The sequence below is a fragment of the Hemiscyllium ocellatum genome, chromosome 23, assembly GCF_020745735.1.
Source record: "Hemiscyllium ocellatum isolate sHemOce1 chromosome 23, sHemOce1.pat.X.cur, whole genome shotgun sequence".
In the NCBI taxonomy this organism is placed as follows: Eukaryota; Metazoa; Chordata; class Chondrichthyes; order Orectolobiformes; family Hemiscylliidae; genus Hemiscyllium; species Hemiscyllium ocellatum.
This window is the reverse complement of record NC_083423.1, coordinates 30,490,327-30,605,796: the sequence shown is the minus strand read 5'-3', so window position 1 is coordinate 30,605,796 and position 115,470 is coordinate 30,490,327. Positions and strand designations below refer to the sequence as shown.

Here is a 115,470-nt window from a genome sequence, read left to right as displayed (position 1 = left end):
ATTTGATTTTTCTTCCCTTGATAATCTATACCCTTCTCCCATCTCTTAATAGGCAGTGTTAAACAGGTGTTGGGTATCTCCAGTACGCTAGTTAGTTTTCCACAATTCACGTGGAATGAGTTGTAATGAGTTATTTCACAATGAGGGATATTGCAGACATAACATGGCCTTGTTAAATATGTATGTTTCCACTTGAGTATGATATTGTCTAGTGCATTAAGAAACTATTTCTGCTCCTCACCAAAATCACAACCAACTTGCTGAGCCATTTGAAATTAAAAAGATACATAGCAGCAAGAAGGTATGAACTGTGCTTTTGTAACTTCTTTGCCCTGCAAACTCCCATCCCTATCCCACCCTTACCACGTAAAGTAATGCTTACAGGATTCATCATAGCCAAAAAATGCTGCCTATGAATAGAAAGCAACAACTGAGGCTTGTATCTGAAGCATAAGGTTTTAGGCTTTTGTGAATTCTATCATGTTATGCCATTTCTACTCATGCTACCACATAGTCATTTGTCATTGTCACGGTCTGTAAACTTTACTTAATCTTATAGGTTACTTTAATTCAGAATTTGTATCTGTGTTAAATGTCTATTTTCAAATCATCGAGGAATGTAAAAAGTGTTACCTAAACAATATAAACTATGTGCACTTTTTGTGAATCTGCATTGCCTTGATAGTGCTTGCTTGACTACTTATATTCTCTATTTGTAGGACCAGTGTTACCTTCAGCAAGGAAGCATTATCCTCAGGTTAAATTCTGTAATGCAGAATGTGCAGGAAAGTGTTGAGTAAAAAGCAGTAATTTATTACTTCATATTGGGGATTTAATTGCACGTTTTTGTTTTGAATAGTGGAATTGTGTGTAACATATTTGTGTATGACCATACAATTCTCAAAGAGAAAAAGGGTCATTAATTAGTTTTCTTTTAGCTTTGGGTCTTAGGGAAACAAGAAATGCATCTTGGTGCCTTCTGTAGATGGGTGTGATGAGTACTACAAAGCATCTCCATTTGTATTTCTGGTGCAACTAAGTTTTAACTTCTTAATAAAATTATCATGGAAATGGGAAGGAATGAAAAGGTGCAATGAAAAATAATGTTTGCATCAGGAAACTGTAACGTCTCCTGCATTAAACTAAACGACCAGAGTGCTATATTTACATTTCCTCTTTGTTGATTTGAATCAGTTACAAATATCTTTACTGAAGGAAGAAACTGCATGTTAAACAGTAACATATTAGATTTGGAGCCGAATGCAATGACCAATCCAAATGTAAAATTATGGATTACAAAAGCCTTTGAGATGGCATTTATAGTTAGATTTCTAATATTTTAAGTTTTTTGTGATTTTAGACACCATTTATGATTATTGTCATGCTAATGGAGTGAAGCTGCATTCTCTAAGCTTTTGATAGCATTTTAGAGCAAGTGGAATAGTCTTTCCTTTTTGCTTTGTTATGGTATTACAACAAACTTTTTATTAACTGGCACTTATGAGATCAGGAGTGTGGTCAGTTGATAAAATATTCCGGATAATCAAGAGGTATGCATAACCGCTGTAGACCATAACCAAGCAAAGCTTCGAAACATCAATATCCCTCAAAAAAAATCCATGTAAAAATACCACACACCTCCTAAAATAAACATGAAGACACACAGTAAGTAATATAAATGTAATGCAGGGGTACACACATCACATCACATGTATACATTTACAGTATAAAAACTCAAACATCAGAGCAGATTGCAGTATTTGAGGTATATAATTTCTGCTGGTTAACCAACAGTGCCAGTTAACGGAAAGTTTGCTGTGTTTAATTTTCTTAATACAATTAAACTCAGATAAATGGGAAGTAATTTAAAATGGATAAATGATCAATCCTTGTCCTTGCTGTTCCAACTCCACGTTTTACAGACTAAATTGTATGTTAAATGGCTGTCGACATAGCCATGCTGTGTTTTTCAATTTTTTTTTCCCATAAAGACAAAACATATCCATTGAATTCCTTCACAATTGAAGTAATTTAAAATGAAATTAGATGTTTCGTAGTGCTTGGGTACTACAAATAATCACACCCTTCTGCTTTACATATAACTGCAAGGAAAATTTCCCATGGTAGTGTTTCTTAATAGAAACAGTTTGGGGTTTCCTTATTTTTGAAGCTTTTTACACACAATATACACTCTGTTTTTATTACAGTGTACTGCAATTCAGATTCACCCTGAAAACTTACAAGCTCTGCCTTACATGAAAACTTGTTCAAACTATTAGAGCATTTTTTTTGTGATTACATGAGTTGCACACATAAGTGTGAAAGTTTGAAAGGCACGTTATTAATTTAACACAAATTTGTGTATTACCTGTCATAGTAATCTTGTAAAACAATGTTTTCCAGTTAAAAATAAATCTGCATTTTATTAAATGAAATGTAAAGATAAAATGGGCCTATTAAGACTACTTATGGTCATATTCGGTTGTGACGAAGATCAGTGGATGTAGTCCATGTACGTAATATACGTGCGAATTAATGAAATTCAAACCTTTTTGGGGAAGATCCAAATTGAACAAACACATGGATACAACAGTATTTTGGCCCTCACTTTCCAGAACATAAATGCTTAACACTACCTCTGAATACCATATATACTCGTGTAAAAGTCGAATTTTTAAGACTTTAAGGTTAAAGTTATGGGGTTGACTATTACATGGATATTACTTTTGAGGGACTGAAATTCTTGCTATAATCCAAAATTCCGTATCATTTGCGGAAGTCTAATTGATCGCTAAACAAAAAAAAACAAATTATGGTCATTGCTGCTCCACAGTTGTTCGTCGTCTTTGCAATTTCAACAATTTTCAGTTGAAATGCTGCTGTATTTCTTTTGCTTTTTCTGGAGGGCATTTTTACACAAAATGATGAAGAGATTTTAAAACCTCAACTGGGTATATGACGATATTCCATGAGTGTTACAAGGGAACTGAACTCAGATGAGCTGCACACACCTGACTCTGACCTGATGCGTCTTAAAGTTTCCCACCAATTTCTTCCATTTCCCTCCGTTTTCTCTCACCTGCAGTAGTTTTAGGTTTCAAACTAACATTTTAAGCTTTATTTCTCATAAAAACGTTACCAGGCATTTGACTCTCATACAGTCTGACTGATTATTGTAGCTGTAACATTTATGTACAGGATATACATTGGCTCATAAATGTTGATCTGTTACCTGCAAAGAACTAGGGTTGACTTTTACACGAGATATATGGAAAATTCCAGATTTTTTTGGTCAAAAATAGGGGATCAAATTTTACATGAGATCAACCTTTACTTGAGTACGTACGATAATTGAAAATGTGGCGGTTTGATGAGGTACAGCAAGACATTAAGATTTTAAGTTCTAGCGCAGCCATTCCTGTTTCTCAGACTGTTTGCTGAAATGCTTTTTGATTTTGAGGTTACATTCTCTGAAAAGGAGGCTGTTTTCAAAATTTGTACCAAAAATTGATATTTAAAGAGTGTTATCTACTGTATGATGCCTTGTTGGGCTTCAATTCAGCTTCTCAGGTACTATATTTTCATTTTAAAAAAATATCAGTGATTGCAACTTCTCCTTGGTTGGACCTTGAAATGTAAAAAAGCCATGTTTTCCAGAGATCCTGCTGTGGGGTATGTTTTCTGTGTCATGTGTCTCTCCTGTAATGTAGATATCAAAATTGAGCCTTTGTTCAGATTCTGTAGGACTGTGCCTTTTAACTGAAACATGTTCTGGGATATTGCAGATCATCATGAAAACACAAGTGTAGAAATAAAGTTTTACAGAGATTTTAAATGTTTGTTTTTAATTTTGTTAAATAGCCTGCATCTCACCAGATGTTTATAGAATCCTAATTCATTAAGGAAAAGTTTGTGATCAATCAAAATTTTACAGATTTGGTGTAAGTTTGTTTCTTGCAATTCAAGTATTCTTGTTTGCAAAATAACCTAGATACACACAAATATACTGCATTGTCACTTGTTATTTTTGCAATTTTACATATTTTGATTATTTTGATTCTGGGAAGAGGGGAGATCTTTAAACAAAATTGTCACATATAAACACTGAAACCTGTCAAAAGCATTTCAGATCAACTAAATGTTTTGAAAACAATTCCCATAACTCCAGGCAGTTGATCACTCAGCATTGGGAAAGGTTCGGAATTTAACTTGCTAAAGTAGTGGTCTCAAAGGGATTGTGAAATTTGATGATCTTGTTTTTAGTGATTTCAACCCTGATATCTACAAGTTCCTAAAAATTTCTGCCTCCACCTACTTAGAAAAGCCTCATTAAAACTTATACAATCAAGCATGCATCTCATTGTCTCTCCAAACGTTCTTAACTAATGCCTGGTATCTATTTTCTTTTGTGAAGTGCTTTACGTGTGTTGTATTTTGCATTGCTAAACTACTTTTAATGCAAAGTGTTGAACATCAGAGTTCTTTTACAGCTGAAAACAGATTCTGATCATATTGCAGATCAGGAAACATATTTGATTCAGTTAATTGTTGATATTAACCTGGAAATTAGGTACAAATTCACATATCAATCGCTTAATGTCCATTGTGATTTGTAGATGCAAGCAACTGCTGCTAAAGTTCTTCCAATTTTTGGAAGCATTGTTTGATGGGATATAACATGTGTCTGTGATGTGGGCAGGAGGTGATGGCAATACATTCATATTTTATGCTGATTTTATAAAGATTTCCTATTTCCTGTATGTCTAACATGCTAAAAACATCCCTAACAGCTTTAATGAGCAATGTGTTCTCTTTGGGTCACCATAATTTGCATGTGATCTGCCTGCTGGGGAAACAAAAACTCAATAAAGGCTTCAAAAATGTTATCACACACTCACCTGTCCTACAAGCCTTATTCAAATTCCTTCAGCCTTTATTCCACCTTTTCCATTGTGCTAAAACACCTATGCTCTATCAATAGTGACATACCTTACAACTACAGCATTCTTATGATTCTCAGCTTGCATCACTGCAAGCCTTATCACTAAGGGGTGGAATTCTTTCAAATCCACTCCCACTAACCCTATAAACAAAACACATTTGCTGGATGAGCAGTCAGTTTAGTAGAGCTTTGTGCCAGCAACTTACAAGCTCCTGGTTGATTAAACTCTCCAGAACTGAATGACACCTTGACTCATTGTATCAGTACATCAGATGTCTAGAGGAAAACGTTTGTCTCACTCTAGGGAAGAAATGCATTCTTGTTACTGTGTAATAAGAAGCTCTACCTATTTGAAGTAACTTGGTTTGGTAACATGAGCATGGTAATGGGTTTTACCAAATGACTAAAAATTTAGAAGCTTTTGAAAGCAACAATAAGTTTTAGGCAGTTATATCCATAAAGTTTAATACTCTCATCAGCTCAATAAAATGTTAACATGTTAACATTAATATTTAAAGTAAGGGTAAGTCTTTATTTTGTTTGCATGCATACTAAATATTTTAAACTCTTCAATCATCTCTTATATCAGTTTACTGAAAAGAATTTCTATTATTCACTAACTTCACTGTCAGCCATAAGTAGATGAATTGAGGTTCAAAATTCATGTAAGATTTTAAAATTTATTTCACAATGAGAAAGTTGATGACACAACTGGCTTCGTTGCATTTTGAAGTTGAATTTAATAGTGCCAACTATTTAGGGTGTAGGTTTGCTCGCTGAGCTGTAGGTTTGATATCCAGAAGTTTCATTACCTGGCTAGGTAACATCATCAGTGGTGACCTCCAAGTGAAGCGAAGCTGTTGTCTCCTGCTTTCTATTTATATCTATTTATAAGAAAGATATAAATAGAAAGCAGGAGACAACAGCTTCGCTTCACTTGGAGGTCGCCACTGATGATGTTACCTAGCCAGGTAATGAAACGTCTGGATATCAAACCTACAGCTCAGCGAACAAACCTACACCCTAAACCTCAACCTGAGCTACAAACCTTGCGAGTGCCAACAATGTTTAAAAACTCCAAAATTCTACTTTTATCGAACACTGTCAGACATTTTTGTGAATTTCAGTAAGTTGTTCTTGCATAAATACTGCCAAATGCACTCCATTCACTAAATCCTTAAGTCTAAAAAATCTTCATCTGTTAAACCACATTTCTTTTTATTCTTAAATATTTAAGAATTTGTTCACATATCTGCTTTTATCATAGAAGCCCTACAGTGTGGAAACAGGCCACTTGGCCCAACAAGTCCACACTGATTCTCCAAAGAGTATCCCACCCAGATCCATTCTCCTACCCTATAACTCTACATTTCCTATGACTAATGCACTTAACCTACACACCCCTGAACACTGGGCAATTTAGTATGGCCAATTCACTAATCTGCACATTTTTGGACTCTGGGAGGAAACCGGAGCACCCAGAGGAAACCCACGCAGACATGGGGAGAATGTGCAAACTCCATACAAACAGTCACCCGAGGCTGGAATCGAATGTAGGTCCCTGGCCCTGTGCAGCAGCAGTGCTAACCACTGAGCCACCATGCAGCCCTTTATAACTAGCTCTGTGTGACTAGTACTGAGTTAATGGTTTCATGGCACTTGCAAACAAACCTTAGGCTTGTTTTAGACCAGATCACAAATTTGGAACATTCATCTACCTTGACTGACTTTACGGTGGCTGTCTCTCGGACAATAGACAATAGATGCAGGAGTAGGCCATTCTGCCCTTCAAGCCTGCACCACCATTCAATATGACCATGGCTGATCATCCTTAATCAGTATCTTGTTCCTGCCTTATCTCCATAACCCTTGATCCCACTATCCTTGAGAGCTATATCCAACTCTTTCTTAAATGAATCCAGAGACTCCACATAGCCACCACTCTCTGGGTGAAGACGTTTCTCCTCATCTCTGTCCCAAATGGTCTACCCAGTATTTTTAAGCTGTGTCCTCTGGTTCGGCACTCACCCATCAGCGGAAACGTGTTTCCTGCCTCCAGAGTGTCCAATCCTTTAATAATCTTATATGTCTCAATCAGATCCTCTCTCAGTCTTCTAAACTCAAGGGTATACAAGCCTAGTCGCTCCAGTCTTTCAGTGTAAGGTAGGCCCGCCATTCCAGGAATTGACCTCGTGAACCGATGCTGCACTCTCCCCAATAGCCAGAATATCTTTCCTCAAATTTGGAGACCAGAAATGCACACAGTACTCCAGGTGTGGTCTCACCAGAGCCCTGTACAACTGCAGAAGAACCTCTTTGCTTCTGGTGCTCAATCTCCCTTGTTATGAAGGCCAGCATGCTATTAGCCTTCTTCACCACCTGCTGTATCTGCATGCTTACCTTCATTGACTGGTGTACAAGAACACCCAGATCTCTTTGTACTGCCCCTTTATCTAAATTGATTCCATTTAGGTAGTAATCTGCCTTCCTGTTCTTGCCACCAAAGTGGATAACCATACATTTATCCATATTAAACTGCATCTGCCATGCATCTGACCACTCACCTAACTTGTCCAGGTCACCCTGTAATCTCTTAACATCCTCCTCACATTTCACCCTGTCACCCAGCTTTGTATCATCAGCAAATTTGCTAATGTTATTGCTAATACCATCTTCTATATCATTAATATATATTGTAAAAAGCTGCGGTCCCAGCTCTGATCCCTGTGGTACCCCACTGTTCACTACCTGCCATTCTGAAATGGAGCCGTTTATCACTACTCTTTGTTTCCTGTCAGTCAACAACTTTCAATTCAAATTAGTACTTTGCCCCCAATACCATGCGCCCAAATTTTGCTCATTAACCTCCTATGTGGGACTTTATCAAAGCTTTCTGAAAGTCCAGGTAAACTACATCTACTGGATCTCCCTCATCCATCTTCAGAATTACATCCTCAAAAAATTCCATAAGATTAGTCAAACATGATTTCCCCTTCATAAATCCATGCTGACTCTGACCTATCCTGTTACTACTATCCAGATGTGTCCTAATTTCATCCTTTATAATAGACTCCAGCATCGTGGATGCGTTGGTGATTATTTTCCAGAGTTCGATAGATTCGGGATCAGATCCTGCAGATTGGAGGGTAGCTAATGTTGTATTTCTGAGGTCAGACTAACTGGTCTATAATTTACTGCTTTCTCTCTCCCACCTTTCTTAAAAAGTGGTACAACATTAGCCACCCTCCAATCCGCAGGAACTGATCCCGAATCTATCAAACTCTGGAAAATAATCACCAACACATCCACGATTTCTCGAACCACCTCCTTCAGTACCCTGAGATGTAGACCATCAGGCCTCGGGGACTTATCAATCTTCAGACCTAACAGTCTCTCCAACACCAATTCCTGGCAAATATAAATTCCCTTAAGTTGAGGTCCTTCAGCTATTGTTACCTCAGGGAGATTGCTTGTGTCTTCCCCAGTGAACACAGATCTGAAGAACCAATTCAATTCTTCTGCCATTTCTTTGTTCCCCGTAATATATTCCCCTGTTTCTGTCTTCAAGGTTTTAATAATGACTGTTCTTGTCCACAAACCAATGCCAGTGGAGATCAACAATTACACATGATCAAACAATAACACATAGAGGACAGATGACTTACAATTTGATCCTGGTGATTGCTGAAGGCAGAGAAAGACTTTAACAAGTCATACTGGAGTCCCAGAAATAGATTAAGATTACCAGGAAAGGATTTTTTTACAAATAGAAATGTAGAACTTGGTTTCTGAGAACCTTCTAGGAGAAAGTGAGGACTGCAGATGCTAGAGATCAGAGCTGAAAATATGTTGGTGGAAAAGCGCAGCAGGTCAGGCAGCATCAAGGAGCAGGAGAATCGACATTTTGGGCATGAGCCCTTCTTCAGGAAGCCCTTCTTCCTGAAGAAGGGCTCATGCCCAAAACGTCGATTCTCCTGCTCCTTGGATGCTGCCTGACCTGCTGCGCTTTTCCACCAACACGTTTTCAGCTCTGAGAACCTTGCTTTAAAGAATGATAGTGTTAACTGCTGACACTCCTGTGGTTTTTCACAGTCTTCTGAATGCAAAATGATGTTAGTAGATTCTGAAACCGTCTGGTTTCAGAAATCCCTTCTGGACTGCCAGCAATGGTTTTCATCTGGCGAATTCCTTGAGTAATGCGTATGCCAGAAGGAAATAATCCTATAGATGAATTAACCAACACAGTTTATGTTCTTAAAATATGGTCAAAGCTTCCTTTCAAAAGATGGATTTCCTTTCAAAAGATTGAGAATTGTTAATCATGAAGAATAGGACCAAAAACAAAATCTTACCATTGTTCCCACTGTAGAATAAAGCAGAAGTTTGCTACCACGCTTCTCTTGTAGCTGTCTATGGTTTTTTAAAAACGATTTTATGTCAAAAATGCTTCATGTTTTACATTTGTGTGACATCAATGAACAGTTAATCTGCCAGTAGTTTAGTGCCACACTACTGTAACCATTCTCAATGGCTTAAAAGTTTAGGGAAGCCTGCAACCAGTTAACAAATTTCATCAGTTAAAAATTTTGTCCCAGATTTTTTTCTAATTCAACATTTTCAGACATTTTATTACGCACCTCTGAAGCAGTTGTGATTTGAACCCAGGTCTCCTGGCTCAGAGACAGGGATATTAACATTGCACTACAATTGACTTCAATATCTTAGGGAGAATTGAAAAGTTACAGCAGTCCTCATTTCTAGCCAGTGATTTTGTTGTTTGAATTTGTCCTGCTAATTTTTGTTTTACATAGTAAGTTAGGAGGTGACGATTGTCAGAGCTCATAAGTTTAAGTTGTTATTTGAACAGGATATCATAGCACTGCTTGTGAAATTGTGCCTTCTAAAAGTATGTAATCTTTTTATTTTTATGGGTTGTTGGTTAAGTGAGTTTTTTAAAGTAAGATTTTGTATTTCTAATTTGGGTTTATTCACTATTTTCTCCCTTATTACCATTAGCGTATGATAGGATCTATTTTAACTAATATACTATCTACGAACCATTGAGGGAAAAGCAAATATAAACTTAGTGATCAAGTGTTGATAGCAACTCTGTAAAAGTCTATTTCTTTGTTATATAAAGACAAATAGTGCAAAGTGGTTCATTATTGAATTATGTGCATATAGGTATAGTAAAATCATATAACAATTATACTTCTCATTTGCCCATTTACTCCTAACCAGACTTTACGAATAATTTATCAAACACCAAACTTATTCACGTATCTTTAGCAGAACACTAATCCCTGTCACAGACATACACAGTTAAGGGATAAAGTGAAAATAAATAATTGTGATTTGTCAGTTCAATGGTTTAACAATGGATAACAGGTCTTTAGAAATTCTTGAATGATGCATTGTGTTCCAGGCACATCAAAATTCAAGCAAGATACAATCCTAAGTCACCAATTCATGAAAACAACTTGCACAGACCCCGCTGCAGATGTTTACCTGGCTTACAGGTTGGGGTTCTTCCCTCAAAACTTTCAATGATGTTTTTAACTGTATAAAGTGAAGAGAGCAACTAAAACCTTATCTGCAGCTTTCATGGCACACTGCCTTCTGCCAATAAAAGTCAAAACTAGTTCAGTCTTAAATTTATCTTTTGTTCAATGTTTTTTTTCTTTGACTAGCCATCACTAGCCTCTGTTTAATTGACCCTTTTAATTTCTAAACATCTACTGGTCCTTGAGCATAATACATTTCAGGGCCAAAATGCTTGTGGTGTCCTTAAATAATAATCGATCTGTGAATAACTTCCCAGGTCAGTTCCTATAAACAAATGGCTGCTCACCATTCCAACCAAATTTTAGAAATGAAAAGAAAAGCAGTGATGGTCTCACCATTATTTTCTACCTGGTTAGAGTCAATCAATTGTGGATCTGTGGTCATGGGCAGGCTAGACCAGGTAAGGATGGCACATTTCCTCCCTTAATGTACTTCGGTGAATGAGATGGATTTTTACAACATTTGATGGTGCTGACATAGATATGTACAGTAAGGAAACAGATGCTTTGGTCCAACTCATCCATTATGACCAGATATCCTAAATTAATCTAGCCCCATTTCCCAGCACTTGACCCATATCCCTCCAAACCCTTCCTATTAATCTACCCACCCAAATGCCTTTTAAATGTTGTAATTGTACCCGTCTCCAATACTTTCTCTGGCAGTTGGTTGCATGTACGCACCACATTCTGCATGAAAATACCCCTAAGGCCCCTTTTAAATCTTTCATCTCACACACATGGTTGCCTTGAGTCTAGCTTTTTCTTGTTTTTAGTTTCAACTTTCACTATTAGACATGGTAGTGTTGACTCAAAGAAAATCTCAGACCACACAAAAATTTCAATAATAAAACTTACTTTATTTCAATTAAGCCAGTGAGAGACCAATAGTCTACAGTCCAGAGTATCAATCAAGATATCCCTGGATGAACTAATGAGAGATCTCTGATTTTTAGCAAAAAGGCAACATATTTTATAGCCATTATATGTTAAAATGTCATTTTTTTCAGTTCCCACAATATAATGTTTCCATCTCTAAGTTCCCATAATTCAAATTAGATGATCAGTACATTTTAATCTTGTTCTCATAGATCAAAAACAAAGCTATTGATTTAAAATGTTTCTTCATCTTCTTGCGTCAAAGCAGATAAAGCTAAACATTTGCTTTGCCTGGGAAAGCAGAACTACAAAGTTATGCCAAGGGTCTCATATTCCTTATTTAATTTTCATGGTCACTGTGACTTCCATTTTAAACTTGTAAGACAAATTGTTATTGCAAGATGGAGATTTAAAATGAAGGTTTTCAATTGTTGATTCCCTAATACTTTATCAGTTGGATTCAAACCCATGATAGCCTAATCCATGACCACACACCACCACCTCTCCATGTTATAAACAAACCATACAATTGAATTACTATCAATTGATTAGATTATTCAGAGAATTCTCTTCAGTTTTAAAAATTGATAAACTTTTTGACTTAAGAACCATTATCCCCAACAAATTAAAAACAATTGTACTTAAGATGGCTTACTCAAAGATGAGGAGCTAATTTTTCTTTACAGAGGGTGATTCGTGTGCAGAATGAACTTTCTGAGGGATTGGTGGATGTCATTTACAAGACTTAAATAAGTACATGAATTGGAAAGGTTTGGAGGGATATGGGCTGGATGCAGGCAGGCGCTCAAATTTATTTGGGGATTATGTTCAGCATGAACTGGTCTGACTAAGGAGTCTGTTTCCATGCTATGTGAGCAAAGTGTCTAACTGAGTGTATTTTCAATGGTGACTGGCAATAACACAGTGGCCTGCCTCAATGGCTCCTCTGTGTTTCAGAGTGTGAGAAACGAAGCTCACACACTTCAATAATTTCAGTCCGAGACAAAATCTGAATCAGTAGTGTCCTTTATTTTACTCTTGCAAGAGAGTATGATGTCCACTGTCTACAATTAAAAAATGAGGTCTGCAGATGCTGGAGATCACAGCTGCAAATGTGTTGCTGGTCAAAGCACAGCAGGTTAGGCAGCATCTCAGGAATAGAGAATTCGACGTTTCGAGCATAAGCCCTTCATCCTGATGAAGGGCTTATGCTCGAAACGTCGAATTCTCTATTCCTGAGATGCTGCCTAACCTGCTGTGCTTTGACCAGCAACACATTTACCACTGTCTACAAGGCAAGGACACACACATCGAATTCAATTAATACTCGATATTTATATAATTTGGTTTCTATTTTTTTATTTCATTGCTCCTCCCCTGTTTACATCTTCCACTTCCCTAAGACCTGTACCCATTACTCCTGTTTATCTCTTGCCTTTTCCGGCCTTGTCTGTGACAAAATGCTTATTTCTGGGCTACAAGGCCATTTGACCTCATCCCGCTGTGGGTCATTGTTCGGCATATCCTTTCCTTACCATTATCTACTCCCTCCATCTGTGCCTCCCCTACCATACTGATCCCTACTGATCCTTTTAATTGGAGTTTGTTCCTGTGTTTCTGTAAAAGTGGGAAACAGATGTTTATACCTATTGTTTGTACAGGCGTATCTAGCTTAACTGCTTCTCTTCACAGCATCTTATCTATTCGCCTGTAATATCTACCATTGTTTTGCAGTCACGTTTCATTCTTGCATACAATGTTAGCTAATACAAACAACAATTATGTATTTCCTCCACATAGTTTCCATTCTTGTTGACTCAGCTCTTGGCTGAAACAATTATACACTGGTGTGAGTTCATTTATAAGTAATGTATAAGTAATGTATGTATAAGTAATTATAATGGCAGAAGTAACACTACTTTACCTATATCCCACAATTTCCCCTTTTTCTATAAATACCATTTGTTATCTTCTGCATTTTTCTTTTAAGCATTGCCCCTGAAATTCGCAAGCATCATACCGGAGATTTCATCCATCTTGGTCTCACTCTTCCCCTCATTATTTAGTCGATAAAGTTCCTCTGCCTGATTCCCTTTTAGGGGCATCTGTTTCATCAAGGCTGTCTCAATCAGTCTTTGGGTGAGCCCTCGTATACAGGGTATGATACAATAGCCAATGGCCACTAATACCCCGACTACTACTATCAGGGAAGTAAAGATGGAAACCACCACCCCCTTCCATCTTCCAAACCATGATTCAAGCCATCCCATGAGAGATGTGTCTACTCCTGAATTCTCAGCCAGTTCCTCTGCTAAGGTCGTTAATCCCCATAGTAATTGAACCATCAGGTGCAGTGTTATTAGGAATAAAGGTACAACAGCTTCCTCCTAACATCACACACACATCCTTTTTCTTTAAAGTCATACCAAGGGCATTCTGTTTTCCCATGCCATCCTACTTGTCGCATCAAGCTGTTCTGATATTCCTTTAACCGCATTTCTTGTATAATTTATAACTCGCTGTTGATTATAGAAAATGTAATTTATCCAATCTACATTTTTATTAATTGCCAACTGTACAATTGCACATATCCCTCTCCAATCCAGAGGTAGGGTGGGTCTCAATATTTTGCCTCCACAGTACCACCACAGCTCCGCTCGGGGAACCTTTAGTGCTGAGTAGTTCCTTCCCTTCTCCGTTTCGGTAACATTTTTAATCTCTGTACATAACTTCAGCTCCCCCAAATCTCTAGTCCGACTTGTACCTCGTCTACGCACACACGACGTGTGATTTCCAACTGCGGCGGAAAATGTGGGGGGGACTTTTGCATCTTTCTTCTCCAAGGGAGGGAACATCAGAGATAGGGAGGTACAATTCCTATCATTCCATGCAGTCTCATCCTGATACAGGGCTATCATACGTTTCATGCCCTTCCTGTCTCTCTTCCACCCGAGCGGAAAGGGAACCACCAGGGCCACTGGCCTACCGGAGGCACATGCATAGCAGTTGCTTTTGTTCAGACTTTTTACAGTACACTTTAACCATTCAACCAGACATTTGCATCCCCATACCCAGTTTCTATTTCGATAGTCTCTTTCAAGTCCTTTATCTCTATACTTTTTACTACTTTAGGATCATCGGGAAGGGTGAAAGGTTGTATCTTATTATCCAGTAGTTCTGCCCGTTTTCCCTGTCCTACGCTAATTCGAAAACAACAGCCCGAGAAATCCTTCTCGTTTGCTTTCATTTCTATCCCAAATGTTTCATCTAATTGTATCTCATAGGTGCGCCCCGCCCCCAGAATAACTTTGTGCCATGTGGTTTTCTTTATTGTTAGGTATATTGGGTTACACCTTTTTATCGGGACAATGGCAAGCTCGTCGGAAAGGGGTCTAGTATACTGTGACGAGACCATTATACCAAGTACCATCCCCAAGGCCATCCCCATAGGACTTAAGATGTATCTCAGAGCTACAGTACAGTCTCTGATTATCTACATCCCCACAATTTACTGAGCTGCATGCATCAGCGTCTATTACTTGTGGATTATCAGACTCAGGAACCATTAATAATACATATGAAAATGATATTTGACAAAATCCCAATACTAAGAGGGCTAGCATCATAACTCTAAGCATTCCCAGTATTCTAAACATCATGCTGAAGCACAAAAAGACTTAATATACAATCCTACAGAAATAATCCCGTGCTCGCGTCGCCACTGTATAATCAGTTACTCAAAGTCTCTTTAGTCTGAGTTTCAGCAGGTCTTGCGTTGATTCGGCTGTCCAGACTTCTTCCTCAACTGGAGATTCCACTGGCCCTTTGATCCGAGTGTAGTGAATCCAGCCTTTCTCCGCCATCCTTATCGCTGTTTCAGGGGTCAAAAGAGCCTGGTACTGTCCTTCCCAGTCCGGCTGCAATTTAGTCTCTGTCCATGATTTTACTAAGACCCAATCACCCGGCCGGATGGGATGAACAGTGAATTCAAGGGGTGGAGTCTGTGCCAATAAACCCTGTTTCCTGAGGAAAGACAAAGAGGAGGACAAGCCCAGTATATACTTCTTTAAGAACAAATCTTTAGTTTCGGGAATTGGCAATTCTCCATTCGTTCCCAGATAAGGTAATCCAAATAAGATTTCATAGGGGGATAGTCCCAAATCTTTCCTTGGGGCTGGTCGTACTCGCAAGAGAGCTATAGGTAAACATTTGGTCCAAGGGAGTCTGGTTTCTATTATCAATTTAGAGAGCTGTCATTTGAGTGTTTGGTTCATTCGCTCAACCCTTCCTGATGATGGCAGGTGCCATGGAATATGGAACTCCCAGGAAATTCCCAACCCTTTCATTAACCCCTGTAACACTTTAGAGGTAAAATGAGTTCCTTGGTCGGAATCTATATGGTTCACTAGCCCATATCGGGGAATTATGTGCTCCAATATTGTTTTAGACGCCCCACTCGCAGTGGCAGTAGCTAGGGGGTATGCCTCAACCCAACCAGATAAATGATCTACTATGACCAACATATATTTTAGTCTTCCTACTCTGGGTAGTTCATATAATCTACTTGTATACTCTGGAAGGGTCTCAATCCTGGCTCTCTTCCTCCCGGGGTCTGTTTTCTCAAGACTTTCTTATTTACCTTTCTGAATATGTGAGGGATGTATATATTCCTTTACATCCATATTCCCTAAGAACTAAATCACACATTGCTTGTACTCCCCAATGACTGCCTAGGTGTAGGACGGCCATAATCTCTCGCATCATCATTTTGTTTAACATTTCCCTTCCATCAGGTAACATCCAATGCCCATCTGCATTTTTTTGCAGCCCCTAAATCTTTCAATTCTTTTTCTTCTCTGTCAGTAAATATAGGAGCTTCCCGAGGACCTGGGGCAGTAGGTATTAGGGAATGAATCACCACTTCTTGTGGGTTCAGGGCGGCTTCCCTAGCCACTTCATCGGCTAATCTATTTCCCCTAACTTCTGGTTCATTTCCTTCCTGATGACCATTTACATGCACTACTGCTATTTCTTGAGGGAGTAATAGGGATTCCAAGACCCGTTTAATCAATTCTTCATGTACTAATTCCTTCCCCTGGCTATTGATCAGTCCTCTTTCCTGCCATATCTTTCCGAAAGTGTGCACAACACCAAATGCATATTTGGAGTCAGTGTGTACTGTTCCCTCTTTATTTTCTAATGCCCTAAGGACTCTTTCCAATGCATAGAGTTCGCAGGTCTGAGCTGACCACCCATTTGGCAACCTTCCTGCCTCCACCACACTACCTTTTGTCCCATCTACCATTATGTCTTTTCCCTTCAGTCACTCGGGATGATCCGTCTATAAAAAGTCTAGCCTCTGCATGAAGTGGAACATCTCTCAGGTCCATGCTGACCTTAGTTTGGTATTCTATAATGTCAAGGCAGTCGTGCCCTGGATTCTGAGGAGATTCTCCTTCCCCTTTCCAAAGAAAGGCAGCTGGATTTAAACAATTGTTCGTGACCAACACTAGATCATCCTTTTCTATTAATATTGCCTCATATTTCAAAATCCGCGTGTCTGTCAACCATCGCCCAGCTTTTTGGTTTAGGATCGTTCTCACTTGGTGTGGGGTGCTTACTATTTGGGCTCCCCCAAATGTAAGCTTTCTGCTTTCCTCCACCAACAGTGCAGTGGCAGCCACAGCCTGCACACACTCAGGCCATCCCCGGGATACTGGATCCAATAGCTTTGAAAGATATGCTACTGGCTATTTCATTCCTCCCCACCTCTGGGTTAATACTCCCAAAGCCGCTCCCTTATCTACAGTAGCAAAGAGATGGAAAGGTTTATCTAAGGAAGGTAAGACTAACACGGGGGCATGGATCAGATCTCTTTTGAGTTCCTCAACTAGTTCTTTTTCCTCATCATCCCAACTCAGACATTTTGGTTCCTTCTCTAATAGTTTGAAAAATAATTTCTTAGTCTTTTGAGCATAGGAATCAATCCACAATCTGCAATATCCCGTCAGACCCAAAAATTTATGTAACTCCCGTTTAGTCCTGGGCAGTGGCATCCCCACTATTCCCTCTATCCGTTCCGGGCTTATCTTTCGTTTTCCCTCACTAACTAAATGTCCCAAGTATTTCACTTCTCCCTCCACATATTGTAATTTGTTTTTAGATACTCACAGGCCCTGCTGGCCCAGGAAATTCAATAATTTGTTAGTGGCTTCTACTACTCTTTCTCTTCTTTTGCCTGTTACTAAGAGGTCGTCTACATACTGCAACAGGGTAGTCCCCTTGGGGCTGCTAAATTTCTCCAATATTTGTTCTAACATCTGTCCAAATAAATTCAGGGATTCCGTAAACCCCTGGGGGAGCACAGTCCACCGGTATTGCTGTTTCCGTCCTGTCTTGGGGTCTTCCCATTCAAAGGCGAACAAATTCCTACTTTTCTCTGCCACGGGACAAGCCCAAAAGGCATCCTTTAAATCTATCACACTAAACCATTTGTGGTCATGAGGGATCTTACTTAATAATGTATAGTGGTTTGGCACCACTGGGTGTCTGATCTGTACTATTCGATTAAATGTTCTCAAATCCTGCACCAATCGATAAGTTCCATCAGGTTTCCGCACAGGTAGAATTGGGGTATTATAAGGAGACATAAATGGCTCCAACAGTCCATCTCTAATCAGTCCCTCAATTACTGGCTGCAGTCCTCGTTTACCTTCTTTGGAAATGGGATATTGCCGCTCACAGACAGACAATGTCCCCTTTCCTTTTTAAACTTATTTCAAGGGGAGGGATCTGTAGTCTTCCACGATTCCCTTCCTTAGCCCATACAATAGGGTTTATCTCTCTCCCCACATCCTCTGTCAACATCGCCATTTGTACAACTAATTCTTTTTCCTGAATTCCAATCTCCAGTCCTAAGACGATAATTAAGTCTCTCCCTAGTAAGTTACTTCCTATATCAGGGATATACAACAGTTCCCCTGTGACCCTATCCTTAGGATTTTCTATCACTATAGATTCAAATAACAGTAAATCCCTCCCCTTTTACCCCAGAAACAGTAATTGACCGTATCAACATCTCTACTTTCTTTGGTTTAAAATTCAGCGATGACCATGCAGCCCCCGTATCTACCAGGAAGACTACCTCTTCCCTATAGAGTCCCACCTTCAAGTTTATCAAGGGTTCCTGGTGGGTCCCCAGGGGCAGAAACTCCTGACACCCCTATTTTTCATCAAGGTTCATAAATGGTACTGTCTTTACTTCCTTTTTAAATCTGGACGCTCTTTCTTAAAGTGACCGGTCCTTTCACAGTAATAACATCCCGCTTATGGGGATTTCCACTTTGATCCTTGTTCCTGACCACCAGACTCCTTAACATCTCCTCCCTGACCACTCCGGTTTCTTTCTCCTTTTAGTTTTGTCCTTTTCTTTATTATCTCATCAACTGTGGGCTATAATTATTTTTGCCTTTTGTTTCCACTTCTCATGTTACGTTGCCAGATCAATTGCTGACCCGATTTAACCAACTGAACAGCCTTAGGGCCACCTAATGGCCATTCTTCATCACCCAATGTTTTATTAAGACCTTGAGAATTTTTTTTAAGAAATAGTGCAGTATTTCTTGCTCCCCATAACTTCAAATACCAATTCATCAATTCATGCTTGACTAACTTTAAAGCCTGTTCCTAATTTGTAAATAAATTTATATATTTACATTCATTTATTTAGTATTTAATATTTAAAATGTAAAATGCATACAGTTCCCAACTTTGAAATCCACTATAATTATCCAGTTTTAGTCCCTTAATTTAAATCCAAAATTAGTTTTCTTAAATAGTCCTGACCAATCATTGCTCGATTACAATGCTATAGGTCGTGAAATAATCAGAGCTGCCTTAAAAGAATTTGTCTATTCAAGTTAAAAAAAAACTTTTAATGCATGAACAATGGCCAAATCCAAGGTCACAGATATTAACCATAGGATTTTGTTTTCACTACAATCTAATGTTGAACTGAAACTTCAACTGTCCTCCATAAATCGCTTTTATGTAAGGATAAAAGAGATTAGTTAGAAACTGATAGTAAGGCAGTCATGACCTTTAAAACAACCAGGAGTTTTTTTTTCATAATCACTATAGAATCCTTAACCTTAAAAGAAATTATGTTAAGTTTCCATAATAAAAATCAGATTCAAAACAGTCCATGAACTCCAGCTCCAGGGAATAAAGCGCAAACATTCAATCACCAACAAACAAATGTGCATTTAAACCAAATCACAAAGGGTTAAACTTTCTACCAGCTGTACAGCTCTTTTCATTCTCTCTCTCTCGCTCATTGACATATAAATTCAAATATTTACAAACCCAGTCTTCATCCGACCTGTACTTTGGCCAGAAGACGGCGGGACGAAGAATGGATTCCTTAGTCCATACAAAGCAACAATATTTAATCATCTTTTTCCCTTGTACAAGTATTATTTTTCTAATTCCACAACATCCTGCCCAACGGACTTTCTGGAGGTATGTTGTAAGGGACCCCGCCTCCATTACCATTGCCTTTTTCTTCTTTTGTTCTCCCGGAGGCTTTTTTCTTACCCACGGCACAAACCATATTGATTTCCTTCGTTAGTCCATAATTAACTACTAAACCTCAATCCCGGCCACCAAGGCAGTACTTAAAAGTTAATTTTCTTACCTTGGTCTGTGCACAGAGTTGCCTGGCCCCTTTTTGCCGTATTTTCCATCGATCTCCTGTCCCTGTCTGATTCAGATGTCTCTCTTGTGGGATTTGTACCAGTCACCCAAGGGAGCGGGCCAAACCGGGACACGAGACTGCTCCTCAATTGGGAATGGGACGCGTCTTCCCAGTGTCCAAGGCCAGCCACTCCCCTCGGCGATGGAAGAACATCCCGTCAGCCCCCAATTGTGAGAAACGAAACTCGCACACTTCAATAATTTCAGTCTGAGACAAAATCTTAATCAGTAGTGTCCTTTATTTTACTCTTGCAAGAGGGTGTGATGTCCACTATCTACAAGGCAAGGGACACACACATCAAATTCAATTAATACTCTATATTTATATAATTTGGTTTTTTTTTATTTCATTGCTCCTCCCCTGTTTACACCTTCCACTTCCCTAAGACCTGTACCCATTACTCCTGTTTATCTCTTGCCTTATCCGACCTTGTCTGTGACAAAATGCTTATTTCTGGGCTACAAGGCCGTTTGACCTCACCCCGCTGTGGATCATTGTTAGGCATATCCTTTCCTTACCATTATCTACTCCCTCCATCTGTGCCTCCCCTACCATACTGATCCTTATGACCCTTTTATTTGGGGTTTGTTCCTGTGTTTCTGTAAAAGCGGGAAACAGATGTTTATACCTATTGTTTGTACAGGCATATCTAGCTTAACTGCCTCCCCTCACAGCATCTTATCTATTCGCCTGTAATATCTACCATTGTTTTGCAGTCACGTTTCATTCTTGCATACAATGTTAGCTAATACAAACAACAATTATGTATTTCCTCCACATAGTTTCCATTCTTGTTGACTCAGCTCTTGGCTGAAACAATTACACACTGGTGTGAGTTCATTTACTTTGTATAAGTAATTATAATGGCAGAAGTAACACTACTTTACCTATATCCCACAAGAGCGAAGCAGGGAAGGCCAAAGAAGGCAACTGCTTGGGAACCAGTGGAGCCCAGTCAGATTGTCTAGAAGTCTTCTAGAAAGACTGCAATGCCTATCTTTTTAGCTATTTATTTTCCTAATTTATACTTATAATATATATATTTGTATTATAGTGTAAGTTTTTTTCATTTTCTCTACTTTTGTATCTAAGATGGTGTGTGTTTGTGACAGTGTCATTTCCATTGTACTATTCGTTTGTGATTTGAGTACATGTGACAATAATTCTAATTCTGTGAGAAAGTGCTGGTGCTGGAGAGCAGTGTATAAAGTTGTGGTGCTGGAAAAGCACAACATGTCAGGCAGCATCCGAGCAGCAGGAGAGTCGACGTTTCGGGCATAACCCTTTCATTCGGAATGGCCATATCTGAAACGTCGACTCTCCTGCTCCGAGGATGCTGCCTGACCTGCTGTGCTTTTCCAGCGGCACACCTTTCGACTCTTAATTGTAATTCAAGCAGATAGAAGAAAAGCCTGCAAAAGCACACATCGTAAAAGTTTTGCATATTTTAAATATTGATTTCAAATGTTATTGATTGCCAAGCTGCACAGAAAATTGAATATACTCTGCAAAATACTCCAGTGTAATAGAATTTTTCAATGTATAATTTCAGTTACATCACACTGCAAATTTTTGCTATAAATTCTGTGCTACGATCGATCCCTCCACTATCACCTGATGAAGGAGCGTCGCTCCGAGAGCTAGTGCTTCCAATTAAACCTGTTGGACTATAACCTGGAGTTGTGTGATTTTTAACCAGTGTAATACTGTCACGTATGCTATCTCTCAAGCGAAAGGTGTCATCAGTATTGTACAATATAGTACAGTATAGCACATACAGTGGTAGATAATATATGGCACTATTTTGAAGTGAGTTATTCGCGTGTCGAAATTGTGTCACTTCGCTGTTGGTGGTGGCTTGGAGTGTGCACATTAGTGGCTGCAACGTTTTACAACAGTAACCGCACTTGAAAGTACTTGGTTGAAAAGCGCCACGAAAATGCAAGCTTTCCTCCTCCTTTCCCCCACCCCCTTGACTGAGTGGGAAACCTCAGCGAGAGGATTGTTTCTTTGGAAGGCGTGGGTTCAGTTGGGCGCAGAGAGCGCCAACTCCATTAATCAGGAACGAAGCGAAATAAAAAACACAAATGGTGCGAAACTTCCCCCCAACGTGACGAAGCAGCGCACTGATCCAGAGCAACAGGGGAGGAGGAGCTGCTCCATCGCTGGGCGAGTGTGTAATAGTGCAGGAGTGAGGTTACCTCGGAAGGGAATGTATCCCCGGGGTTGTTTCCGATGGCATTAAGCCCAGCCCCGAGGTTACTTTGTTGCAGTGTATGGCAGGGAGTGTAACTCGCTGTCTCACTGTTACTGCTGGCCTTTCCTTACAATCTGCACACCGCGGCAGGGGGCTGACAGTGGCGGCCGCCCAGGCTATGGCTATGGAGGGCAGCGGCAGGGTGAGCCTGGGGAGCCTGCCTTTCGACAACCTGGCTCTGCGCTCGCTGCCCCTGGACCCGTCCCAGGAGGGCGGCTCTCGCCAGGTACCGGCCGCCTGCTTCTCCAGGGTCCGCCCGGCGCCCGTCCAGCGACCCCGGCTCGTCGCCTGCTCGCTGCCGGCCCTGGGGCTCCTGGGGCTGCAGGGGGACGAGCTGCAGAGCTCGGAGCAGGAGCAGGAGCTGGCCGACTACTTCAGCGGCAACCGGGAGCTGCCGGGCTCCGAGCCCGCCGCCCACTGCTACTGCGGCCACCAGTTCGGGAACTTCGCCGGGCAGCTGGGGGACGGAGCAGCGATGTACCTGGGCGAGGTGGTTAGCAGCCAAGGACAGAGGTGGGAGCTACAGATCAAAGGAGCTGGACCTACCCCTTACTCCAGGTCAGGAACACAAGCCGCCCGCCTGCTTCACGACCTGGAATCGCTCTGAAAGGGCGGCTCTGCTCTCTCTCTCTCTCTCTCGGGCCTTTTTACTGACTCTTGGAGGCCTATTGCAAAGATCTATTGGGGCTTGTATCCCCCTGTGTCAGGAGCGACTCTGAGCTTCACTCACAACTAAACTCCTTCCTTTTTCTTCCGCCATACCTATTTTTCCACTACTTTTTTTTTAAAAAAGTACAATACCACATTTTTTAACGCTTTGAATACTTTGTTAATGTTTGTGACACCCTGGTTAAATATTAACTTAGCCTGGTGAGTAATTATCCTGCCGCATTCCTGATGAAGGGCTTTTGACTGAAAGGTCGATTTTCCTGCTCCTCAGATGCTGCCTGATCTCCTGTGCTTTTCCAGCACCATACTCTTGACTCTAACGGCTGAGGATCCTGGGATTGTATTCATTGGAGTTTAGAAGATTAAGGGGAGACAATAGAAACTTACAAGATAATACATGGCTTGGAAAGGGTGGACGCTAGGAAATTTTTTCTGTTAGGCGAGGAGACTAGGACCCATGGACACAGCCTTAAAATTAGAGGGGGTCAATTCAGAACAGAAATGCGGAGATATTTCTTCAGCCAGAGAGTGGTGGGCCTGTGGAATTCATTGCTGTAGAGTGCAGTGGAGGCCAAATGTCTTCAAGGCAGAGATTGATAGATTCTTGATGTCTTGAGGAATTAAGGGCTACGGGGAGAATGCGGGTAAGTGGAGTTGAAATGCCCATCAGCCATGATTGAATGGCGGAGTGGACTCGATGGGCCAAATGGCCTTACTTCCATTCCTGTGTCTTATGGTCTAATCTCCAGCATCTGCAGTCCTCCCTTTCGCCTAGTAATTATCCTGCAGTCGAGTTTCTATTTCAAACAAGTGTACAGAGTTTAGGGCACAATGTATTATTCTACCGTTAAATCCTGACCACCCTGCATTTCTGGGCCTTCAATTTAAAACGTTTGCTTTCTTTGCACTGGCATCACTGCTGCCTGCTCCAGCTCTACTGGGGAAGCCGCAGGGGACTACACTGGTCTTTGAGCTAGAAGCTTCAGAGTTTTGATGGTTGCCTGGAAGGTGCATTCATATTAATGAACCTAATCCTTCCAACACACACAAATGGGAGGATTTCGAAACGTCGAATTCTCTATTCCTGAGATGCTGCCTAACCTGCTGTGCTTTGACCAGCAACACATTTGCAGCTGTGATCTCCAGCATCTGCAGACCTCATTTTTTACTCGGAATTAAGAGCAGGAGTGATTCCAGGTTAACCGTGTTTTGGAAACAAAGTTGGAGCTTTTACCATCACCATCTATAGCTTCAGACTACAACATGCATGTAAAAGTGCACGATGTAATAGAAGTGCAGAATCCATGAGTGATGTGTAATACCAAACCTGACAGCCCCTCTGCACCTTTCATCAGGAACCTGTTCTGGATTTTGGCAGAATTGCATCACCTCTCACCCCAGTAACATCACTTATGTGCCTTCTGATAACATTATGTTCCACCACCTAGCTCTCTGGAATTCTGTGCTAAAGCCCTTCAGCATGTCCACCTCCTCTTCCATGAAAACCTTTAAAACACTGCCATTTGACTTCATTTAATTCAGGTTTTGTCCAGGTATGTTTTGCTTTGTTAAAATGATATATAAATCGTTGGCACACAATGCATTTTAAGCACAAACGTATTATTACAAATTTGTGTGGCCATATGATACCATAATTACAATTTACATAGTAATCTTGCATTTGAATGTTGTGCAGTTTATTGTAGTATGGATTATGTGCAAATTTATTTTTGACAGGCAATCAGATGGTCGAAAGGTGCTTCGCTCTAGTATAAGAGAATTTCTTTGTAGTGAGGCCGTGTTCCATCTGGGAATTCCAACAACACGAGGAGGAACTTGTGTTACATCAGATTCTAAAGTCGTCAGGGATGTGTTCTATGATGGGCATCCAAAATATGAACAATGCACTGTTGTTCTTCGTATTGCTCCTACATTTTTACGGTAATGGGGATTTTTGTTTTTGGTCTGTATATTAGAATCTGTCAAATATAAAAGTTTCTCTTGATTCCATAACTACAAATAAATGTATTTTGTTTACTCTTTAAAATCAGATTTGGATCCTTTGAGATCTTTAAGCCTACAGATGAGTTTACAGGTCGAAAGGGTCCTAGTTGTGGTAGAAATGATATTCGAATTCAAATGCTCGACTATGTCATTGGGACGTTTTACCCAGAAATTCAGAGTGCGCATTTCCAAAACTCGGTGCTGCGAAATGCTGCTTTCTTCAGAGAGGTAAGAACATCTGAAACAAATAACTGGATGTTCACAAATTGCTTTTTACCACCATGTATATCATACTGCCAATTCGTTGCAAGCTACCGCTATCCAGAGTAGATCTGAATTTTTTTTTACCCTTTGTAGGTTTTGTTATTTCTAACTGTATATGAGTATGCATTATAATGCAGATTGCAAATTGGAATTAAACGGTTCAGGAAAGTTTCAAGTTTGATTTATGGTCTCGTTAGTTAACTGATCTCAGCTGGATATCATTATGGGGATGTCTGTGCCTTTGCATTAAGAAGAGCAACATCCATCCAGGTTCCATTCAATATGCGTGATATAAAGATCAAAGGTTTCTGAAAAGACCAGAAAGAAGGAAAAATAACATTCAGGAAAGATAGAACAGTCAGCCCTGAATGTTTGTTGTTTTTCTGGAGGTGATCCTATAATGTAGAATTGTGCATGTCATGACAGTCGAGCCTGAAATCTATAACACTACTTTGTCAATTCCAGTCATTATTGTGCTAAATGAAAATATAGCATATAATAATACTTACCAATAACTAGTCCATTGTTAAACCCAAATTCATGCCTCCATTGCAATGAAGATCAATTATTTTGTCTTTAGTAGCAGCATCTTTCTATAATGACAAATGTCTACACTTCTAGAACACCACAATACACGTTCAAAATGTTTCATACACATGTCTTGAATGACCTTGGTTCTTCCCTGCAAGTTGTTTACTGCCAGGTCCTTCAATTTTAGTTTTTTAAAGCATTTCTGGCTTCAATACTAATTAAAATTGCTTATATTTAGGATGCAGTTATGATTTAAGTTCATCATTTATATCAATATAACATTTTAAATGTGCTAATGTAAAGCAAGTAATGTAAACTCAAGGTGTCCCATTGTTACTTTGACTCTTTATTTTACACATGATTATTTCAGTTAAAATTGATTTAGCTAAGCTATGAAACATTGTTCAGAGTGAATGAAAGCGAAAACAAATGTTGTCTTGGTGCTTTCCCAAGGTTTATGTTATATCTTGAACACAAACTGAAAATATAATTGTGTTCATTGAATTTACAGAACTTGGGAGTCCATTTAAAAATGTATTTATTATGCAACAACATATCTGAAAATCATTTTTTTTCATCTAAAACAGACACTTTTTTTTAATCAAACCTACAGCTAACCAAGAGGACAGCCAGACTGGTTGCTGAGTGGCAGTGTGTTGGATTTTGTCATGGTGTACTAAATACAGACAACATGAGCATTGTAGGGCTCACTATTGACTATGGTCCATTTGGCTTCATGGACAGGTATGTGGAGTTTGAATGCAACAAATCATGTATAATTTTACAAGGTTAAAACTTTGTCTCGAATAGAGTTGCCAAATACATCCTAGATGTTGTCAACAGACCTGGTAATGGTTCAATATTGTACAACATGTCATGTTGGGGTAGCCCAGTGATTCTGTTGTTACTTCAGAAGGGTGGTGTGGACTTGATGGGCCAAATGGCCTACATCACACTGTAGGGGATTTTGTGTTAACCTTGACAATGAATGTTGCATTAGAAAATACTTTATTTTACTGTTCTTATTTTCTGTTTCTGCCTATGTGCTGCACTGTCAGCTGAGATGAAAATGTTTCTACTGTGGTCTCTTCCAGGCTGATGTTTATGTGCTGTTAGTCAGACAGAGTGATGGACGTTTCGACACAGTTTACATCATCTGTCTTTTTGTCTTTGTTTTGAAAAATCTTTTTCTTCCTTTGTGAATTTCAGCATCTTGCGATTCGACACATGTCCACTCTAGACTGCTGTACCATCTCATCACTTCAAGAATTTTACATAGAACTACAGAAAATACTAAATAGCTATCATTTATTTTGTTCCACTGAATCTGAATTCCTGTTGAGTATGACAATGTTAGGTATTGTATACACCGGTTTTACCTAGTAAAACCGAAAACACTCAAACTTCCTTCGCATTTTCACAAAACTTTTATTAAACTGAACTGCTCAACCTTTTTTTTTTAAGAAAAAGAAAATAGTAGTTGAAGAATATTCACTTTTTAATGTTCATAGTAGCTCCTTATTTAAATAGTACAGTATATTGGAGTATCAGTGTACAGTGTTATAGAAGACTGAATATAGGCACTATAACTCAGTCCATGTGTCCAGTACAGAAGTCAGTCTTCAGAAGCAATTGTGCATTTTCTATGAACAAAATTTCCATCTTCTGCATCAAGTATCTAGGCCTCCAGCCTAACAATTAACCATCTTGTCTTATTGAATTATGAACTTGATAGAGTGTGGAATTCCCTATGCATTGTTGAACTTCCAACTAATGGTTAGCACCACTCTGACAGGCAGTCATCTCTGATTAAAGCCCGAACATCAACTTAATTGGGCTGCCACAACAAGAAGAAAGCACATTGAGATACATTGCAGGATTCTATTTATATTTTATAATCTATTTATCTGTTTTCAAAAAAATTCTCTCATCAGTTGGACCTATGCAGTTGTAATTATCAGTTTTGGTTTTGCTGAATTTGTGTGGACAGTCATACCATTTCTCAGTAAATATAGCGGAACGGCAAAAAGTGAAAACATTGAAGAACTTGACAACTAGGTGGAAATATAATTCCCTGCCATTTTGTACTCTTATCTCATACTACTGAATGCCCTCTCTGTAACCTGTTTATTTAGTACCCCTATTTCTTGGTTATGGACCTAGGGCACAATATTGCCCCAAGTTAGCACAGCTTCAGAGGAAGAAGTTTGTTATGGAGCTGTTTCTGTATTGAGGACATGGTCGAACTGCTAATTTCCTATTTCACCTTGGTCTTTACCATAGAAAGTGATGATACTCATGCAAAGGGAGAGGTTGATGAATGACTAATAAAGGAGGAAACTAAAATTGAGGGAATTGAAATCTGATAGAGCTCTTATTGCTATTCAGTTTTTTTTTAAAAGCTTTTCTCTTTTCTGACATTCAAAAATATTGCTGTAGCAAATGTGATCATTAACAGAGCACTTTTGCACTGACTTTAGTAAGAACTCCTGCAGTGGTTCACCTGGTTGATATAATTTAAGTAGTTTAGCTCTGTTGAAAGTTTAGTTAAGCTTGGGTTGGTATTCTATGACAGGAATAGGAAATTAACTCATTCAATCTGTTCTTTTTCTCCATGTGCACCACATAACCTAGTTCAAATTATCCTGTTCACTCTCTGCGATTTTTAATACTTTGTCTTAATGGTACTTCAGCGGTGGTATGTGGCAGTGTTGCACATTCTAATTGCATTCTTTTTGAGATCATGTAAAATTTGTACTCATTTGTTGCCATCTAAGTATCATCACTTACATTATACTTAGTATTGTAAACTTTTATCAGATTGTCTATTGACCTCCTTTTCATTTATTGAGAAAACCGTTCTAAGGTTTGTGTTCATAACTTGCTGCTTAGTTGGAGTAACTGAACCCAATTCCTGATAGGCATGGGTCCCGTAATTTGGCACTAAGTTGACGAGTTCCTTCAATGAAGAAGGTAGATAATAATTTTGGAAACATTGTATATCCTCATGTCAATGTCAACCCCAAGATTTTTAGCATAATAAGTGTAATTTTACACATACCTTGTGGAAAAGTTGATCCTAGGTTTTTTTGTAATCAAAACTCAAATTTCAGAACAAATTATTGAAATTTGTTGTAGATGTATGGTACAAATGAAAATGAATACAAAAATGGCATACATTTGGTTGTTCAACATTGTCTGTCTGTCTGTCTATCTCTCTCTCTCTCGGGAATTGTTGCAGGGATTTCAAACAGCATCATAACTTGCAATAGAGACAACTGGGTTTTTAAATACTCAACTTATTCCCTATTCTGTTTTTACTATTTCATTTGGTAATCTTACAAATAAACTGTTTTGTTTAAAACAAAGTGAGCCAGTTGCATCACTCCTAGAATATCTACTGTACACCTGCTTAAAACTACTAGTAAAATTAGGATCCGGGCTACATATCTTGAAACGTTTTGAGGGGGGGTCTTGCCTGGTCCATAACAATAGGCATTTGTGCACGTACTTAAAACTTTTTATACATGTAAGATTATTACTTTCCAATGTGCAAATTACCTTGGTATGTTAATAGTTTAATTTAGTGAAATATTGCACTCTCAGTATAACATTAAATGCTCCCAACGTTTCCTGTGTAATGACCCGTTTCTCCCTCCAACCATTAAAGGTTTGATCCGGATTATATATGTAATGGTTCTGATAATAGAGGCCGTTATGCATACAACCGTCAACCTGAAATCTGTAAGTGGAATCTGAGTAAACTGGCTGAGGCTTTGGTTCCTGAACTGCCCCTGGACGACAGTCAATCTATCATAGAAGAGGAATATAACACGGTGTTTGAGCAACACTATCTGCAAAAAATGAGAAAGAAATTGGGACTACTGCGATGTGAGAAGGCAGAGGATAAAGAGTTAGTTTCTGAGCTGTTGCATGTTTTCCAGTCAACTGGTTAGTATGAAAGTTGGAAGCTTTCTCTGGTCTTTTTAAGAATTAACTATGCTCTCAGTTTTGGTATAATTTCAAATTTTGAAAGCATTACCACTAAGCCTATATCAAAATCATTCATTATACACAAAATACTGTACTTGGTGCTCACTTTTCTCAATCTAAACAATTCTCAATCTAAACAATTCTCAATCTAAACAATTCTCAATCTAAACAATTCTTAATCTAAACAATTCTTAATCCAGTCTAATTTCAAAACATTATTGCAAACCCATCATTCTATCTTTAATAGTCTCCTACCTTGAAGGAGAACTGTAGAAAAATACAGAAAGAAGGCTTGAAGTAATTCAAAACAGAGAGTGAGTGATTACAGAAACAGAATGTTTGGCATTCAGTCACAAGAGCCAGAAGTGTCATGTCTTGTTTGTGCCATTGTGAAATTCTCCTCAATCCCTAATGCCACTATATATGATCACATGTAAATTGTCTGGTCTCCTAACTGTAATCAGGTTAATGTAATAATTGGACTTTTTTCACATGTTTATTGTGATATTTGCACAGAGAATGAGAATTTAATGAACTAAAACCGCACATTCAATAATTTAATTTCTTTCTGTTCAGGTGCCGATTTTACAAACACTTTCCGTTTGTTGAGCGAATTTCCAGTTCCTGGCATTTCCACCCATTTAACGTTGGAAGAATTTCTTGAGAAGCTGATTGCTCAATGTGCGTCACTGGAAGAGCTAAAACTGGCTTCCAAACCAAGAATGGATCCACGGTAAGAATATTTATTGCATTATTTAATGGGTGGTGGACGTTTGGAACGTGTTGCCAGCAGAGGTGGGAGAGGCAGGCACGGTAGACTCATTTAAGATGCGTCTGGACAGATTCATGAGTAGATGGGGAGCAGAGGAATACAGATACTTAGGAATTAACCGACAGGTTTAGACAGTGTATTTGGATCAGCTCAAGGCGAAGGGCCTGTTCCTGGGCTGTAAATTTTCTTTGTTCTATGTTTCAAAAACTAGACTATGAAATGAGCTTTAGATTTCTAGAAGGTTTATTTATAAAATGCTAATTTTAAATACTCTTCCTATCTTAGTCATAAGTAGTTTGCAGATTAAAGTTATCTTGTGTCCCACAACTAAAGCAGATTCCATGAGTGAGTTTTGATGATAGTGAAGTTGGCAAATTAGGAACCCCGTCCAACAGCACCTTTTTATTTAACCGCAGTGAATGAACATATCTTTCATAAGATGAATCAAGCTGTCATGTTTCCCCTCTGCTAGTCCTCCTAACTCATTGCTTTCCCCATCTTGCTACCACTTTGTCATACTCCTGCTGTGTAAGATAAGGTGGATAGGGTGTGGGTGATAAGTGAGTTGGGAAGTAATTAGGTCACATTGGGAGGCTAGTCTGATTGGGTAGTAATCTGGTCTGGTCAGGTCCAGTCAGGCAATGGGATCATTCAGGAGTCTGATTGGTGGGGGAGCAGTGTGATTACATTGTTGGGAGGGATTGGTAGTTCTATAGTTACCAAGGTGTTTGTCTAGGTTTTAATCTGTCCAACGTTTCCTGGTTGTGTATAGATGTTAGTATTTTGGAACTGTACAGAAACTCCAACCTTAATTCCAAGTTGGGTACTTTTTGAGATAATTTCAGGGAGCAGGGAAATTACCTATTGCACGTTGAAACTTCCCAGACAATTCCCATCTTGGTCAGAACATCTACAGAGTCCCAACATACATCTTTAGTTACACATCCAGTCTCCAACAACCTGGAGACTGAATGCATTAGCCTAGTATTTATTTTGACAGTGGTTTTGTTTAATACGTTTTCATTTAGCTGCTTTTTATTTAGGAATCATACTTTGAAGGATTACTATATTTTTGTTGCCATTTGTCAAGTATGACCCATGTAATAAAAGCTATTTAATGCAAATGACTTTCTTGATCTAATAAATAAGTTGCAGAATAGTAGTGAAAGGTGACAGTGAATAATAAATTGCAACATTGAAATATTCACAATACTTGTATACATTGGAGTATAGGGTCTAAGTGGGGCAGCGACTATCCATCAATGTTCCGTCTGCAGTGGTCTGCTGACATTTGTCCACAATTACATAAACCTCCATTTTAGGATCCTTTGTGACCTATGTGACATTCTCAAAATGTTTTGAAGTTTAAGAATGGTTTTACGTACTATAAATATTAAGTTTTTAAAAGTCTAAGTGAATGAACATTGTTTTTGGTATTATTACTTTTGTTTTCTTTATTGAAGGAATAATGTGATTGAGATATGATTATGATTATGTTTGTTTGCTTTACTACTTTTGTTGCCATATGGAGACTTTATACATGTGAAAATAAGAAACAGTATATGAAGTAACGTTTGGAGTTTATATTTTGTCATGTTGCCTTCTATCAGAAGCAGTTTACCCAAATAAAGTATCTCTTTGTAGATAACAAAATATAAATTAATTCACTTGAAGAGAAAGATTTTCGGGGGTGTAATTTTACACATGTAGATAAGTATTTGCAATTTGCCATACATAAACAGTTTATTAATTCTAATGTATTAATTGTTTTAATTCATTTGTGCCCAGCTAAGTGAAGACTGTAGCATCCATGTCTCTGTTGAAAATAATTCTGGTAATGGTGCAGTGCAGTCACTCCCCTGTGGCGTGTTTCATCGGCCTTTTTTATTAGTTATGAGCTAGATTTTATTTATTCAGATTCTGACATGACACTCTGATCCTGTACAGGCAGCTGTCCATGTTGCTGGCACTGTCCCAGTCCAACTCGCAGCTCTTTGATTTGCTTGGCAACAAAGAAGAAATTACTAGAGAGTTGAATCGCATCGAACTATTCTCTGAGTTGGAAGAGATGACAAATGAAGAACTCTTAAGTAAACACAGGAAAGCATGGACAGACTGGCTACAAAAGTACAGGTTAGAAATCGCAATTTGTGGAAAATAAATTGCTAAATCCAAGTTGAAAATAACTTTTATGGATTTCTCCCAACTCTTACTTGAAGACACTACCTAGAATGGCACTAAGCTGCACACTGCAGAATAGTGACTTCTGTTTTTGTGTTTGATGGAATGATAGACCAACGCTGTTGGTCTCAAGCGGTTTGGGGAGGAAATTAACTTGGTTGTTGGCTTGTTTCCTATTGAGACATGCCGATGGTAAATCGTTCATTCACTGATTCAGAACACGATTGAATTGTCAGATTCCCTACTGTTACTCACTAGAGACTAGAGAAAGACCAGTTGGGGAATGTGCCCAGATCTCTCGGCATCCACAGAACTGAACTCCAGATCAAGTCAGAACTGAAAAAGAAAGATGAATATTGAGTATAAAAATACAGCGACTGTATGTATTCCTGCAGATGTATGTTTTGTAAATTCTCGGTGTTGGTGATCTTTTGAGTAAATTATCATTTGTGTTTCATGTATTTGTTATTTGTGTGGTACACTCTGTACAAATAACAATAAAATATGCTTAATGTTTACCAAGCTCAAAAGATGACACTGAAACAAATTATAAGTTTTTCATTTTGTAATCAGCACAGTGGCCCAGTGCTTAGCACTGCTGCCTCACAGCACCAGGGTCCCAGGTTCGATTCCTGCCTCGGGCGACTATGCAAACTCCACCCAGACATTCTCCCCATGACTGCATGGGTTTGCTCTGGTTTTCTCTCTCAGTCCAAAGATGTGCAGGTCAGGTGAATTGCCCATAGTGTTAGGTGCATTAGTCTGAGGGAAATGGGTCTGGGTGGGTTACTTTTTGGAGGGTCGCTGTGAACTGGTTGGGCCAAAGAGCTTGTTTCCACACTGTAGGGAATCTAATCTAATAGAAACCGTGCATGTTCATTTTTGTATTTTTTAAAAAACACTCCTGTTTGTTTGTATAATGTTGAGCATTACAATGAGATATTATTTCCATATTAACACTCCCGTGCTGGTGACAGATGGTCCCCTTTCTGACCTATTTGAAAGATCAACATACTGAGTTTGTATTTAAAGAATATTCAGCTTTGGTCTTTGTGTGATGATATGCTTGAAAATATGTCACATACCTGTTTATTTGTTTCCTTTCAGGTCTCGTTTGGAGGATGAAGCAAAAGATGTTGATGTTGCTGACCTAAACACTGAACGTGTGAAGGTGATGAATTCAAACAACCCTAAATTTATTCTGAGAAATTACATTGCACAGAATGCAATCACTGCTGCAGAGAATGGCGATTTCTCAGAGGTGGGTGAATTTATGTGCCACAATTTGTGTGTGTGTGTGTGTGTGTGTGTGTGTGTATATATTGGAGGGAGGCAAGTGGCACTGAGAAACTCTTTGCAAATGAATGGCTGAGGAAGACTCACATTCTTACTTTAAACTTCCATTAAGTCCCTTTTTCATGAAACACTTAAAATACCTTGCAAGATATTTAAAGCTCAGAAGCAAGGCCTTCAGTAAATTCCTCTGGGGACCAAAAAACATCATTCATGAAAGATGAACGTTCTGAAATATTAATTATTTCTTGTATTTAAATTTCTGCCTTTTTCATCTCTTGCTGACAGGAACAATAAGGATCAATTTGACCTGCCCAAAGGTCATAGACTCCGTGTTCCACTTTATCCTTTAGAAGCTTCAATACTTTATTTGCTATGTGACAACAATGATTACATTTCAAAAGTATTTCATGTGCTATAAAGCATATTGAGATATCCTCAACTCTAATGCATAAGTCTTTCTTGAAATTCTAATTGTGGATAATCATGTTACTTTCTTGAAATTTGGAAGGATCCTCTCTCTGTAGGCTATTCCTCTAAGGTTATGTTCCATATTAACTGATTACTCAAATGTTAACACACTTCAGGGGGAAAAAAAACATGACCTGGGTGAGCTTATCTATTACGTTTCGACCTTAAACACTTCAATATAATCAGCTCTAAGTTGCTTTCTTTTTTCGGTTGTCATTGTTGTTATGTACCTTTTGTTCTTCGTTAGCTAGGTCACTAATCCCCTCATTTGCATTACCTCTAAAGGAAACCTAGAAACCTAGACATAGCAAATAGAAACATGAATAGGCCACCAAGTCCTTCAACTTAGTATCCCATACCTACTTTCATCCCAATCCCTTTAGCCCAAGGAACGATGTCTTATCTCTTCTTTGAAAACATCCAGTATTTTGGCCTCAGCTGCTTTCTGTGGCAGAGATTTCCACCACTCTGTGTGAAGAAATTTCTCCTCATCTCAGTCATAAATAGCTTATCCTATATTCTTAGATTGTGACCCCAGGTTCTAGACTCCCCAGTCATCAGGAACATCTTATTGCATTTACCCTGTCTAGTCCTGTTAGAATTTTGAGGGCTTTTGAGTTCCACTACTCATTCTTCTAAACTCCAATGAATAGAATGCAAGTGTTTTCGAACTCCGATTTGTCCATAATACTCGAGATATTAATCGGTGCTTTATACAAACCAGTTTGTCCTTCCTGACTCCCCTTCGTGCCTCATCATCGATCTATGGTAGCTCCCTTTCTGTGATTCTACAAAAATGCCAAAATCCAAGTTATGCACAGGTAGTCTGCATCTCCCAAATGTTTACTATACAATCTTTTGTCCATCTTTTTTAAGTTGTAGTGGAACTCTGAATTCAATTAAAGCTGTTTTTCATACTGATATAATTTTTTTTCCCCAAAATGTGCATTTCCTGCAGCCAGCAATGAGTCCAATTAATAACTCACAAATTTGCTAAGGCTTTACATTGGGCTTTCTTTGATAGCATACTACTTGTGTGTTCAGGAACTGATTCCATTAACACTCTGTAATAGTCATATTTCTTACCTGATTTCCTTTTAAGTTTGTGACTGAGTCAGTCACTGTCTAAGAATCCTGGTCAGATGTGTTGAGATTCCAAAACATTTTCAGGAAAATGTTCTTTATCTGCTGAGGAATCTCTACGTTTAGATAAGTTGTCATGCTAATGGAAGAAGAATGACAATATTTGCCGCTGAAAAATATTGTACGCAAACTTTTCTGCAACTACCTCCTTATCCCTCATATAAAAGAATATGTCAAGAGGTTCCTTGAACCTGCATTGACATCTAACATGACCCTGGCTGATTAGGTTGGGGCTGAGTTTCACATTCTTTCCCTGCCTCCCCATAAATTGAAACTTTTTTTAAAAATCCAAAATATGAGTCCTGTTTGTAGATTACTGGGATCAACACTTTCCGTTTTTGTTGGGCTATATTTAAACAGTCACCAACAAGCATTCGGACTCTAAGATTGTCTTTCCTTTTGATTTGATTTATATGATGCAAATAAATAATTCTCCCACCTTGCACTTCAGCTGTTACAAACTGTTACTTCGGCTAATTCAGTTGCTAAGTGACGGCAGCACAAAACTCCGATGGATAGCTTAAATTTACTAATCAGACTCCGTGATTAGGATTATTGCCTTGTTCAATAATTTCTATCTTATTCGCTTAGGTTCGACAAGTTCTAAAGCTCTTGGAGCATCCATACAATGAAGAACCCTGTGTGGATAACGTAGTCCAAGAAGCACCAGCAGAGGCTACAACAACAACTTGTGGTTCATTAAGCAATGAGAGAATGCCTTACCACAGTAAACCACCTGACTGGGCAAGGAAGCTTTTAGTTACCTGATCTTCATAAACACCTTGTTTTGGTTTCTGCTTAAATGAAGCCAAACCAAGGTAAATGATGAGTGCTATTATTTCCTCACAACAGATGTAATTTGGAGATCTACCTTTGTGAAGAGCAGCACTGAGTATCCTGAATTCCCTACACCCCACTGTGATAAGTTGAAATTATGAATTAATGTTCTAAAACAATTGCTAAAATGGTGCAAAAAGAGAAACTGTGCAAATAACTTTGTATAACAGCAAATACTTACCTGATTGTTACTTTTACACTTTAAAACATTGTTAAAGAGAGATGTTGGGATTTAGTACTAATTATTGTGGAATTATCTTTACTGAGAGCTAAAGCAACGAAAGTTTAAGGAAGGAAACAAAAACAGAAATTGCTGAAAAAGCTCATCATGTCTGGCAGCATCTGTGCAGAGAAATCAAAGTTAATGTTCCAGTGATCCTCTTTAACAAGGGTCACCACACACAAAAATATCAGCTGTGATTTCTCTTCAGTGGTGCTACTAAACCTTCTGAGCTTTTTCAGTAACTTTTGCTTTTGTTTCTGATTTACAGCTTCTGCAGTTCTTTTGGTTTTTAAGGAAGGGTATTCTACTTAAACAACATGCCTAAAAGTGGCAATGCTAATACAGGTAGAGCTGCATTATATCCCTTTTATAAAAATAGGTTACTTTAATGATATTAACAGATCATGTCTTGAATGGACAATTTCATTTTGTGCAGCTGGCAGAAAATAGACCATCAATTTTGCTGTGTCTGATGCAGTCTTTAAGTACGAAGGCAGCTGACATATATATTTATACAAATAAGTGTGACATTATAAAAATAGGCGAACAAACACAAGTGGTTGACAGTGCATTTGTAAACAAGTGCAGTTTAGTAGTGCTGCTGGTCTAAGTGACATTGACCCACTCAAGTGTACATTGTAAGATTTAGTTTACCACAGGTGAATTTGCAAAGGCAACATATTCATGAGAAAGCCGTTTTATTTACTGGAACTGTGCTAGTAGTTTCTTAAGTTATTTCTTAATTTAAAGTAGTTCCTTGGGTGGAGTAATAATGAAACAGTGCTCTGATGGGGTTGTAGGACTATTGATTACCAGGCAGTGGTGCTACTCTGTGAACTTTGAAATGTAAGATCTCCAGATAAAATCTGTTAAAATGAATACAAAAATATCAACTCTAATATATTGAGCTATTTTTGTATGATGTGGAAACTGTTGCACGAAATGTTAACGCACAGTTTAAGCTTTTATTCTTTGAATAATCATTTGCACTACACTTTCTTGAGGAATAATTTTATACATCCATTGTTTTGAACATGTTTTTTAATAGTAAAAGACTGAATGCAAACCTGATGAATTTTAAAATGTATAGAAATTGGCAGTGTATTCTGTTTCTTGCAATGTAATAATAAAGTCATTAAGATGAATGGTAAAAGGAGGAGATGATTATATATGTTTCAGTGCATCTACACACAATCACCTCTTACATAACTCTGAACATTCCGAACTGCTGTCCATCCTCAACGAAGTACTTTGGAAGTGTAATCACTGTTGTTACAGAAGAAGAAGCTTCAGCCAATCTGTATTTTCATGGTATTCTTTTGAGAGATGAATGTTTGTGATGTATTCTTCTTGATGCAACCAAAAAAGAGAGGGGTTATCGCAGCTGAAATATAGCATCTTGGACGATGCAATATTCTCCTGATATTATATTAAGTGATACTGTCAGGGCCTTGAACTTGAGCTTAGATGATACCAATTCAGCTGAAATGGCTAGCCATAACCTGACACATGCGGCATGACACAAGTACACCAGTTATGCTTAAGTAGATGTTGATGCTGACGTACCAAGGAATTAGGAGCAGACATTGACCAATCAGCCCTTTGAGCCTGCTCTGCCATTCAATAAGATGAATGGCTGATCTGAGTGCAATCTAAAATCTACATTCCTGTCTAACCCTAATAACCTCTCATCCTTTACATAACAAGAATGTGTTACCTCTTCAAAGTATCCAAGGGCTTACCTTCAGTCACCTTTTCAGGAGAGCATTCCAAAGACCCTCAGAGAGGGGAAAAAAAGAAGCTTCACTTCTTTATACGTGACCCCTGGTTTTAATTAGGTAATCCATAGTTCTAAATTCTCCCATGAAAAGCAATATCTTCTCTATCCTGTCAAGACTCCTCAGGACCTTGTATGTCTTTGGGGTGGAGTAACATATAGGTGGAGAATAGGGAGCCAAGGATAGCACCTTGGAAGACACTATAGGTGATGGTGTAGAGATGGGAAAGAACAGACTGGATAGAAAAGACCTACCTAGCTGGACAACAGAGAGGCATCAGAGTACTTTCATGTGTGGTTGACTTAGGCAAAGTTTGTGGACAGGTTGAGAAAAATGAGGAAGGATAGCTTATGATGGCTTCTGGCAAATCTGTGAAATTTGTACTTTTGTTGCAGCCCTTTCACTGCTATAGTCAGGATGATTAATATGAGAGAAATTCAAAACATAGAGCTGTGGGAAAGATGTGCAGAATAGAATAGCAGCAATTTTTTTTGTGGTATTCTGATGAAAAGCCATTAACCTGAAGTGTTAACTCAGTTTTTCTTGGAATAGAGGTCGCCAAACTTGTTGCACATGCTCAAATAATTCTGTTTTTTAATTTAAGCATCTAGAGTGTTTTGCTTTTGTGATATTTCCAAGGCCGTTGATGACAGTGGTATTTCGCAATGATAGTGATTATCAAGCATGGGTTGGCGAAAAGGCAGTGGTGGTAGGATGATGAGGAGAGATTGTGAACTGTGAAGAAATTGGTGACAATCATCTGCTAGTGTTTGGTTTGTGATGGGAAGAAGGATGGTCAGCAGTTTGATTCAAGGGAGCAGAAGTGGATCCCATTGGAAAATTATGCTCTGAGACACCAATAGGAGAGAAATAAGAGAACAATAAAAGGTCTGTTTTCAAATTACTTTTCTTTCAAAAGGAAAATATTATTATAAGTTACAACTGAAAGTGCTCTACTTTGATGCAGTAAATGTGACTATAATCAAAATTCATGCAATTTATTCCACATACTTGAGTTTATGAATGTCAATTCCTGTATTTTCCACATTCACGCACTTATTCAGGTTTAATTCTATGCAGAACTTCTCTGCTTTCTACAAATTTGAAGGTCAAAGAAATTGAGTCAACTTGTTAAAAATGTTGGTACACATTGCCAGATGAGGTTATTTACTTATTCTGTGATTAAAGAGAGGTGACATATTATTGCTGGACTATTAATCCAGATACTCAGGTAATGTTCTGGGGACCTGGGTTTGAATCCTATCACAGCAGCTGGTGAAATTTGAATTCAATAAAAACAGTCTCGGTTAATGATGGCCATGAATCGATTGTTGGTTGTCAGAAAATCTCCTCTGGTTCACTGTTGTGCTTTAGGGAAGGAAACTGCCAACATTCCCTGGTCTTGCCGACATGAAACTCCAGACACACAGCAATGTAGTTAACTCTTAACTGCCCTCTGGACAACTAGGGATGTGCAATAAATGCTGGCTTAGCCAGTGATGCCCTTATCCTGTGAATGAATTTTTAAAAATTAGAATATACTGCAATAGGCAAAGCAAGAGTCAGAAGCAATGGAGTTAATGATTGAAAGTATTAATTTGGAATTATTTAGATAAAATTTTAACAGTCTGGAATTATATTTGACAGGGATATGACATTGAATTGTAGGATAATTTCTGAGAACCCGTGTAATATTGCCCGATGCAATGCATGTATGTAATGTAAAGCATTTTATGTTCTGGAGAAGGCTGAACCTCCTTCATATGTGACTAATAAAATGTGACTGGGACAACATGAAGCATGTTACAAACATCACCAGAATTCAGGATGGATGTCAAGAATAAAGCTGAACAGTATAATTGGTCCTTTCATGTGGAGTACTCCACCATTCAGTGCAGTCGGTAGGACTCAGGATTTGATTGATGTCCCTCTGCTGCGCTCAGTTGGTTTGAAATCACAATGTTCCTTTCATTGAGATTTTAAAGGCTGGGCATAGATGTACCAAGAACGATTGTATCAGTTTCCAGCTTCACGATGATTAAAGAGACAATTGTATTCTCCTGTGATGGGTAGGTGCCTCAGTCATTCTTCTACAAGTGTTAATTTCAACAGACTGGAGTCTCCCAATTCTATACTTGAGTGAAGCTGGAGATGATGCAAAACAAATAAATTATCTTCTGGTTTAAGCTTTCTCTTCAAGCCAAGCGTGAGTGAAAAAAATTCTGATTATATCCTTGCAACAACACTGAATCCACGATATATTTTGTAAATTATTAGAGTTTGTAGTGCTTCAACTTATTTTGTTGTTCTCAGTATATCTTTACACCCATTTAATTATATGGATTGAAATGTAATTGAAAGTTCAAGTAAACACCAAGCTATGTTAATGTTCATTGTTTTCGATGCAGAATCTAAGCATTGTCTATTTTCATAACTATAGTAGTGACCTTTGTGGACTTTAGATCAAATGTTCAATTAGTAATTTCTGTATCACTTAAGAATGAGAAAGGTCTCTTGTGTTATATTACTTGAGAGGGATATGCTAAGTCACCAGGATGTAGATCCCATGACCAGCAGCTATTACGCAGACTATTTTACAGCATAGGGCTGCAAATATAATTTCAGAATAATACTCGATGCATCTTTAAAGTGAGTCTGTTAAGCATCTTGTATTATATCTTCCAACAGACTAAAGAAATTTCCATTCTATTCGGCTTGGTGTAAGTTTGGATTTAACAAAAATAAAACTGCAACTTGTTTTGTTTGAAATGCTTTTGTAAGATTATAGACAGAGACAGTCGGCATTCCAAGTGAATTTTAAACATGAAATCAAATAATTAGGGTTCATCAAGAGTCAACTTAACAGATAGGCAACCCATACAAAGATCACATCAGATGTTGCTGCAGAAAAATGAGCATACTAGCAAGTTGAGCTGAGCCCCTATCTTTCTTTTGTTTCCTTTATTTGATTTCATCCAAATTCTGCTTAAAATATCATCCACAAGCATATATATGCCATAATCTCAGGATACAGACTTGCACCGGTTGCTTACAAGTTATCCAAGACCACAGCAAAAACTTATTTTCTCAAATCTGTTGTGTCAAGACTAATAAACTGGTGTTTTGGATTTGGAAAGCGTAAAAGTATTATTATGGTTGATTATGGATAAATTAAAAACTAAAGTAAACACTGTATGGCCCAACCTAGAAAGCAAGCTCTCTGACCTCAGGAGAGAAAATGCCAGTCTATTTTTTAATTCTAAGCTTTAAACTATAGGGCTAATATAAAATGAAACCAAGTTTAAATGCATTATTTTGGTATCAGTAATGTTGCTGACAGTCTCTTGGTTTACAATTTGTTGGATTATATTGACTGATGCATAATCAGATTTGATTTTCTTGAAGTAAATGAGCACTTTAAATAGTAACAATTCTAAATTGGTAGGTTTATGTTTGGGTGAATAGAGGAAGCTCCTGAAAAATATTGATACCCTATTCATTTAGCTAATCCCATTTTTATGAAGGAACTTGGTCAGCTGGAGCATATATTGAGTTGCATACAAGTTCTCTGTAATCTTGTGCGAAGCTTGCAGAACCTTAACTCCAGAGAGTGTTGCTGATAACTGAAAAATGTCAAAAATGGTGCCAAAGTGTTTTTGTAACAGTCAGAAATTCTCTCCAAGCCCAACATTTTAAAACTTTTCTGGCAGCTCATTTATATGTGACATGGAAACTTTGTGTGGAACCTGATTATCTCATGGGGCTCTTAGATTAATTCATTTTAGGTTAAAATATCCATTTCTAGGACTGAATGCGAGAAGGCTATTAACATTTTTAACTGAGACTATAGTTAAAAGAGTGATTAAAGAGCAGTCAACACAGTGGTTGATCTCATTTCACAAATAGACTGAAATTTTAAAGGATATGGTTGAGTTGGTTAGTTCTTATGGTGCAGTGATAGTCTCCCTAGCTCTGGGCAAGGAGATCTGGGTTCAAGTCCTACTTGCTGTTGAGGCATGTCACAACATCCCTGAACAGGTTGAGTGAAAGTATCTATAATCGAGTCGGTTAACTAGTAGCTCTAATTTAGTAGATTTTAACGATTTTCTGAACAATAAATTACAAAAGCAGAAAGGAATGGGTTTGGACTTCTTGTAATTAGTAGCTAACTAAATGAACCTACGAATGCAACAAGTAGTTAAAAAAAAGGAGTGACATATACTCTAAGAATTGACTTATAGGGAAATTAGTTTTAGTGAAATTTATTGCAGCACAGAAATCAAACTTTTACCCTGACTATATTTAAACTTTCTTCATAGCAAAACAACTGGCAACACGTTTTCTTTTGTTCTGTTGAGAAATTCTTCCCTCTCTCTATATTACTCAAGGCTAGCTTCCCATTCTGTCTAGATACCAATAAGTTTGCAAAGGTCATCCAGTAACGACATAGCTTTATAATAGTACAACCACCTGAGAGAACATAAAAAAACCTTACTTTAAAAGTTCAGCCAAATTGCTGAAGCTCTGACATTCTTTCAGTACTGCACTGAAACACCAACCACAATTACAAGCTCCTATCTCCGGAATAGGGATTGAATGTAAAATCTTCTGTTTCAGAGAACATTATGCTACCATTGAGTTAAGTCTCTATCTTGGAACAGACATAATGTTCTCTGTAACAATGCAACTAAATTGTTTTTGAAGAGTCAGTTTTCCATTACCAAACTACTTTTGGACATAGTAGTGTAGAATTTACATTTTAAGCTTTGAGACAGATCTCCATTACTCTTAGAAAGTAAGGAAGTTAATTCAGTTGATCCTGGCCAAAGAAGGAAATAAATCTTTAAACTTTGAGGAAAACCACTAGGAATCTTGTTTCTCTAATACCATTTTGCATGCTTGTATGCTTCTATTCAGAAATGGTGTGCATAGTTTTGAACTAACAAAGCATTTTTGAAGTGGTGCTCAAATACTTTGCTCTATCTGACAACTAATTATGTTTTCTTATTGTGCGTCAACAAAGAACAATGTACCCGTTGATGCAGCCAGAAGCCATCTTCCTAAACATTGCAATATTCCTGAGTCCTTACTTCCAATCAGTTTACTCCAGGGTAAGAATTCCAAGTGTTCTGGCAGTTTATTGCACTCATTCATTTGAAGTATTGTTCCTTTTTAGGTAAGTGAATAATCTACTTAAATAACATCAAACTGATAAAAGTTAGAATAGTTTATTGGTAGATTGGTGATTTTTAAACCAAATTATTTGATAAAATTTGGAAGAAAATTGGAGCATTACTGAAATTATGGAATAGAGTTACTAAATGTGGGTAATATATTTAGATAGAGTAAATATTACAGACTAAGATTAATTATACAGTTGCTTTGTAGTGACAATATGATTCCACCTTTCCTTTTGTACTAATCTGATCTTTAAGAACTTTGCAAAGGTAGGTCAAATATTGGAATTGGCTTCTTGTGTGCATTAACCCAAGCACTGAGGGATGGGGTAGGATATCAGAAAAATGCAAAGCAATGTCCGAGATAATTTACAGGGCTACAGAGAAGGTCTGGAAAATGGCACTAGCAAGGTAGCTGCTTCGGGAGCTAGTACAGACATGATGGGTCGATAACCTCTTCCACTGTGAAATTCTGATTCTATTAAAAAAAAGTCTGTTACAGAATGGCACAGCATCTGCTTGATGGCTACTGAACTGAATATTGTTATGACTAGCCTAGCCCACACAAAACATTCTTAAGCAGGCAGACCAAACCATTACTTTGCAATTTGTTTCACTAAATATACAGTGAAAATTAACCAGAGTAAGTTAGCGAGGTTGGCTATCTGTTTTTAAAACTGACAAAAATTTATTCACAAAATTACACAATGAAACACAAAGAACAGAATAAAGAATTCCCACACAACTCAGTCTATCCAAACTAGACTTAATTATGCTGTTCCGAATATACACAATAGTCCCAATAAGCAACCCCCCCCTAAAACACAGTAAAAAAAAGCAACAGATGCATAAAGGTTGAAGTTAGAAGGACAGAAGGAGAGAGAGAGAGTTTGTTTCCATACAGTTAACTTGTTTTGGCCTGAACTGAACTGAACTGAACTGCTCAGCTAGAGAGCAGACCACTCCCCTTTCATTATATAGGTCACTTCTAAAATATGACCACTTTTGCCTGAGGTCTCATCTTTTTACATGTAAACACAAAAGCCTCTTAATACCCTTTAATCTCAAACAAGATTAAATACCCTTTTACCAAACAAGCCAAAGAAAAGGAATAGCTTTTAGAAAAAAGGGACCAGCTTTATGAGATCTTCCCTCTCTAAAAAAACTGAATCATCAATATCAAATGATGGCTTCATTTTTAAAACCCTTCAAAAACCCAGTTAGTAGTCCAAACACACATATACTCTATACTAACCGTAAACAAACAAAACTGCACAACCACATGCAAATTCAGGCTGTGGCATACTCACCACCAAACTCTCCTGTATCTCATTTGATCCTCGATAACCCATCAGCAATGATATTTTCGCCACCTGCCACATGCACAATTGTCAAATTGAATGGCTGCAACAACAGTCTGGCATTTCTGTCCTTAAATTTTTCCACAAATGTCAATGGGTTATGATCAGTGTGTACGATTGTCTCAGATGCATTGCTTGTAATATAAACACTGAAATGTTATAATGCCAACACCAAATTTAAATTTCTCTCTCAACCATTGAACATTTCTGTTGATGAACGTTCAACTTCCTAGAGAAATACTTGATGGGTCTTTCTATTCCTTCATCATCCTCCTGTAGGAGCACCGCACCAACACCCACATCACTCTCATCGATAGCCATCTTGAAAGCTTCATGTAATCCAGGGTGGTTAATACTGGGGCAGTGGTTAACACAGTTTTTAGGCTGTCAAATGTCGTTTAACAGTTTGCTGTCCACTGAAATTTCTTGCCATTTTGTAACAATATGATAAGTGGAGCAGCCATACTGCTAAAGTTCGGCACAAACTTTTGGTAAAATCCACTCAATCCCAGGAACCGTAGTACTGCCATTTTCATTGACGATGTGAGAAATTCCCCAATTATTTTTGTTTTTGCATCATGGGAGGCCATTTGTCCATGTCTAATAACATGGCCCAGGAAGGTGACTTGGGCTTTGGCAACTTCACTTTTAGCGAGGTTTATCACCAAGCCTGCATTCCAAAGTTTGATTAGATTAGATGATTAGATTCCCTACAGTGTGGAAACAGGCCCTTTGACCCAACAAGTCCACACTGACCCTCCGACGAGCAACCCACCCAGACCCATTCCTCTACATTCACCCCCTGACTAATGCACCTAACACTACGGGCAATTTAGCATGGCCAATTCACCTAACCTGCACATCTTTGGACTGTGGGAGGAAACTGGAGCACCCGGAGGAAACCAAAGAGACACTGGGAGAATGTGCAAACTCCACACAGTCACCCAAGGCAGGATTTGAACCTGGATCCCTAATGCTGTGAGGCAGCAGTGCTAACCACTGTTTAGTACAAATAAAATCCCCATAAATAATATAAAATCAAGTATGTATTAAAAGTCTCATCTGCATTTAAAGCTTCTTTACCTATGGAACATTCCCAATTTTCATTTCAGAAGACACAAAAGCAACAAAAGGATAAATTCAGTCAGAGTTTGCAGAATTCTGCTGGGTGTACACTTAAATATGATTCATGAAACCTTTGCCAACATAAAGTAAAGTAAATACAAGCCCTTAGTATGGATAGAACTGCAGTCTTTTGGACAGAGACAAAAAAGAAACTGCGGATGATGGAATCCAAGGTAGACACGCAGGAGGCTGGAAGAACACAGTAAGCCAGGCAGCATTAGGAGGTGAAGTCAGTGTCCAGTGAGAAGAGCGTGAATGTCTCTATTCAACAGTTTTCTATGTGTCTATGTAATCCTCAGGTTAAACCACCACCAGAGAGCAACCCTATGGTCCAGTAGGACTCTGGCAACTTTACCGTTGCCTATGATACAACGATCAAGTCCTGGGCTAGTGATCATATTAGAGAGTAAGGGAAACAAAAAGATGACCAGAAAAGTTTATTATCTTTTAAAGCTTGAACTAGTAATGATGAGCAGCAACTAGAATGTTTCACAAAGTCCAGTGGTTAAAAACTTGGAGTCCTGTTTAATGAACTGAATGAAAATTCAGCTCTTAAATTTCACAGACACAGCCATTCCATACCAATGCATATAGCCACATCATTAGAGTGTTGTATAAGGATGTGATGCCATCTGTAGCCAGTTAGGTAAATAGGTGCCAACAATCTCTTTCTCTGACCAGCTCTACAGGGCTTACTTGATCTAAAATGTCAGAGGAAAATCACTGGGTAATCTGATGACAAGAAGCTCTTATCTTCAACAAGATGTAGTTTACTGCAAGATAGCAATTAGATACAGGTAACCTTAGTGGGATAAGCATTGGGAAAGACTGTTCGGAAACATAGCACAACAGGTCTGTCCTCTTCAATATCCTGAAGTGTTTTCTGTATTTTCCTCACTTAAGTCAGTATGTTATAATCAGATTTGGTGAAGCTTAGTCCACCCTTAAATAACTTTTTCAGAACCTTATACGACAGAGAGATGTAGGAAGGCAATTTGCTTCAACATTGTGAGTTAAGTAGCATCACAGTAATTGCTTGTGCTTTAGACAGATCTGTACCTTCACACAGAGTCATCTAAGCATTTTTCAGTTACTTTACCTGAGCACTAATGTCATATTTGTGCACAATCAGCATGCTAAGGCTGAGAAAGCGTCTCACATGGACGATCATACATGGAACCGTGGGTTCTGAAAATGTCAGCACCTAGAGTACTTTCTTCTTGTGTAATCTTCCCTTTCAGATTCTCCAAGTTTTTTTTTGCTCCTCCTAGGCTGTCATTAACAACTAAGTAGTAGAGTCAAAACTCAGTCCTAAATATCCTTGCTTCAAAACTCTCCATTATGTTCAAGTAAAGAATATAATAAAATTCCCTTCAAACCCATATTAATTGAAGGATCAATGCATTTCCCTTCAAAATTAAGTCATATTTTGATATTTCATGGTTGAGTAAGTGTCCGATTAAAGTTCTATCACAAAGGGTGGCAACATTGCTTCTGCATGAAATTATCTAGAAAATAAACAACAGCCAAATCCTGGAAGAACAAAACAGGCAATGTTACTATCCAAAAAAGACAGTTTAAACATTTTAGGTCTGGACACACACACACGACAATGAGCCTACTTAATGTTTTAACTATTCTGTTGTAGTTCAGCTAATCTGATTATGAGAAACGTGCAGATTACCTAAATACTGCAATGTTAGTTAAAAATACAGTAGGATAAACACGTGAATATGTCAGACTTCTTTTTAAACAATTTCATTTTCTTTTAGGAACATCAAACCCCTAAAGATTGCGAAAGTGATGAATGCAAGGTGGAAGGTATTTAAGCAAAATTTCTCATACTGAAAACTCATTTGTTTTAGAGGTAGTTAAAAACGCATTATATAAACAAAATCTTAATCTTCCTGATCTCTACAGGTTTTATTAAATAAATGTTTGCAGTTAAAAGCAGAAGAAACAAATTATCATCTAGCTACCTACCTGCTCAGAACTTTTTCTAACAATATTTCTTTGCTTTTCTGGTTAATAAATCTATACATAAAAACAAAGAGAGCAATAAACTGTAATTACAGGTTTTATTACCAATTTTTATTGGTAAGTTCTCACGTATCTGGACTTACAGTAAAAATACATGATTGACAGCTGTGTGCCACATCTCAATTGCTTTAACATCTTACACTTTTTAAGCTCTGACTGTGTTTCTTTGCATTTTACACTCTGACCTTGGAACAATTCAATAGCTGAACAGAAAATGGCCATGAGTATTTTTCTCATAAATTTCCACAGGGAGAATGGTATTGCTTCAGACTTTGTTACATTTGTTGGAGAGTCCTTGTGGAAGTCCTTCCTGTTCCTGATTGAAAGACTGAATGTCTCAGTAATTGTGTTCAGCCAATGTTTCTTTTTTGTCTTGTGGCCAAAATGAGCATCATGATTTTGGATGGTGAGTAAAATTCAGGAGAATGTAAAGAAATTCCTCCTGACTAATTAATGATAGAAAAATTATTAGTGTTTAATTATAATGCTCATAATCTTATCTATTATGTTTTTGGAAAATAATGACATAGAAGGAAGCCATTCATTCCATTGTCAAAAGAGAGCTTTCTAACTTAATCCACTTCTTGCTCAGTGAGATGATAGGTAATAGCACTTCAAGTGCATATCCAACTTTTTTAAAATGTCACTACCATTCTTTCATGCAGTGACTTCCAGTCACCCATACAATCTGGATGAAAATGGTCTCAACTGCCTTTAACCTTATGTTCTGGTCATTCTTCTCACTACTGAGGGAAACTGATCTTTCCATCCTCTGGATTCAGGCACTTCATAATTTTGTACATCTCAATTAAATCTTCTTTCAAACCTCCCCTGTTCCAAAGCAAACAAATCCAACCTGTGCAATCTTTTCTCATAGCTAAAATCCTCCATTCCTAGCAACATCCTCATTAATCTCAAACAAAAACAGAAGTTGCTGGAAAAACTCAGCATTTCTGTCAGCATCTGTGAAGAGAAATTAGAGTTAACATTTCAGGTCCCCTGACCCTCCCTCTGAACTGATGGTAGCTAGGAAAATGTCAGTTTATGTGCAAAACGTAGGGTGAGGGGAAGGGGTAAGAAGTAAACAATAGGTGGGGGGATAGAGCTGTAGAGATAGAACAGTTGGACCAAATGGATAATAATGTGGGTAGGAGGATGATTGGCTGTTAATGGAGACTGTTAGTGGCTAACAATAGGCAGTGTGTAATGGCAGACTATGTGATAACAAGGCCTAGTGTGTGGTGGAGGGAGCTAGGACATTGGAGAGTTCAGGCCCTAAAATTATTGAATTCGATATTGAGTCTGAGGGCTGTCCAAACAGAAAATGAGATGTTGTTCTTGCAGCTTCTGCACAGCTTTGGTGGAACACTGCAGCAAGCCTGAGACAGAGATGTTGGCCAGGGAACTGGGTGGTGTGTTAAATTGGCAGGCAACTGGAAGCTCAGGGTCTTTTTTGCAGGCAGAATGTAGATGTTCTACAAAGCGGTCACACAATCTGCGCTTCATTTCCCCAATGTAGAGGAGCCACATTGTGGGCAGCGAATGCAATAGACTAGATTGTGAAAAATGCAGGTAAAGTACTGTTTCACCTGAAAGGTATGTTTGGACCTTTGGATACTGAAGAGGGGAGGAGGTAAGTAGGCAGATGTTCCACCTTCAGCAGTTTCAGGGTAAGGTGCCATGGGGCTGTGGGGGGTGTTAAGAGTGCAGGAAGAGTGAACAAGGGAGTCCCAGAGGGAATGGTCCCTGTGGAAGGCACACAAGGGAAGGGGAGGGGGGAGGGAATGTGTATCTGGTGGTGGCATCTCGCTGGAGGTGGCAGAAATGGCAGCTGATGAACTTCTGGATGTGGATAAGGGGAGCCCTATTTGCTGTTGGGGTAGGAAAGGGCAGAAGGGTCGGACTCCATTAACCTTTCTTCATTAATCTCCTCTATACCCTTGCCAGTGCAATCACATCCGTCCTGCATTAGTGACCAGCACTGTATGAAGTAATTTACCTTCAGCCTACTAAGTGTTTTATACAGCTCTAACATAACATTTCCATTCTTATATTCTATGCTGTACTAACAAGGTAACTCAATCTTGTCTTATTCTCATCTCCCTATCCTTGTACCTTTTGAGATCTGTGGACATTCACTTCAAAGTTTTTCTACAATTATCAATATCATGCCGTTCATTGTGTATTTCCCTGTCTGACCTCACATGAACTCTTACTTCCCAAATTGGATTCTATTTACCATTTTGCTACTCACTACTGAAGCAACAAACTGTGTATTTGGATTTTTAAAATGCTTTGAATAAGGTGTCACTTAAAAAGTCATTGTACAAGACAAGTTATATTAGCATGGACAAAGGATTTAAGAAGAAATGGAAATTGGGACAAATTAGTAATTTTAAGGTTAACAAACTATAACTTGCCAAGTACCATAGGAATCAATGTTGTGACAATAGTGCTGTGAGGAAGGCATATGGTGTACTGGGCTTTATTGGTAGAGGAATTGAGTTCCGGAGTCCTGAGGTCATGTTGCAGTTGTATAAGACTCTGGTGCGGCCTCATCTGGAGTATTGTGTGCAGTTTTGGTCGCCATACTATAGGAAGGATGTGGAGGCATTGGAACGAGTGCAGAGGAGGTTTACCAGGATGTTGCCTGGCATGGTAGGAAGATCGTATGAGGAAAGGCTGAGGCACTTGGGCCTGTTCTCATTGGAGAAAAGAAGGTTTAGGGGAGATTTGATAGCGGTGTATAAGATGATTAAGGGTTTAGATAGGGTAGACACTGAGAACCTTTTACCGCTAATGGAGTCAGCTGTTACTAGGGGACACAGCTTTAAATTAAGGGGTAGTAGGTATAGGACAGATGTTAGGGGTAGATTCTTTACGCAGCGGGTTGTGAGTTCATGGAATGCCCTGCCAGTAGCAGTGGTGAACTCTCCCTCTTTATGGTCATTTAAGCAGGCATTGGATAGGCATATAGAAGTTATTGGGCTAGTGTAGGTTAGGTAGGATTTGGTCGGCGCAACATCGAGAGCCGAAGGGCCTGTACTGTGCTGTATTTTTCTATGTTCTATGACAACTATTACTAATCGGTGATTTGCATGCAGGAACAAATTCTCATGGAGCAAAGTTTGCTGATGATACAAAGATAAGCCAGAAAGCAATATGTGAGGAGGATGCAAAGAGTCTGAATAGAGATATAAAGATAGGCTATGTGAGTGAGTAGACATTTGGCAAATGGAGTATAATATGTAAAAATGTGATGTTGTCTACTTTAGCTGGAAGAATGCTTGTACACAAATCAAAAAAAAAGTTAGCTCCAAGTAAAGCAAGAAATTAACAAGGCAAATGAAATATTGGCCTTTCCTGCAATGAGTACTAGAGTATGAAAACAAGGAAATCGTGTTACAATGGTTCAGAGCGTTAGTGAAACTACCTCTGGTGTATAGTGCACAGCCTGTCTTCTTTCTTAATGAGAGAATATACTTACATTGGAAACAGATTAGAGATGGTTCACTGGGCTGATTCCTGGGAATGAAAGGGTTATCTTACAAGGAGAGGTTGAACAAGTTGAGCCTATACACATTGGAGTTAAGAAGAATGAGTGCTGGTCTTCAAACATAAGATTCTGAAAGGGGCTGACAGGTTAGATGTGAGGAGGCTGTTTCCTCCCATTGTAGAATTGACAGCTAGAGGGTGGAGTTTCAAAATAAGTGATTACTCATTTTGAGAGATGAGAAGGAGGATTGTTAGCATTTGGAATTCTCTTCCACATTGAGATGTGGAGGCTGGGTAATTAAATATATTCAATGCTAAGTTGGAGAGATTTTTGATTAGCAAAGGAGTGAATGGTTATGGCACATGGCATGGAAAATAGAGTTCAGGTTATAATCATATCAGCCATGACCTTACTGAATGGTGGAGCAGGTTCAATGGGCTGAATGGCCAACACCTGTTCCTATTTCTTACATATAAATTAACTTTTACTACTCACCAGGGATATGTAATAACATCTCTGAATGGGTTGACTCTAAAAATAGATTAACATTTTAAAAACTTGTACTACTTGAATGAACTTTAGGGTGGCACAGTGGTCCAGTTTCCTCCCAAACATGTGCAGGTTAGGTGAATTGGCTATGCGAAGTTGCCTGTAGTGTTAGGTGTAGGGGAATGGGTCTGGGTGGGTTGCTCTTTGGAGGGTCGGTGTGGACTTGTTGTGCTAAAGGGCCTGTTTTCACCCTGTAAGTAATCTAAACTGTGAAATGCATGCAACACCTTTCCTGCTTTTGTAAAAGAAATCCATAAACAGCTGAACAGTGATTAGGAAAACTTCTTTTGATACAATGTTGTAATCTTTTATCAAACTATTGGAGTACATTTTATATAAGTACATGTGGGTAACATGATATAATGCTGGAATATTAACTGGATTGCTCTGGTGTCAGTGCTGAATTATCTGATTCTAGCTGTTGCCAGTGTAGAACAATGCACCTGAGCACCCTAGCTGGACGGAAAATATCCCCATCAAATGCAGATAAGACCAGCTGCAACGCACTGTTCTTGGACAATTCACTCATGTAACCTCATAAGTGAAGAATCGCCAATTGTTGGCAAAAGACAAGTTAGATGATATTTGTGGAATGATGCAAAAGGCACAACATTTAGGGACAGAGGAAAATAAATTAGAGAATAAAACATTTCACATCTCTATTTTGTTGCTTTTTAAAGATCTATTTTCCTTGATGCTGGGGCATATAGGGTTATGGGCCAATGACCCGCCCGCTGTGCTGGAAAATGGACTTATAATACAAAGGTGGTTGTTTTTGACTGGCACTGCTTCAGTGGGTCTTCTTCTGTGCTGTTAATTGCTATGACTATGTTGTAAGTACAAACTCTGCTGAAAACACTGATGTAACATTGCATCTTAAAAGCAAGTTTTTCTTTAAAACTGAAGACTTATCTTGTAATTTATATATGGTGTACAATGACATTTTTCTTTACCATAACTTGTATGGTGCTCGACCATAATCTGCATCAAATTTGGCATAGTAAATTTTCTATTGAAAATATTCTTCACAGACCTGATCACAATTGTTGAACTTTGAAAATCTCCGAATCTTATTTTGAAGGAATTGATTGTACACATATCAAGGAACTAGTTCCCAAAGCTTCAAATGGTGTATATATGATTCAGCCAGTAAGAACATCCAAGCCATTTAAGGTATTTCATAATTGTTATCAAATGTGATTTAATTTAGATATTAATGTTTAAGATAGTGATCTGGCAATAGCGATGCATTTCATTGTTTCCTCATATATCTGAAAACTGTTCCTTTTTTTTCAGGCTAATTATTTATACAGTTCAAATCAGATTTTCCAAAATCAGAACAAAATGCAGACTGACTTTGAAAAAAAATTGTAAAATGCAAACTATTCACCCTGGATCAACTAGATCATAAATGAGATCATGAATTTGTTTCTATCATTAAAGCTATTTGACAGATAAATTGAAAGCTGTCTACTCACCCTAATGTAAATTAAAATGCTAAGTTTAGAAGGGAAGTAAATTTAAATGACAGACCTCCGAATCATAGAGCTAACACTCACAATGAAGCAGGTTTCCAGATATCTACATACTTCAGAGCTGTCTGGGATATCTAGTTATACAGATTTGTTTCCCCCCTCAAGTGGAATGGTTTATCTAAAAATGTTGCTTTGATAATGACATGATCTGAAACAAACTGAAAACATTATGTAGGTTTTGTTAATGGCATTGTTGATTTGAAATGTTTTTAGGTGTCAAAGCTAGTTAAACCATAAAAGTCTCTCAATTTTGTTCTGTAGCATTAAACATTATATTACAACATAGCATCCTTGCTTTATATTTTACAAATCGCATAAGTCTCATGTCACGGCTATTAAAAGTTATGCAATACGACAATTGAAGTGAATGGCTGTTATTGTGATTGAAGTGTCTTTACCTCTGAGCAAAGAAGCCCAGATTCAAGTCCCACCCACTCTAGAGGCATTTAATAACATTTATGATGAGAAAATATCAAAAACAACTGAAGTAATGCGGTCCTTGGATTTAGTAATAGGACTGTAAGCGGCCATGCCAGTAAAAAGAAACTGTGGTATCTGAAGCGACTATTAATGTTGTTTGTTTTTGATTTAAGTACAACAGAAAACTGTTGAGAAACTGATTTTAACACTGACAAGAATTTGCAAAGTATTCAAAGAGATCAAACAAGTATTTTATATTTTATCTTAATTATTCATCAATAACCATTCAGGGCTTATCATCTCATTTATGTCTGAGTTAATGATGCTTAAATCTGGTTTATATACGGATTCTATTTTGAAGAGACACTGAAGGTAATTCTTGGGACATTTCTCCTATGACATATTACAACAATATAAATTCTACAATATGTTATAGGTATTTTGTGACATGGAGAATGGAGGTTGGACCATATTCCAGATTAGAAATGGTTTAGATTCCCTGAATTTTCAAAAAGGTTGGGCTGAGTACAAGAAAGGATTTGGACATCCTAGCTGTAAGTATTCTCAACTTCTAGAATAGTTACTACTTCTCAGGTTCACTGTTCTAATGGTCACCTGACTGTCTTTCTATTACCTGCTAGAACTTTCAGCTCATCTGAGTTTTGCTACCTATCACCTGATATTTCATCCTCGTGTATGGATCTTTCCATGACATTCTCCTTCTCAAATCTCCATAGCTTTTACTAACTGTACAGCCCCTACCAATTCTCATGGGAGGGGACGGGGTAGATTTTGATTAAATATTTTATGAACGACAAAGGTCACCAACATAGCTCTTAAACTGCAACGATCTTGGGGAAGAAGTTGAAGGGCATGCAAGGAGTTGCTACCTAAGGGGGATTGAACAACATTTTAGTGAGATGTCATCGACCATCAAACTCAAATACTCATGCCACATGACAAACTTACAAGTTAGAACATGTCCTCCAGCTAAGAGCCTTTTCCACCTCTTGCACCTTATCCTACTCTACACACATAGCTTGTCTTTGTTTCCAGTCCTACATATTTCCAAGAGGAAGACTTATAGGCTACTAATGTATAAGATAAACTTGGTTTTGCACAAATCTTTAAAACATCACAAAATCACTTCTGCACAAGGCAGATGACTTTATGCACACTACTGTTGATGCAACTATGAAAAAGCTCTTAAATTAATATAACTGCAACAATAGCCAGATGTGAACCAGAGGGAAGATTTGCTGATTTTGCAATCAATAGAAATAAAAATCTTATAGGGTTTGAAATAGTTTCACTAGAGACGAGATCAGAATAAAAACTCTCATTTCCTTTGCATAACTTGAAGAACTCCCCATCATTTCTATGAAATGTCAAAAACTGATTATAAAAATGCATTAAAAATGTTTTCTGTGTAACGTTTTGGAGTTTCTTCATTTATAAAGGTGAACATTGGCTGGGATTGGAAAACATTTACTTACTGACTAACCAGGCAAATAAGAAATTTAAACTTCGTGTAGAATTAAAAGACTTTGAAGACAACAGTGCACATGCAGAATATTCTGAATTCTGGATTGACAGTGAAACAGAATTTTACAGACTTCATCTGGGAAATTACTCAGGAAATGCAGGTAGAAACATATTTGTTTTGTCATAGAAGATTGTGGATTCATATTCCAGTTTAGAACTTAAGCACTTGACCCTTTGTACCTCAATAGCCTATTAGAGGTGTTACCTTGAGCATGAACTATAGCAAATCACATGGTAAAATTCAGAGCTGCAGACCTAGTCATCATTTCCCCTCAGTAAACATCAAAATATTTCATCATGATAGCACCATGATTTTCAAGCAACAAGTGACATTACAAGTTCCTAAATGGGTTTTGAAGTGCTATGGGATATCCTGAGGAAATGATGACATTGGCACAAATGTATTATTTGCAACTATTTGAAAAGGCCAATTCCAGAGTGCTATCTATTCAGTTGAAATACTGGTAATATCATAAAGTTCTTAACTATTCTTTTTATAAAGCATCAATTCTTGGAATGCTGGCTAGCCAAATGTCTTACAAAATTACAAAGGAAAAATATGCTTTATATTTCTACAAGCTAAATAATGTAAACTAGTGTACTGTTCTGGAATCAAGTTGGGTTTTTAAGAAGAACCCACAGATTCCAAGTGGTTATGCTTCATTCTTGCTACAAAAACAATTTTAAATATCCAATAATTTTATTTGTTTTAAATGTAATCCTTGTGATGGTCTTGTGATGCAAGAGTGGAGATGTCAATGACTGCATAAAGGTTGACAGCAATATCATTTGTTTTTGGGCTCAGGTGATGCTTTCAGAGGACCAGGACCCCCAGAAGATGACCAAAATAGTCATATGTTTAGTACTTATGACCAGGATAATGATGACTGCAAACCCTGCATCTTCGGTGACACTGCAATTGAAAGTTGCAGTGCTATGTTTGGTAGTGGATGGTGGTTCAGTCAATGTGGAATGGCAGATTTAAATGGGGACTGGCATTCAAAAGATAATAACATTGGCTGGTTGTCTGGAGTACACTGGAAAACTTGGAAAGAGGTACCATATTCATTCCAAGTCAGTCAGTTAAAAGTTCATTCAGTGTAAGTTTGTTAACACAACTAGTGTGAGACTAATATAAACAGTAAACTTACATCTTTCAATAAGTCACAACTTTTATCTAATTCTTGCTACCTAAGCAGATTAAAATCTGTTACAAATAAACATTGTAAACTAACTCATGATTAAAAATGTGCAATTTAACTTGTTTTTACAATAAATCAAAACACTTGATAAACAAGAGAGGAAATGCTGCAATACTCAGCAGGTAGGGCAACATCTATGAAGAAATAAACGTTAATGGTTCAGTTTAGTGGCTTTTCATCAAAAGTTCTGAATATAGGTCATCAACCTGAAACGTTAACTGTGTGTTTTTACACATCTTATTTGATCTGTTGGGCATTTCCAAAATTGTGGGGTTTTTTTTAATATCTAGTATCTGCAGTGTTTTGCTTTAATGTCTGAATTTTGTTGTATAATCTCACAGATATAACTTGGTGATCAAATAAGAACAACTGTGGCTAACAGTTGCGAACATCAGTCCCTAATCAAAAATAAAGTGATACAGAAATCAGATCATGTCTTCTGGTTTGAATACAAATTATTCTCAACTCTCCTCCATTTCATTTAGATTTGTCAATGATAGCTCCAAGGTGGGTATAAACTGAACCTGTTTTGGTAAAATTATATGACAGATGCAGGAGTGGAAGTGATAATATTTTTCAAGGTACTTTTCTGCTCTTTTTCTCGAGCAACTGCACTTCTGTAGTGCTACAGTAAGGGGTGGGCAACTATCTCCTCATGATATTCAATGGTATGACCAATCAGACATATAAATACTGTGCTACAGTAAGGGGTGGGCAACTATCTCCTCATGACATTCAATGGTATGACCAATCAGACATATAAATACTGTGGTTACAAAAGCAAGTCAGGGGATTGGAATTGTGTAGTGAGTAACTCACATCCTGTCTCTCTGAAGTTGTCCACTGGTCTGCCAGGTATAGTGAGGAATAGCCTGGATGAGTGTAGTTCCAACAACACTCAAGAATCCCATTTGATCCAGGAAAAAAACAGCTCTCTCAGTTAACACTACAACCACAACATTAAACACTCATTCCTTCCATCACCCGACACTGTGTCAGCAGTGAGCAGCATCTACATGATGCACTGTAGCAACGCACCAAGGCTCCTTCGACAACACCTTTGAAACCCATGTCTACACCTGAAAGGACATGGGAACCTGCATATTAAATGATGAAGTGGTTAAATGCCAACACAGGCAGAGAAAGCATCCAAACATGCATTACTTTCACATTTAAGAACCAACACTGGCACACTGATAGGCTGGCTGCGCAACACAATTGCTAACTATGACAGTTGACAGATAGGTGGGCAGTGGGCAGACATCCTACTGGATTTAACATTGTCCTTGCCTTCAAACTAGTCAGCAGAGGAGTGTTAAATCCAACTCTAGGAAACATTTGGAAGTGGTCTGATTTCCTTAAGAAATCTGAAATGGTGCCTACCTAAAGAATGCAACTTTTAAAGATTTATTGTAGAATCTGTTTTTGTTCATTTAAGTGAAGCAAAGGCAAATTCGTTACAATTAAGTTCTGTTCGGTGCATACACTAATTAAAGTCTATTTTATGACGATTAAGCCACAATTTGTGTGCAAGTCTGCACTTAGTTGATTTCATAAACAAGAGTTTCCCTGATCCAAATAAATCCTAAATTGATTGGGCAATGGATCCATTACGGTTTGGGGTGTGATGCCCTTTTTATTTTACAAGTATTCAACATGACAAAGATTTAAGCTCATGTGAAGAAGTGTAGCCTCAAAAGACACTGTTTTAATTGTAAACATAGCTGACCATTAAATGAGAGCATAGTGTTTCATCCTCTTTAGAGTGCATACAAATGCTGAACAGTAAAACATTAAACATTCTTGTATAAGCATAACTATAGCATAAAGTTGTCTGTAACACTGATTTTTTTTAATATGGCACAGATATACAAATATCTACATGAATACAAATAGACAATGCAGAATTTTAAAATTGCTAATATTTGAAATTTAACAGGCATTAATAATTTACTTCAAATTAGATTGATTTTAATTTAAATTTGACTTTCAGTTACATAAAAGATGAATACTTGAGAGCCATGTAAACGTTAAACATCCAAATAATAATTATTGAAATTAATTCTCAACAGGAAATCCTCAAGATGTGGCTGATATCCCCGATTGACGAGTTTAGTCACAACTGGAGAAAGAGAAAAAAAATATCAGTTTAAGGAAATCAGAAAACTCCTTGGTAGATAAACTTTGAAATTGTAGTCATGCATTGGAGATGCTGGTGTTGGGCTAGGGTATACAAAGTTAAAAATCACAACACCAGATTATAGTCCAACAGGTTTATTTGAAAGCACTAGCTTTCGGAGCGCTCTGAAAGCTTGTGCTTCCAAATAAACCTGTTGGACTATAACGTGGTGTTGTATGATTTTTAACTGTGAAATTGTTCTTTTCTAACTAGATCAGGTGGAAGCCCTTAATAATTATTTTTAAAACACAAAAAAAAATACATATATAGAAATGTAAGATATAGCAACCTTGGGTTAAAAGTCACAAATGCAACTTCAACACTGGCTGGCAAACATACAATGAACAAGATTCCAAAGCAATACATCACCCTAACACTGGATCTTCCAACACTTCATATACATGAATTGACTTCAGATAGTATCTACAAATTAGCTTGCAGTAAACAAATAAGTTATTACACTATGGGTGGCATAGTGGTTAGCACTGCTGCCTCACAGCGCCAGAGACCCGGGTTCAATTCCCGTCTCAGGCAGTTGTCTGTGTGGAGTTTGCACATTCTCCTAGTGTCTGCGTGGGTTTACTCCGGGAGCTCCGGTTTCCTCCCACAGTCCAAAAATGTGCAGGTTAGGTCAACTGGCCATGCTAAATTGCCCATAGTGTTAGGTGAAGGAGTGGGTGTAGGGGAATGGGCATGGGTTGCACTTCGGCGGGTCGGTGTGGACTTGTTGGGCCGAAGGGCCTGCTTCCACACTGTCAGTAATCTAATCTATTCTAAAAAAAAAGAGTATGTAATTCAGTAAACGAATAGCTTTGAAAATATACCAACTCATCACAAAAAGTTACTACTACGTATTGAAGATATAAAAATAATGCTATTGCATCTATTGTATTCACTGTCACAGAACCACTAATTGTCATGACAATGGTTCCTGCTCCAAATATCTTGACAATGTTGATCATTTAAAAAAAAAATCATGGGTATGAATCTACAAAGAACAGAAAACAAATATACATGCAATATAAGTAGTACCACAATTGGTTTTGGATTGGACTTGTGATTCTACCGACTTTTGGGCACAATGATGCCGATGAATTAGTATTCTTCCATGTTGAGCAATACTTGGAGGAAACACTAAGGGTGGCAGGGGCACAAAATATACTCTGGATGAGGGCTTTCAATGTCCACCACCATAAATAGATTAGTTGCAGCACCACTGATCAAGTTGTTTGGATCCTAAAAGACCTAGCTGCTTGACTATATCTGTGGCAGGTGGATGAGGGAATCAAGAGGAAAAGCAAATGTGACCTCATCCTTACCAATCTACTGCCTGCACAGACATCTGTCCATGACAGTTTCAGTAAGAGTGACCCATGCACAGTCCTTATGAAGATGAAATCCTGCCTTCACCTTGGGAATAATCTCCATTGGGCTGTGTGGCACTATCACCATACAAATGAGACAGACTTCAAACAGATTTAACAACTCGAGACTGGACATCCATGAGTGCCGTGGGTCATCAACAGCAGCAGAATTGTACTCCAGCAAAATCTTCAACGCCATGGCCTGGTGTATCCTACACTCAACCATTACCATAAACCAAGGGATCAATCCTGGTTCAATGGAGAGTGCAGGAGGGCATGCCAGGAGCAGCATGAGACATAGCTACAAATGAAGTGTCAACCTGGTGAAACTACCAAACAGGACTACTTGTTGACCAAACAGTGTAAGCAGCAAGTGATAAAGTCAAGTGATCCCACAACCTCTGCAGTCCTGCCACATCCAGTTGGGAATAGTGGTGAACAATTAAAGAATTCACAGGATGAGGCGGTTCTGCAAATATTCCCATCCAAAACGATGGAAGAGCCCAACACATCAGTGCAAAAAATAAGACCGAAACTTTTGCAGCAATCTTCAGTCAGAAGTGCCAAGTGGATGATCCATCACGGCCTCCTCTAATGGTCCCCATGAGATCAACAAAACAGTTGAAGGCACTGGATATTGCAAAGAGTATGGGCCCTGGCAACATTACAGCAATAGTACTGAAACCTTGTGCTCCAGATCTAGCTGCTCACCTAGCCAAGCCCTTCCAGTACAATTACAATGCAGTTAGTTCTGCTATAATGTGGTAGTTCCATTCTCATGCAATCCTATGTTATAAGAAAATCACGTAATAGCAGCAACATTTAAACTAATGGAGCCAGAATCACATAATAACCAATAAACTTTAAAAGTTTGCACTACACAAACATTGCCCCCAGTTTGTCAATTGTGTTACAGCAAATTCATATTAACGAAACGCACATTATAGCAGAACGACCTGTATTGGCATCCACCTGATGATCTAGAAAATTGGTATGTCCTGGAAAAACAGGTATGTTCAGTTAATAAAAAGAAATCCAACCTAGCCACTAACATGCTCCATCAATCGACTTTCAATCATCAGTCAGGTGATGGAAGGTGTCATCAACAATCCTATCAACCAGCACCTGCTCAGTGGCACCCAGTTGGGTTCCACCATGTCACTCAGCTCCTGACTTCATTACAACCTTGGTTCAAACATGGACAGAAGAGCTGAACTGCAAAAGTGAAGTGGGAGTAACAGCCCTTGACGTCGAGGTTGCATTCGACCAAGTGTGGCATCAAAGTGCCCGAGCAAAACTAGAATTAATGTTTATCATGAGCATTGCCATCGGTTGGAGTAATACCTGGCACGTAGGGAGATAGTAATGGTTACTGAAGGTCAGTCATCCCAGTTCCAGGAAAACGCTGTAGGAGTTTCTCAGGATAGTGTCCTAGGTCCAACCATCTTCAGCCTGCTTCATCAACGGCCTTCCCTTCATCATAAGGTTGGAAGTGGAGATGTTTGCCAATGATTGCACAATGTTCAGCACCATTTGTGACTCCTCAGATACTGAAGCAGTCCATGTTCAAATGCAACAAGATCTAGTCAATATCCAGGCTTGAGCAGACAAGCCACAAGTAACATTCACTCACATGAACACCAGACTATGACCATTACCAGTAAGAGCTAATGTAACTATCGCCTCTCCACATTCAACAGTGTTATCATCACTGAATCAGCCACTAATAACATCCTTGGGGTTACCATTGAGAAACTCTACTGGAACCACCACATAAACACAGACATCAAGAGCACATCAGAGGTTAGGAATCCTATGGAGAGTAACTCACCTCAGCATGTTATCAGCTACAAGGCACAAGTCAGGAGTGTGGTGGAATACTCCCCAATTACCTGGATGCATGCTCCAACAATTCAAGAAGCTTGACACCATACAGGACGAAAAAGCCCACTTGTTTGATCACATCCACAAACATCCACTCCTTCCATCACTGATGCTCAGTAGCAGCATTTCTGCACAGCAAAACTTCAAAAGATCCTCAGCCAACACCTTCCAAATCTATGAACACTTCCATTAAGAAGGACAAGGTCAAGGACAAGAACGCCGCCACCTGCACGATTCCTGCAAGCCACTCACCATCCTGATTTGAAAATACATCATTGTTCCTTACTACCACTGGATCAAGATCCTGGAATTTATTCTTGAATGGCATCATGGGTCAACCCACAACAGGTCGATTACAGCAGTTCAAAAAGGTATCTCAACATTACCCTCTCAAGAGCAACTAGAGACAGGTAATACATGCTGGCCAGCCAGCGATGCTCACATCTCATTAATGTATTTTTAAAAAATTTACACATGACAGTTGTTATTTTTACAGGTACAGTTTCACTTACAGATTCAACAAAATATTTTTCAGCAGTAATATCAGTAATGTTACATCTGACTTAAAGGGAAATGGGACTGTTGATGGATGAACCTACATACCCTACCTTTGAATAGGAAATGTGAGTAATGTTTAAATGTTTTGTAGGATTGCTGCATCACAGTAAAGTTGGGATGTATTGTCATTTGCTTTTCAGCATCATACTGCCAGGCTTCAGAGATCAACTGACTACGGAATTTCAGAATCAGACTGAAAATATTGTGTATGATATTCATCACTGGAGCAGCTTTCTCTGTTAATAATCCCCTATAAAATCAAAAAAAAGAACATTAGTTCCAAATATTTTGCCTTCATTATCAACTACAAGCCATATTTTCTGTGAATAGACATCACTTTAAGTCCAAAAATAAAAATATTTGTTTTAAATATGCGTTATGATGTAATGGAATAAGAGTTAGAGCCACTAAAGCCACTTTTGACCCTTATAAAGTACAAGTATATGGCATGCAGACAACTCATTTTCTATTCTGTTCAATCTTTACATCAGAAGTATTCTTCTTTTCCCTTCTAAAAATAAGAGCATAATCAATAGCAACAAGCTATTTAACTTTATTCTCACTCATTTGCTTTTCAGTTATTTAATTTTAGGATTATGACGCCACTCTCAGTTCAGCATTCTTTCTACAATGTTTCTTACACTTCATCAGTGTTGCTGTGCAGCCAAATAGTTACCATAAAATAGGACATACCAGGAAATACTTTAGAATGGCTGCAGTCAAAAATAAACAATTCTTGCCTGAAAATGCCTTTGTTGAGGTAATCTGCATGTGTTCTGTGGAGTTCATCCAGGTTTCCAACTGATGACAACTTGTGTCCAAATTCACACCAGGTCACATGCAAGATCTGATTAGCAATGTAACCTTGAATGACTTTGACAAAATGCTGCATTTCATGCCGATAGAGTTGAAGTTGATGAAATTGAACTGAATTTGAAGAACGATTCACTAAAGCTAAAAGAAAAAAATAAATTATAAATTTCATAATGCTAGAAAAATAGGTGGAGGCTTACACTTATAAGGCACAAGACTTCTCAAGATCAGTTGGTCAGAAGCAAGAGATAATAAATATTCAGCAATTGTACTGCTATTGAATTAGTTAATTATTCTTATACCACAATTTTAACAGAATTAGCTAATTTTAGCTAATGCTGAGAGTAGTATATTTTCAGTACTTATAGAGTCATAGAGATGTACAGCATGGAAACAGACCCTTCAGTCCAACCTGTCCATGCCGACCAGATATCCCAACCCAGTCTTGTCCCACCTGCCAGCACCGGCTCATATCCCTCCAAACCCTTCCTATTCATACACCCATCCAAATGACTCTTAAATGTTGCAATTGTACCAGCCTCCACCACATCCTCTGGCAGCTCATTCCATACATGTACCACCCTCTGCGTGAAAAAGTTTCCATAGGTCTCTTTTATATCTTTTCCCTCTCATCCTAAACCTATGCCCTCTAGTTCTGGACTCCCCAACCCCAGGGAAAAGACTTTGCCTATTTACCCTATCCATGCCCCTCAATTTTGTAAACCTCTATAAGGTTACCCCTCAGCCTCTGACACTCCAGGGAAAACAGCCCCAGCCTGTTCAGCCTCTCCCTGTAGCTCAGATCCTCCAATCCTGGCAACATCCTTGTAAATCTTTTCTGAACCCTTTCAAGTTTCACAACATCTTTTCGATAGGAAGGAGACCAGAATTACATGTGATATTCTAACAGTGGCCTAACCAATGTCCTGTACAGCTGCAACATGACCTCCCAACTCCTGTACTCAGTACTCTGACCAATAAAGGAAAGCATACCAAACGCCTTAGACATAAGGCATTATTTATGATAAATAGCACCTCAATATATATTGTGTATTCCCAAATTCAATTACCCTATCAACAAAGGAGGGCTTTATTATCTTCAGGTACAATAACAAGAAACATTTTTATAAAGTGATCAAAATTCCAATTTAAAGTCGTCATAATTTCACCAATTATAGATTGATAAATAAATGTTCTGGATCAAAGATCACTGATTCATCGAGATTAGCACTTTCATATTGTGATTCTACAAATAGCATTATGTTCCTAATAAACATTCATTCAATTCCTTTTAAATAAACACAACCAAATGTTTCGATTACTTCAGCCCCATATTCTCTATATCTGCAAAAATTCACATTAAATCTACTTTCAACCACTTCTGCAGAGACTGAAGTCTCAGGATAAGCAATTTCTTTCTTTAATCCTCATTTTCAGAAAAATAATCCTGAGGTGGCCCCTTGACTACTTTCAATAATTATACATGGTCAGTTATACATTCAAGGGAGAAAGTGGCACCCAGGAAATGCTCAGCAATTACAGACCTGTTAGTTTAACTTCTGTGGTGGCGTAAATTCTAGGAACAATAATTCAGGATAGAATAAATAATCACATAGACCAATGTTAATTAAAGTGAACCAGCATGAATGTCTCAAGGGAAATTTGTTTAATTAACGTGCCAGAGCTTTCTGAAGAGATAAAAGTTTGATTAAGGTAATGCTATTGATGTGGAGAACATGGACATATGAAAGATGTTCTATACAGTATCACACATAGACATGTGATAAATGTTAGAACTTGTGAAACAAAAGTGGCAGTAACAACATGGATCCTAAATTAGGTAAGTGGTAGAGAAACAGAAAGCAATGGTCAATGGATATTTTCAGGCTGGCTGAAAATTTGTAGTGGAGTTCCCTGTAATTTAGACTTCAGCCCCTTGCTTTTCCTGATATATATTAATGAACTAGACTTTGGCATGCAGGGGACAACTTCAAAGATTGCAGACATTACAAACTTTGCAACTATCGTAAACTGTGAAGAGGACAGTATAGAACTTCAAAAGGACACTGACAAGTTGAGGGAATAAGCAGATGGGGCAGATGAAGTTCAATGGGGACAGGTGAGGTAATAATCTTGGTAGAAAGAATATGCAGAGTAAGCATAAAATAAAAGCGAGCACTCTAACCAGTATATAAGAGCAGAGTTTATATATAAACTAGTCTAGTTTACATCCAGACTTTACACTGGATGTAAATGTGCATAGTCATTAAAAGGTGGCAGGACAAATGCAGAGCATAATTAATAAAGAATACAGTATATTAGGCTTACTTAACAGAGATACAGAGTAAAAGAGCTGAAGGTTTTGCTGAACCTATTTAAGACACTAGCTAGATCTCAGTCGAAGTATTGTGTACAGTTTTGGATGCCAGAATTTAGGAAGGTTTTAATTGCATTGCAGCAAGCTTTTTTTTAAAACATTTACTCATGGACTATGGGCAACTTTGGCTGGGTCAGCATTTATTATTTATCCATACGGGCCTTTGAAAGGTGGTGGCGACTGAAAAAGAGATTTATGAGAATCATCCAAGAACGAAGAAATTTCAGGTATGAAGACAGATTGGAGAAGTTGATCTGTTTTCTTTGGAGTGGAAAACATAGGAACAGGATTAGGCCATTTAGCCCATTGAGCTGAAAATGTGTTGCTGGTTAAAGTGCAGGAGGTCAGGCAGCATCCAAGGAACAGGAAATTCGACGTTTCGGGCATAAGCCCTTCATCAGGAATGAGGAAAGTGTGTCCAGCAGACTAAGATAAAAGGTAGGGAGGAGGGACTTGGGGGAGGGGCGATGGAGATGTGATAGGTGGAAGGAGGTCAAGGGGAGGGTGATAGGCCGGAGTGGGGTGGGGGCGGAGAGGTCAGGAAGAAGATTGCAGGTTAGGAGGGCGGTGCTGAGTTCGAGGGAATCGACTGAGACAAGGTGGGGGGAGGGGAAATGAGGAAACTGGAGAAATCTGAGTTCATCCCTTGTGGTTGGAGGGTTCCCAGGCCGAAGATGAGGCGCTCTTCCTCCAACCGTCGTGTTGTTATGTTCATCCACTTTACCAACACCTTCCACCCCGACCTCAAATTCACCTGGACCGTCTCAGACTCCTCCCTCCCCTTCCTAGACCTTTCCATTTCTATCTCAGGCGACCGAATCAACACAGACATCTACTATAAACCGATTGACTCCCACAGCTACCTAGACTACACCTCCTCCCACCATGACCCCTGTAAAAACGCCATCCCATATTCCCAATTCCTTCGTCTCCGCCGCATCTGCTCCCAGGAGGACCAGTTCCAATACCGTACAGCCCAGATGGCCTCCTTCTTCAAAGACCGCAGATTCTCCCCAGACATGATCGACGATGCCCTCCACCGCATCTCCTCCACTTCCCGCTCCTCCGCTCGAGCCCCGCCCCTCCAACGGCCACCAGGACAGAACCCCACTGGTTCTCACCTACCACCCCACCAACCTCCGTATACAGCGCATCATCCGCCGTCATTTCCGCCACCTCCAAATGGACCCTACCACCCGGGATATATTTCCCTCCCCTATCAGCGTTCCGAAAAGACCACTCCCTCCGTGACTCCCTCGTCAGGTCCACACCCCCCACCAACCCAACCTCCACTCCCAGCACCTTCCCCTGCAACCGCAGGGAATGCAAAACTTGCGCCCACACCTCTGCAGACCTCACTTTTTACTCCAAGAATTTAGCCTACTGAGTCTGTTCTGCCATTTAATAATCATGGCTGATTGAACACTTCAGTATCTATTATCCATGATATCACCATAACCCTTTACATCATTGGTAATCAGAAATCTATCTCTACATTAAACATGCTCAAAGATTTAGCTTACGTGGCTCTCTGGGGAAAAAGAATTCTGAAGATTTGCAACCCTGTGAGCAAAAAAAAACTTCTCTTGTTCCTAATCTCCCTTCTTTTTAAAATTGTGCCTCCTGGTTCTAGGCACTCAATCCAGGGGAAACATCTTACTAGCACCTTGCCGGTCTGCCTAACTCTAAATATTTTGTATGTTTCAATACGATCATGTCTCATTGTTCAAAACTATAGAGAATACAGGTCCTGTTTTGTCCCCTCTCCATTGGACAGTTCCACCATCTTGAGAACAAGTTTGGTGAACTTTTGTTGCCATGCTCTCTATGGCATTTTCTTCCAGAAGCAAGAAGATCAAAACTGCACACAGCATCCAGGAGTGTCTAACTAAACTTCTGTAAAACTAAAGCAATACTCCTTTACACAAATACCAGGACTATTATCTTTCAGCACCACGGCATGATGGCTCAGTGGTTAGCACTGCTGCCTCACGCCACCAGGGACCCAGGTTCGATTTTTGCCTCGGCGACTGTCTGTGTGGAATTTGCACATTCTCCCAGTGTCTGCGCAGGTTTTGTCCGGGTGCTCCCATTTCCTCCCACATCTAAAAGATGTGTAGGTTATGTGAATTGGCTGAATTAAATTGCCCATAGTGTTCAGGGATGTGTAGGTTCTGTGCATTAGTCAGGGGCAAATGTAGAGGAATGGGTTTCGGTGGGATACTCTTCTGACGGCTGGTGTGGATTTGTTGGGCCGAAGGGCCTGTTTCCACACTGCAGGGATTCAAATTCTAATTCTTGCTATTAATAATTTCCTTCAAGTCCTAATTCTTCCGAATTACTTTGTTCCCTAATTCTGCTCGATTTCTTGTATCTTCCTCAATGAAAACAAACATAAATTAAGCATATATAGTTTCTTTGCCATTTCTCTATAGCACATTTTAAATTCTCTTGACTCTGCCTGTAATGGACACATGTTTGAATAATCCAAACATTTCCTTCTTTACATGTCTATCGAAGTCAGTTTTTAATCAAAATTGCACTCCTATTCGATTTTCCCTTTCTATATCAGCTAAAACCAAACATAACCTCCAAAACAAATCATTAGTGCAAGGCATCTTTAGCTATACAACCAATATTTTATTCATTTGAAGTGACAATCTAATAATTTGTTGATCAAACAGTCTATTTTCCTACTTCGCTTCACACAGTTATATAATAATTAATTCACGTCCTCTTTTCAAGCTAATCTTGTCTTTAATTATTGCCAAATAAAATTAACTAATAAGTCCATATAAATACAACCTTACATACTAATTCTTGCAAAAATTCAATGATTCTCAACATAAGTTCATCAAAAAAGGAATATTTTTGTACCTGTACGTTTTAAATGGAACCAAACATCTTTTAATGTCCAGAACATATGCTTTAACTGCAGCAGAAAAGAAAAGATCTTGTTGTACTTGCTCATGCAGCTTTCTGTGATTACAATGTTGAGGGGCCAATTCACCTATACAACCATACAGGAAAAAGAAATATAATGCTCATTATTGAGACTGGGTAATTATATACAATCTGATATCAATTTCAAAACAAGCATATTTACACTCTATTCTTCTCTATTCCGAAAATAACTTCCTCTCAAAAGTTGTCTGGTAACTTTGGTAACTTACAACTCATTATGAAGCATAATAAATTTATGTTCTGGTATTCAGTTCATATACAACTGAAGTGAGACGTCACATTTTTGAATATCACCAAACTTTAAATAAAGCAAAGCCCCATTATTGAGAGGATTCATCACCACAATGGTGAGTTTAACTTAGTGTCGTGCTTAGCTGTATATTTATATCAATTGTTTTTGAATGCATAATATTTTCATTCTGCACAAAATATAATAACTTGTTTAGAATAGCTCACTTTTGCTTAAGGCTTGTTTGAAAGGATTTGTAAATTTGTTCAACATTCATAAAAAGTTTTAGGAATAAAAAAATGTCATAAACCAACAGGTTCTTTGTTTAAACTCAATCCCATTTTTCTGCATTTTCATCAAGCCAATCTATTCCTTCTTTCTTGAAGAATACATATAACGTCCATTCGATTCACTTATACCAATAGTTTCAAGTGATTTAGTTAGAGACATATTTCATATACATTGCAATATTTTTGGATGACACAATCAGTCAAATTTCCCCAATTACTCATGTCAAAATAACTGTTGAATACTGTTGAAACTGATCGCTTTTATTTGAAACTTTCGTCAGCATGATCAATGTGTTTTATCAACCTCTTTAAAACTCAGAAACATTACTAATAATTTTGATAAGAACACACAAAATCATTTGACTTTCTTTCAGAATAAATTCAGATCCTTAAATACATAACTTCTTCTTGGGGTCTAATGCAATATTTGTCCAAAGATAATAATATTATATTTATTGCCAAGTGATCAGTGCAAAGCACAATTATACTGAATCTGTATGTAAAAAAAAACTTTCCATTTTCAAGTCCAACCTGTTACTAATGAACGTGGGTTCATTAAGTTTTCTTTCTCCTGTTAATGAAACAAGATAACATATTCCCACAATATTTTCATTATATTCATCCAAACTCTGTTGACCAGTATGCTGTGTGACTATTGCATTCAATAAGTACTGTTAGTTTTGTTCACATTGAACTGCACCTTCCACCACTAGCTGTTTCTCTAAAGATTCAAATCCTTTTGAAAATATTGTATCGTGTCTCATTATTTGTTCTGCAAGTTAGATTTAAACAGGGTTCAGCTCTCACACCGCCTGAGGTTACCATTAAGGACTATCCTTCTCAACTTTTCCCCTCACACAAAGTATAATGCAAAAACCACCAGCAGTGATACAGTCATAGCTGCACTGCACAGAAACAGATCCTTCAGTCCAAATTATCCATACTGACCAGATTTCCCACTTTAACTTAGTCTCATTTGCCCCAGTCATTTCTCTCTAATGAGAGAGCAACCCTATGATTTGTTAAGACTATGCTGATTTTTACTCTTATTTATCCTCTCTCCAATTCATTGTAACTCAATTTTATAAGTGCACTATAACCTCTTGTTCCCGAACATTCTGAGCTGGAAAGGTTAGAGTGCACTGCCAAACTTAATTGTTTGATCTTCCCTTGGCACTAACTCTGTTAGAAACTTAGTCTATAAATGAATACTTTTGTCATTTTTGTATTTATTTATTAATGCTCAAATTGCCTAAATGAAAGCACATTCAAACAAATTATTAGAAATAAAAGATATTTAAATCTCTAAGAAAACATTCTGACCTTGTATCTTAGTTCCAAACAGTTCAAGGCATCAGATGCATTGGGCTTGAACACTTCTGGCAGATATTTAAGAGCAAACGTCAGATTAGAGGCGAGCTTGGAATCTCCATGAAGACTATACTGCAAAGCTTTGTTCAAGATTGAATTCAGAACCAAAGGATTCAGAAGTTCTCCAGGGGTTTGTCCAGATCCAAGCTATTTAAATAATAATAATAATTTCAGTCCATTTCACAATTGGTCTACAAAACTCATGGGAATTAAGTTATGAGCATTTATTAAATTAAAACATAAGCATAAATATCAGTGCTATACTAATCAATCTCAATTTCACAAGTTTAGCTTTTAAACAACTGATATCTGTTTGAATTCTACTGAAACATAAATAAAAATTAATTTTCAGTTTTTTTAAAACAAAGCATGCGTTACTGTGATATACTGGGTTAGACAGTGGCCTTTCAGTTCACTTGCTCTGCCTGCTGGCAATAAGATTAGAGTGTGTAAATGAGAAAGTTTATAGCCTTAAAACTTGTCCTTAAACATTTAGACTAAAATGTAATTTTGAATTATAGAACACATTTGCTGCACACTAGAAAACAAACAGGCAGGGAGGGTAAGACAATTAAAAACATTTGCCTTAACATCGGTGAATCTGTATAAACAGGACACAGAGTGATAACATTCCTGGCTGTTCCTTTGTGAAATTAATAACAATAGTCGATTCTGACCTTGAAACAAAACTTGGTATCAATTCACTTCACTCCTGAATTACTATCCTTCACGATTATCCGTTATCTGTCTAGTTCAGAACATGCAGTCCTTTTGTTAACTTTTTGTGTTTGTGACAGCACAGCTTATGTAAACTTATATATACTTATGTATAAAAGTTGTCTGTTTGTGATAGTACAATAGCGTAGCCTGACAGGGCTCTTGAAGGAAGAGTGATTTCCTACTCTCCTGGGTTATTAGAATCCAGTTAGCTTGGTTAGTAGGTATCAGTGTTATGTTGTAACAGTGATTCTATTAGTAAATGAAGGGGATAATCAAACTAAACTAAGAGTTTTTTTTAATTCCAGACTACCAAAGATACGATCTCCGGGACGAACCAAGAGAGACTTACAGGTTGAGTTCATAAGGAAATCCCTGGACCATCTCAAACCTGTACTTTATCATAAGTTTGCCCTTTTCCATTCAGCTGCTAGTGGGATTTTGATTTGGCTTTAAACAAGCAATCTCAGTCAGAGAAGCCGGAGGATGAATAATGTATCAAATAGGAAACGGTCACACTGGTTCATTATGGCTGCTCCCTGAGGACTGGGCTAAGATACATGGCAGGCTGCAATTACCTTTATTAAACAGATGTTGCATTCCAGTCCTAATGAAGGAAACAAAATCCAGAACATTTTGTGATAATGATTTTAAACTTGTACAGTGTACTCAGCTTGTAAACAAACAAGCTACAACAGAGTAGAGAAATTTGTTAACTTTATTTCATTGTTTCAAAGTTAGGGCTACTGAAGGTGCTTGGATGGGTCGTGACAACAGATAGTCCATCTTTCTTCTATAGTTGACTCCAAGTGTATCTACTTATGCAACAACACACTGGGTGTTCTAAAAATGGCTCCCTCTTGTGGCTTGAACCAAGTACTGCCAGTTTCTACATGTTTCTTCAAACACTCAGACAAGCCAAGCAGACAAATAGAAAGATGAGGCCTTTTCAGAATCATAAGCTACTTTTTCCCAGAGATGTGAAACTACTGAATGACAGGATTGGAAGAAGGAGTTTAGATATTAGACAATAATTCCCACAATTTTATCTTTAATCGTGTGAAGATTGCAAGCTTTTTGCTTCAAATACTTCAGAGACGTGCACTCTATTCTCAAGATTGCAACTATATCAAGTAACAAATCTTCAAAGCTAGGTCACATATTAAGACAACAAAAACACACGATGAAAAGCGCTGGTTTAAACAATTGTTAGCCAATCCAAAATCAAGTAAAATTGATAACTATCCCTAACTATTCAAATTTACCTTTTCAAAGAGCATATCACTAAGTGATTGGGCAAACTCTCCATCTTCCATCAAAAGGAAATGTCTTAGTGCTTCAAAGTTCTGTTCAATGTTCAGTTCCACAAACAAATAATCTATTATGGCTTTATTTACCAGTGAAGCCCTAGAAAATTTGGAAGGAGGGAATGAAAATAGTTCATTTTAATAAAATCAATTTAACAAGTAAAAATGAAGAAAACTGTTTACAATTTTCTCAGTATGTGCATTTGTTTCAGTGGCCATTCAGACAAATGTAAAATATTTATTCGGTGTGTGAAGTTCATTAATTTTAATCGATTTTTAATGCAGTTACTAGCCTCCCACATTCTACATTCCTAAACTTGGAATCATCCAAAATTCACAAGTCAACATTGTATCTCACACTAGATTCTATTCACCTGATTTTCTGTGCTTACTGATCTTCATTGACTGTCAGTTAAGCAATATTTTGGTTTAAGCATTCAGCCACATGCACATGCCATCGTGTGGCCACAGAAGTGTCTGCACATGCACCACAGACATAGGTGGTGATGTCGATAGCACAGCAAATGCAGATGGCCCCTGTGGAGTGCCTTGTGATGCTTTACTAAAAACAACTATGTACATGCATATTCCTCTAAACATATTTTGTTCCTCCACAGCCGCTACCAGACAGGTTTCTCAAGCAAATTTCAGATTTCCAATAACTGCAGTATTTTGCTTTTATATATATGTACATATGTTGTTTCAATTAGCATCCTATTATTGTCAAATTTACTTTGAAACTTACATCTGTCAAACTCAAAACTTGTAAATTGAAGTGGTGATTTAATAGAATTTAAATTTTAACTGTCATTTTCCTTCTCAAATTATCTTTCCTGGCCTATTCTTTTCCAGATTTTCAGTATATGAAATGTGGCTCTGAGTCAGAGCTCTTAAAATTAACGTGCTGATCTGCATCACTAACTGAAAGAAATTGTTACCGTGACAATAGCCATTTCAGTCAAAAATACTTACTGTGCTATAAGCGGAGCTGTGATGGAATGCTTCATTAGTACTGGAAGTGAGATGAGACTACTTGCTTGCACTGCTGTTGCATCTGTTGCTCTACGAACTGAAGGATCCAAGGGCAATAAATCGGGTTCACTTATCACATTCTGAAGTAGATGCGTGATAGGTGGCTCAGCTGAAACAACAAATAATGTACACAAACTTAAAATCAAGTCCGAAGAATTAAAAGATGAATTCAGTAATCACGTGTTGCCAGAGTGAAACTTCATTCAAAAGGAGCATAGGTTAGAGAATTGGTGCAACAATCTTGTAACTCTAGTTTTAGCTCAACCACCTTTTGAATAAAAGTCCACATTTCAGTGAATCACTACTGCCACTTATCTAGAAATTTCTACCAGTCATCCAGGCAAGAGGCGACACCCCTTATAATCTTTGGGAAATAAGGTTTAGAAATATCAGGCAAGTCAAAAATCCTTATGCATTTGAAAAGATTTTAAAACAGCTATGCTTCAATATGTATATTAATTTCATTATAAACAAAATGAAGTGATCCCTTCAAGGGCATCTGTGTTTTATCATTAATACTAATGATACAAATCCATTTTCTAATTTCAGGTTGTATTCCTCTTTTCTCAGATCCATTAAATTCTTATTTGCTTTTCAACAGAAGAGATATCACTTCGCATTTTCCTAAAAGCTACTGGTATAGATATTTCCTTTGTTGTGGTTCTGCTCGCTGAGCTGGAAGTTTTTGCTGCAAACGTTTCGTTCCCTGGCTAGGGAACATCATCAGTGCTGTTGGAGCCTCGTGTGAAGCGCTGCTTTGATGTTTCTTCCGGTATTTATATTGGTTTGTTCTTGCCGCTTCCGGGTGTCAGTTTCAGCTGCAGTGATTTGTATGTGGGGTCCAGGTCGATGTGTCTGTTGATGGATGTTCTTGCCGTTTCCGGGTGTCAGTTTCAGCTGTAGTGGTTTGTATATGGTGTCCAGGTCAATGTGTCTGTTGATGGAGTTTGGGGATGAACGCCATGGCATGGCATTCATCCCCAAAGTCCATCAACAGACACATTGACCTGGACACCATATACAAACCACTACAGCTGAAACTGACACCCGGAAACGGCAAGAACATCCATCAACAGACACATCGACCTGGACCCCACATACAAATCACTGCAGCTGAAACTGACACCCGGAAGCGGCAAGAACAAACCAATATAAATACCGGAAGAAACATCAAAGCAGCGCTTCACACGAGGCTCCAACAGCACTGATGATGTTCCCTAGCCAGGGAACGAAACGTTTGCAGCAAAAACTTCCAGCTCGGCGAGCAGAACCACAACAACGGATACCCGAGCTACAAATCTTCAATCAGATTTTATAGATATTTCCTAACCAACCTGTTCAGAGATGATATTACACATCTCTTGAGCAGGTGGGAATCGAATCCAGGTTTCCTGAACCAGAGGATGAGACACTACCACTGTGCTACAAGTGCCCCTAAGCAATTATATACTGTTGCTGATTAAAATCATTATTTTTGAAAAAAAAGTCATTTCACATTAATATAGGATAAATAGATAAATTCAGAAACCCAGTAGAAGTCAAATTTGTCATCAATCACAGGGGCTTGCTTACATGCATTTATGACAGCAATCGTGAGCCAGTAACCCTACTTCAACACTCAGCAAGTGATTCAAAGATTTCTCTATGTCTAAAAGAGCAAGAAAAACGTCTTTAGCGGTTTTCTTTAACGCCACAAAGAAATACAGCCATTTTAATATTAAATTTTATAATGCTTTCAGTGACAAGTATCAAAATAATACATTTGAAATATATTCTTCAAACAGTACATACTCACACATCAATTCATAATTATCCCGGTAATGTTCTACACAATACTGGTCTGCCAAGCTTTTGAGATAGGCCTGTTCTTTCTCCCATGTTGAATTCTCAATAGCTGCTTCTTGGATAGGTTCTGTTGCAAAGCGCACATGGTCACTTGCTGTATCCATGAGAACTTGTTCTGTAGATTCTGAATCACACTCATTTCTTTCTTGAGGACAAACCCTATGCAGTTCTAATGAGTTTTTATTCTGAAAGATAAAAATAATAATTCACCTTCTAGAACCCGATTTTTGTCAACTATACATATGGGCATTTAGCTAAAAAAAATTCAATATACTAACCACATGCATAAAATCTACACTGATTAAAAATGTACTTGCATTGATTTGGAAATCCTTTCAATTAAGATCTTGTGGTTGCAGAAATAACAATTCGTTATAAAATTCAAGTAAAATGACAAACCATAAGCAGCCATAATCATACAAAAAGGATATAATGTGTAGCAATTATGTTTTGAAGCTAGCAACCCAAGGAATTGGACGATTATTTGGACAATACAAATTCAAATTCTCCTACAGCAGTCTGTTCTTAGGTGGTTGGCCTGCTATTAAAACTATTTTAAGGCGGCTGGGTGCCTGCATTTGAACTTAGCTTTCTTGTTCCACTCCACTCACCCACTGCCAGGCTCCTGAGTAACCTGGACAGACAACTGAGGTGCAAAGGACTGGCCCTGCCAAATGCCTTTATTGTTCTGCTTTTGTGCCAGAAGGAGATCGTTCCTGGTCTACTAACCTAACATCCATCCCATCCTGAAAGCCATTGAAGATTTTGATGACTTTCTGACTGCTATCCCAGCCAGCCTATTAATCTCACTAACTGCTGTCTGGGAAACCAATTGGAAGGAAATTTGAAACATGTGACAGGACTCGAGGGAAACGCTTACAGATTTCTTATCTCCAAAGCTTTCCAGTGTAGCATGCCTGCTGCCCCTCAACTTTTTCCATGCCCTGGAACTTTCACTGGTCATTATTTCATTTCATCAGGAAGCACATTAGGGTCAAGTGTTCTCCACAATAACCGGCAACAAAAATATTGACTGAATTCCATATCAAAGACAAAATACCTCATCTTGAGAGCACGTGGTTTGAAGAGGCTGGAGAGATGCTGCGTTTTCTGAACTACCCTTTTTGGGATTTTCACAGTTACCTGCAAATGATAATTAAGGGACAAATATGAACACATTTCAGCAACTTCACGATAATACTGAAAATCTAAATAATTTGCATCGTACAATAAAGCAACTTGTAACTTATATGCTAATCAATATATGAATGCCAAGATATGAATAGTTTAATTAGCTGTAACACATATAGGTTTTTGTTTATTTTTACTTCACAGATAACAGTAGAGAATAATAAAATTTCAGTTGCTATGAAAATGGTTGCACTGTCGAAGCTGCGAATCCCAGCAATGGCCTTGCATTTCCTACCTTGTGATTCATTTTTTACTTCATTTTGATTTTCGTTTAGGTCAAGTTCAGGACTCTGAAGAGTTGTGCCCAGTTTGGATTTGACAGTGTTTTCGACTTTTTTTTCAGGGCTAATAGTGTGTATAACATTTGCATTTTGTATTTCATCCGATTTATTTGACACCATTCTTCCTACTTGTATTTCTTTGTTATACAATATTTCTTGCACTGTAGAACCAGTTGAAGGACCAACACAAGCCTTTTGTCTTGGGATCAAATTTGCTTCCACATCTGGTGACCATTCTCCTATCCTGATATTTGAATAAGAAGGATGCTGAAAAGATGCGCAACCAAATACGGGGGTTTCTACATTAGGTGCAGGTTGTCCAATGTTAATTGGAGGTTGTGCTGATTCACTGCAAATATTCCATTGTGCTTCAGATGGTGCACTACCAGACACACTCATGCCAAGCTGAATGTTGCTTTGTGACACATGGCCATGGATGTTCCATCTAGCTCGATATGGCTCTACATTAGAAACATACTCACCAACTTGTATGTTGGCTTGTGATGCATGCCCATGGATATTTGCCTGTGGCCAAGACTGTTCAATATTTGAAACATGCTCACCAACTTGTATATTGCTTTTTGACACATGCCCATGAATATTCCATCGTGGTCGAGATGGCTCAACATTACTCATATGATCACTAACCCGTATGTTTGATTCTGAAACATGCCCATGAACATTCCATTGTGGTCTGGCTGGTTCAACACTGGCTATGTATTCACTTGTATTTAGGTTTGAATGAGGCACAGAACCATGAATATTGGTGTGCGGGCCTGAAGGCATATGATCTGTTGCATAGCCTGCAGCTCTGATGTGTGAAGCGGAATGATGTCCATGAACTTGCCACTGGGGCGTTTCTAAATCCACCTCTGAAGGTTTTTTGCCCTGTAACATTTTATGAGAAGCTGCAGAAGCCGTTGAAGAAATACTGAAATCATATTTATCTTTGTCAATTGCAATGTCTTTTTTCTCATCTGATAGTTCTGAACCTATTTCCTTCAGAGCCAGATCAAGTATTGGGTCTTGTTTAACTGTTTCAAGGATAGTTCCAGGTTGCTGTTGCTCACTTGGAAGAAAATCCTCAAAACTAATATCAAGTAAGCTTACTTCGTTCTGATTAGGATTACTACAAACAGGCTGATCTTGTGAATCAGAGTCCAGGGAAGCTTCATGTTGGGGTTCAACCTTATAAAGATGGACCCTTGATTGTAGGGGCACTTCTTGGAAGAGAAGTAAATCAGTCTGTGCAGCTACAGTTGAGGTTGCTTCATTCACTGGTGCATATAGATTTTCCTTCTTGTTGAGTATTCTGTTTTCATATGATGTGGCCTGAAACAAAGTTGAACAATGGCATTTAATATATTACAAAAAAACTTATTCAATATGGGTCCAAAATTCCTATCCTCACTAATTTTAGCAACAAGTCAAAAATAGAAATGATCAATACTATTTGCTAAAAATAAGGGACAATATTTGTTCCCACAGTGCCCTGTGTTCATCATCTTGTGTGTCAAAAAAAATACAAAAAGCAAATATTTGGGGATGAAATGCAGCTGCAGTACTATACCTCAAAGCTCAACTCTTGAGAATCAGAACCTTTATTCAATGGTTCATGATGCCGCAGATCCAATCCAGCAATTACATCCAATTTCTCCCTCTGATCTCCAAATGGCAACCTCTCTAGCAATGCCTGAGAGGTTAAAAAAGTTAAGGATAAGCAATAAATGGAAAACGTTTATTTTTAAAAATCATATTACAAGTCGTACAATTTGAACATACAATCAAGTACTTGCCCAACTACCTGAAGCTTTTTTTGATCATTGTGGAAAAAGTCAGTACGTGCAGTTTCTAACTTGTGCCTCTGAATTTTCCACAAGGCTCTCTGTTCTCGTTTTGCTGCTTCCTCTGATAAGTTGCTGTAATGTTCAATTAACTGTTGTCTGAAATAAAGTAAATTTAAATTTTATCTTAAAACTGCAAAGATCCCCAAATGAGAATCTCCTTAGTCAACAATAGATTCAAGTATATAGAAAAACATTGGAGTTTTGATGAAATACCATCAACTTGACATTTTAACTGCCTATCACTCTCCATTGGTGTTGCCTGACAGTACTGTCAGCACTTTTTTAAAACTTCAGTCTTGGAAATTAAAAAGTACTGAATTTGATGTTCACTATCATGTTAAAAACTTCACAAAATTAAACTTGGGGTGAATGGTATAAACTACAGTATTTATTAGAGGGTCAATGTCAGATAGATAACCTAGTAGAATCTTTTTATGGTCACTGAAAATATGGACAATAATATGACAATGCATATTGCCTGCACTGGCTTTTGAAAGAGCTTGTGAGGTTCTGCCTAATTTGCACTGCAATTTTGAAGCAAATCAGTGACATAGCTTTTCAGATGGCACAATTAAGTTCAAGAAGCTAGACAGATACCTGGGAAGGCGGCAAGTAGACAAAATTACCACAAATGATATGGGCAAGGCCAACATCAATCGCTTTGAATATAAGAGAATTACAACTGAATATTTGTTTCTGGGTGAGAGACTAAAAATGTGACGAACAAAAGAATTAGGCACATGTCTACTAAAAGCTAGATTAGAAAATAAATCAAAAAGGCTAACTGATACTCGTCCTGATGGAACTGGAATACAAAGATTAGGAAGGAAAGCTTCAGATTTACAGAGCCTTGGTAAGCTCATAGGCCCTTTCGGTGACTGCACCTCAGGAAAGGTATGTGGTTTTGGAGGGGTTTTAGTGTAGATTCATCAGAATTATGCCAAGGTTTCAAGATAAAATTATGAGCATGGCCTTCAAAAACGAGACTTTTATTCAGTGAAGCACACACTGTTGAAGAGTTTATCAAACGTGGTCTTTAAAATAATTCAACAGAGCCAACAGAAAATTTATTTTCTCTCGAGGGAAAATAAAGAACAATAGGGACAATATTAAAAATTAAACAATTTCACCATGTATGGAGGCATTTTTTCAATAGGAGTTGCAGAAATATAGACTTCTTCAAAAGTCTGTGGAAGCTGGTTCAATTGAAATTTAAAAAGTTAATAACGACTGCATTTTATTAGATTAGCTTGTTATGATCTACAGATCAATTATGGGTAAACAGAGTTGAGGTACAAATCAGCATGAACTAAATGAATGGTTCAACAGGTTCAAGGAGCAGAATAATTTATTCCTGTTCCTATGGGAGCTGGGGGCACCACCATTTCAAATCAACAACAATGGTGTTAAGATTCTGAAACTCTGAATTTGGAACATACTAAGAACACAAGATATGAGAAATGAGAAGGAGCAGTTCAAAATGTACAGAATGGGTTGATCATCAATCACTAACAGTAGTGCATATCAGTGTAAATTACAAAACATTGTAACAGAAAATAGATGATGTGTATATTATATTAACAGTTTTGAAACAGCCTAACCCAAAACCAAAATAGGTCTTGGCTGACCTGGTTCCCAAGATATCCAGTCAACATTGAGTTACAATCAGCACTAGCAATACAGTACTGAACAATAAAATCAAAGCAAGTAAATAGAATTCGTGATCAAACAGTACAAGAGTCATCAGATTTTAAGTATTGCGTTCAGCTTTAAGTAGATAGCTTAACAACAACCCAAGAAGTATAATCCACTGACTACAGAAACAACCTATGAAGTAAACTGAATTGTGAGATCCTACTTGAGTTGGGAATAACATTGCAAAATAAAATTATGCAGTGAAATTGCATCGTAAATAGATAAAAACAATAAAGCTTGACATTAATCTTCTCTCCCTGTCCCATCTTCTAATACCATAATGCAGATATTTTCAAGAATGTTATTACCTTGCCCTTCTCTCCAATTCTTCCTTTTTTATTTCCTGGTCTCTAAACGCCTGCAGCTGCATTAAGTCTTTTTCCATTTCTTGACGTTTAGCTGCATTTCGACGCTAAGCAAAATAAAAATTAAACTATTAGATGGTTTCAACTTGGGTACTGTTTTTATAGTAATAGATAAGCACTAACTTTTCAAAACTGTGTATATAACTATTGTTATTTGAGTCAATAGGTGAGATGTTACTGTTACGTCATGGGGTAAAACTTTCCTGCTTAATTTAAACCAGTGACACAGAAAAGATTTATTCCATGCAATAATCTGTGAAAATTTGAGAGGCCAAGAACCATTTAAAGTAAAAGTTAACAACTTTATTCCTTAAAGTCTAACCTATTTAGTCTAGAATAATTACTATTTACAACTCCTTCCTCGAACTTATCTTTTACTTTCCCTTCAAGAATACCAGTTCGATAAAACCCCTGATTAAAATTTACTGAAAAATTGAAGTTTCAAGACCACCCAGTGTTCGAATCTTCTCTATATCTTCTTCTGTAGATTTGCTCTCCAGGACGGTGTTGATGTTTTTCTCTATGCAAACTCCTTCTGTAGACAGGTACCTCTCAGAGTTCTGACTAGTAGTCTACATCTGTTGGTCTTTTGGCAGTTCTCTCCCAACTGTTCATTTTTTGCTGGTCTTATACCTCCAAAAGCACTGGATTGTGTTATTGGCTTTTAATATCGTCAATATACTAAATTCAAACTTGATTGGAGTTTGGTATTTTGGGAGTGGGGTTATAATTTAAACTGATTGGCCTAATTCAAATCTGTTTTTGCTTTCAAGCAACCAGCTACACCAATTGTTGGACCAAAAGGTTATATTATATCTTGTTCAGAACACTTGATGCTGTCAGGTAGTTCTGCTAGCTTTTAACTTTCTTAAAAGGTACAGTACACTCACACCTTCATAACATTACTACATTCACTTTACAGGCAACTAACTGTATTTTGCTCAGTATTGTGTATTCAAATGGAGCAAATATCCTAAGGCCAACTGCAGTTTTTCCATTACCTTTCACCTGATAATCAGTTTTTACTTGATGTTGCGTATTTCCTAACTGCAATATTTAATTATTTTAAAACACAATAGAATCTATCTAGAATGTTTTCTTCTAGACAGACATTATTTGCAGAAATACTTAAACAAACAATTTCTATTTCCTACTTCTTGAAGGCATTTGAATCTATTACAATTGAAAATGAGTACCTCTATGTCTTTCTCAAGTTGTTCTTTTAGCTCCAGGAATTGCTCTCGCTTCTTTACATCAGAAGCCTTCCTTTCTGCTATCTGATTAGCTACAGATCAAAAATACAAAAATGAGTGTACCATTTAAGTTATTGTCTGTGACTGAAAACCTTGAAGTTATACCAGTAGCTTACAGTGAACTCAGGGATTTATAGTATATTTACAAGAGAATGAAGCACAGCAATTTTATTTCATATTGTAGATTCATAATCTACAATAATAAAAAACTGTTTAGTACAATTTAAGTGCTTAGCAGCAGAAATATGTCCTTCTATAAAGTTCAATATTCAACCCAACTTTTACTGAATACAGCAGTTAATACAATTCTTATTGTAATTGAATTACATTTCATTTTTTCACTGAATAAAACATCTCAATATTCATACTTTTAACTGATAATTAGATACCCCATAATTTATCTTTACTATAATGTAAATAAAGATTCATATTTATATAATGTTGATCATAATTACCAAATGTCACAAAACACTTTAAAGGTAGAGGAATGTTTGAAGTGTGGCCTCTATTGTAATTTAGGAATTACAGTAAATAGTAAAGTAGGTTTATGTTATTAAGTTTTCAATGTTAACTATACTGGATTGTCAATAAGAGTCTCATTTCCAAATCCTAGACTTCATGGCAATTGTTGTGGCCTGTAGTCATTACGAAAGAATTATTCCACTTTGAGAGATCAACTAGATAATCATAATGACATCCTACAAATTACTGTTTTTTTTCATACAAAGAATACTGTGATTCAGAAAAGAGTCTTATGTTACTTCAAATCAAAACATACTTCTAAATGCAGCCATGGCTCTTGTAGCTGTCCGTTGAGCTTGGACAATCAATTCCTGCTGAGCAATTTCCTTTCTCAGATTCTGAAAGATTAAATTATTGCTTTATCAGTGAAGACTAAGCAAAGGCAACATATTCCTAAGTGGTGCATCACAAATGTTTTGAAATTCAATTTTCAATTTTTAAGAATGACAAACAAACAGCTCAATGTTTTAAAGGAATAGCATGTTACAAGATTCAATTTTTTTAAAATGGGAGAATGAAATTTACACTCTTTCCTCTGGAGGACTAATTCATATATCGTACAATTAATCCAGTCTGTGACTAATAAGCAGCAATATCTTCAGTCCAAAAACCTATTGTTCAGAAACACTAGTTGTCTGGAAATTTTCTGAATACACCCAAGCAACTCTCAGCACTATTCTATTACAGTAATCTGGGACTAAGAATGTAGACAACATTGCATCTGGATAAATAAAACAACTTATATTACTGCTTTGTAATGTTTTATTACTGCTTTATGTTTCAGATCAATATTTATATCCATAGTGGGTTCCGATTCACACACTGTAGTTAGACAAAGTAAACCCTTTCTATAACTCTAAAATTACTTAGTCCCAAGTGTTTTTGATTGGAGAGATTACAAAGGAGTGTTAGGGTCTCTCTTCAGATTAGATGTAGTAAAAGATACAACATACTAAACTCTACTGCATCTTTCACTTTTTTTTGGATGTGGAAGAAATTGGCAGAAAGGTATAACTGAGACTGCTCATACTAGGAAGTATATCAAAAAGGGGTACAAAGAGCACAGCTGTATTTCAAACTATTTATAATAAAAGAAATCCAGACATCCAAGAAGAAAATATTACATGTATCATTACAGTATCTTTCCCCACAAAACATTTTCAGTATGGAGAGACAAAAATTATATTGCAGTGAATTTGTTTTGCAATTTAAATCAAATGCTGTGATGAAGCATTTACTAAATTTTCATATGAACACTCCCAAAATTATAATTTTAAAAGCCAAAAAAAGGTATAAACTTTACAAGGGCAATATGCACAGACATTTAGCACCCACTGTAGGAACTACAGAATTCATCTTAAAATTAAGGTGGAAAATTCTACTTTTAATTGACTTAAGATTTACAATCTCTGGTGAGGTAGCCCTTTTCTTAAGTTTACCTCTGCCTCTCTGCTGATGGAGTTGTAACGAGCTATTCTCTCCATTTGACTGACATAAAGAGCAGAGTCTCTTTCAATCTCCTCCAGTTCCTCCAGGGAAAATGTGACAGAGATGGAGGGAACAGGAATATCAGACCAACAGATGTAATGCTTTAAAAAAAAGCAAATAAATTAGTAAGACCGAAGAGCAAGGACACATGTTTTATCACAATTAAGTATTTATAATTCTATTACTTCTGAAAATAAAACGTTAAACGAGGATAAACGGTGGCACGGGTGCACAGTCGTTAGCACTGCTGCCTCACAGCACCAGGGATCCGGGTTCAATTACCGCCTCAGGCGACTGACTGTGTGGAGTCTGCACATTCTCCCCGTGTTCTGCGTGGGTTTCCTCCGGTTGCTCCGGTTTCCTCCCACAATCCAAAGATGTGCGGGTCAGGTGAATTGGCCATGCTAAATTGCCCGTAGTGTTCGGTCAGGGGTAAATGTAAGGGTATGGGTGGGTTGCGCTTCGGCGGGTCGGTGTAGACTTGTTGGGCCGAAGGGCCTGTTTCCACACTGTAAGTAATCTAATCTAATCTGATAACCACAAGACCCCCTGCTTTGTTTCATGAGTAAAGCAGCCACTTAATATGTTCATACACAGAGGGAGGTCTATCAGCTCAGTTGGCAGGACAGCCGGTATGCAATGCAGTGATGCCATAAACAGGTTGCAATTGCTGCACTAGTTGAGGTTACCACAAAGGCCTCTCCTTCTCAACCTTTTCACTTGCCTGAGGCATGGTGACCTCGCAAGTTAAAACCAGTCATGCTTCTCTAATGAGAGAACAGCTCTGTGATCCAAAAGGACACTGGTGACTTTACCCTCTACTTTTTCATGCCATACAAAAGTTCCCACAGTACTTCTGATTTGTCTTTAAGTAATGGATCATAATCAGGGTACCAACTGAGATGCTGCAAATTACTCCCTGCTAATAGCACAAAAAACCCCATAAAAGTCTGCTTAAGCATAGAGGTCACAAAGAAGGGAAGAATGTGGTCTACTGGTTAAGTTAAGTTGCTCTCTTACTGAGGAACATGACATTTCAACAGTGCTCATAACTAGCATGAAGCATGGAAGAAATAAGCAGAACTTCACTGAAGCCTGAAAGGTAGGAGTGGATATAATGATGCTTTTCTTTCTCTTTTTCGAAGCAAATTTACTGATTTACTAGTTTACTTTCAATGGCATGAATCGACTGGCAAATGTTGACTGACCCATACCATGGATCTTTTAAACATGTCTAAGCACACAAAGTGATTTGTTTACACCACCCACAAATGCTAGCATGCACTAAATAAAAGGAAGCAAGATAAACATTCTGATTCAGGGATTTTAAAGAGAAATTCCATGCAATTTATTTAGCAAGTGTCTGGCACTAACATTTGTTGGCCAATCCTTTCTTTGTAAATAGCAAAATAAAAACATTTTTACTTCCAATGTGAAAAAGATCTTTCAGTTATTATAGAAAAATAATCACGTTACTAGTAAAAACATTGTTAAAGAAATGTAATGTTCTGTTGTCAAAACTTTTCAGTCCTTTTGTTAATGTAGTGTGATTTGTGAACATACTCATAGCAGCTTCAGAATTGTAGTGTATAACTACTTATATGTGACGAAGCTCACCAACATATATCAAACATATTTACAGAGGGCTGATTAACCTCAGGCGCGAGGACCTGAGAGTGGATCACAGAGAGAATGGTCTCTCTGAAACACAGGGGTAGGGAGGGCAATACATAACTGTTGGTGGGTCTATTTGTAGCTGGCAGAAATAGCAGAGCATGATGCGGCGTATTTAGAGGTTGGTGGGGTGGAAGGTGAGGACCGCTCTAACACCAACATCACCATCAAACCAGCAGACACGGGGGTGTGCTGTAGTAGTTTGGTGCACCTATCTTTGTTGTGCTGAAGCCAGGCACCAACTTGTGGACACCACCACCAACTGTCGCCTCGACCACTGCCTCATCTCCCATCACCAAACCATCTTCTCCCATTCCTTCCACAACCTCATCACCTCTGGGGATCTCCCATCCACAGCCTCCAACCTCATAGTCTGGGAGCCCCTCACCACCTGATTCTACCTTATACCCAAAATCCACAAACTTGATGCTCTGGTTGACCCATTGTCTCAGCCTGCTCCTGCCCCACCGAGCCTATCTCTGCATAACTTGACAATGTCCTGTCCCCTTTAGTCCAGGAACTGCCCACCTACACTCAGGACACCACCCACACCCTACACCTCCTTCAAAACTTTCATTTCTCTGGCCTCCAACGGCTTATCCTCACCATGGACGTCCAGTCACTATACACATCTGTCCGCCATGATGAAGGCTCCAAGCCCTCTGTTTTTTCCTCTCATGCTGACCCAACCAGTACCCTTCCACTGACACTCTCATTCAACTGGATGAACTGATCCTCACCCAGAACAACTTCCTTCAATGCTCCCACTTCCTCCAAAGGGGGAGCCATGGGCAGCCACATGGGCCTTCGCTATGCCTGCCTCTTCGCTGAATACATGGAAAGTTCATCTTCCACAGCTACACTGGCACCATTTCCCACCTTTTCCTCCACTACATTGATGACTGTACTGGCACCATCTCGTGCACTCACGAGGAGGTTGAACAGTTCACCAACTTCACAAACACCTTCCACCCGACCTCAAGTTCACCTGGACACATCCCTCCCCTTCCAGGACCTATCCATTTCCATTGACCGACTCAACATGGACATCCACTACAAACCCTCTTAGTCCCACAGCTACTTGGACTGCATCTCCTCCCACTCTGCCTCCTGTAAAAATGCTATCCCTCATTCCTCTACCTCTGGCGCATCTGCTCCCAGGAGGACCAATTTCATCATAGAACATTCCAGATGGCCTCCTTCTTCAAAGGCTGCATCTTCCCTCCCCCCCCACCATGAGTCAACGATGCCCTTCAGCACATCTCTTCCACTTCCTGCACCTCTGCCCTTGAACCCCACCCCTCTAATTGCAACAAGGAATTATTTGTATGAAGGTCACCAACAGGGGTCCAAAAATAATGTATAATCTTTCAAATGCTGATTAAAACACTAATAGATGTGTTTTCAAATGGTTGAATTTAAAAAAATTAATCCTTTCAAACTGGCACAAAATTTCCTGGAATCAGTAATTTGGCAAACAGTGCAAACTGCATCTCCTACTCGTTTAGCTTAGGTGCCTACCCCAACCTTCACTACTATATAGACACTTTATAAACAGACTAAAAGGGTAGAAATAAAACAGCGTCTGGAATTACTGACCTGCACTTCACATATCAAAAAGAGGTGAATTCTGAAAAACACAATGATGTAGGGCATAACTGTCTGGCTATTTATCTGGAAATAGTTTTGAGAAAGGGATCAGTTTAACATCTTTATAATAGGATGAATCTTCAGGGTTCTGTGGCCCTGGCTGCCTAATCAGTAAGTGGAGGTCACATCCAGCACAGTTTCCAGCTAAAGGGGAAACTGCCCAGAAAATATTAAAAACAAAAGACCAACAGTAGGAAGGCTGCAACTAGGATAGTAAACTAGAAGGTGACAATTGGGAGTGAAATGCTAAGCAAGTTGCAAGACAGTTTCAATAATAACATCTATAATATTCATTAAACAGTGATAGATGCATAAATTCAGCTATAGCAAGTCATAATTATAAACAAAAAGTATCAATCAAACACAATAATGTCCGTTTAATAGAATGTTTTCTAAACCAAAAGTCATACCATTGGACAGCACAGTTTCAACAAGTTAATAGTTTTTCCACAGATGTAGATGTCATAAGCCACATGAGCAAGGAAAAGAGGGACACACTCTTCAACCTCTTTAGAAGCAAGGACATATCCATTGGTCCAATAATGTTTATCTGGTAAATAAATTTTAAAATAATGGTTGAAAAAAATATATATTCAATCCATGTTCTCTTTCTTCATTAGGTTTCCACTTGGACCACCACAAATTTTATAAAGTACTGTTAGGAAATGAACTTCTACAATCAGAAAGCCACCCACACACAATCAACATAGAAAGAGAAATGGATTTACATGCCCACATGCCTTATCAAAGGGTATACAGGATAGAAAATAGATTCTAGATTAGAGTGGTGCTGGAAAAGCACAGCAGGATTGAAAATACCTAACCCAAGGAATCCAATAGTTGTTATTTTGAACAATATTAACTTCAGAAAATTATTAAACAGCCAAGTCAATAATGAGTCATAATATAGGAAGATGTAGCCCAAAGAGTCATTTTCATGGTGGGTTATCCTCAGTGGGTCGTGCCGTTGCTCATCACTTTACTTATGTATCTACCTCCTTGGTGCCCTCCTTGTTGAATCATGTGATCGCAGAGGCAAATTTCTGATCAGTGCTGACACATTTTGGCAATGGGTGGCACGGTAGCACAGTGGCTAGCACTGCTTCTTCACAACGCCGGTGTCCCAAGTTCAATTCCAGCTTCAGGCACGGTGTGTGGAGTTTGCACATTCTCCCCATGTCTGTGTGGGTTTCCTCCATGTGTTCTGGTTTCCTCCCACAGTTTAAAGATGTGTAGGTTAGGTGGATTGGTCATGGAAAATGTAAGGTTACAGGGATAGGATAGGGAAGGGTAGAGGGGTGGGTCCAAGTGGGATGCTCTTCAGAGGTTTGATGTAGATTCGATTGGCTGAATGGCCTGCTTCCACATAGTAGGGATTCCATAATGCCACAAGTACCTGAAACCTCAGTTGCTCACCAGTTCAAGTTTTGCCATTCCAAATCTGTTGCTCAACCATTATTATAGAGGAAATGACCAAGACAGGCAAGCTAGCACTCTGCTTCACAGTCCGTAACCTGGACATTCTGGTGGACAGGGTGATGGAGGAGAGGGGCCTAGTTTTCTTCAACCATCAAAAGGAGGCCAATGAACTGCTGCTATCTGCAAAGCCGTGTACCACCTCTCCCTCTGTTACCTCACACTTATTGTAACTGCTGTTGCAGAGACCTCCCACCAAGAATAATGGGGTATTACTATCATTACAGTATGCAAGTCTTCACTCAACGGTTCTCACCCACCTCATCCTCCCAAAGTAGAAAGCAGTCATGTCCTCTGCTTCCTTCTCTCTCACTCAGAGTGCCTCAACACCTTTTCTACTCTTCCACTGCCACTGACAACTCTTACAACTACATTTCTCTCACTCAGGACCTGCTTTCACCAGGATGGTGGTGAAACCCTTTCCTGTGGTACCCCACTTCCTCCCATGCTATTTTAGGACCCATGTCAACATCCCAGCATATTGGTTTCAATCCACATAATTCAGTTTCTCACTAGCATGGACTGCCATGACACCTACTAATCAAACCTCTAGGAATGACTGTGGCCAACCTTCTAGACAGACAGTGGTGGCCTTCCACTAACCACAGTATCCCTTCATTCAACTAAGAGGCATTTCCCTTAAGACCTGCCAGTTAATTGGAGTACATGCAATGTGGTTGCCTTGTAAGCTACGCAAAGCACCATAAATATAATCAAGAGACATTAAGCACCGAAACAGAACCTTCAGTCCAACCAGTCCATGCTGAACGTAATCCCAAAACTAAACTAGTCCTACCTATGTGCACATGGCCCTTATCAGCCCTTTGACAGCTCTGTGCTGGCAACCATAACAAGCTGCCTGGCTTTCTGTCTGTGCTAAGTACGGCAAGACAGAGATGCTGAGAGCCACAAAGTAAGTAGAAATCATTCTTAATGAACAACCATTAAGAAAGCAAGCAAGGTGTATCCTGTGCAGATATTTGGGATAGTTGTGTATTCTCCAGCAAACAGCAATCTGGCAGAAGCAAGGCAATTTAAGATTTCAGCGAGGTCCAAAGTGCAGCAGTGACGTGCTGATGTGGCTTTTGAGTTAGGTGAGATAGGCCACAATGATGTGGTGCAGTTCAGGTTTAGTCAATGCCAATTTCTGAGTATAAAGGATGCAAGTGCTCCTGCCCATGGAGTGTTCAGATGTTGGACAATGAAGGTGAAAATGGAGGCCCTAAGAAGCAACTGGTGAGCTTCATCTGCCGGGTAACTACTTAAATTTACAAATTGGAAACTGGTGCTGTTTAGCTTCTCACCAACACCTGGGAGAATCACAAACAACATAAAAATTAGTTGAGATTAGCTAGTATTAGAAGCAAATACATGGAAATAGGATCCTCATCACTAACTAGTGAGATTCTCATCCAGCTGTTAAAACCTTAAGGGGAAAATGAGACTTTTTTCCTTGCTCAACATCAAGAATCTCTTTTTTTGTAAAAAAAGGGTATGCTCCATAATCTCTCATTAGTCTCATGCCTCTCCAGGATTGGGAAAATTCTACTGTTAGGTCCAGTGAAAAAACAAAAAAAGTTTATATATGTTCTATTTGAAAGCAGCATGGAAGAAATATAAAGGAACATCATCCCCTAAAATAGAGAGCCCAACAAATATAAATTCTACTGTTGCTCCTTATCTTGTCTTCACTTTTAGAATGGCAATTTGGACAGTAGATTGTAGAATTACAAACACCATGTGGCACTTCACTTATTTTCTCCAAAACAGTGAAAAGAAAATCATATTTCTCAATTCAAAATTACAATTACAGATGGCTTCACAAAAAAATACAAATAAGGAAACAATTGCCACTGAACTGTTCCAAGATCTGGAATACACTGACTAAAAGAAATGTGATGGTAGCAGATTCAACAATAACTTTTAAAAGGCAAATCAGAGAAATACTTGAAATGCTGGTGTGCTTGGAAGCAACAGGGCAGTGAGAAACTTTGAAAAGGCCAGTGCAAATTTGATGCAATATACTTTAAGTTGCATATTATTCTGGCAAAAGCCAGCACAGGAGCACTAGGTTTCCTTCTGTGTTGTAAGAAAGAAAATTGAAACCCAAAATAATAATGCTGCCTTTAGCTGCTGAAAACGTGAAATCCTGTAGCAGACTTCAACCATCACTGTACAGGATTGCTCCTAAAAATCATGATGTAATAGAAGTAATTATACTTTATTTGCAAGAAAGTTGCAATCATATTTTTTTGGTGTGTACATTTTAACTTGCACTGCCATACCTCTGAAGTTAAGGTAGTCCTCATTCACCTGGATCATGAATTCTCCATATGCATCTCTGCAAATGCCACTGTAAACCCAGTCATAGACAAACCTAAAAATAAAGCATTCTTTAAACAAAGCAATAACAAATTACACTGCAAAATGCATTAACTGAGGTAAAACAGCAGAAGTTCAATTATTTTTGTTACCTTGTATATGGTTCACAGCTGCTTTTCAACAGAGAGAGCAGCACTGGATAGTGCTCATTGCTACAGTTATTCAAAGCTTCCTTATACAAGCAAGACAACAATTTTACTCCCTGATTGAACAAGACAAGAAATAACGAAGTGTTAGAAAACTATTTATTGAAATGAGGAGTGAACCAAAGGTGGCTGTTTATCCAAGACTGACGTAATGTACAGCAATCAGATATAAAGACAAGACACACTGGTTTCATCTTAAACTCAGGATACCCCCAAAGTGCTTGACAGGCAAAGCAATCTGCCAACATGATCCAACTATATTATTCTTCAAAGATCAATATGATATGATCTACTTAAGCTTGTGTTGGTCAGAGATGAACATTAGCTATGAAACCTATTGAATACCTGGAGGAGGGGAGGGGGAAGAAGTACTGGTTTGTGCATTCCACAACATGAATACAGTCATTTCTCCAAGATCCTTTGGGCAGGCAAAGGATGAATATTAATTGTCTGCACATCCAAAAGTATAACTTAGTCTCCCAAATTTCAGATGTAACTAGCTTAGATGCAAGTGAATGCAGTTTGGACCTCAGCCAACAGCATAACCTGTGCATTGGGAATGGACACTAGATCCATTTGCTCAATTGCTTTTTTTTTAATGCTGCCAATTTTAATTCCGGGTCCAATTCTGTTTTCCCACTTTTAAAAGAAACAAAAATATTCCAAGGAAATCACTAATTAATCTCTTTGTGGAGCTCAGTGAATAAGAGCTCCTGTCATAACAGGCAAACGCCAGCCCAGTTGGAACTTATCATCAGAGCCCTTCATAAACAAAAACAAAATAAAATAAAGCAGACCCACATCAGTCAAAATAGCTCAGTCAAAAAAAAAGTCACAGTGATTTGTGTGGTAATGTGTGTGTAAGAGCACTTCTGACTTATAATATACAGAAAGCAGATGCAGAGATAGGTCTTCAGAACTGTCTGTCGCAGGCTGGGACTATCTATTTTAGGGTTTAACAATAAATGATGCTTCTTTCCAGAATGGGTTTCCTAAGTTTTTGAAGGTTTAATTAGGAACATTTCCTGCAATATCAATCATGGTCTACAGTACTAATCATTAAGGTGGATACAAAGCCTGCCTTGAGGACGTGGAGAGAGAAAAAAAAGTCCTTCCACCTAAATCTAGACAAAGTACTGGCTCCAGAACCTTATAATATGCTCTAAACTTTAACACGAAATGACTCTTGGAATGTTTCCTCCAAACACCAATCTTTTGTTTCCTCAAATCCCCTCTAAACCTCATGCCACCTTAAAATTATGCACCCTTATTATTGAACCTTCAAATCAGAAACAGCTGCTTTCTATCTACCCTGTCCATGCCCCTCAATTTTATTCACCTCTCTCAACTCTAAAGAAAATAACCTGAGCTTATCCAGATTCTCATCATAGCTAAGATGCTCCATACCAGGCAACATCCTAGTGAATCTCCTCTGCCCCACCTCCAATGCAATGATATCCTTCCTATAGTATAGTGACAGTAAACTCAGCAGTCCAGCTGTGGACTAATTAATGTCCTATACAGCCCTGATATAAGCTCCCTGCTCCTATGTTAAAACTGATAAAGGCAAGTGTCTTATATATCACCTTTACTCTATTAACCTGTCCTGTTGTCTTTAGAAATCTGTGGGTCAATACCCGAAGATCTCTCAATTCCCCTGAACTTGTTAGTGTCATGTTATTGTTAAGTTTCTACTCTGTGCATTCCTCTTACCTCCATAATCAAAAACTTAACAGAAAGTTTCAAGGTTATTTAGGAACGCAATGGTGTCAACATTAAAGAAGCAGGAAAAGCAAGAGGTACAGCCTAGCCCAAAACACCATCACTTTCAGCAAAATTGCACATGACATGTTCTACCATGAGCTCCTGCATTCTGAGCATCAGTTAAAGACACTGGCAAAAAACAATATTGGTCTTGGGATCCCAGAGCACCTTGGGAGACTGGTTAGCAAGGTTAGATCTCATGGAATACAGGGAGAACTCGCCATTTGGATACAGAACTGGCTCAAAGATAAAAGACAGAGGGTGGTGGTGAGAGGGTTGTTTTTCAGACTGGAAGCCTGTGACCAGTGGAGTGCCACAAGGGTCAATGCTGGGTCCACTACTTTTCATCATTTATATAAATGACCTGGATGTGAGCAGAAGTGGTAAAGTTAGTTTGCAAATGGCACCAAAATTGGAGGTGTATTGGACAGCAAGGAAGGTTACTTCAGAATACAACGGGATCTTGACCAGATGGGCCAATGGGCTGAGAAGTGGCAGATGGAGTTTAATTTAGATAAATGCAGAGTGCTGCATTTTGGGAAAGCAAATCTAAACAGGACCTATACACTTAATGGTAAGGTCCTGGGAAGTATTGCTGAAGAAAGAAATCTTCGAGTGCAGGTTCAAAGGTCCTTGAAAATGGATTAGGAGGTAGATAGGATAGTGAAGAAGGCATTTGGTATGCTTTCCTTTATTGGTCAGAGTATTGAGTACAGGATTTGGGAGGTCATGCTGCAGCTTCCAGGACATTGGTTAGGCCACTGTTGGAATATTGCGTGCAATCCTGGTCTCGTTCCTGTCGGAAAGATGTTGTGAAACTTGAAAGAGTTCAGAAAAGATTTACAGGAATGTTGCCGGGGTGGAGGATTTGAGCTATAGGGAGAGGTTGAAATAGACTAGGTCTGTTTTCCCTGGAGCATTGGAAGCTGAGGGGTGAACTTATAGAGGTTTATAAAATCATGAGGAGCATAGATAGAATAAATAGACAAAGTCTTTTCCCTGATGTGAGGAAGTCCAGAACTAGAGGGTATGGGTTTAAGGTGAGAGGGGAAGACATAAAAGACACCTAAAGGGCAATTTTTTCACGCATGGGGTGGTACAAGTATGGAATGAGCTGCCAGAGGAAGTGGTGGAGGTAGTACAATTGCAACATTTAAAAGGGTTTGGAGGGATATGGGCCAGGTGCTAGCAGATGGGACTAGATTGGGTTGGGATATCGGCATGGACAATTTGGACTGAAGGGTCTGTTTCCGTGCTGTACATCTCTTTGACTCTATAACTCTATGACCCTGCCTCGTAACTGGGAACTCCGTTCACATAACATGAAACGTTAACTCTTATTTCTCTGCACAGATGCTGCCAGACCCATTGAGCTCTCCCAGCAACTTCTGTTTGTGTTTCTGATTTACACATCCACAGTTCATTTGGTTGTCATCTAACTTTGCGTTTGCTCACCTACTCACTGAAGAAATATGTTTCCCCACAATGCACAGGGTAGTATGATGTTTGCTGCCAGTTGCAGAACCACCCATTTTTCACCACTGGAGTGCAACTCAACAATGATAAAATCATATCTGAACATCTGTCAATGAGCAATGGGTGGCCTCTGCATAGAAATGGGAAAACACCACAATCTAAGTATCCTATTGTTGCAGATGGACATGTCACAAATAATGCCCTAGTGCAGTAGTGTTTGCTGGACATGGGACCACAAACTCCACCAACAGAACGAACAACAGGATACCTCTGAATCTGGAGTAAAACAATTTGACTCCAATTGTTCCTAGGGTAAGTATTTCTTCACAATAAGTTTCTTTTATATTTAAAGAGTGACCACACTTTAGATATACACAATTAGCCACGTGGTGCTAGGTAACTAGAGTTCTTTCTGCTTTCTTCCAAGCTACCATTTTCAGTGTGCAGCAACTTCAGAAACCATTAAACAGAATCTTTTTATTCATCAGAAAGAGTACTACTAACTGCCAGATATTACCAATGTAAAATTTATCTGATTATAAATGGCAACATCAGAACAAATCTTGTGTGTTAAATTTTATGAAAATGACCAAGATGGAAATGAATACTTAGTATGTAACCCTAGGTGATGAAAGGAAAACAAAAAGGGGTCACTGTTTCCGATCATTAGCAAGTAAACCCCTACTGGAATTGCACGCATGCTTTTTGCAGGAGGGCAGAATTAGGCTAACTTTTGTTTACATTTATTTAAATTGCCAGCCAGGGCTCACAGGCCTAATAGCGAAAGTATACAGAGAAAAACGTGGAAAATTACCACAACCAAGAAGGCAACATCTACATCAGTAAAAACAAGAATCAGAGTGAAACAAAAACAATAAGAACTTACAGTGGGGAAAGGTGATGAATTTCCTCCCAGCGCACCGGATCCTATACAACATAATTCAGACAAATACCTGCAAAGTACATATTTGCTATTCACTATTATTCCCAGCAATTGTCATAACTGCTACTAAGCAAATGAAAGTCAAAATTAAAAATAAATTGTTTAATATCCACAGAATATTGCAAACATCCAAACACCTACAAAATTATTTTTAAAATTAGGTACACCCCTTAGTTGTAATCAAATCATTTACGTTTGGCATCTTCTTTCATTATACTGATCTTACATATTAATTACTGCCTTCCTAAATATTATAGTATCATATTCATCACTAATATACATAATAGTAGGAACTGGTAATTCAATTCTCCCAGTTTGCTCTCCCATTCAATGAAATCATGGCTAACATGCACTTCAACTGTCTTTGCCATTTGAAAATCATAAACCTGGACACATTTGGAGGGATATGGCCAAGTGCTAGCAGGTGGGACTCGTTTAGTTTGGGATTATGGTCAGCGTAGATTGGTTGGATAAAAGAGTCTGTTTCCGTGCTGCATGACTCTAGACTCCCTATCGTTCCCTAACAAAAATCCATCGAATGACAGTTTTTGAAACCTTTAACTTTTTTTCATTTATTCATGGGATGTGGACTTCACAGGCTGGATCAGCATTTAATCCCAGCAGCCTTCTTGAACTGCTGCAGTCAATGACCCACAATGCCATGAACAGGGGAGTTACAGGATTTTGAACAAGGGACACTTAAGGAATAGTGATATATCCCCAAGTCAGGCTGATGAGTGGCTTGGATGGGAACGTGTTGGTGGCATTGTTCCCATGTACAGTGTGTTTTATTATAATGCAATAGTTCTGTTCCTGTGTGGTCCCGCGTTATAAGAAGGTCGCATAATAGCAGCACCATTTAAACCAATGAAATCAGAATAGCGTTATAGCCAATACAGATAAGGAAAGTTCGTGTACTACAAATAATAATCTAAATTCTTCATTTTATAGCCAATTCACATTGAAGAAACACACTTTATAGCAGAACAGACTGTACCCGCTGCCTTTGTCTTTCTGGATGGCAGTGGTTGTCAATTTGAAAGATGCTGCCTTAGTAGCTTTGGCAAATTTCTATAGTGCTGCCACTGAGTGTTCGTTTGTGCTATGGTATGGTGTCGTACCAATAAGTGGGCTGATTTGTCCTGAATGGTATCAAGCTTCTTTATTGGTTTTTCAGGTGCACTCAACCAGGCTAGTGAGATGCATTCCATCACATTCTGGACTTGTGCCTTGTAACTGGTGGACAGTGTTTGAGGAGTCAGGTGAGTTACTTGCTGCAGGATACCGAGTGTCTGATCTGGTCTTTCAGCCACCATATTTAAATTGCTAGTCCAGTTCAGTTTTTGGTAAACCCCAGGATATTGACAATATGAGATACAATTATTGTAATGCCATTGAATGACTGGGCAATGATTACATTCTGTCTTGTCGGAGATAGTCATTGCCTAGCATTTGTGTGATCCAAAAATTGCTTGCCACTTTTCAGTCAAACCTGGACATTGTCCATATCGTGCTGCATTTGGACACTGACTACTTCGGAAACTGAGTCACCGTGAATGATGCTGAATATTATCATGAAGTGGGAATGTTTGCACAGAGGGAAGGTAAATAGAGAAGCTGAAGACAGTTGGTCCTAGGATACTACCTTGAGAAACTCCTGCAGAGATGCCCTAAAACAAAATGGCTGACCTCCAAAAACTATAACTGCCTTCCTTTGTGCTTGGTATGACATCAACCAATGGGGAAAGTTTTTCTTCTAATTCCCATGGTCAGTGAGACATTATCGCTCAGCAAGTGCCAATTGATAGCACTGTTGATGACTCCCTCCATCACTTCACTGGCGGTCAAGAGTAGACTGGTAGGGCCTGAATATACAACTCTTGAAAAGCTGAGCCAACCATTCAGATCACTGTATGAGACCATTCGCACATTGCACAAGTAAGAAAATGTTCCCTTCCCTCTCCGATATACCAGTCAACTAATAAGTCACGTCACAAGGTTATCTTCAATTCTATGTGCTTTCACATTGTAATAGAATCCTACAGGATTCTTTAGCCAATTATCTCATTAAAGATTCAACTAGATTAATTAGACAATGCACACGATACAAACTCATGCATTTAAACAAGTCTACACTCATCACAAGGAGTACGCACATTTTCTGTAAAAGTAAAATACACATTAATTTCTGCTGTTTCTTTCAAATTATAAATGTTTCAACAAACTAGGGATTACTTATCTAGATGGCTGAAATTTTATTATTATCTCCTAATCTGTTCAATTTCTTTGAATAATCACAAGTGAATTTCACATGATGTTTTCAGCATTAGTTCACAAGTGTTACTCCTTTGGCCTGCCTATTCTGGTGCTCCAATAAAATTCCTAAAAAGATCTACTGGTGGCCAAAATAAAATGCCGAAATTCAAAGTGTTCCATTCCCCTTACAGCAAATATATATTAAAGTAGTTCAAAGAGAGAGGAACTGAAACCTCATGATTGTCAGAAATTAGAAAATCAAATCAAACTTTTACTTAGATTAATGATCACATTTAAATCTCTATATACAAGTGAAAAATTAGGGGTTGATATGGCACAATAGTAATGTCCCTACCTTGAAGCCAGAAGGCCCTGTTTCAAGTTCTACCTGCTTCAGAGGTGTACCATAACACTTCTGAACAGGCTTTAGAATTAGAATCTCGACAGTGTGGAAACAGACCCTTCGAGCCAACATGTCCACACGGACCTTCTGAACAGTATCCCACCCAGACCCATTCCCCTACCTGATATTTACCCCTGACAAACACAACTAGCCTATACATCCCTGAACACTCTGGGCAATTTTGCATGGCCAATTCACCTAACCTGCCCATTTTTACATCATGGGAGGAAACCAAAGCAGACTTGGGGAGAACGTGCAAACTCCACACAGACGGTCACCTGAGGCTGGAATCAATCCTGGGTCCTGGCGCTGTGAGGCAGCAGTGCTAACTACTGAGCCACCGTGTGCCGCTCCAATTAAAATATCCGTGGCTGGAAGGGTTGCAGATTGCAGGGGTATAGATCACTTTACAAATTAAGCATTGGTCTCATAATAAGATATCACTTAGAAGTATGTTTAGCCAAAGTGGATCTTTAGTATTAAATCCAGTAAACAGAGTATACTTTCGATATTTGAAATTGATGGGCAAGACATATATAAAAAAATTAACAACATGTTAACCGAGAATATTAAACAAGTTAATCAAAATGAAATAATACTTTTCGATTCAAAGTAATAAACAGAAATTGAATCATTCATGTTCTCAGCCTGACCTATGAGAGCAAACTTTAATATTTTAAGACTACCTGTAATGTACACACTGTACAAAACGAATTACACTGACCTTAACTGGCGCCCCAGTTTCCTGAACAGAAAGACAATTGGTAGAAGGCTCAGTGATGGAGGTGTTGATAATACGCATGCTCTATAATATTGTAGATATTTCCTCAATCCACTTGTAAAAGCCTAGTAAAATATAAGTATAACTTGTTCAATTTGTTTTGCAGGTTCAGTCTTGTGTACTAACACTGGTATATTACAAAGTTCAACTTTTACTGTGCTCTGAAAACTAGTATCAGAGTAATATATTTCTACAGTTGTAAATTGTAGGACCTGACATTTCATGAGCAGTTTTGCCTCCAAATCCTAAGCATTGCAACTGAACATAACATCCCAAGCCTGATGTCTGACAATGGGAAATATGTGCAAATTTTTCTATCAAACTCAATAAAACGTTTCAAAATGTTTCGAAAGAAAAGGACAATGGAGAACAACAAACCTGCGTATACAGAAAACTGACAAACACTGACCAAATACTTAACTACACCAGCAACCATCCCAACACACAAACGAAGCTGTATCAGAACACTATTCCAACGAGCCACCACCCACTGCAGCACAGACAAACTTCGGAAAACAGAGAACTACCTATACGTATTCAAGAAGAACGGATACTCAAATAATACAGTGACAGATTCCTCAAGAACAAACCACGACAAGCAGACCAAACACAGCCAAAAATCCTAACCACCTTACCATACATCAAAGAAGTTTCAGAAATGATAGCCAGACCACTAAGACCCCTCAGAATCCTAGTAGTACACAAACCCACCAACACTCTCAAACAAAAACTAACAAACTTTACAGACCCAGTGCAACCCATGGACAAAACCAACGTCATCTACAAAATTCCATACAAGGACTGCCACAAACACTACATAGGACAAACAGGAAGAAAGTTAGCCACTAGGATACACGAACACCAGTTAGCCACAAAAAGACACAACCCTCTCTCCCTTGTAGTCCTACACACGGATGAAAAAAAACACCATTTCGACTGGGACAACATATCTATCCTGGGACAGGCTAAACAAAGACATGCCAGAAAATTCCTAGAAGCCTGGCACTCCAACCACAACGCCATAAACAAACGCACAGATCCACATGCCATCTATCAACCACTCAGAAAATGAACAGGAAATGACATCATCACAAACCCCAGGAACCCCATCCAGGAGAAAGATAGAAATAGAAAGCAGGAGACAACAGCTTCGCTTCACTTGGAGGTCGCCACTGATGATGTTACCTAGCCAGGTAATGAAACGTCTGGATATCAAACCTACAGCTCAACGAGCAAACCTACACCCTAAATTTCAAAATGTATTTTACGCCTTTCCCTATTGAACAAACATGGGTCTTGATATTAAAAATTGCAAAGGCTATTCTGATACATAGAATTTTTAAGCATCATGCATGAAGAACATAACTTATTTTTAACTAGGTAATTAAATGTTCTGCCAAAAAGCAGATTAATAAGCATGTGAACTTTACCGTGGAGTTCAGGTGTTGGTTAAAGCAACAACAAAGTAGTGCTTTACTATTGTGATCAAATTTCCTAATAATCAAAGTTATGATATTAAACTAATTTGTTGCAGAGCCTTATAAAAAAGAATCCAATTACAAAACTGACTAAAACCTGGAAAACAAGGCCTTTATTGTATGTAGAGTCAAGAATTGGCTGAAGCGAGAAGTGACTGAGCCGGGTGTAGTACGTTCCATTTTCAGCCAATTCAGAGAGGAGGTTATACATACTCTCAGGGGATGTTCCAGAGACATACACTCCTTGTTTAACTACAAATGCCTGGAGAGACTGAAGAGACAGAAAATAAAAAGCAAATTACTTAAATATTGGTTGAAACACAGTTGAATCAGTTTTCCACAATTTCTGATTAAATTACTGCATAGTTATTACACTGCTGTTTTGTGACCAAACACCAGTAACATTTAAAACAATTCCAGTTGTTTGATGACTTTGGCACTTTCAGTATTTTTAAAAGAGTTCAATTATTTTAATACAGCAAGAGATAATAAGTACTTTGTGTGCACTGTGATTAGTGCTAGCATCATGCAAATGTCTCAAGTTTTCCTACATTTAACTCATTAGAACTATCATAAAAAGATGAGCTTTCACCCCTTTCAAGATATTCTCAACCTTGTTAAATAGAATAATGCTGTAACCTTTGGATTTAGAGATCTAGGATGATCAATAATTCCTTATTTGTATAATTCAGAACATCAAATGTGCAAATGATAGTTCCATTTGCGTGTGTGTATATAGGTGTCTGTATATATGTATATGAGAGTCTGTTTGCTTGTTTTGGAAAACAGACCAAAAGTTATAGTCATATCTAATGGGAACTTCAAAAGAACCATATTTTTTGAGAATGGTGAGGATGCTGAATCCACTGCTGTATGGAGTGGTTGCAGTTAGGAACATATATGCAGTTAAGAGCAATCTGGATAAATAAGTCGAAGCAAGAAATGGGGGATGAATGTGACATTACAGTGATATGGAGGAGGGTTTTGGGGAGGCTGAAGTGAAATATGATCATCTGCAGAGACTAGGTGCTATGAAATTCAATGTGAAGGTTAAAAACTAGAACCTTATTCTATTTATTTAGATTTATTACTATCCAACTGAAAAACTAGTTTACAAATGTTGTAGTACAATATAAAAGCCTCAAAATGTAAAAATCAAATGTCATGCTCATTAACTACAATTACAATACAAATCCTCTACCTGATTCAGAGAAAAAGTCATTGATGCTACACCAATGAGGACATTCAGGACATCTTTAACTAACTCAGATTCTTTTTGAAGTATAGCTGGTGTTGGCTGCAGCAGCGTACCCCCAATGAGCTGTAGCTCACTTTTATGTAATTGGTAGAACCTGTCAAAAGCTTCTCGACCTGCTTCAGTAAGATATGGCTCCTCTTTTTTACCTGGAGGACTAAAACAAAAATACATCTTTACTATAAATTAAATCACCTTAATCAAATTGCTTCAGGGATTAAAGATAAGTTAAAAATATTTTTCAATGGAAAGATAAAATTCATGTGTACAGCTTACTGTGAATGAAGTAAACGTTTTGCTTTTTCTTCTAAATTTGCAGGTTGGAGTGCAGGTTTTACATTATAAAAATAAAACTAACTTTTGCATTCTATACCATTAATCACTTACACGATTAAATGTTATTCAATAAAAGGTCTGATACATACAGTTACATGTAAAAATGAATGGAAAAACTGCATTTCCAGCTTTAGGACAAAGAAGTGACCATTATGCCTAAGAGAGCTCTTAATGTCAGTAACTTCATGCAAAGATAAAATGAATACAATGCTCCAGTAAGAGAAGAAAATATCTACACTTTTATGGCCTATTACAGAATAGCTTTGGGTGAGGTCAGATAGAGGTTGTCTGCTCCCTCCCTCACCATTGAAGACTATTGCATTGTATGTGGAGTTGAGGGAACAATGTACATTAAAATAAAAACCTTGCATTTAAAGCAATTCCTTTATCTGGTTAAAAATTAGAATCAAATAATTAACCAGCAGAAATTATTTGAATAATTTGAAATACATTTAAGATATACACTTCAGATGGAAACTACAGCTAAGTTACCATAAGTCAAAGTATGAGGGGTCCACTCATAAATTTAATATGTTAACTGGAGTTTCAAGTCGGCAAGGAAGCCCCATGTAACCAATTTTGCCTTTAAAAGCATCATATCAAAACATGGAAATGGTGATACAGCAAATGTGAAAAAATTCTATATCTTTCAGTTCGTTGACATCTTACAATTGCCTGACCTGGTACATTAAAAAGCACTGAAAAATGTTCATATATTTTGTTCACTTTTCTGATCGACACCTCAAAAATGCCAGTGGTATTCTAGGCAATTTTGTTAACTTCGTACTGGACAAGTAGGATCTTTAAAATCACAAAGTAACATGCATTCTTAGACTTACCTATCACAAAAAGTGCCAACTTTTTTGGCCATCCATTTCTGGCCAGCCATAGCAGAAACACATTCCTGCTTCACTTTCTACAATTACACATTTCATCTTTTAAATACTGGGAGTGAATGAACAGAAGAGTCTGATTTTACTTGCGAGCTCTTGGTCTTTGCTCATTCAGGACATGGTCAAGAGTATTCTGCAGTTGTGCTGCAGGCTTGCCGGTGATTTCACACTTTTGAGTGGCTTAATGCCATAAGTGTGGTTGGTGTAATCATTATGAAGTGTGCACAACTTCAGGCTAACCAGTTACCAGCACAGTCGTGCAACTTAACACAGGCATCCTTTTATTGGATTTCCTATTCTGCCAGCAGGAATGAGTGACAATTTCACCAAAACGGGAGTTTTTGAATTATCCAATTGTGACTTATCAAGATTTTACTGTATTTGAACAGTAGATTATCTCAGACATATAAACTCACAAATTACAAATGGCCTGAATTAATGGTTTTCACATGAAATGATTGTGTCAAGTGAGTTCAGTAACTTAAATGTCCAACCATTCTGAAAAATGGGCCCGTTTTGTGTTAATGTGAAGATGTATAACCATCAAACAGTATTAGAGGCTTTAATTCCTGGTTTGAGACAGTCTCAAGGCTCTGTGCAAAGTAAATATCAACATAAAGGCAACTTATTATAGAAACGGGGAGAAACTCAGAAGCACTTCAGTGCAAAAGTATCTGCATGTCCTTATGCATGAATCATAGAAAACTATGAAACAGGCACAGCAGGTAATAAGGAAGACAAGTGGAATTCTGTCATTTATTAAAGCATAAAAGAAGAGAAGAGTCACGTCATCTTGAGATAGCACCTCGATTATTGCTTAGAATTTTGGTCCCCTTGAGGAGAGATGTAATTGCACTGAGGCAGTTCAGAGGAGATTCACTAGATTGATTCTAGAGCTGAGGTGTTTGTCTTATGAAGAGAGATTGAGCAGTTTAGATCTAAACTCAAAGGGCTGAATTGCCTACTTCTGTTCCTAGTTCTTAGGTTACATTATAATTTAAAAGCCTTTGAAAAAGCATTTAATGTATAACATAAATCAATTACTATCCAACTGAGTGCCTTGCTGCACTTCTCTGCTTCTGTGTGATTATCTTACTTCTGAACAATTCTACTATTATTTTAACTTTAACATTTATGACTGAGCTTTTATTGAGTACTCAGACAAAAGTAGTGGTCATCATAAGAGTCTCCAGTTCATTGCTGAATGATAACGGTGAATCCTACAACACACTATCTCACTCTTGGTAGGCAAAACCTTGCACGTCTCAGTTCAAACTAGACTTAATCTCCTTATGGAGTCTACATTTTTGGTTGACTACTGAGAAAGTTGGAAGTGATTTGGCATAATTGAGCACTATTTTTTATCTTAGCAAGCAGAAAAATATCGTTAAACATATAGGGGAGCATCTGTGTATGGGTCAGTAGCCTGAATTGTACTTATAAATGAATAATTTCAATCAAATCACAAAAAACTCCCTCTATGTTGTGAGCAGGAAATTGTAAGATGTCTCTTTGTTGTTAAAGATATTTATTATTAATTGTAGGATGATCAAAAATAGTAACAGCTAACATTAAAAATCCATTTTCTACTTACCAGCCAATTAGTTCCCAACATCTATACTTGCTAGGTTCATAAGTCAGCACTGCACTCCATATATCAATGTCCGGAGATGTACTGGGTTCTGACTGGGAATCTGGAGTAAGGTTGGATGCTGACTGAAACCCTTCATCTTCTGACTGGTCAATGCTTTGTGGAACCTGTGCACATACAGATTTTAATCTTCATCTCACAATATAAATATTAATAGATTAGAAAAATTGTTGTTTATAATAATACTTTATGCATCAAGACAAAATTCAGCTCTCCCACAAACGTAATCCCAAAGACCACAAACTGAAAATTTATTTCTTTTGAAGATCTCATTGAAATATTACACTGAAATAATTATTATTTAAATAAGGTTATAAATATAAAAATATTTATTTTTCCTCATCTGCCAACCCTTCTTATTCTTCTTCACTATGGCCAGCACAGTCTGTTCACTATCCTTCCTCTCTATTTCTGTGTCTTTCTTTCTCCCACTTCCAGGATTTTCTTTGTATTTTCTCTTTCACTGAAGCTGCCTTGTTTTTTTCCCCCCTCTCTCATTTCAAATAAATATTTTTTTAAAAAGACCATTAAATAATTTGTACTTAATGATTACATTAAATTCCCTACAGTATGGAAACAGGCCCTTTGGCCCAACAAGTCCACACTGACTCTTCAAAGAGTAACCCACCCAGACCCATTCCCTACACTTACCCCAGACTAATGCACCCAACACTATAGGCAATTTAGTATGGCCAATTCACCTGACCCACACACCTTTGGCTTGTGGGAGGAAACTGGAGTACCCGGAGGAAACCCACGCAGACACGGCAGAACGTGCAAACTCCACACAGTCACCAGAGGCTGGAATCAAACCCGGGTCCTTGGTGCTGTGAGGCAGCAGTGCTTACCCCCAACAATTAATAGAAAAATTCGAATTTGGCACAAGACACACCTGATAATTCACTGATTAACAAATCATCAATATGGAGAACGACTTTGTCAAGTATTGACAAGTTAGTGATATCAGTAGGCAATATCAGTAAAAGATACATAATGTATGAAACTGAACCAATCAACTCATTAAAATTCATGCATTTAATTTGCACAATGAATATAGAACAAGGAACATTACACCGCAGTACAGGCCCTCAATGTTGCACTTAAAGTTGGCAAGTCTACTACTGTTGCAGGCAGTGCTTTCCACACCCTTACTACACTGAGTACAGAAACTACCTCCTATATCTATTACCCCTCAATTTAAAGCTATGTCCCCTCATGCTTGCCCTCACTATCTGAGAAAAAAATCTCTCACTGTCCACTCTATCTAACCTTCTGAATATCTTATATGTCTCAATTAGGTCAACTCTCAATCTTCTTCTCTCTAACAAAAACAGCTTCAAGTACCTCAGCCTTCCCTCCATACCAAATAACATCCTAGTAAATCTCCTCTGCACCCTTTTCAAAGCTTCCACATCCTTCCTACAATGCAATGACCAGAACTGTATGCAATACTCCAGGTGCTGCCACAACAGAGTTTTGTACAGCTGCAGCATGACCTCGTGGCTCCAAAACTCAATCCCTCCACCTTTTAAAGCTAACACACCATATGTCTATTAACCTGGGTGGCAACTTTCAGAGATCTATGTACATGGACACAGATCTCTCTGATCATCTACATTACCAAGAATCTTACCTTTAACTCAGCATTCTTTATTCTGTTGCTCCTTCCAGAGTGAATCACCTCACACTTTTCCGCATTAAACTCCATTTGCCATCTCTCAGCCCAGCTCTGCAGCTTATCTATGCCCCTCTGTAACCTGCAACATCCTTCAGCACTATCCACAACTCACCGACCTTAGAGTCATCCACAAATTTCTAACCCATCCTCGTATGCCCTCATCTAGGTCATTTATAAAAACGACAAACAGCAGTGGCCCTAAAACAGTTCTTCGCGGCACACCACTAGTAACTGAACTACAGGATGAACATTTCCCATCAACCACTATCTTTCAGCTAGCCAATTTTTGATCCAAACTGCTAAATCACCCTCAATCTCATGCTGGGGAACTTTATCAAATGCATTACTGAAATCCATATCCACCACATTAACCACTTTACCCTCATCCGTCTGTTTCATCACCATCTCAAAGAACTCATTAAAGGTTTGTGAGCATGACTTACACTTCACAAAACATTGTTGCCTATCCCTAATCAATTTATTGCTCTCTAGGTGATGATCAATCCTATCTCTTATAACCTTTTCCAACACTTTACCCACAATTGAAGTAAGGCTCACTGGCCTATAATTACCAGGGTTCTCTCTACTCCCTTTCTTGAACAAGGGAACATTTGCTATCCTCCAGTCTTCTGGCTCGATTCCTGTAGACAATGATGTCAGAAATATCAAAGCCAAAGGCTCTGCAACCTCTTCCTTGGCTTTCCAGAGAATCCTATCCAGCCCAGTGGATTATCTGTTTTCACACTTTCCAGAATTGCTAACACCTCCTCTTTGTGAACCTCAAACCCATCTAGTCTAGTAGCCTGTTTTAGTAATCTCCTCGACAACATTGTCTTTTTCCTGTGTGAACACTGACGAAAAATTTTCATTTAGCACCTCCTCTATCTCCTTGGACTCCATGCACAGCTTCCCACTACTATCCTTGATTGGCCCTCATCTTTCTCTAGTCATTCTTTTAATCCTTTAGAAAGATTTAAGGTTTTCCATGATCCTATCTTCCAACAACTTCTCATGTTCCTTCCTGGATCTTCTTGGCTCTCTCTTTAGGTCTTTCCTGGCTAACTTGGAACTCTCAACACCCTGAGCCTTTACGTCTCATGCTAACACAAGTCACCTTCTTCTTCATGACAAGAGATTCAGCTTCTTTAATAAACCACGGCAGTAGCTGTTCCTCAAAGAAGCTCCACATTTCAATTGTGCCCATATTTCAATTGTGCTAGTTAATCTTTCTCCCTTGCTAGATACCTCACAGATATATACAAAAATTCAATTCAATTATTTAATTACATTATCAAATTTTTTGCCTCTACCTTCACCTAGTTTCCTATTCTATTTGAATGTCATATGTCCACCCATATTCAGGACCCAATCTTTATCAACCTCAAACCCTGTCTTTAACGGTTATCAAATCCGATTTATTTACTTCAGTGGGAGCTACCAATTTATTTACTTTGTTATAAATACAATGCATATACTGACACAGAAATTTTGTTTTATCTTTCTGTTACCTTTGTACTGTCTACTCTTCACTGGTGTATTCTTAGATTTTAGACCTGACTCTTTTCTGACCCTCATTTCCCCTATAACTATTTTCCTCTCTTGACTTGTTTCTAGACCTTGAAACAAGTCTTTTCACATTTGATCCCTTGCCATCATTTCATTTAAAATCCTCTTTGCTTCCCTAGTTATGCAGTTCTCAAGAAGACAAACTGCAGCACAGCTCAGGTGTTCAGAGTCCCAATAGTAGAGCACTGACTTTCAGTAGTCCACAAACCAGATTCCACTTCTCTCACACCAATCTTTGAGCCATATAACTGCAGATTGAGAGGAGCAGAAGAGGTTGAGTAACAAACTGAGAACTTCAAAACATAGCTGACTCCTCACCAACTATTTTAAATTAAATAAAATTAAAAATCTCTGAAGAACAGGCCATCACTTCACATCAAATTTCACTTGGTTCAGGTGATAATCCAAAGATTATAACCTTTGAGGTTCTCCTTTCTAATTCAGTGCCTAGTTCCTAGGCAGAAATAGGAAACTATGTTGACTAATTGAGGTATACAAAATGCTAAAAAGAAGATCAACAAAGTCTCTGGAGTGGGGGAGTCCAAAATTAGAGGGCATAGATTTAAGGTGAGAGAGAAAAGATTTGAAAGGGACCTAAGGGGCAACTTTTTCACACAGTGGGTGCTGCCTGTATGGAATGAGCTGCCAGAGATGGTGATGGAGGCTGGTACAATTAGAAATGGGTATGTGAATAGGAAGGGTTTACAGAGATATAGTCCAGATGCTGGCAAAGGGGACTAGATTTATTTAGGATATCTGGTCAGCATGGCTGAGTTGGACCAAAGCGTCTGTGTCAGTGCTGCACATCTCTATGATTCAACGTGTAGACAGAATGTTTCCTCATGTGCAGTAATCTAAACTGAGAGCTCATAGTTTTATTAGATTTATTATTAGAGTCCCTACAGTGTGGCAACAGGCCCTTCACTACAGGCAATTTAGATGGCCAATTCACCTGACCTGCACATCTGTGGATTGTGAGAGGAAACCCATGCAGACACAGGGAGAATGTCTGTGTGGAGTGTGCACAGTCGCCTGAGGCAGGAATCGAACCCAGGTGTCTGGCGCTGTGAAGCAGCAGTGTTAACCACTGAGCAACCATGCCGCCCCGAATAGAATAAAAGGCAGCAGATTGAAAACAGAGATGGGGACAAATTACTTCTCTCAAAAGGGTCATGAATCTATTAAATTCACTGCCCCAGAATGCTGTGGATGCTTGGACATGGAATGAATTTAAAGGAGGAGATTGAGAGATTTTTAATTAATGATAGGTTGAAAGGTTATGGAGAGCAGACAGGAAAATGGAGTTAAGGCCAAAATGCAATTAGCCATCATTGGATTAAATGGCAGAGCAGGTGAGAGGGGCCGAATTGTCTATTCTTGCTCCTAATTGTTCTGTTGGGACCTACATTGACAAAGATCACTGGATCCTCCTACTGCGACTGCATGTTCATTATTACTTTGTATATTTGGAAAAATGAGAAACCTGTTGGCAGTAACTGCTGAATGTAAAGAGGAATGCAACTAAAACCAAAATACTATCTTGTGATGTCAGCAGTACATAAAGGAAAGAGTTGGTAAAGGAACCATTTGGTCATAGGTCCGCTTATGTAGACTGGATCATCCTTTTCCAGTTTGAAGTCCACTCTTGCTACATTTCCAATTTGGTGTGAACAGATGAATAAAACTAAAAAGTCTTAACAGGTATAACATTCTACCACACAACCTGGCTTTTTTTTTCAATGCACTTTTATGACTTTTGTATGAGTCACATTAAAAATTAAACCATTTCGAAGATTACTTGCTCAGAAATACAGGGCAACCTCGATTATACAAACGAAATGGGCGGGCACTATTTCATTCGGATAATCGATTATTTGGTTAATTGATTAACTGCCTTTCTGCTGGGGCTCGGAGTTTTTAAAAGTCTGCTCCTCGTTCAAGAGACAAAAAGTTTGCGCCCCCCCCCGCCCCGGCTCTGTGCAACATTGCCCCAAACCCATCCAACAACCCCCCCCACCTTTCCCCGACATCACCACCAACCACCCCCTGCACCATCTCCGGGGCAGCTGGACTGGACACCAATGACAAGACTGCTGCTGCTCCCTTTGTGGGGTATGCATCCAAATAGCGTGCACACACACTCAGCCCCACACACAATCTTTTACTGCAACTTTGTGACAGGTTCCACCTCTGTCATGTATAGGACAATGTTGGAGAGATTATTTGAGGAAGGGGGTTTTAGGGTATATGCCTGTGTAGAACTCTAAGGAATTTGTGGGGAGAGAGGGCAGTCAGTCAGTCATTTGGGGACATGCCTATTTAATCACTGTAAACAAAAGACGCGATCACTGTTGGAAACATGTGTTCGATGTAATGTTTCTATTGGGACCTCCAGATCTCCTTCGGATAATATGATTTTTGGATAATTGGTAATCAGATAATCGAGATTCCTTTGTATATTGAGTAAGTTGCCATGACTGATGTTCGGATGGCTTCAAACTTTAATTTTTAATCTTAGAAAGGCAATAGACTATTTGAGTTACACTCCAGATTGCATCAAGATTTCCTGTGCTTCTTTTAACTTGTTTACACAGGATTTCATATTCAAGTATATGTGAAATGAAATTTGTAGGTAATGTAGAAATAACTTGATAGTAGCAAGTTGGGTGCACAAATCAGCCTAATTCCAGGAATAACTTCTGAATTATGCTCACACAGGAACCTTCATCCTATATTTCAAATGTTATATTTGCTCTTTCACTTACCCGAATTTTAAGCCCAGTGATATCTATGTTATCTGGCACAGCAGGCAAATCCAACTTAATTTCCATTTCACAAGTACGACTACGTACAAGTGCACCAAATAGCGATACTCGTGTTTCTTTCTCATATTTGTCCCCAGCTAAGTAATTATGGGAAAATAATCCAATGCCAGGTAATCCAGTGCCAGGTTTTGCATCCATTAATTGAAGAGTACGTTGTACATTATCGTGAAATTGAAAGTCCTCATTGGAACTGAAGGATAACAGCCCTGATTCAAACAGGCTAACATCATAATGATCATAGCCCTGAAGTTTTACATTTCTTCCAACATTTTTATTGTTCAAGAAATAATCCCTTTTCTGTGGCTGAAGTTGATATGGTCCAGTTCCTGCAAGCTCAATCAGTAGTTCCAGGACAGAATTCAGATCAGGTTGTGACATGCATACTGATTTTTCTAATTGATCTGTAAGGTCTTCTAAGCGATCAGCTTCCATGCCCAAGCCAGCCACCCTCAAATTGAAGGACAGCATCAAGATTTTGTTTCTCACAGGCAGTTTACTGATATCAGACTGATATTTTGGAGAGGCTTCTTCTCGGAAAAGATTTATAAATAATGTATTGTAAACAACCCTTTTTAATTTTTCTTTGAATTGTCTTCGGTTGAGTCTTCTTTTGCCCAAGTAACATTTCCATGACAGGCCTGTCATCTGGGCTTCACAGAGGTCTCCAAATAATTGCGTAATGCTTGCAGTTGTTGTTTCAGAAATAGTAGACATGTTAAGGCTAAACAACTTTGGTCCTTAGGTTCAGCAATTCTTTATCCATTGAGTCTAGGGGAAAAAGGAGAAATTCTTAAACACAAAACAAACACATTAACTGCATGACATCAATGCATTCAGGTACAATTGTTTTAACAACTGATAAAGCATTTTCTTGTTTCTATTTACTTACCATATTCCAACATGGGCGGCAAATATAATGATGATATATAGTATTAATTTTGATTTCTAATTCAAGATGGAAGCTCAGGACCAATTGTAAAGTCTTAAAATGTGTTTTCTCCAACCACTCTACTGCAGCAATTACAAACAAACAAAAACTATATAATTGTACTAACACAAATAATAGGGTGTCAGAAGTCATAATCAAACTTTACACAGCTCTACCTGAATCACACCTTAATACCCAGTCCAGTTGTGATGGCCAATATACAAGTCACTAGTTCACACACTGGAAACATTCAAATTACAGAATCATGTTCAGAATTGGATGAAAGACTTGAAAAGCAAAAACATTTTAGTTAGCTCACTTAGCTGAATGACAGATTTATAATGCAGAGTGACACCAACAACGTGGGTTCAATTCCACACCAGCTGGGGACACTGTGAAAGTCCTGATTTTTCACCTTCAACCCTCACCTGATGTGTGGTGACTGTCAGGTTAATTCATTACCAGTCAAATCTCTCCAAAGAGAGAGCAGCACTATGGTAACTCAATGTTATGCATTCATAGCATTGAAAATAAGCACACTGTAATATCTTCAGTTCAAAAATCTACTGTCCAAAATCATTAATTGCCAGTAATTTTTGAGCTGGGCAAACAACTCATTCTAATGCATTACTTTGGAGGAAATATACTGATCCAAATGCTGGCTGTTGCAAAGTATTTTTTTCTTATGCTTATCACTTTTATGTTCCAGGTCAATATTTATTTCAATGCCATTTTCTTCTTCACAAACCTTAATTAGGCATTATGCAGGCACCTATAATCCTACAAATTCCAACATTCAGAACCAACTTGATTTTTCAGACTGGTGAAACAAGTTAACAGAACACAAGTTTCCTCCTCTGGTCGTACAAAGAACATGGTTCCTGACATGCAGTCCAAGAGACTTCAATACTAACTCCAAGAACAGCTGTGCTGGTCACATTCCAATATACTTGTAAAAACATATGAGCAATTTTTGCATATGTGATAGTGGCAGAGATGGTGATGGCAGTGGTGGAGTTGGAGATTTCCCACATGTTCACATTGTTATCTAGATGTCTGTTCTTTCTGATGGCAATGATCTTATCCACATTTCTTCTCCTTAATGTTCTAACAAAGAGGAATTTCCTTGGACAAAATGATAGATAGCTATCATTTGCCCTGGTCGTAACAAAAAATGTGAGAGATGGAGTCATAGAGATGAACATGAAGAAAAAACTTTGTATTCCAATCAAGAATCAGCACAACATACAAATTCCGCAAATGCAGGTTACTTAAATTATGTACACCAATTTCCCAATAAGAACACCATTCAGTATTACTACCAGTAAAATCACAATTTCAGAAGTATTTCATTTTAGGGTTCATCATTCCCAAGAATAAAATATATAGCCAACACAAATGAGAAACAGAAAGGTAGAAAACAGAGAAAAGAGGAGTGAGCCATTCAGCTTTCCACCATTCAATATGACCATGGCTGATCATCCGACTCAGTACCTTGCTCCCCCTTTCTCCTTCTACCCCTTGATCCCTTTAGCCCTAATAACTATATCAACACCTTCTTGAAAACATTCAACATTTTAGCCTCAAACTGCTTTCTGTGTGAGAGTTCTACATGTTCACCACTCTCTGGGCCAACAAATTTCCCATCTCAGTCCTAAATGGCCTACCCATATCCTGAGACTGTGTCGCTTGGTTTTGAACTCCCCAGTCACTAGGAACATCCTTCATACATTTGTCCTATTTAGTCCTGGTAGAGTTTTACAGGTTTTAACATCCCTGCTCATTCTCCTAAACTTGAGTGAAAATACTTCTAACCCACAAGTCTCTCTTCATACATCAGTCCTGCAGTCCTAGAAATCAGTTTAGTAAATTGAAACAAAGAACTGCAAACAGAGATCTGAAACAAAAATAGAAATTGCGTGCAAAACTCAGCAGGTCTGGCAGCATTTTAAAGAGCTACCAAACTCAAAACATTAACTCTTTTTTCACACGGACACAGTCAGGTAAACCTGCATTGCAGTCCCTCCATTAGAATATCCTTCCTCAGATGAGGGGGGCAAAATTGCAAACCATACTCCACGTGTGGTCCTACCGTCCCTGTGCAATTGCATCAAGGCATCTCTGCTCCTGGTAAAAGCTTGTATTGCAGTTTGCAACCCCTCAGCTCCTTATTAAGGTTATGGATTACATTACATATCAACAAAGTGCTGACAGCACTGTCCTGTGCACATCTGCCTTGCCATAGGGAGAATATATACCTGCGCACAGTACTCGTAAAGGACACATTACAGGAGTAAGGCTAGACACGGCATCACTCCATACATTACGAAGCAGTTGGTTCTGATAAAGAGTCGAAGTGTTTAACTCTGCTGTCTCTCCCCGCAGATGCTGCTAGAGTCTCGCCAGCAATCTGTGAGCTTGTAACCGACGGTGGGATCCGGCGTGGAAGGAGGCCAAAAGCACGAGCAGAAAACGCTGGAAGCGTTCAGCAGGTCAGGCAGCCTTCTGCCTCTGGAGAGTGACGGGAGTTTCAGTGTGGATTCACGGATAGACCCCTCTCCCTCACACCTATCCAGGGAGCAGGGCCATTGTATAAAACGCCATCCCGGGAGCACGACACCCTCCAACCGCCAAACGTCAGGCGCGCGACCCGCTCCGTAACCGCCAAACATCAGGCGCGCGACCCGCCCCCTCAACCACCACTGTCCCCGCCTCCTTCGCGCCCGCAACCAATCGAGCAACACTACCCTTGGCGCGCTGTCTTACTATTTGGATGCTGGCTCAAGACCCCGCTTTCCATTGGCTGTACCTGCTGCCAATCAGATATCACTTCCGCTAGGGGCACACGGTTGACCTGCGGAAGTGTTGAACCCTGTGATCATCAGGAGAAGGTTGGACATTGTCATTGTCAATTCTCTCTCGATAATGTACTGTGTATGAGTAATGTGTCTTATGTGTTACAATTGGAAAGTGGCAACTAACGATGCACCATGTTCAATGAAGTTGGGTTGTATTTCTTTGAAATGTTTTGTAGCTACTCTGAGAAGTTTTTGTCTGAAGTACACTGTACTTATAGAAAAAAGTGAAGATAAGTCTGAGACAGGAAGGATGGAAATTCCTCCGAGAAAAAGTCATGTTAGATTCGAAATGTGCACTCAGTTTTTCTCTCCACAACTGCTAGCCATGAGATGGAGGTGCTGGTATTGGACTGAAGTAAACAAAGACAGAAATCACAACACCAGTTTAAAGTCCAACTTTACAAGTTTTCAAAGCGCTGCTTCTTCGTCCTCACCTGATGAAGGAACAGCGTTTCAAGCGCCAGTGATTTCAA

At 38.5% G+C, this 115,470-nt stretch overlaps 3 protein-coding genes across 4 annotated transcripts; 2 read left to right on the top strand and 1 right to left on the bottom strand.

Moving 5' to 3' along the window:
- The first annotated feature begins 22,181 nt into the window (after positions 1–22,181).
- On the top strand, positions 22,182–37,858 carry selenoo1 (selenoprotein O1). The gene is made up of 9 exons (XM_060843167.1): positions 22,182–22,955; positions 24,804–25,007; positions 25,118–25,298; positions 26,479–26,609; positions 29,536–29,816; positions 30,435–30,591; positions 32,578–32,763; positions 33,919–34,072; positions 36,310–37,858. Exons 1-9 carry the CDS (start codon positions 22,417–22,419, stop codon positions 36,493–36,495), a joined length of 2,019 nt encoding a protein of 672 aa, XP_060699150.1. The 5' UTR covers positions 22,182–22,416; the 3' UTR covers positions 36,496–37,858.
- A 6,220-nt stretch (positions 37,859–44,078) lies between these two features.
- On the top strand, positions 44,079–56,908 carry LOC132826599 (angiopoietin-related protein 5-like). The gene is made up of 6 exons (XM_060842556.1): positions 44,079–44,144; positions 47,992–48,040; positions 53,386–53,477; positions 54,696–54,813; positions 55,720–55,905; positions 56,610–56,908. The coding sequence occupies exons 1-6, from the start codon at positions 44,079–44,081 to the stop codon at positions 56,906–56,908; spliced, it is 810 nt and encodes a 269-aa protein (XP_060698539.1).
- A 2,047-nt stretch (positions 56,909–58,955) lies between these two features.
- LOC132826729 (gamma-tubulin complex component 6-like) lies at positions 58,956–114,790 on the bottom strand. Of its 2 annotated transcripts, none has more exons than XM_060842849.1 (26): positions 114,398–114,790; positions 111,152–111,979; positions 105,086–105,249; positions 102,209–102,419; positions 101,105–101,278; positions 99,473–99,594; positions 96,033–96,099; positions 91,853–91,962; positions 91,664–91,755; positions 88,313–88,452; positions 84,530–84,679; positions 83,347–83,428; positions 82,512–82,600; positions 81,259–81,362; positions 79,213–79,351; positions 78,979–79,101; positions 77,363–78,740; positions 76,997–77,079; positions 75,887–76,121; positions 74,032–74,200; positions 73,018–73,159; positions 70,988–71,182; positions 69,059–69,191; positions 63,732–63,945; positions 63,042–63,241; positions 58,956–59,128 (listed from the first exon to the last, which is right to left on the bottom strand). In XM_060842849.1, the coding sequence occupies exons 2-26, from the start codon at positions 111,923–111,925 to the stop codon at positions 59,037–59,039; spliced, it is 5,382 nt and encodes a 1,793-aa protein (XP_060698832.1). In that variant the 5' UTR covers positions 111,926–111,979; positions 114,398–114,790; the 3' UTR covers positions 58,956–59,036. The 2 variants fall into 2 exon arrangements, with proteins under 2 accessions (XP_060698832.1, XP_060698833.1); XM_060842850.1 differs by having other exon boundaries at positions 114,462–114,483.
- Between the last annotated feature and the right edge of the window lie 680 nt (positions 114,791–115,470).

What these genes read in the sequence shown, in the direction of transcription:
- LOC132826599 (XM_060842556.1), top strand. Translation starts at nt 44,079, where the DNA reads ATGCAAAGCAATGTCCGAGATAATTTACAGGGCTACAGAGAAGGTCTG. An exon ending in AGGATTTGGACATCCTAGCT is followed by an intron (nt 54,814 to 55,719) that starts GTAAGTATTCTC and finishes TCATTTATAAAG; the next exon opens with GTGAACATTGGCTGGGATTG. An exon ending in AAATTACTCAGGAAATGCAG is followed by an intron (nt 55,906 to 56,609) that starts GTAGAAACATAT and finishes TTTTGGGCTCAG; the next exon opens with GTGATGCTTTCAGAGGACCA.
- LOC132826729 (XM_060842849.1), bottom strand. Translation starts at nt 111,925, where the DNA reads ATGTCTACTATTTCTGAAACAACAACTGCAAGCATTACGCAATTATTT. An exon ending in AACTTGAGAAAGACATAGAG is followed by an intron (nt 81,363 to 82,511) that starts GTACTCATTTTC and finishes TATTTTGCTTAG; the next exon opens with CGTCGAAATGCAGCTAAACG. An exon ending in GTTTGGAACTAAGATACAAG is followed by an intron (nt 69,192 to 70,987) that starts GTCAGAATGTTT and finishes ATGGTTGTATAG; the next exon opens with GTGAATTGGCCCCTCAACAT.